At 46.9% G+C, this 144,179-nt stretch overlaps 1 protein-coding gene, 1 long non-coding RNA gene and 1 pseudogene across 2 annotated transcripts; 2 read left to right on the forward strand and 1 right to left on the reverse strand.

Moving 5' to 3' along the window:
* Positions 1-26,826: 26,826 nt before the first annotated feature.
* On the reverse strand, positions 26,827-85,195 carry LOC146200755 (uncharacterized). Its single transcript, XR_014704844.1, has 3 exons — positions 85,083-85,195; positions 30,101-30,175; positions 26,827-26,956 (listed from the first exon to the last, which is right to left on the reverse strand). It is a non-coding gene; the product is annotated as an uncharacterized LOC146200755 (long non-coding RNA).
* Positions 30,285-42,172, forward strand: LOC146200756 (uncharacterized; annotated as a pseudogene).
* An 884-nt stretch (positions 85,196-86,079) lies between the features above and the next one.
* Positions 86,080-120,012, forward strand: LOC146200757 (monocarboxylate transporter 12-B-like). Its single transcript, XM_084592422.1, has 6 exons — positions 86,080-86,155; positions 89,981-90,235; positions 102,662-102,805; positions 114,131-114,394; positions 114,857-115,348; positions 119,842-120,012. The coding sequence occupies exons 1-6, from the start codon at positions 86,080-86,082 to the stop codon at positions 119,991-119,993; spliced, it is 1,383 nt and encodes a 460-aa protein (XP_084448548.1). The 3' UTR covers positions 119,994-120,012.
* The last annotated feature ends 24,167 nt before the right edge of the window (positions 120,013-144,179 follow it).

Genomic DNA, 144,179 nt, shown 5'->3' on the forward strand with positions numbered 1-144,179 from the left:
TTGAAGGGCAAAGATTTCTGGGGGGTCGCTCGCGGTAAGGAACTGCTGAAGGACCGCTCTCTTGCGCGCGAACCCCCCCCCCCCCCCCCCCCCCCGCAGTTCCATTGCCAGATGGTAGTGTTACCCGAGCGAGCCGCCTTGATTATTTTGGGAGAAGTTAGGAGTGGAGGTCGTTGGGTGATTTGGCGTTTGAACCGGGAGCGGGGTCATGCCTTCATGTTTGCAGAGGGAGTCGATTGCCTTACCGAGAGATTTTACCTGTAGAGCAAACTGAGAGCTGAGGGTGCGAAAGGAGTTCTCAATATGTTCCTCCAGCGATTGAATACGGCCTTGAAAGAAGAGCAAACTCCCAGGTGGCTACTCTAGTTAGGCGAAACCTTACTGTTATCTTGCACGAGCTAGACTCCACTTTCCCAGACCATATCCTTCTAGAAATTCTCCCCCGGCCCTCTCGTGCGACCAGACAATGCCTTTTCGTGCTCGGCGTCTACAGCCCACCCCGATCACGCAAGGCCGTCTTCGCGCCACTTTTCCTCCGAGTACAGCAGCTAGCGCGAGGGCAACCTCTAATTATTCTCGGTGATTTCAACGCTCCGCATCAAGCATGGGGTTACCACTACGACACGCTTAAAGGCCGATTGCTTTGGGACGATGGGCACACACTCTATCTGAACCTCTTAACAGATACCACCCAACCCACTCGGAGAGGAAAGGGCGTCCCGCGGGACACAACCCCGGGTCTCGCCTTTCCGGGACCGGAGATTGCAGCTACCTGGTGCAATACTCGGGAAACATTCGGAAGCGACACTACGTTCTGGAGAGCGTCATTCAGGAGCCTACTCGACAACATACGCGACCAGCTAAAGTGGTCAACTGGGACTGCTTTCGCGCCAAGCGAAAAGAGCAAGGCTCTTCCCAACCTATCACAGACATCGCCGCTTGGTCAGCCGACATCCTCAAACAAGTTGCAGATGTCACTGCTGAAGTTGCTGTGGAATACTCCGTACCAAACTGCGACAGATATTTTGCCCAACTATGGGACCGCAAGCGCAAGCTGGAGGCCCTGATGCAAACTCGCAAGTGGGATCGCAATCTTCGATGACGGCTCGCCCGAGTCCATACAAACATCGAAAACTATGCCGTAGAGCTTACACGCCAAAACTGGCACAATATACGTGACCAGATGGATAAGGCTCCTAACGCCAGAAGCACCTGGAAACTACTCCGTCACCTCTTCGACCCTGAAGGGAGCAAGTTCCAAGCCCGCCAGCAGCTCCAGCATATCTTCCACCAATTTCCGGGCACCTCAGACGCCCTCAAACAGGAGCTAGTAGAGACCTACATCCGCCCAAGACCTTTGAAATCTTTCCCTCCTTATCAGGGGAAGGAAAACGTCCGTTTAGATGCTCCCATCACTTTACCGGAGGTACGAGCTGAGCTCAACCGTCTCAAGACAAACTCAGCTGCAGGCCCGGACCGGATATCCAACCGTATGCTTCGGAACCTCGACGACGCCTTGATTCATGCTCTCACAGACTTTCTGCAAAAATGCTGGGAGCGAGGAGCCATCCCGCAAGAGTGGAATTTCGCCAACCTCGTGCTCATCCCCAAGCCGGGCAAACCACCTGCTCTCTGGAACCTCCGCCCCATTTCTCTCACGTCCTGCGTGGGAAAACTATTGGAGCATGTAATTCAGACCCGTCTTCTTCGTTACCTAGAAGAACATCACCTACTTCCAGACACGATGTTTGGTTTTCGACCACACCTTGCGGCCCCAGACATCATGCTCTTGCTCAAGCATCAGGTGCTGACACATAGCACTTTGGACACCAAAGTCATAGTTGGTCTAGATGTCGCGAAGGCCTTTGACAATGTCCGGCACGAAGCTATTCTGCAGAACCTCCAGACCCTAGGGGTGGGACAACGAACATGTGAATATATACGCGACTTTCTCACGAACCGCACAGTGCAACTTGACACCGGCTTAGGAGATCCTTCCACCATATCTCCTGGAAGCCGGGGTATACCCCAAGGCTCAGTGCTTTTCTCACTCCAGTTCAATATTGCGCTGCTTGGCCTGCCCAATATTTTGGCAGATATACCTCACTTGCACCACAGCCTATACGCCGACGACCTCACTCTGTGGATTACACACGGCAGTGACGGCTAGATCGAGGAGACTCTGCAGACAGCCATCGATCGCGTTGGTACCTACTTGGCCACAGTCGGCCTATCCTGCTCGGCCACCAAGTCTGAATACATCATTGTCCCAACCCAGGGAAGACGCCCCAGATCGCCTCCGGCATCCTTCAATCTGCAAGTACAGGGCACTCCCATACCCCGAACCGACCGAATCCGTATCCTGGGCCTTCATCTACAAGATAATGAAGGAAACGCCATTACTCTTCAGCGAATAGATCAATCTGTAATCTAGATCAGCTGCCTGCTCAAGAGAGTCGCCAACAAGCATAAAGGAATGCGCGAATCCTTCGTTTGTACGCGCATTGCCTATGTTGCCCCTTACCTTCGCCTCACGCGAACAGATCGGGAACGACTGGATGCATCACTGCGCAAGGCATACAAGACAGCATTGGGTCTATCCATGTCCACTTCCACCACCGAACTGATGACCCTCGGGATCTTCAACACAGTCGACGAGCTGTTGAAGCGACTCTACCTTCCCAATATGAGCGCCTCTCGCTGACACATGCGGGCCGTGCAGTACTGAGCCAGGTAGGAATCACTCCTCCGAGGGCGACTTCTACGTATATGGATCTCACGCCTGAGCAGAGACTCAGTCTTCGTATACCTCCGCTTCCCAAACGTATGCATCCAGAGCATCATACAGAGCGCAGAGCCGACCGAGCCCGGCAACTCCACAAACGTTTTACCGGTCGCCCCGAAGTTACGTACACAGATGCCTCCCACCACCCCCGTCGCCCCGCTATGATTGCGGTTGCATTGGCACCGCACCGAAATTGGCACAACGACTGCAGCGTCCTCAACGCCGCAACTGTTACCACCGCAGAAGAGGTTGCCATCGCGTTAGCTCTGACCGACCCCTCCACCAAAGTAGTCGTTAGCGATTCCCAACAGGCAATTCGTAACTTCGATGCAGGTCGTATATCCCGACAGGCACACACTATCCTCCGATCTCTCCCCTTACCGTCTACACCTCGCCTTCTCATATGGACCCCAGCTCATGAGGCGCTCAGCGGGAACGCACAGGTCTTGCTCTAGCTCGAGAACTCAACTGCCGGGCGGAGCACCCTCCTTAGCCTGCCGCTTCCTCTGACACTCCCCAAGGCACTCATTCACGCCTTGTTACATACACGGACATCCTCCAGCATTATCGGCTCGAACGGTGTCTATAACCCCTTGCACACTGGGAACTATGCCGGCGCGAGGCCGTCCATTGGCGCAAAATACAAGCATGAACCTTTCCCAACCCATGGCTATATAGCAAAATTTTCCCAAATCTAATTGCACCTAGCTGCAAACACTGCTCACAACCGGCCACATTCATTCACATGGTGTGGACATGTATACGACACAACGCAGACAATACAGCTACAATGGATGCGTGGAGTCCCTCCTGCGTACCACCGAGCTCGCCCAACAGCGCCAGCTCATCTTGCGCGCATTGGAGGCCGCAGAGTCCCAAGGGATCCCTGCTGACCTTCTCTAAGCAGTTCAACCAGTCTTTCGGCTGATTCCCCTTCTTTGCGAGTAAATAAAGAGTTTATCATCATGCGAGTAGCAATCACAATTCGTTGTGTTGCAAATGTGACAGGGAGGTTGGCTCGGCATTTCTGTTTAGTGTCAGATCTGCTCTCGCTTATTGGGGGAGGGCGTTTCATAAACGCAAGCTTCGTCAACGGTGCGTCGGCAGAAGGTTCCGATGATGTTGATGGTGCTGATTTTTTGGTTTTCTTCTTTCTGGGACTGCGCTTGCGTTTGGGGCGCACTGTGGTCGTATCCGTGTCTCTTTCTTCATCTTCTTCAGTTTCAACCGATCGGTCTTTTGTTGCGGCAGCGACGCCGGCTGCACACTCTTGTTCCTCTACCATGGCGGCTACTGAGGGCACCTGGCAGTGTCCAGTTTAAGTTTTCTTTTCGGGGTTCTGGTCGGGCGCTGTAGAGGGTGCGGCAATCTCCGTAATCGCTCTACCGGCAGCGGACGTTGGGGACACCTTGTGGTCTTCATAGACAACTTCTGCTTGTTTTTCCTCTAATTCTTCAGATGGCGCGGCCGCAGCCGTCGCCTCCTTGCTATCTTCCTCGGTGATGGCGTTTGTAGACGCATCACTCTGCGTCTCGGTATCTTTCGGGTTCTCAGGAGTTGCCAGCACGAGTGCTGGTGCGGGCTGCTCTTAATAATCGGCTGGCTCTTCATTCACGTCTTCATTCCCTAACACAGACGCAAATGTCCTCTTCTTGCATGCCTTCACAGCGTGGCCCTCACCACACTTAGGGTTCACGGCATCACACACTTCATGCCCATACGCACCGCAACGCTCGCACTGTGGTGTGTTGCAACTCGCGCCCATGTGGCCTTCGTATCCGCACTTGCGACATACCCTCTTGACTCCTTCATACTCGCACTGGATGGTTGTATCAATCACATCTAGGACGTTCGGAATCTCAGACTTAATCTATCGGAATCTCTATCTTGATCCGTCGGATCCCCGTGGTGATGAACGGGAAACCGGGGACGGTCTCGCGAGCAACGCTGACAATTTTTCCATAGGGCTGCAGTGCACTTGCCAACTCGACGTCATGGTGCTTCGATGAGTAGCCAAAGACGCGCACCAGCTTCGCGCGCGTGCCCCGATACTCAGAAGTCACCGCAGTTCCCTGAACATCTACGACGGGATCCTTCAGGAATCTCTCAACAGCAGCCCTAGTCTTCAGGAAAATCTCGAACTTTCCGACTGTGAAATCTTGAACGCCACCAAGTCCCGTTTTCGAAAAAAACGTTTCACTAGGATCTTCGTCAGTTCTAGCGTTGTGGTGCCTTGCGGCACACGGCCGAAAAACGTAAAAGGCTTCAGCTGCTTGGCTCCTGGCATTGCGAGAACGCGGTGAAGAGCGCCGGACGCGCAAGTGTGCTCTCAGCGACGCGAGGTAAGAATGGCGGCGTGGACGCACAATAATAAAATCACAGGGCCAGCTGGCCAACTCACCCCTTTAGGTAACGTATCCGTCCTTGCGTCGCCTTCCTTATCGCGTAACACGAGCGTTGTTGTCCTGGCACATCGGAGTCACAGAACTTCACAAAAGGTCACGAGGCCAGAGCCCATGCGGCGCACGTCCTGCACAGCTCGGTGTTTCTATCGCAATGCCGCAAAATGTCACTAGCTAAAATTTGAGTGTCTCCTCCACTTGAAGGGAGCACGCGCACGAGCGTCCCTCTAGCGCGCCACCCACCGACCACACCACACAACACACGCGCACACAGCCGTACCCTGCGGGGAAGAATGGGCGATTCCAGCGCGTATACGTCCATCCCCCGGTGTCAGTGGGATGGCCCAGATGTCGTGCTGGGAAGACTGCAGTAGCGGAGGTGGCACCCGGAATATTCAACAATGTTCTGCGTGACGTTGGCGGTAACAGAGGACGTTCCACGACCGCCGCTAAGGTTGAGGTTGGCGCTGGTGAACGCTCTCAAGGTTCGTATACGCACAATATTAATGCCCAAAAAAGTAGCAGGGGGGACAGCGGCCGATGTAGCTCAGTTGGAAAAACACCGGACGCGATATTCGGAGGTCGTGGGTTCGGTTCCTACCATGGGCACGTTGTGTTTTCTTCTGCGTTTAATTATCTTTCCCCTGAACAGATTACATTACAAATTTATGGGGTTATCGAAGTAAAATTAAAAAAAAAAACAAAACAAAAAAAAAACAAAACAAATTACAATCCCCAATGCTTTCCTTGGCCTCGCCGACTGTTGGCTTCTTTCCTTCATGTATTATAACGAGCACTCTCACTTCCCCTTCATTTATCTGCTAGTAGCTTACGGGGGTCTCGGTTCTGGCAGTCTTAAGGCCATAGGGTAGCGTAAGAGGGTTCTAGCACAGCTTTCGCCCTCGCTCTTGATCACATTCCACGTGACGCTGGCGGTAACACAGGGCGTTCCACGTCCGCCGCTATGGTTGAGGGTGGCGCTGGTGAACACTCTCAAGGTTCGTATACACACAACATTAATACCCAAGAAAGTAGCAGGGGGGACAGCGGCCGATGTAGCTCAGTTGATTCTGCTTCCGGCCACGCTAGTGAACGGACGCAGGATGCAGGGCTCCTCAGGAGCGGCTTCAGCGGCCCAGCAGGGCCGCGGTAACTGGAATATTGCCTCGGATAACGAGTATCAAGTTGTTTTGCCTAGTTTGCAAACAGGGCATTTAGTTTTAAATACAGTTTTGTTTTTAACTGTGATGTTAGGGCCCGCCCGTACAGGGGGGAAGAATTCCGCGACGCGCTCGCCGAGTTATCGCTCCTCTTCGACGTGATTGCCCTCGGAGCCTACCAGATGAGCCATGTGTGGGCGGTGATTTCCAAAGACGAAGAAGCAGTGAAAAAGATAGTCGACAAGGGTGAGCTCCAAGTTAAAAAGTGCCGATGTATCGAGATTGATCCAAACGACCAGGACGTTCGCATGAAAGTACAGTGGCTGCTGCACAGCATTCCCGACGACGACGTACGGCTTGCCTTGGCGCCATTCGGGAAGGTCACAGACGTCGGTCGAGAGCGTTGGAGTGTGCAGGGCTGCAGGGCCTGGCTGATAAAGGTTCAACTACAAGACTGGTCATCTTGAAGATGAAGCCGGGCGTAAAGCTCGACGACCTGCCACACCAGGTGAGCGTCGCCGGCGAGTTGGCCCTCGTAGTCGTGCCAGGCAGGGCTCCACTGTGCCTTCGGTGCCATGGCACGGGCCACATTCGTCGTGAGTGTCGCATTCCCAAGTGCAGTGCGTGCCGACGATTTGATCACGAGAGCAGCCAGTGCGAGCGGACATATGCCAACGTAGCAGGAACGACAACCAGCGAAGACGCCTCAAACCTGCTCATGGACGAGGTGGACTTGGAGGAGGCAGCATCGGCGGCAAGTCTAACAGCGGAGGCCGCCGGAAAGGCAGCGGTACCACTGCCGCAGCCGGAGCCGCCCGGAGCTGAAGCGGTCGCGGCAGAGCATCAACGACCTCCTTCACAGGACTATTCGACCGCTCCGAGTGCCGAGTTGAAAACCTCAGTTGGTTCTGAGCCGCCTCCCGACACTTAAGAACTGGAGATTATGGAAACCCCTATAAGTTCAGCCTGCCCGCCAGTGGGGAAACGACCACACGAGAAGACCCTCAGCGTGGAGAAGCAGGAGGACGGTGGCGGCGGAGACAAGCCACCGACCAAAGCTACAGGTATGCGCAGGCATACCTTGAAGCCGCGACCGAACATACCCGTCGAGGCTCGGCAGGCGGGCAAACCGCCTCCGTAAACGTGTTCTGAATAGCTTAGGTGGTTGGGGGGGTTTCCGTAAACGCCATGGCTATCATCCTAAACGGTTCGTTGTTTTTATTTTTACAAGGAAAGAGGCGCCAAGGTTACTTAGTCGTTTTTGTACGGTCTGGTTTATTGTTTGTTTGCTGCCCGTCGACGTGCTCATCACTACAGTATCATGAGCACACACCCTCGGGCTGTTGTAACGGGTACCATTTTATCGTGTAGCCATGGCGGTTGGTATCAAAGGAGCGCTACGGGTAGCGACATTAAACATACGGGGCCTCGGAGCAAGAAGACGGCAATGTCAGCTGAGTCGCCTTCTGTTAGATAATGACTTGCATACAGTGGGAGTTCAAGAGACAAAGGTTGAAAGCCAGGAGCTCACAGACCGAATGGTGTCCTATTTTCAAGCTCATTTTGATGTGTGTATTTCTCACGCGATTGGTGGATCAGGTGGTTGCGCCATATTTATAGGAAAAAGCTTCGGCATCACCGCGGAGTCAGTGTTTTCATGTGACAGCGGGTGCCTCTCTGTGGCTGATGCTGTCTTTGGCGAATTGTAGCGCCGCGTTACCTGTGTATATGCGCCGAATATTGATTCTTCTTCTTCAATTCTTCTTTGAACGCTTTGAGGCATATATAAACTGTCAGAAAGTGGTTATACTGCTAGGCGACTTTAACTGTGTGTGCAATGTTAACGACCGCGCAAAATGTTCGCGTGTCCGTGACAAGAGTGCAGAATTGTTGAACACGTTGGTGCATGAATATGACCTTGAAGACGTTGGTAGCGTTTTCGCTAGCTGTACTTGTCCGCAGTTTACCCACTTCCAACGAGACAGCCACGCAAGGCTAGACAGATTGTATGTCTCTGCGGAATTGGTACCCTGGTGTAGTGAGTACGAAGTAAAACCCGTCGCATATAGTTATCACTGCTTGGTAACTGCCGCCTTTGGTAAGACTCAGAGCAAACGAACCTTTAGCTGGGACTTGTGGAAAATGAATGCGCAGCTTTTGGATGATGAAGATTTCGTCGACAAAGTAACGAAAGAACTGAAAAATGTGACTACAGGCGAGCCAGTAAGCTACGCCATTCGTTGGGAAGAGGTTAAGCAGAAAGTAAAAACAAGGGCTATTGAAAGGAGTAGTGTCATCCGACGCGAGCAGAAAGAAGCAGAAACAAACCTTTGCCATCAACTGAAGTTTTTTGTTAGCATGGAGAATGCCGAACCTGGTCTGTATGTTAACGAAATGAAGGAAGTGAAAACTGAGCTTGAAAGGATAGATACGGAGAAATACAAGGCGGCAGTAGTGAGATCAAGGTCAGAGGAGCTTTGGGCGGATAAAATGCCAACTAAACGCGCTCTTTCAGACGAAAAGAGATACGCATATCAAAAGGAAATTCGCCAGCTAGCTGTACGTGACTATATTACGTCGGACAGAAATGATATTAGGCAAGGGATTGCCGAGCACTTTAAAGAAATTCTAAGTCATCCACGGGACCTTAAAGATGGGTTCCTAAAAGAATTCCTCCCACTGATGCCAAAGCTTGACGAAGTGAAGAAACAACTAGAACAATCAATTACACCAAGTGAGATAGAATGTGCAATAAATGACCTAGCTGCCGGGAAATCACCTGGGCCTGATGGCTTAGGGGCATTTTCTAAACAACATTCTGCTTTGCGCTAGCCCAATTTATTTCTCATGTCATTAACGAAGCGTATTACCGGAAAAGACTGCCTTTGTCCTTCACAACTTCACATATTGTGCTAATCCCAAAGAGCGATGATACTCAGCAACGTTTGTTGCCAGGGTCATATCGCCCAATAATTCTTGCTAATGTCGGTTATAAAATATTCACCAAAGTTCTTTCAAGGCGACTGCAAGGCGTTATTAATTTGGTTTGGCTATACCAGACTTGTGGCATTAAAGGCCGCAGTATCACGACAAATGTTCACGTGACTCGAAGCGTGCTCGAGTGTTGTGACGCACTTGGCGGTCACGTGGCGATGATGCAGCTTGACCTTGCAAAAGCCTTCGATCGTGTCTCGCACAAGGTATACTTGAACACACGAACGTGGGCAGTGTTATTACGGAAGGTGTCAAGATCATCATCATCATCATCATCATCATCAGCAGCAGCAGCAGCAGCAGCAGAAGCAGCAGCAGCAGCCTGATTATACCCACTGCAGGGCGAAGGCCTCTCCCATATTTCTCCACTTAACCCGGTTCTGTGCTAGCAGCATCCACTTGACCCCTGTGAACTTCTTAATCTCATCCGCCCACCTAACTTTCTGCCGCCCCCTGCTACGCTTTCCTTCCCTTGGAATCCAGTTTGTTACCCTCAGCGACCATCGGTTATCCTCTTTTCGCACTACATGTCCTGCCCATGTCCATTTCTTCTTCTTAATTTCTACTAGAATGTCGGTAACTTGAGTTATTTCTCTGACCCACTCTGCACGCTTTCTATCTCTTAATGTTACCCCTACCATGTTTCGTTCCATAGCCCTCTGGGGTGTCCTCAACTTAAGTAGAACTCTCTTGGTTAGCCTCCATGTTTCAGCCCCATAGGTGAGTACAGGCAAGATGCAACTGTTGTATACTTTCCTCTTGAGCGATACCGGTAAGCTGCTAGTCATAATCTGCGAGTACTTGCCATTTGCGCTCCATCCCAATCTTATTCTTCTTGTTATTTCCTTTTCATGGTCCGGATCTGCGGTTACCACCTGTCATAAGTAGACATATTCGCCTACTATTTCCAGTATTTCGCTACTAATGTAAACTACTGTTCCTTCCCAGGCTGTTGAACATTACCTTAGTCTTCTGCATATTGATTTTCAAGCCTACCTTTCTACTTTTTCTGTCTAGGTCATCAATCATTATTTGCAGTTCATCCCCCGAATCGCTTAGCAAGGCAATGTCATCAGCAAATCGCAGATTACTGAGGTATTCTCCATCTACCCTTATCCCTAACTGCTCCCATTCCAAGTCTCTGAATACTTCTTCTAAACAAGCTGTGAATAGTACTGGGGAGATTGTGTCTCCTTGCCTAACACCTTTCTTTATGGGAATTTTGTTACTTGCTTTATGCAGAACTATGGTTGCTGTGCAGCCACTATATGGTGTCAAGATGGCTTGCAACAAATGCACAACGCGTATTATTGTTAACGGCGAGCTCACTGATAGCTTGTGCGTGCTGTCGTCGGTGAGACAGGGATGCCCGCTATCACCACTGCTGACGAAAAATAAACGACACCGACCAAAAGAAGAAAGATGGAATGACGTTTCGGCTCCCACACGGGAGCCTTGTTCACAATGAGACGAAACGGGGAACCGTTGCCTTAAATACGGCGCATCACAGAACCCAGACATCTTGCGTATACAGGGGGCAGATTACCATGATTACGGTTTAACGTATTTGCTGTAGTCTGAATGATCAGCGACTACGGCGCATCACAGAACCCAGACATCTTCCGTATACAGGGGGCAGATTACCATGATTACGGTTTAACGTATTTGCTGTAGTCTGAATGATCAGCGACTCAAGATAGAGCCGTGATGCTCTGTTCCTTTCTTTTGCTATCACACGTGCCTGTGCCCAGTCAATATTGTGTTTGGCAGATACCGAATGTTCGGGCAGCGCGTTCGAAGCCACCCGCTGTTTCCCCACGTCGTTTTGATGATCGCGCATTCTTCTTTCAAAATCCCCTGACTCGCCAATGTACACAGCTGCGCAGTCGGTACATGGGATTGCGTATACGACGCCTGGGAACTTTTCATTTCTGAGTGGGTCCTTCACTTGCACCAATTCTCCCCTGAGCGTGTGGGCTCAGGGGAGAATTGGTTGGTGTCGTTTATTTTTCGTCATGTCCCATCCCGACCAGACGGGCTTCCGTCAAACTCTTGACTTCCTATCACCACTGCTGTTTGCCGCTTATCTTGAGCCACTCTGTCTGGCCATTGAACATAATGCGTGCATTACAGAATATAAGCTGCAGGACACAGAAGTTGAAATTCTGGCGTATGCGGATGACATCACGGTGTTTTGCGCAGGCAAAGCAGGTATTACCGAGACAACTAATGTGGTCGATGAGTTTTGTGATACGAGTGGAGCGCAGATAAACTCTGATAAGAGACACGGCTTCTGGCACGGTAATTGGGTTGACACACCAGAAACTGTCTGCCGGCTGACCTGGTCAACCTTACCAACACAGTATCTAGGGGTGCCTCTCGGAAATTACCTCGAGCCTGAACCATACTGGGCAGATCAGGCATTGAGAGCAAAGGAAAAGGCTGACGGGGGGCAAGGCAAGCAACTTTCGATCCTTTCAAGAGCCACTGTCTGCAACCTTTTTCTGGTATCCGAAATGTGGCACGTCATGAATGTCTTGTGTGCTGCAAAGGTGAGCATTCAAAAGACACACCGGGTTTTTGCTATTTTTATCTGGGCCTCGACTTGGGAGTGATCCAGTCGAACTAATTTGTTTTTGCCTGTCAAGAAAGATGGCCTTGGCTTAGCTCACTTGTTTTTGCGACAAATCGTGTCACACTTTGCTTTTTACGCGATCAAAATGATACCTTCCTCCGCACAGTTATGCAAGTAAGGCTGGGTAGATTTCTCCCTGGATACGTCGTTTCAACTGTTCAGAATATGTGCGGAGGTGTGACTGAGTACCTGCGCGAAGCAGTTTTGTCGTACAGGCTTTTGAATGTACGTTTTTCCCAGCAGTACCTGCCCACTGTTACAAGAAAAAAACAACTATGGGGACCTTGCAGACGCCATGTTGCCTGTACCTTTGTACCGTTCCACACATCGTGGAGGCCCCGGCCAGGACGTTCTAAAAAGAGTGAAGAAAATGCTTATACTACCATCAGCCAAATCGTTCTTTTTCAAGCTCCATACCAACACCCTCCCAGTTAAGAAGTGGCTTCAAGATAAAGGGTTCTTCATTCCCTGGAACACCGACTGCCTTTTATGCAAGAAACCGGAAACAATAGAACATGTATTCATAGACTGCTGGAACCCGATCTTTTTTTCGGATGTCCTTCAAAGAACAATAAAAAAACAGTTACCCCTGGATGCATACGGCATCCGGTTCTTGCCTGTGGATAGCTCAGAGGAAATACCGTATGACCTAATTATGCTCCAAGGCCTCCACGCTGTGTGGAAAACTCGACTGCAGTTTGAACACGCGGATTTGGTTGTTCGCCCGGTTCGCGAACATTTCATTGAGGGCGTTGTGCGCTTGAGAAATGTGTACAGCGCACTTCCTGATCCACCACAATGGTTACCTGCACTTGATGATCTGATGTCACTCAAAAAATTTTAAAGTCGCGTTAGCCAAAGCGTGGCGAGCAAGTTTTATTTCTTGTAACCTCTTGATTTGAACGTCGAAATCTGCAATAAAGAAAAAAATTGCCGATGTAGCTCAGTTGAAAGAGTACCGGACGCGATACTAGGAGGTCGTGGGTTCAGTTCCCACCATCGGCACGTTTTTTTTTCTACTTTGCGTTTAGTTATCTTTCCCCTGAAAAGATTACATTACTAATTTATGGTGTTATGGAAGTAAAATTAAAAAACAAAAACAAATTACAATCCCTAATGCTTTCATTGGCCTCGCCGACTGTTGGCTTCTTTCCTTCATGTATTATAACGAGCACCCTCATTTCCCCTACACACACACACACACACACACACACACATATAAGAAAACACGAGATAAACAATTACTTAATAAATTGGAAATAGCAATCATAAAACATACTGGCAATCTTAATCAAACAAATATATTTCAAGGCCTTTCTTTGGTACGCAGGTGATACGAATTTTTGATGTTCAAAACTATTTAACCTTGATGGAAGCATATCTGTTGAAGACTGCTGAGAATAGTTACGGGGTGCAGGAACTGGCCAGTGGTCGGGATGACTGGTGTTTTACGGAAATGTATTTGAGTGTGTTTAGATAGATTAGCATAAATGGTATTTTTTTATTAGCAGTACTACATGCATCAGCTAAGTGGTATATATACAGATTGTCCATTCCAACTAATTTAAAACGACCAAAAAACTCTGCAGAGGTATAGTAAAAAGAATTGCGACTATTCTCAGCGCCCTTTTCTGCAAAATGAGTAATTTGTTGATATTCATTCTCATTGTTGTTTCCAAACAAACTATCCTTAATGTAACTTGGACAAAATTAGAGAATTGTAAATCAGCCGCTTTACTCATTCTAGTATCGTAAATCTGTTATTAAGTAAAACAATTACCTTGTAACCTTGCAAAAGTTTTATGCATTTTATGTATATGTAAGTAAGCATAATCAAGACCAAAGTACTGTCACGTGGTGATGACAAGGTCGATGACACAAGCGAGTCGGTGATTGCACTGAAGAAACTCTTTATTGGGCTGACTTGCGCCCGCAAAAGAGCTAAGCAACTCGGCGGCGGCGATAGCAACTAACCTGCTCGTCGATCGTCGAATAAAGGTTTCCCGTCACACTCTTCAAAGCTCAATTTAAAGGCTGCTCAGAACAACCTAGATAATGTCGCAAACTGCCACCAGCACAACCCGGAACACTGCAGAAACACAGGCGAGTGATCAGAATCTTCGGGAAAGATCCTGGTGCATCGTTCGCGTCAATGAAAATAATTACGCGTCGTATCGCGATAACGAGCATGAATAAACACGGGATATAGAATCGATAAGCGCGCCAGAATCACAATGACAAGTCCGCACGCCAGCGGCTTCGAACAGGAACAAATAAAGATTTAATCAGTCCGCGGCATTACTCCCCCCTTAAAAAACATCGCCTCGAAGTTTCAAAATAAAGAGACATGGATTAACATAAACATTGCAAAGCAAACACGAATAGCCTTTAGCGCGCATAATATGGCTTGAAGCGTACAACATGCACAATTTCTAAATGCACTCGGCGCCGCTGCGATGCTGCTGTGCCGTCGGGAACGACCTCGTAGCTCAATGTTCCTAGTCGGCGAAGCACCTTGTACGGGCCGAAATATGGACGTAAAAGCTTTTCGCTCGGTCCGCATCGGCGAATCGGTGTCCAAACCCAGACTTGTTCTCTTGGCTTGTACTCAGCATCGCGTCGTCGTAGGTTGTACAATCGGGCGTCGGTTCTTTGCTGATCTTTAATGCGCATTTGGGCTTCCTCTGCACGTTGAAGGTAGGCGGCGACGTCCAGGTTCTCCTTATCGGTTATGCGTGGCAGCATTGCGTCGTCGTGGGCTCCCCGACGTACGGCAAGATGGCGTCCCATGTCTTGTGTTCGACATCGACGTGCATTGTAATCACATCCGCAATAGGTTTGTTGAGGTAAGGCCATTGGTCTGGGGATGGTACGCAGTAGTTCGTGGATGGCTTGTATGACTGTATTCCAGGATGGCTTGCGCCAGCTCTGCCGTAAATGCCGTTCCCCTGTCCGTGATGAGCACTGCGGGGGCGCCGTGTCGCAAAAGAATTTGTTCAACGAAAAACGTAGCGACTTCTGCCGCAGTACCATTAGGCAGTGTTTTTGCTTTGGCGTAGCTGTTAAGGCAGTCGGTGACCTTGATGATCCACTTGTTACCCGCAGGTGAAGATGAAAAGGGGCCGTGCAGATCCATCCCAATTTGTTGAAAGGGTAGCGTTGGGGGTCGTGTCGGGTTCAGTAGCCCAGCTGGTCTGATCGGCGGTGTCTTGCGTCGCTGGCACTCGCGGCATGTTTTCACATAATTGGCAACGTCGGCAGGCAGTCGTGGCCAGCAGTACTTCTGGACTTGATGCAACGTGCGCGCAAACCTGAGATGCCCTGCTGTTGGCTCGTCGTGTAACGCATGAAAAATTTTCTGCCTGAGGCTTTTAGGCACGACAATTGGAGCAAAGTTCTCCTTTACGAGGATGTCATTGCTTAAGGCGAATGATAACTTACGCCTACACAGAGCAGGAGGGGAAGCGGTCTTGCCTTCCAGGTAATCGGATAGGTCTTTCAGCTGAGGATATGATTGCTGTTGCTGTGTAAAACTGCTGGCGCTTACTGGCCCCAGAAAAGCGTCGTCGTCATCGTCCTCCGGGGGAGCGTCGATGGGAGCGTGGAATAAGCAGTCTGCGTCAGAATTCTTGCGGCCCGACTTATAGACTACAGTGACGTCAAATTCTTGAAGTCGTTGGCTCCATCGGGCAATGCGGCCGGAGGAGTCTTTCAAATCAGCCAGCCAGCAGAGCGCGTGGTGGTCGCTTACCACCTTGAATGGTCGGCGGTATAGACCAACACCGTGTTTACAAACAATGGGGGCGCTCGCGGCGCCGCAGCTGACTGGGGGTGAAAAATAGGGCTAGCGTCCATAGCAATACATGGAATGGAAATATTCCAAATCAGGTTTGTCATTTCACAGGGCACCTGTGATGTCGTTATTCGGTACGAAGCAACTATGAACATCCCACAACAGATCATCAAAATATGAAATCTCATTACCGAGGTGAAGTATTTTAAAAATACCGCGAATTATGTGGGGGTGAGAGTAAGGAGGGCGACCCGTAGAAATACATGTAAACACAACTTACCGGAACATTTTTCTCAATTCGCAGAGCATCAGAAGTGGTGGCCGGTCGTTAAACGTTGACCAGCGCTTTGAAGAAGTGTGTGATAAAGTATGGTGCGTCAATACGGAGGCAGTCTACTTTTAAAACTCCCCGAATAACCTGTGTTATCAATCCAGACAGCCCCAAAAGGCAAGCTGGGTATAGCGAATCGCGCATTTTTGCTTACAGTCTGATATGCTGGTAAATAAGCTTGATAATACTGTCGCTCCAGTGATATGTCTCAGACAGAATTACTTTTAAAAAGCAGTTGTCAAACGCCATACGACAATATGAACCGAACGAGATTCGCGCATTACAGCAGACGACGGCGTAGATGGCGATACCCATCGCGGCCGCCTCCAGCTCCGGAGTGTCTGCTAGCGACAGCGGGTGGTGCATGATCGTCTGCAACTGTGCGCGGTCAGTTTATCGTACTGTGAGTGGTCCCGCAAGTCGTCAGACTTGAATTATTTGCAAGAGAATGTAGTGGTGTCATGCAACATGACGTCGGAGCGTCGTACAAGACTTTCACGACGAAGGGTTCAACGCTGTTGAACCAAGCAAAATGTTGCGGTAGTTGTGTTTACATGTATTTCTATGGGTCGCCCTCTCAACTCGCACCCCGCTACGTTTCGCGGTGTTTTAAAAATACTTCGCCTCGGTAGTGAGATTTCACACTTCAACGATCTATTCCAGGGCGTTCATGGTTGCTCTGTACCGAATAACGACATCACAGATGACCGGTGCAATTAGAAAACTGGTTTGGAGTATTTCGCTTCCGTGTATTCCTATGGGCACTAATCCTATTCCCCCTCCCCCGCCCCCCTCCAGTCGGACCACGCTGGCGATAGAAGTGCCACCGCATCGTGCTTACGTCACAGATCGGTGTTGAAATTTATTAGTGGCCCAGATGATCGCGAGGCACTCATTCTCGGGCGTTGGGTAACTGACTTCTGCTTTTGTGGGCGACCTGCTAGCTTAGGCGATTATGTTCGCCTGTCCAGCACTCTTCTGGACGAGAACGGCTCCTGGGCCCACACTGCTCGCGTCAGTATTAATTTCGGACTCGCGATTTTTAATCAAAGTGGCCAAGTACCGGAGGGCACTGCAGGCGGCGCTTAAGTTCGTCGAAGCTTTGTAAGCTGCGTCAAAGGTTCGACGATGTGCGAAAGGTCTCTAACAAATCGTCGATAATAAAAGCACAGCCCAAGGAACCTGCGCACTGCTTTCTTTTCGGCGGGCTGTGGAAAGGGCGTGATCGCAGCTGTTTTCTGAGGGTCAGGGCGAACACCATCGTTGCTAACGATATGACCCAGGAACTGCAGTTCCTCGTTGGCAAAGTGGCATTTCTCTGCCTTCAATGTTAGCCCTGATGACCTAGTAGCTTATAGCACTGTCCGAAGCCTTTTCATGTGCTCTTTAAAGCTAGCGGAGAAGACAACGACATCATCCAAGTATACCAGGCAAATCTGCCACTTTAAGCCCACCAGCACAGTGTCCATTACTCGTTGAATTGTCGCTGGTGCGGAGCACAGGCCAAATGGCATCACCTTGAACTCGAAAAGGCCGTCCTGTGTGATGAATGCGGTTTTCTCGCGATCCCGTTTGTCGACCTCAATTTGCCAATATCCGCTCTTCAGGTCCATCAATGAGAAGTGCCTTGCATTGCAGAGCCGGTGGAGAGAGTTGTCGATGCGAGGAGGGGGTAAACAGCTTTCTTCGTTTTGCTGCTTAAGCGGCGGTAATCGACGCAGAAGCGAATTTTCCCGTCTTTCGTTTTCACCAGGACGAGTGATGCGCCCAGGGGCTCTTCGATGGCTGGATCACGTCATCACGAAGCATTTCTTCAACTTGATCACGTATGGCCTGGCGTTCTCGGGGCGATACACGGTAGGGGCTTTGACGTAGCGGTCGAGCGTGTTCTTCTATTATTATGCGGTGCTTTACTAACGGAGTTTGCCGTGCCTTCGACGCTAAAGAAAAAAACTCGCTGTAGCGTTCAAGCAGAGTTCGAATCCGGTCTTTTTTGTCTTGGGGTAAAGCTGCGTTGATGTTGAACGGGGGCTGCTTTGCTCGGTTGGGTTGCGCACCCAACCGAGCAAAGCACCCAACCGACTTCAGTTTGGCTGGGGAGGGAGAAGACATCTCGAGTGTCCGCTAGCTCGTCTATGAAAGCAATCGTCATGCCCTTGTTCCGGTACCGGTATTCTTCGGTGAATTTCGTGACGAACACCTGAGCTTGCCCATGACGGAAACGGGCGGTGCCTCTTGCGACTCCAAATCCTCTATGCAGGTACAGTTGAATGCTTCCTGCGACAACCCCTTCCGCTAGTTCGACTTCTTTTGTACCCACAGGGACGATGACGCTTGATCGGGGTGGTACGGTCAATTCTTAGTCGAGGACGTTGAGAGCGACGTGATGCGTCGAAGTTCTAGTAGCAGGTATGACTTTCTCCGTCGAGAGCTCGATAAGCTTAGACCGGAGGTCGATAATCGCCCTATATTCGTTCAGAAAATGTACGCCCAGAATCACGTCGTGGGAACACTGCTGTAGTACGACGAAGCTGGTTGGGTAGGTACGTCAATTTACCGTAACCCTTGCTGTGCATCGCCCGAGGGTGTAATAAGGTTAACATCAGCGGTGCGAATTAGCAGGCCGTCCCAAGTGGTCATCATGTTCTTGAGCTGGGCGGCGAAAGCTCCACTGATGACAGAGTAGCCGGCTCCGGTGTCTACTAGGGCGGTAATCATGCGTCCGTCGACATCAACCTCAAGGTAGCTTGTTTGCGTTCTCGTATTGCACGTTGGCTTCGGTGCTCGATCTCTGCTTCGTCTCGTGCTGGGATCGCGGCCGGGGCACACCGTCGTCGCTTCGCTGGGCGGCAGTGGTAGCTTGAAGTTTGGTCGTGGACGTCTTGGAGGTTGACGTCGGGCGTAGCAGCGGTGTCACTTCGAACTCTGGGTGCGTCGAGGGCGTCTTCACAAGTAATGCCGGTGTCACAGCGACGTCATCGTTACTCGTCGTCGGCGGCGGAGGATATTCGTTAGTTCGCCGTATAGCAACCTCACCTCAAAAGGTTGCTACGGGGGCTTGGCCACCTTCCTCGCGCACTGTCAATGTAGCTGCGGCCTGGCGACGAAAAGCGGGCATGGTACGGCGATGGGAACCTGAATCGACGGGTTGGCGGCGCAAACTCGCCGCTACGCAGGAAGTTCTCGATTTCATGAGGTTGTTCACCGGGGTGGGGTCGTGGGACGTCGACTGCAAATCCGCGGAGGCCGATTCGTCAGTACGGGTGCTGTCGTAGAATGTGGCTGGCCTCACCGCAGTGGAAGCATAATGGCCTGTTGTTTGCAGTCCTCCAGGTGTCGCACCTCCTGGGGCTTGGGGGTCTTTGGTAGGCTTGGCGGACGGGGGCCAAGGGGCGGCTTTCAGGAACAGGACGGTAGCGGCGAGAGCTTGAAAAGTCACGTATGGGCACAGGACGACGTAATGCTGCAGCGTAATGTATCGCTGTCGTTTCTTGCGCTGGAGCCGTCGGAGCTGTCGCTTGAGGAACACCTAGGGCCTGCTGGACATCTTCACGGATGACGTCCGCGAGCGTCGCCACCTGGGGTGGTTGGAAGGATGGCAGCAGCCGGCGAAGTTCCTCACGAATGATGTCACGGATGAGGTCCCGAAAGCTTTCCGCACTGGTAAATGCACTGCTGTAGGGGCTTGCGCTGATCGGTTGGTGCGGTGGATCATAGTTGCGCGTGCAGATGTCCATCGCCTTCTCGATTGTCGACACTTCACTTTCAAATTCGTCCACAGCTTTCGGCGGATTCCGGACAACTCCAGAAAAAAGCGACTATTTAACGTCTCGCATTGAAAATTTCACTCTATCCCCTTCGGTCATGTTAGAGTCCACGCGGCGAAACAGGCGCTTCATCTCCTCAACGTAAACCAGGACAGGCTCATTTGGGAGTTGAAGCCTTGATTGAAGGAGGGCCTGAGCTCTTTCTTTTCGGACATAACTTGCAAAGGCCATCCAAAACTCTGCTTTGAATGTCTTCCAATCCTTTAAAAAAGTTTTATGATTTTCGAGCCAAACTCGAGCATGTTCTTGAAAAACAAAGTGGACTTGCTGGAGTTTCGCAGCGTCGTTCCAGCCGCTGAATTCCACCACACGGTCGAAAAGGTCCATCCAGTCTTCCGCATCTTCACTGGGCAGTCCTTAGAAGATAGGGGGCTCCCGGGGCTTCATGAAGACGACTGGTGCTGTTGACTGTGCCATTTCCAAAGTTGATGCCTTCCGGAGTCGAACGGGGTCAGGCAGCAGACCGTGTTCAGGCTGTAGGCCTTGGAGTCGGTGGCTAGCTCGTTGACCTGTAGGCTTGTCCCCCAGGGTGACAGAAACTAGGCTGAGGTCCTCGCTTGAAGGTTCAAGTGCAGCACCTCCAGCAGATGCCACGTGGTGGTGGCAAGGTCTATGACAGAAACGAAGAGTCGGTGATTGCACTGAAGAAACTCTTTATTGAGCTGACTTGCGCCCGCAAAAGAACTAAGGAACTCGGCGGCGGGGATAGCAGCAAATGTGCTCGTCAATCGTCGAACAAAGAATGCCCGTCGCACTCGTCAACGCTCAATTTAAAAGCTGCTTAGAACAATCTAGATAACATCGCAAACTGCCACCAGCACAACCCGGAACACTGCAGAAACACACACAAGTGATCAGAATCTTCGAGACAGATTCCGGCGCGCCGTTCGCGACAAAGAAAATAATAACGCGTCGTATCGCGACAACGAGCATGAACAAACACGGGATGCAGAATGTATAAGTGCGCCAGAATCACAACGATAAGGTCGCACGCCAGCGGCTGTCGAACAGGAACAAATAAAGATTTAAACAGTTCACAGCAATACAAAGAAATCAAAAGTTCGAAATTCGTGGCAAGTTGAGACTGTAAAACAAAATAAAAGGTAACAGAAGAAAGGGCAACGTCAGTTTGGATGCTAATGAAATAATGTCACCTGTATTGTGGACAAATAACTAGTCTGGGCAGGCTATGAAAAAAAAGCCTGGTATTCTTATATTGAGAGCAGGAACTGTGCAAGCGTACGCGACAGTCTGGTGCTAGACTGTACTTCTTATGCATGCATGCATTCAGAAAATAAGCTATACAAACTCTCGAAAATGCAGGCTTGTAGGCAAAACATTAACATGCGCAGTTTTCAACATATGACTCCCTCAAACAGGGGGATCAACATAAAAGTATCTTATCTACTGGATATTCTTGGAGCCAATAAAAGCATCATCATGCACAGATGTTATGAGAAAATGTTTCTCAGAACTATTTAGAAAAACGAATATGGCTGTCAGCGATCTGGGAGGACGTGTTCAGCGATTTCTATCTTTTGGCATAAAGCACAGTACACAAAATGTTGAAGAAATGTGCCTTTCTATAACCGCGTTTTAAACTACACGCACCAATGTGGTGTTTCAGTTTAAATAAACATTCTTTATAGATGTCAAAAAGCATTTCTTCGCGCTGTTCAAAACAGAATTTGCTTACTGCACTTTTTGTACAGCGGCTCTGGTAAACTTAAATCGAAAATGTGGCGATGATTTTTCTTGAAGCTCCAAGGCGAATAATAATTTTTCTAAGTATTGTGCTCGGGTTAAACCGAAGAGGGCGCCAGGGGAAAGAGGTCATTTTTCTCAGGTGGGTAACCAGTGACTGGAGGGATCGAACCCAGCACATCCGGCAAAAGGCTCAGAAAAGGCTTGCTCAATCATTCTATCCCGGTCATTGACGCTGAGATCAAAGGATACATAACGCCGGTTTCAATTTCTTGATTGACTGAACAACTTTATTTCCAGCAGAAAAGGGACTCCTTCCTCCCTGCCCACGGCACGCATGCCTGGGAAGACGAGGAGCCACCGGTAAACCCGTGGATTAGAGGATGGCAGGCAGCCCTTAGCTTGTTGCAGCCTCCTATGCCAATACTATAGCAGTTTGGGCGAGTTGGTTAATCATGATGGAAAATTACAGAGTAAAGAAGGACGAGGACAAAATGACATATAGAACACACGAGCGCTGACCTTTGACATGCATATTGTTGCGTGTTTAGTACGCACAGGGAGGTTTATTTACAGATCGATTGATCGAAGCAGCACCGCAACTACAAATGACGTTCTGACCCTAGTTCTTCTACCTCTACCGATCGTCCGACCGTTGACCTTCTTCCGTCGATGTGCTATTGTGATGACATTTCCCGCCTCGCAGACGAAGCCCGTAGGGCGAGTTAAATAGATTATCTGGAATGAAACCGCTCGACGCGGGCGTTATGCACCACCTGAGACTGGAGTGATTGTTGACCACTTGCAGTTAGGTGTGCAGTTCAAGTCACTGATGCACTCTAACACAACAAACACTCCAGTGTAGTGTGACAGCAGTTTCGGACTAAGTCCACGATTACGTAGAGGTGTCCACTACCACACAATGTCACTAGGAACATGACACTTGTTGGTGTCGCGCGTCGTAGCGGTTCTTAGAACGCTCTTGCATAGATAAAATTCGAACGCGGGTCAGCCTGCGAGCGTCTTCATATCAGCAGAGCGTAGTAACAAGAGAAGATTCTTCATGTATGAAAAATGGCAGTATGGTGTCGAGGCCACAGCGAGGCGAGCGAGCATAGAGAAGGTAGAAGGAGCTGTAGCTTGCTGTCTCATGTCGCGCTGTGTTGAATGCATGAGTAATGAACGCAAGAACGCCATCCCAGTCCTTATGATCTGCAGCGACTTACATAGCCAACCTGATTGTAAGCATCCAATTAGTGCGTTCTACCACACCGTTCGTTTGGGGATGATATGGCGTGGAGTGGCGACAACTGCAGGCGCTGAGGCGAAGAAGTTCTTCGACAATGTCCGCTGTGAACTGGCGTCCACGGTCACTAATGATGATTAGAGGAGGGCCGTGCCGAAGAATGACTAGTCGAAGTAAGAAATGAGATACTTCAGAAGCAGTAGCGAATGGTGTCGCGGCTGTCTCACAATAGCGGCGGCCTCTCACTTTCGTCAGTGTGTGCTTCAATTGGAGCTGATGGGCAGAAGTGGAGTAGGATGGGGCCTGAGGTCAAAAGAAATTTGAGATGACGGAAAGCTGCATCACATTAGCTGGTCAAATTGAATGGTGAATCTTTATGCAGCAGTGAGTGGGTAAGCGATATCTGCAAACTTTGGTATAAAGCGTCGAAAGTACGAGCATAGACCTAAACAGCTCTGCAGCTCTTTTACTAATATGGGCACCTTAAAACGTTTGACAGCTTCAATTTTCTTTGGATCTGGTCGAATATATTCTTTGTCAACTAAGTGACCAAGAACAATTGTTCACGATCGCTAAAAGGACATTTCTTCGAATTCAGTATAAATCCAGCTCGTTCCATGCAATCAAGCACGATATCCAGACGACTGTTGTGCTCACGAAATGTTTTGCCAAAAATTGCAACGTCGTCCAAATAACTTAAACAAATTTCTCATTTTAGTCCACGCTGGATTGTACGCCTAAACCGCTCGAATGTGGTAGGTGCATTACATAATCCAGAAGGCATAAAATTGAGTTCATAGGGACCATCTGGTGCTACGAATGCCGTTTTCTCTTTATCTGCAGTGTGCACGGGAATTTGCAAGTAGCCTGACCTCAAGTCAATAGAAGAAAAATATGAAGCTGAGTGAAGACTGTCGATTGCATCATCTATACGTGGAAATGGGTAGACATCTTTCTTCGTTACTGTATTTAAGCGACGGTAGCCAACACAAAACCTCCATGTGCCATCTTTCTAACAAGGATGACTGAAGCTGCCCAAGGACTAGAAGATTCTCGAATGATTCCGCGCTTTAGCATCTATTGAAATTGATCATCGATTACCTTACGTTCAGCTGCTGAGACTCGATAGGGCTTCTGGCGTATCGGAAGTGCGGACCCGGGGTTGATCGTGTGATGAATACGACTGGTAGGTAGCAGTGTTGATTCATTCTTGGCAAAGTCGAACACTATCAAGTGCTTCAGAAGCAGTTCCTTTAGAATGCGACGATCGGATGTAGAAAGAGACATTTCCATCATTGCCTGAACTTCGCGAGACGGAACTTGAGACGCCTTTTTCGATACGGGCGAGTTTTAGGCCTGAAGGCAACACAGCTGGCTCTTCAGAGTTGACTGTCCACAGCTCAGTGCGGCCTCTAGTCACGGGAATGACGCAATGAGGCACGAGGATATTCTTCTGAGAGCAGGTGAGTGTTGGTTCTACTAAAGCTTTAAACGATGCACGTTGATTGAGGATAGTGAAAACTCGCACGAATGATGCTGGTAAAGCTGGTACAATCGTGTCTTCTTCCACCGCAAATGGTCCAAAATTAGGTGCCGAATCATCCACAAGAGCCGAAAGTAGTGAAGAATTCAAATAATCTCTCCCGTACGACAGTCTAAAGTTGCGCCCACTCTTGCAGAAAACCAATCCCCAGAATCACATCATGCGTTGACCGAGGCAGCACTGCGAATTCAGTTCTAAACTTTAGGCCACCAATAGCCATATCTGAAGCACACACACCAACTGGAACCAAAGGTTCACCACCGACATCACGGAATAACACTGCACGGTCACCACTAAACATCACTTTCCTACCTAAACAGTTCTTAAAAACTCAAACTCATAACAGATACTGTAGCTGCAGTGTCCACAAGAGCCATTGTTCTCACACGATCAATAAACACTTCCAATTTGTTCTTTGACATAAACACGGGTAGAGGTATGGACGTCATCGACTCGGCGGCGGCCTCAGCTCCATCGGCCGCGCCTCCTAGTTTCCCGGAGGCGGAGGGGAAGAACGACTTTGCGGGGAAGGTGACTGCCGCTGGCGCTGAGGTGGCGGCGTCACACTACGATCAGATGCAGGTGATCAACGCCGCAAATAAGTCGAATGGTATGTGTCCCAAGCGGGCATAGTCGCAAATCGCTGCTGTTCAGTGTGCAGTCGTTCGTGAATGTTCGCCGGAGGTCGGTAGTCTTGAGCAGGGAAGCAGCGGCGGCAATATCTAGCGAGGTGCCCTGCAATGCCACACCTGTAACACAGGTTCAGCATATGTGTCCTAACAAACTCGCGACGTTGGTTGTAGCCAGGCTCTAGCTGCTGATGAACCATGTCTTTATTGTAGGCGGACCTCCTTCCCGTCGGCTGTTGGACATAACTTTGGACAGAGTTGTTACGATCGTCCATATCCGAAGCGCCTCTAGGTTGTACCCACGGATTGGAAAGGGCGGCGACATCTGCCTGCGGTGCACTACTGTGCCGCAGATATTCTTTACGGCAGATGGTGTCCCTGAACCTGGACAGTTCCTCACGCACAAATTCCCGTACCATATCAGCCATTGAAAGTGGAGAACATGCTTTAACACTGGCTACAGAGGTTACATTGGCGAGTCTTCCGAATTTAGGGGTGATTCGACGCAGTTTTTGAGCTTTAAATGTTCTGCAGTGTTTTATAACGTCGGCGGTGGTGTTCAAGCTCTTTGCTAATCAGGAAATTTTAAACATCTTCCGCTATTCCTTTTAAGAGGTGGCAGACTTTATCTTCTTCTTGCATGCTGGAATTCACTAGCTTGCCTGGATTTGGGAGAAGCTCCGATGTCTCCTCGATGTCTGCAGTGCAAGTTTCTCTGGGTACTTGTGCCCGGTGAAGCAATAGAGAGTTTTAGCTTACCGTGATCAGCGATCCGCTACCGTGAACCGCCACAGCGCGTTCCACAGCGCATGCCCAGACCCCCCTTGACACCGATAGATGGCGCCACATACTGGAGGTCGGCGCACAGACCTGCCGCGTTGGAACCAATCGGCTTGAGCGCCCCGCCCACGGGCGGTAGAGAGTCACGGTAGCGGATCGCGGATCACGGTAAGCTAAATATCTCTAATGTCGGTTCCGCACGCTTCGTCTTGGCAGGTTCGCTCCCAAAATATTTCTTTATCTCGCTTGCAGATGTAGCCCATGTAGTTAGTGAATCCTCATGATTGTCGAACCAGTCGAAGGCACTTGCAGCAAGGAAGAATACCACCTAAGCCAGTTTAGTAGCCGCGTTCCAGCGATTGTATTTGCTCACCCTTTCGTAGTGTTTGAGCCACTCGTCAATGTCTTCTCAGGCTTTCCAAACAATGTCCGGGGCTCTCGGTAGTGCGGCCAGTTGATCGCCGTCGATGGTCCCAGTTGCTCGGTATTGCCGTCTTCAGTCATGGCCAGTCCCACTGGTGGCAATCCAGCGAGTCTACGGCTTCTTCGATGGATGGAGCGCTTCGTGGTCGATACTTCAAGCACATCGCACCACAACTGTGACGTGCTTAGTGCGCACAGGCAAATTTAGCGGCGCCGGCTCGTCGGTCATGTTCTGCTACCGTGGACGTAATTTTCGGTGAACACAGAGCTGTTGCACAAATCTTGAGAAAAAAAAGTACGACGAAGCTTTAAAACTGGCAAGCGCAGCAGCGAGGACGCTATTTTGCTGGTAACTAAATCTTGTTTGTATATAAACATTTCGGGAAGCGTTGCGATGACCGAAGGCAGATAGACACGCAAAGTATTATGCATTACAAGCGCTGTTTTTTTCTTCCTTTTTGGGCCCATCGCTTGGTAAATTACTTTCTTTATCGTTTTATTTATTTCGCCTGTGGCTGTCACTTATTGTGATCCGATGGTCGATTGCGAGTACGCTGTTACCATGTTGGCCCCTGAAGGATGCTAACCGGTCGACGCCGCGGGCCGCGCCGGCTCGCCAGCAATCACGGAGTCTCCTCTTGCGTCATAGTGTGCGTCAGTCTGCCCTACTACGTAGCAGGAGGATACAGGTTGAATTTGACCGGCTGGAACAAAAAAAAAACTTCAACTTCTTATCGGAATATTTCAGCTGTAATTAAAACTCAGCTACTTTGGTCATCTGATGAGAAGAGAGGAGTCGCTGGAGAAAGATTTGATGTTGGGAAAGGTTGACGGTCGCCGGAGAAGGGGTAGGCAGCGAACGCGATGGTTAGATGGCATCCTCGAGGCACTGCAGATGAAGTTATGTGATGTTAGGAAGATAGTGAGAGACCGGAAAGCGTGGCGTGAAATGGTCCATAGGGTCACGAAGAGTCGGACACGACTGAACGACTGAACTGAACTGAACTGAACTGAATTCGTTTTTGTTTTCTGCCGGATATGAGGGAACAATGTCACGAAATGCCGTTTATGAAATTTTGATAGCATATGTGGGTGTCTTTAGTGTCCCTTTAAGGAAAGTGATAGCTTTTAGCGCAGCTGCAGGAAGGCGCAAGAAAGCAGTATCTGTTATGAGCAGTTGAAGTCACTGGCTTATAAGCCGTTAAGGGACAACTTCGTCGAATACTCAGAAAATTTGATATTTTGTCTTCTGGCTATGGTTTCATTTATTTTTTCAACAGGAAAAGGTCATTCTTAAGTGGTGAAATTGCAGTTTCGAATATTCTTGTTTAAGCGCTTCAAACTAGACTGGCCGCTACGTTTTTAATGTTAATGGTGGTGTAGCTTAGTCGTTGAAATTCGCGAAAAATATCTATGGTGTCGAACACAATTTGTTTCATAATAGGCTGGTGATTGCGACCATTTTGCACCATGTTTTGGCTTTAGTAGCTCCATTTATGGTCATAGCGCGCTCAGAATAGAACGCTCTGTCCTACACACATGGCTCCTAGCGTCTATTTGAAGCACAACCTTTATGTGGAAATAGTCCAAGGTGCGACGAAACTTCGCCTGGTCAGGCATGTAGTAGAACAGTAAAACAGTCACTGACCAAGTCAGTAGAAAGATTTCATTTCAGAACTCGTACAATGCCTGACGAGACGAACTGTCGTGAAACCTCGACTGCTTCCACTACAGATCGCACTTGGACAAGACGTCCCGAAAATACGCCATTATGTGGACTCACTGTGAGCAATGAATCATAGGTAACTCGAGTTATTTGTCATACTAACTCTGCCATGCTTCCCATTTCTTAACATTACACCATCTATTTCTGTTCCACAGCTCTCTGAATGATCTTCAACTTAAGTAGAGCCCTTTTCGTTAGCCTCCACGCTTCAGCCACATAGATGAGGACTGGTGAGATGCAAGAGAGGCCTTACACCGGCTGTTGAACATTACCTTAGTCCTTTGCATATTAGTTTTTGAACCCATGTTTCTGCTTTTCCTGTCTATGTCATTAATTATTCGCTGCAGTTTGCTCCCTTAGTTACTTAGTTATTGCCGTCAGTGACTCGCCGAATAATAAGATATTCACCCTCAACCTTCATACCCGACTGGTCCTATTCCACGTCTTCGAATACTTCATCTAAGCAAGCTGTGAATAGTGGCAGGGAGATCTTGAATCCTTGCCTAACACTTTTCTTTAGGAGTATTTTTTTCTTTATACGTGGAAAACTATACTTTCTTTGCAGCCATTGGATATTGGTTCTCAGCGCGCTACGACACACTAACAATTGAGCAAACGTAAAAAAAGACGGAAGAATAGTGCGCGAAGAGTTGCTACGTTTGGGCAATTGTTAGTGCGTCGCAGCGCGCTGAGAACCAACATGCAGATTCAGTTCAGTTCAGTTCAGTCGTTCAGTCGTGTCCGACTCTTCGTGACCCTATTGACCATGTCATGCCACGCTTTGCGGTCTCTCACTATCTTCCTAACATCACATAATTTCATCTGCAGTGCCTCGAGGATGCCATCTAACCATCGCGTTCGCTGCCTACCCCTTCTCCGGCGACCCTCAACCTTTCCCAACATCAAATCTTTCTCCAGCGACTCCTCTCTTCTCATCAGATGACCAAAGTAGCTGAGCAGATTCAACTGGCCCCTATCAAAACACTGCTTTTCTTTTTGTATATATTACGGTACTTTTGACATAGACGTCGTTTGCATCAATTAGGTTCTTTAGAATTTTTATTTTTGTTTTGTTTTGCCTACGCTATACCCTCCTTTCTCTGGCTCTCTCCCTTGTGGTTGCTTTATCACCACTTTATATTTTTTTGTTTCATTCTTCTGCTCCTCATTATAGTTTTTTTCTCTTTCTGATTTATTGTTTCATTACAATGTCCTAGAAGAGTGCCAAGCTCTATTTTCCACTCCACTCTATTCTATATATATTTCATTTTTATTGATTGTCGACTATCCTGCTTACTATTTTACTCCAGTCTCTCTTTTTTCCCTATGATCTTGTGTTCTGTACGTCTGTCTCTGTTACTACACGTTCTTTGTCATTTTTGTATATACATTATTTTGCTGGTGTTCTTTGCTTTTCTGGTTCTGTTTCTCCTTTCTGCCTTGTTTGTAGTTCTGGGTGCTACCTTCTGGAGGTTTTTTCTTTTTTAGGCCAGTGTGGACCACCTTGCTAGATGGACCTCATTTTCTATTTATTTTAATAATGAAATTGTTATTACACAGTTAAAAGTTTTTTATATCTCTAGCTTTTGCTCCTTTTTGTTGATATTTAATTGGCTTCAAATCCCGTAAACCTCTTGCTGATCTGTGCTCCCTCTCCTTTTTTATGCTTTTTTTATAGTGGTTCGAGAGAACAAACAAAATGGTGAAATGGCATTTCGGTGTGTATTGCAAAGTGCGATGAAAAGTTCGGCGAGGCCGATTTCTGCTAAAAATATTTTTGGACACTTCTGAAACCATTTGAGCCTTTCCCATGAGTGAATAGTATAAAATACCCTAAAGGATTTTTTTTATGAAAGTTAGTTACACATGTAGAGTAACTGCAGGTATGGATTCATACTACATATCGAGGTCTTTCGCAATGCCATCGGTGAAAATGATTATTGCTTTTTCCCACAGAAACGGCTTGAAATTAATGCCATTGAATTTCTTTAGCCACTCAGGGGTAATCATATCATTATTTGCATATCGAATAAACTACACTTTCATGCCCCTCAAATGGTTGAAATTAGGTTTTGTTTTTCAACGTAATACAGACTACTATGCGTAGAAAGTGTGCGCCTACCTGTTATGGATGGTATGGCAAAGACCAATGGAGCAGTGACCATTCCGGACGCACCCCACGTGACAGGTATTTGGCCTGCACCAATGGAGTCAGTGATGAGAACCGGCGAAAAAGACACTATACTGCCAATAGAAGGAAGGACACCGTGATCCATGCTGGCAAGAAGTATGCAATGCCATGCGTCATGGCGATCAAGGTAGCCGACAACGGTGCAAATGTGAGCGCCACGAGCACACTTCACTTGAGGTAGCCTGGGTCAGCTATGAACGGTATGGCAATGTGTCCCAGGAGGAGATCTGTAGCCGCTGATTAGTGCCTAACAGCTCAGCGTGTACAAGCGAAACCCCTTTGTCTCTGGCGCAATCGACACCTATTGAACGGCTAAGTACAACCGACTAACATATCACTGTGTTTTGAAACACAAGGACATAGAACGAAAGGTCAGCAAGAAGCATCTGTACCTGACCATTGCGTCGCTTTGCCCGATCTACTCTCTTAAGACCCCACATAGATTGTGCGTTTTTATCACAAGTTGCTTTCTGATCTGTCAATCTGAGTGCAATGGAAGTGGTGGCGGCCTGTTAGAGGGTCCGATTTACTGAGTAGCACATAGGGTATTGACAGGTCTTTTGACCGTCTAGGATGCCATTGTAATCCGAATGGAGACACGCCTGCATGCTTTCTGCGCTCATTATTGCGGAATTTTTCTTGGACGTGGGGTGGTCTGTACCTTGAGTCCCTTGCGGAATCGGTAACGCATTGTCCTACGAATGTTCTCCATTCTTGTGCGGTATCGAAGGCTGTGGAGCTTCATCGACGGACTCACTCTTAGCATTTCTATCTCTACTCGTTTGGTCCCTCTGATCATCATCTGAGTTCAATGTGGAGTCGCCGGTGCTAATCATTGAAGAAGACTGACTTGCAGTATCTTTACCACCGTCCACAAAGGAACCCGTCGTGTGAGCTGTGAAAGCCGCAGAATCAACATTAGCGCAGACACATTCATTAGGGGGGCGCCAAAAATCAGCAAAGCTCCTCGGAGTCCATAAAGCGCTTTACATTTCGACACCACAGTTTCTCAGAATTAAATGCAAGTATAATCAAAGCAGACATAGTTTTTCAAAGGGAAATAAATGCGAGATGAATGCGGAAATTGAGAGCGTGCGCGAGAGACAGAGAGAGAGCGTCTACGGCGTTAGTTAATGCCAGTGTCGGCGAAACGAGCCCGGGCTGCATTGCTGGACGGGCCTGCAATGTAGAACCTCGGGGGTCCAACGAGCGAGAGGCACAGTGTTGAGAAGCGTCTAATGCATAGCGGCGCTGAAACGTCGCCTCTTACCCACGTCGTCTGCAACTCTTGAGGTTGGCGCACTGGCTTAGGAAGCACGCGTTTTATAAAGGCCAATTCAGCCTTGACCCAATCCCAGTTGCGCGACCTGCTCCCGGTGCCGGGCGGGGGGCGGGGGGGGGGGGGGTAGTTGTGGCAAAAACTTTTTAATGTTCAGAAAGAGAGTTCAGCTTTATGCACAAAGCCGGCTTGCAAGAATCCTTCACCCCCTACGCTCCACCAGTCTCCAGAGGGTTCCCCACCAATTCCAAAGTTCCACAAGGGGCCCTCCACAAATCGATGGTTGAGAACTGCTGCCATAGGTCATAAATCAGATATCAGTTTTGAGGCGCTACCGAAATGAAATTTCCGTTAATTAGAAGACATAACCTATTTTGGGCACATACTTTGACAATTTTAGTTACGTTGTCCGCATGGTTCATTTTTTTGTGAAGCGCTTATGTAGGATAGGTAGTTATTCGGCGCAGGAGGTTCGCAAAGATAATAGCAATGGCGAAGACCCCGCGTCAGATCGAGCTAGGAGCTTAGCATCATTCCCATGATTAGTAGCGGCTACCGCGGATTTTGGTGGTGGCAGCAGTAACGAAAAGTGCGAACACGACCTCATGACCTCTGACTTTGTTAAGATAATGAGTCAGGCAAACATTAGCATGGAACTTCAACTAGTGGCCCAAGGTAATCTTTTTCAGCCTGCTCTTGATTACACTAGCGTACTGAGTGCTTGCACTGCTTTATCACCAAGGGGCTTAAACCACAAGAAAAGCTCGAGGCAAGTGAGGTGGCTCCTCGAGAACTTAAACATTGTGAGGAGCCATGAGCAACGCCAAGTTCGGTTTGCTACATAGCTATCAAACCGCAGTTCCTTGAGTAGATTTTCAATTTTAATGGCAAGCTAGATCGCATTGTGTCAGTGCGCGCAAAGCGTGCCAGCCATGAACCAAAAAAAAGACTTAAAAAAAGAAAACGTAAGCAGTACTTAGAGTCGAAGACCGAGATTCAAAGCGAACTTTTCCAGCAAATCAGCAATACGTCACAAATAAACCACCACACGACGTTGCAGTTGCGTGGTATTTTTACGCCAGTATGTTTTGCTTGTAGCTAGGAGAATGCGTACGTCAGACATGCAATAACCGCAGCGTTGAACTGAATATTGGCCCCTTGCTTCTGAAAAGTAGTGAAAGGACTAAACTTGCTGATAAGGATTTCAAAATTTGAACAATGGGAGAAGACACAGTGCAGCACATGCTGGATAATCAGATGTACTTCCAGTTCAGTTCAGTTCAGTTCAGTCGTTCAGTCGTGTCCGACTCTTCGTGACCCTATGGACCATGTCACGCCACGCTTTCCAGTCTCTCACTATCTTGCTAACATCACATAACTTCATCTGCAGTGCCTCGAGGATGCCATCTAACCATCGCTTTCGCTGCCTACCTCTTCTTCGGCGACCCTCAACCTTTTCCAACATCAAATCTTTCTCCAGCGACTCCTCTCTTCTCATCAGATGACCAAAGTAGATGAGATTTAACTTTAGAATTTGACCCTCCAATGAGCAGTCAGGGATTATGGTCGACAATATCGACTGATTTGATCGTCTGGCGGTCCAATAAACTCTCAAGAGTCTTCGCCAGCACCACAATTCAAACGCGTCAATTCTTCGGCGGTCAGCCTTTTTCACAGTACAACTCTCGCATCCATACATCACAACTGGAAAGACCATAGCACGAGTTATACGGATCTTGGTTGGCAGACTAATGTCTCTGCTCTTTACTAGGCGGTCAAGGCTAACCATTGCTCTCTTTCCCAGCGTCTCCTAATTTCATGGCTGCAGTCTCCTTCCGAGGTAATCTTGGAGCCAAAGAAGAGAAAATCTGTCACAGCTTCCACTTCTTGTCCATTGATGCTCCAGGACTTGATAGGGCAAGACGCCATGATCTTTGTCTTTTTAATGTTCAGTTTAAGCCCAAACTTCTCACTCTCTTCTTGTACGCGCATCAGAAGTCTCTTGAGTTCCACTTCACTTTCTGCAATTAAAGTGGTATCATCCGTATATCTAAGATTGTTGATATGTTTCCCAGCAAACTTCACTCCAGCTGAAGACTCGTCCAGACCGACCTTCCTCATGATGCACTCTGCATATAGGTTAAATAGGCAGGGCGACAGTATGCAGCCTTGCCGCACTTCTTTCTCAATCGGAAACCAATCAGTAAGACCATGCCTAGTTCTGACTGTGGCTTCTTGTCCTTCATACAGGTTCCTGAGGAGACAGATGATGTGAATTGGAACTCCCATCTCTTGGAGAGCTTGCCACAATCTGCTGTGATCTACGCAGTCAAACGCTTTCGCATAATCACTAAAGCAGAAGTAGATGGGTTTCTGGAGCTCTCTTGCTTTTTCCAGGATCCAGCGAAGGTTGGCAATTTGGTCTCTAGTTCCTGTGCCCTTGCGAAACACAGCTTGCATGTCCGGAAGCTCCCGATCCACATACCGCTGCAGCCTTCCTTCGAGGATTTTCAACTTCACCTTGCTAGCATGCGAAATAAGCGCGATCGTGCGGTAGTTGGAACAATCTTTGGCACTGCCTTTCTTTGGAATGGGGATGTAAACTGACCTCCTCCAATCCTGTGGCCACTGCAGGGTTGTCCAAATCTTCTGACATAATGTATGCAGAATGTTAACAGCGTCATGGTTTAGGTTTTGAAGCAACTCAGCTGGAATGCCATCAATTCCGCTAGCTTTGTTCTTAGCAAGGCTGGCTAAGGCCCATTCAACTTCACTCTTCAGGATGCCCGGCTCGAGATCAGTAATCACAACCGTCTTATGTTGGGTTTGCACATTCGGGTCCTTGTACAGTTCTTCTGTGTATTCCTGCCACCTCTTCTTTATCTCTGAGGCTTCAGTGAGGTCCTTGCCTCGTTAGTCCTTTATCACGCCCAGCTTAGCACAGAAGCTTCCTTTGATATCTTTGATTGTCTTATACAGAGCTCTTGTGTTGCTTAATTGGCTGTTGTCCTCAACTGCTTGACACTGTATGTTCAGGAAGACATTCTTATCTCTCCTTGCTAGTTTCTGAAAATCCGCATTGAGAACCTTGTATCTTTCTCTTTCCCCCATAACTTTTGCCATCCTCCTTTCCTCAGCTATTTGCAAAGCCTCTTCAGATAACCAGTTTGCTTTCTTGCACTTCTTTTGCTTTGGAACTACCTTAGTAGCAACTTCTTGTATTATATCATGAACATCAGTCCACATCTCTTCGGGCTCTCTGTCTTCCAGTTCTAATTCTTGAAATCGATTCCCCACTTCCACAGCATATTCTAATGAAATTTGATCCAGATCATACCTGAAAGGCCTTCTACTTTTCTGCGTTTTCCTCAATCGAAGCTTAATTTTGGCAACAAGAAGCTGATGATCGGTGCCACAATCGGCCCCAGGCCTCGTTTTTCCTGCTTGTATAGCGCTTCTCCATTTCTGGCGGCAAAGAATATAATCGATCTGATTTCTGTGCGTACCGTCCGGTAAAGTCCATGTGTACAGGCGCCTCTTGTGGTGTTGAAAATGAGTATTCGCTATGGTCAGGTTGTTTTCTTGACAAAACTCTACTAGCCTCTGCCTAGCTTCATTTGGCTCGCCAAGACCGAACTTGCCTATAATTGCGGATATTTTTTCACTCCCGACCTTAGCATTCCAGTCTCCTATGAGAAAAACGACGTCTGATGATGGGGTGCGGTCTAAAAGGCATTGTAGGTCCGCATAAAATCTCTCAAAGTCAGCTTCTACAGCAGTAGTGGTCGGTGCATAGACTTGGATAACTGTTATGTTGAAAGGGTGACCTTGGATCCGAAGTGAAATCATTCGGTCGTTTATGGGGTTGTAGCCTAGCACTGTTTCGCCCATTCTTCTGTTTACCATGAGAGCGACCCCATTCTTTCTCTTGGATTCGTGCCCACAATTAAAGACATAATGGTCGCCGGAGTTAAATTCTCCCATTCCGGTCCACTTGAGCTCGCTGATACCCAAGATATCAATGTTCAATCTGTCCATTTCTCGCTTGATGACATCCAGTTTACCTTGCATCATAGACCTTACATTCCATGTTGCTATGTGATATACCTCCTTGCAACATCGGACTTTCCGGTCGCTTCCCGACACATCCACAACTGAGCGTCGTTTTGGCTTTATCCCAGCCGCTTTATTCGTCCTGGAGCTACTAGGAATCGCCCTTTGTTCATCCCCAGTAACATGTGGGACGCCTTCCAACCTGAGGGGCTCATCTTCCGGCGTCATATATTTAATGGTATTGTGACTGGCCATAGGGTTTTCTTGGCAGGAAATACTGGGGTGGGTTGCCATTACCTTCTCCAGTGAATCACATTTTGTCAAGACTCTCTGCCGTGACCTGTCTATCTTGGGTGGTCCTACACAGCAGAGCTCACGGCTTCATCGAGTTTCGCAAGCCCCTCCGCCACGACAAGGCAGTGATCCATGAAGGGGAGATGTACTTCCATACCAGGTTTTATGGCAACGAAAGAGGTAACGCAGAATAAAAAAGAGAAACGTAAGTCACATCTTAAAGTAAGAGGTACTGTGCCAAATATTTTACGTTCAGAAAATTTTCAATTGTTAATTTTCATTCTCTTATTCATACTATATTACTTTTAATCCATTTTTAACGATTGGACTGAAACATGTTCTAAATGGTATTTATAATGAATAAAATAAGTATTTTATAATTACTTTGGGAAGAGTTAAATACGTAAATTTGTGTACGCATTGCATCTCAGTTCAGATATTTCACCAAAAGAAATGACATCCCTAGTATTTTTGTGAATCGCCCAAAGAGTTAATCACACAGCGCGTGAATATTTCTTGTGGACAAACCGTAAACCTCGCCTGAAGTTGCAACAGCAAACGCATTTATTATCGCGGAAGCGTTACTTCGCTATATTCACAGATTTTAACGCGGTAGCGTTAAGGAGCTCGTGTCGCAGAAAAGCCTGTGGCGTCGGCGTCCAGTGAGCGATAAATCCCGGCATGCACTTCATAAATAAAAAGCAAGTTCCAAGATGGGTTGGGTGGGAATCGAACCAGGGTCTCCGGAGTGTGAGACGGAGACGCTACCACTCAGCCACGAGTTTTTTTTTTTATTTATTGCCGGTCCTCGGCTTTCACAAAACACAGACAAAAAAAAAGACAAAATATGTACACAGTTATACAAGAAGCGAAATCCCCAAGAGAGGACCAGGCTTTGTCACATTAAAATTCTCTGAGTGTTGTCAAAGGCTCTAGCCTTGAGAGCCACTCAGGGACACCACTCAGCCACGAGTTCGATGCTTGAAAGTGGTACAAAAGCGCTTCTAGTGAATGCGGTGTTGCCTTAGAAACATGCCGTAGATCGTTATACTGCAGTGTATGTCGGTAATTATGAGCATGTTACTTACAGAAGTCGCAGTTACACGAGTAGCGAAGTACGTATCCGCTACATTTCTTCTGCGCTCTGCGCACATGCAGAGCCATCTTGCGGCAAGCACAGAATAACCCCTCCTCGCAATGTGCGGCGCTGCCCCGACACGTGGCGCGCCACTCGCCCCTGACGTTTCGCCGTGCACCCTCACAGGTAGTAGAATCAAGCGTCTTTCCTTTCGTTAGATCACTATCTTCGCTCACCCGCTTCTCCCCTTCGGGCCGCGCGGGTACCGGTGCGAGGATGCCCCAATACCCTTGCGTTTAGTAAGTTTTCTCGACGAGGTGCAATAACGCTATCGCGTTCCACTCTTGAAGGCGAAGCTTAAGCGTCCTCCAAATTTTTTGTCCGCACACCGTGTCCGCAGGCCACGTACCCAAAATCATCTCCGCAGCACTTGCGAGTAATTGAGAAGTGGTAGAGGTTAACGAGTGGTGTTAATCGATAGAGGCTGACGTAATGTGGCAAAAATAATAATTAGGCCAATAAGTTAATATGTAATTAATTACAGGCAAAAAATGAAAACGTTGTCCGCTGGTAGAGGTTAGCGAGTGGTGTCATTTGATAGAGGGTGACTTAGTGTTGTGTCGGAAATAATAATGAGGTCAATAAGGGAATTAGGCAATTATTTAGAGGCAGAAAATGAAAAAGTGAAGGCGAAAATGGTCTGATTAGCGAATGGCTTGGCGCCACATTTGAATGAATCAAATACTAAAATAATTATTAAATCATTGAATTAGGATGATGTCAAAGATGTGACGTCACGCAACCTGAAGTCGAGCCTAAAAAGGCCATAGGAAGGGATTGGCGCGCAATTTTGAAACTACCAAAGACTAAAATGAATAAATAAAAAGTGAATTAATGTAACGTAGAGGATGTGGAGTCACGAAACCGTAAATAGAGCTGAAAAAGGGCACAGGAAGGGATTGGCATGAAAACTGAATCTACCAAAAATTAAAATGGTTAAACAAGAAATGAATTAAGCAACTAGAAGCAACTAAAAGCAAGCAGAAGGAACCAACACTAGCATCTGCTTCGTATTACTCCAATGCAGATTCTGCGGTGCTCTTTAAATTTTTTCCGGAAAGAAGTGATGGTGTGACTGGCTGAGTCATATTGCGCTTGCATTGATGATATGAAATGTTTATACTGTATTTCATGTTCCCTGATCATAACTTAATACTTGCTTCAGGAAGTAATCAGCTTGTACACAGTGCCCATCTGACTTAGAGGTAAAATCGCATTTTCTCAACAAATTGGGCATTATTCCATTTGCACATTCAGAAAGTGTCGAATCTCCTCACTCTACCGCAAAGCATTCTTCTCTTTATTTGCTTTCTGCAATGGACTGGGCGAGCCTCTATAACATTTATCGCTGCGCAAGATGTGCCTGAATTTTTCCGCAGATAAACCCTTTCAGGCATGCATGACTACGTGCACATTGTTGCAGGTTGCTTTGAACGATTTTATCTTGATGCTTTATGGCCGGCTTTAAATTGAGTGGTGCGGACAGCAGGACCACATATTGTTTCTTGCTTAATAAATTACTTTTTTAGGGATATCTTTGCCTGTTTCCGGAATCCTGGACCATTGTCACCATTACTTGACGTCAGGTAGAGATGGTGAATGGCAAATCCTTTTCGGACGCAGCCGCGCCCTTTTAGGGAAAGCTGACACTGATAAAGCCCTCCCCTGAGTCGTTCGAATAGGAACCAGTCAGTGAAGCAGCTACCGTCACCAGGAGCTGCCGCCTGAGCATGCATTGCTACTGGACACCGTCCGGACCGTACGTCAACAGTGTCTACGACGACGAGCCTCCATTATTTTGCGTTACTCTGCTACTAACCATACACAAATTGTCACCAGATGAGTATTCCGAAGAATGGTTGACACAATGCCACGAGTCATATCGGTCGTCTGGGATACATTCAAGCCAGAACTGCTTAGTACATTCACAAGTGTCCTGTAGGCGGAGAAAGCTGAAGTAATGCTGCGCTCTCGCATTGAACAGCTCAAGGCACACGGTTTATACCGAAGAAAGGAAACGTCTTTAAGCGACGGTGACCTTGAAATTGCGGATTATAGGCCCCAAGGTGGAACTGCTTTCTTGATTCCACATAATTTTCTGAAAACAGTTGGCGATCTCATTAAATGAGCCTCCAGTGTAGAAAAGCGCTCGACGCCCAAACGCACCAATACTATCAACCAGCCGAACCCTAAGCTATATCCACAAATTGGTGATTGTCGGTGATTGTCGAGTACGTTCATGTGAGCTAAGAAGATCTTTGCGGTCCATTACATCGGCGCGTTTTATTGCGTCGTCAATAATTTGCGTTGGATACCTTTGTCTTGTTAGGGCATCACGCAGTTTCCTGCAGTTGTCAACGAAGTCGGAATCTTTTGAACAAATTTTTTTAAAACGAAGTGCTTGGCTGTATGGTATACTTGTCTTACAGTGCCTTGCATGGCTGCTCTGGAAATGGAGGTATTGATGCCTGTCAGTCGGTTTCCTATAAAGTTTAGTCACAAGTTTAGTGCCAGACAAGGACACTGTTACGTCCAAAAAATTTATCGACGATGCCGAATATGATTCTGTAAAAGAAATGGATGGGTGCACACTGTTGAATCCTGCTATAAAGGACGTAAGTTCTGATTCACCGTGGTGCCAGATGAAAAAAATATTATCTATGTAGCGCTTGTAATAAAAGGGTTTTAGCTACATCTACCAATGAATTTGTCCTCAAGTAGTCCCATGAAAATGTTGGCGTAATTTGGGCCTATCTTGGTTCCCATCGAGGTACCGCTCACCTGTACAAAATGATCCACATTGAATTCGAAATTATTAAACTGTAGAATGAGCTTGAGCAGGACTGCCAGAGTGGAGGAGTCGACCGGTTTTGTAAATGATAAATCGTCGTATGCGTCGAGCACCGCACGGATACCATCTACATGGGGAATATTAGTATACAAAGAAGCTACATCCATCGTCACCAGTAGGGAGTCATGAGGAACGTCAAAGTCGATAATATCTGTTAAGAAGTGGTTGGTGTCTTTTAGGTATGACGAAAATGTGGGCGGAATGATGTTGATTATGCTGTCGACATAGCGGGACAAAGGCTCAGTAACCGTTCCAATGCCTGACACTATTGGACGGCCGGGGTTTCCAGGCTTGTGAATCTTGGGTAAGAGATAAAATCTCCCTGCGATTGGGCTGAGGGGTACTAATGAGTGGCTTGCCTTTTCGAATAGTCTTCCGTCTTTGACAAGTTCAGCTATGCTGTCTATTACAATTTCTTTATATCTACAGGTAGGATCAGCGTCCAAACGTTTATAAAACGTGGTATCATTAAGTTGCCTTTCTGCTTCAGCTGTATAATCACTTTTATTCATGACTACCACTGCTCCACCTTTATCTGCGGGCTTGATAACAATATCATGCCGGTTCTGCAGTGAATCAATTGCCTTCTTTTCATCTGCAGACAAGTTGTGCTTGAAAACAGTGCGCTTTTCGTACACCTTTAGAATGTCTTGTTGCACAGCGGATATATATAGGTCGAGGTATTTATCTCGCTGAGTAGGCGGGGTCCATTGATAATGTGACGGCATATGCGTAGAAGAGGGCCGTTCATGAAAAAACTCCCGTAGTCTCATAGTGCGTGTGAAGTTCTCCAACTCTTTTACTAGCTGGAACTCGTTATACCCGCCTGTCGCTGGACAAAAGTTCAAGCCGCGCGAAAGCACTGCAATTTCTTTTTCAGATAAGGCAAAATTTGATATGTTGACGATGTTGGTTTGGGACGGAGCTTTAGCACTGGCGTTCACTTCTGGGGAGAACGCGGAAGGAACGTTATCACGCAGGAGCTTGTTAGATTTTGCAACTTCCACTTGTGGAGTCCTTTTTGCTTGATATTCATCTAATAAAGTGTACTGCAAAGGTGTTAAATCGAGAGTAGCACGCAGTTGTCGTTCCCTGTTCGTTAAGTCTTTAACGGATGACTGTTAATTATCAATGACAATTCGCGTGAGTTCTAAGGATGCTTTCTTTAGAGTATCCTTCCACATATTTGCGTTTCGGCTCGACATTTCAGATGTAGCAGGCCTTGAAGCGAGTCTAAGGCCTCTCGGAGGAATCGACGCTGCGACATAAGAACTTGAAGTGGACGCATGAAGTTGGTATCGGACGCGCTTGTCAATCAACTTTCTAAACCTAAGAAAACAAGTCGAGGATGTCACCATACCGTTTGAAGCAGTGCCTAGTCAGTTCTGCGTGGCCTTCGCTCCGTTCGCAGACTTGCTCCTTAGAGGGCAGGTGTGGACGTAACAGTGTCCTTGTCTGGCACTAAACTTGTGACTAAACTTTATAGGAAACCGACTGACAGCCATCAATACCTCCATTTCCAGAGCAGCCATGCAAGGCATTGTAAGACAAGTATACCATACAGCCAAGCACTTCGTTTTAAAAAAAAATTGTTCAAAAGATTCCGACTTCGTTGACAACTGCGGGAAACTGCGTGATGCCCTAACAAGACAAAGGTATCCAACGCAAATTATTGACGACGCAATAAAACGCGCCGATGTAATGGACCGCAAAGATCTTCTTAGCTCACATGAACGTACTCGACAATCACCGAACCCCACTTTAGTGCTAACCCATTGCGCGTCAGCACCAAATGTTAACGCCATTCTCCGAAAACATCACAATATTGTTATGCAGAACAGTCGCCTGACCCAAATCTTCCCACAACCACCTCGTGTCGCATACCGAAGGTCGCGAAATTTGCACGACTTGCTAACTTCATCTAAAATGACTAACCCTCCTTCAACTGGCTGCCGCCCTTGCCAAAAGCCACGTTGTAAGGTGTGCGATCACATGACCACCACTACAGTAGTGAAAAGCACAGCATCAGACTTTTACTGTAAAATAAAAGGTGATTTCACTTGCGACAGTAGCAATGTCATCTATCTGCTCCAGTGTTCTGTGTGCGGACTCCAATACATTGGACAGACGGAACTGCCGTTCCGGTTACGATTCAACAACCACAGATCACACGCTAAAAGCTTGCCTAACCTTCCGCTTTCCAAACATGTCGCGATTCCGGGCCATTCTTTTGACAACATTACAGCCACAATACTGGAATCTGGATTTATATCTCAGCATGAAAGAGAGGTCCGAGAATCATTTTTAATCTACAAATTCAATGCAGTTACTTCTGGTCTCAATGAAAACCTAGGGAAAATATCTTTTTTTCCCAAGACGCGTGATTAGTATTGAAGTGAAGGTGCATGACATGCTATGTTTACGTTTTTACATGTATTTACTTTTATTACAAAAGAGTGCTCCAGTAAACTTGAATTGAACTTTCTACATGTCAGCATATAAAATATTTTTCTCTGTATGTTTCACTAGCGACTGCTCCTCGTGTGTTGGATTTTGCATTTATTTTGTGCGCAAAAGATGATTACATATCTTGCGTATGATTCCTGGTAATATCTTAAAAGATGCAATACGCGTTAATCATTACCTTGTGCGCATGTGAGCGGACATTGTGTGTCGAATTGTTATGTATCTGCATGCCACGCCGAAAATGTACTGGATGAGCGCCACACGCGCCATTATGAAATGATATAACCTCTTTGACAATGTATTATTTGTGGTTTTACGCGCATTTTATTCTATTGTCATTACAGTGTTACTACTTGTCACATGTCCTTCGACATGTATTTAAGCGGAAAGCATAGGCTGCTGTGTGCATTCCTTGACGAAGGCCGGGCCCCGGCCGAAACGTCGGAAATAAACCTTTGTTTTCGTTTGTGCGCCCCTACCTCATCTTATATATATATATATATATATATATATATATATATATAGATATATATATATATATATATATATACACATATATATATATATATATATATATATATATATATATATATATATATATATATATATATATATATATATACATACTGTATTAGTTTACCTTGTAAAGAACGAAACCTAACTATTTTAGGTTTGGTTTGGTTTGTGGGGTTTAACGTCCCTTAGTGGCTCAGGCTATGAGAAACACCGTAGTGGATGACTCCGAAAATTTCGACCACCTGGGGTTCTTTAACGTGCACTGACATCGCACAGCACACGGGCGCCTTGCTTTTCGCTTCCATCGAAAAGCGGCCGTCGAGGCCGGGATTTGATCTTGCGTCCTTGGGAGCAGCAGTCGAGTGCCGTAACCACAGCGCCACCCCGGCGGGGTCTTTCGTAGGAGCAACATAAGGTGAGCTACTAACTATTTTAGTCGCTCACTTCCAGTGGTCCCTACCAAATTAACATCGAGGTTGTTATCCAGCATTTTGTGCATTTTGTGTATTCTTTGCTTTGTGCTACCTTGTACAGGGGGATCGAACTGCCTTCAAGTGAAACGTTTTTCACTTTTTTTTCATTGTTTGTACATAAAACCACTTGACGTAAACTCTGTTTTAAGAGTATAGGAAGCGACAGGTTTAATGGCTCTCACTTACCGGCTTCATTTGTGGATTCACGGTCGCGAGCATGCCTTTGCTGCTGCACTGCCATTTGCCATTCACCAGTGCTGTCAGAAAAGTATAGGGTTCGAAAAGCATTATGCATTATCGGATGAGCGTCAACAGATATTGTAGACCATTACTGCCATCCCAGCTTTGCAGAACTATACTTTTTAAGGGATAATCCAGCCTCGTCTTCATTTCATTTTACCAGAATATATCCTGGAAGTGTCTCACTGCTAAAAGCTAGCTTGAATATGCCGTGGAACGATATCACTTGCATGACGGTGGTACAAGTATTTATTAGACAAAACCGAAGTGGAATTAAAAAAAAATGAAACAAAGAATTTTGATAGCAATTATTGAGGTAAAGAGTACCAACTGTGCAAAAACAAACTAACGGGCTAACATTGCATATCAAAAATCGCAATGACGAACAGTTTGACAATGATAGCGTACTGCAATATGTGCTAGAATTCGTAGCTCTTCAGCTCTTCTCTTTTCTGTATCTTTCAGCTGGTTTTAAGACGGCTCACTACCAACTCGCCCCGTCGTCAAGCTTGTTGAAATTCGCTTTGCTACCTGCTTGATCAGTAGTCTTTTATCTGTGCGTAAAATAACCGTTACAAACGAGCCTGCCTGGCATGCTTCTCTAACTTGGGCCATTGAAGGCTGGATTCTGACCTACCGATCCAATGTGAGTGCCGAAGCACGAGTTGGCAGCGCCTGCCAACCGAGGCATTTAATGCGGTCACGTGACGTACCAAAACCTGATGGTTAACCACTAGAAATCCATCTCACCTGTGAACTACCAACCCCCAAGGACGTGCCCGTGTTTTATTGCGAAATCATTTCTACGACAGCCAAAGCGAGACTTCGGCGGTTTGCCACAGTTACGCCGTGAAGAGGCGTAGCTACCGTGTCCTCTTAAAGAAATCAGCCTGCCATGCCATTTGAATTCATTAATTTCACGTTACCCTTATGACACGGTTAGGAGCGGCCAACTCAGATAGCTCTTTTCATACGGCAGGGTTGACATCAGAATCTGCCTGGCAGAACCGTTTGCATCCTCGGTACCACCTACGACACGCAGGCACGTCAATACGGCTTGGTTGAAGCGTGACTATATGTGGGCTGGTAGTTTACGCTCTCGTGTCATACCCTTAAAATAGGATCTTAAGTGTCACCAATAATTTAGCACCTTACAGTGAAAGGGCATGGTAGGGGAATAATGTAGCAGGCAAAAGACGTTTCCGCCGTTTTTTTTGCATTTCAACTAGGGTTAAAAAGAGCTAATCCACAACTACTTTTTTGAAAGTCGAAAGCCTTTGTAGGCTCATGGTGACGTTCGTGTCCTTTCAATGGATATGCAGCCCGGATTGTTGGCCGCAGGAAATTAATAAGGGAAAAAATCTGTCTCAAAAGGGTATCGAACCACTATACGTTCGATCCCTACCAAGCGCGCTAACGATGTGTTATTCTTTGATGTGCTGCAACGCATATAGATGACCTGCCACTAGCCCCGCATGATATAAGGTTTTTGTCTGTGGTGGAGGCAGGGATCCCGCACCATACCACATTCCTTCTTTACGTGCAGGCAGCTTGGCGTCGTGCAATGGCTTTCCGTCATTGTCACCCCGGAACCCGATCCGTTTATGAATATTTGTCAAAGGCGTGTCGAAAATCCAGGGGATGATGATCGACAGACGCTGCAGAGAAGACGAAAAACAAATGAAGGAATTACAATATTCACAACCAGCGATGACAGGTGGGGTTTTGTGAAATGCAATAGAATTGCTTTGGAGTGTATTGAACTGAATCCGATCATAATTCCGATAAACCGGTCGTAATTCAGTTTGTCTAGCATGAGATCATAGTAGCGAGGACAATGGCGATAGAAGTAGTGATAATGATTACGATGACAGTAGGAATAATAATCGCGCTGCAGATAGCTATAGTAATCATGATGATGGAAATGACGATGACGCAGCATATACTGTTAGTGATGATGCTAGGGTTTGTGATGATGATATGATAGTTGAAATGACAATGAAGATGCAGTTAGCGAAAACAATCCTTTAAAATGGCTTTGCCCATTTCAGCTCGTAAGCAGACATGAGCGCAGTCGTGTCATCCTTTCGGCCACTGTGTCATCGATAGTGTTTCTGTAGATTACGACTTCAAACATTCTCATACTGATGGTTTTTGTATTACTGGCCTTTGCTACCTAGCGAAGGTTTTCAACGCCACAGCGTTGAACGTCCGGATCTCCGAAAATTCCATTTCTCCATCTGCGTTTTGAGGCTGGCATAGAGCTTTGTGAACGAACAATCATATTTCTTGGGAGGTGTTGATTGGGGGACATGACAGAGAGCAGTGATTGACCAGCAGGTTCTTCGACTTCCCAAGACCAAATTGCACCGCGTACTCGGACTTGTAGTTTCAGATGTTAAGATGTGATGAAACTAAAACCCTCAGGGACGCTTTGATCCCGAGTCAGGCTGTTAGACCGCGCAGGTTCCTTCGTACGGCTCGGTTTTGATCGGGTCAGGGTACATACGCCGGGTGGCTTTTCGCAGGATGCAGTAGATTACGGCTCTTTGGAAATAAGCATGCATGAGATACCATAAGTACAGATTAAGGGGTTATTGATTAACAGAGCGGCTTCTCACATGATGCAGTAGATTACGGCTCTTTGGAAATAAGAATGCATGAGATACCATAGGCACTGATTAAGGGGTTAGTGATTAAAAAAAGTAATAAAACGCATACACGAGAAAATGCCAGGGAATCAATGGGCGGGAGTTATTAAAGGTGTAAAGCGTTAACGGTAATCTTTTAAAGAGCACCATATCTGATTCTCAGATTTTTTTCTCTTGTCCCGACGTCCTCATCAAAAGCGTCTTGTTTTATGAAACATAAGATGGGGTGTTCGCTGAACTTGAGAATATTCAGCGAAGCAATTCTTTCTCGTTTTGGCAAAAATATTTTATTGCGAAACCTCTACTCTCCGGCCTGCAGGTTCCGAGTTGGCTGAATGTCTGCAAATGACCTTAAACCCTGCATGAGACCCCACCTAGTCTTCTTCTCTTAGGCCTATGAGTGGGGACAGAAATATTTCAGAGCTGAAGCCCTCCTTTCGGGGCAGCATACTGGGACACAGTCGCTTTCTTGGTGGTTTAGCTAGTCTGCGTGTAGTGCGATTTTATTTAAAGAAAAAAAACATCGAATCGGATTCAAACCCGGGTACTGGAATTCACTAGCCGAGCGTCTTAAACACCGAGCCATCGCTTTTTTCTTTATTGCCGGTTATTGATAAGTTACACAGAGCACACACACTAGAAAAGCGTTCGCAAGCCGCCTGCCGACAGCGTGGCGTAGGCGTTGCCACATTAAAATATTCTAAGCGTTGCCAGCGGTTCCAGCTGTGGAGCTCATTCTGGTATACATAACTGCATCTTCCGTTCCTCCAAAAACGTCTGTACTCATCTCTGAAAATACATACGTGCAGGAGGAGCATCGGGGTCGCAGCAATAACCTGCCATTCTCGACCGCCATATACAATGAGGTCCATCAGCGTAAAGAGGTCAATAGATAAATCATTTTATGGCGAAAGCAGTACTGCAACAACCAAAGCGAGACCTCGCGTGGCCGAAGCTACGCCATGAAGAGGCAGCTCCACCGTGAAGATGCGCAGCTACGGTCTCCTCATAAAAAAATCACCCTGCCATAACATTTGAATTGACGTTACCCCTATGCCACGGGCAGCACCTGCCAACTCCTGTCGCTCCTTTCATATGGGAGGTTGATGTTGGAATCAGCTTGCCAGAACCGTTTGCATTCTCGTTACCCCTACGACAAGCAGGCACGTCCATACGGCTTCGTTGAAGTGTGACATGTTATGTGGGCTGGTAGCTTACTTTCTCGCATCATACATTTAAGGGATGAGCTTAAGTGCCCTCAATAATGTAGCACCTTACACTGATAGGACGTTATAGGGGAATAATGTAGCAGGCGAAAGAAGCTTCCACCGTTGCTTTCGCAATTCAACTAAGGTTAACCATAGCTAAACCATAACTAATTGTTCTGATAGTCCTTTGCAGGTCCTCCGAAAAAATAACTGCCTCCCAACAATGAATAAATACGTGTTGTATGGTTCCATGCAGCTTACATATGAGACAGTGCGAACCACACTGAATTAGAAACCTTTTTCCCTCTAGGGCTGGAAAGACAATACCACTCAAATCGTTATCAAGCTTTTTTTCTTGTTCACTTCACACAAGCATTCACTCGAGAAGTTACCACTTTCATCAACATCTTTCCAAAAAACGCACTGTCTTCAGGAGATACCTTCCGTTCCAACAATGAACTTCAGCAGAGTGCAGGACAACCTTAACTGTCACATGGTGCGCAAAAAAGGATCACTGACATCACGAAAAAAGAAAAACCTGCTAACTATGTGACGTAGAGAGAGGTGCCCTAAACCAAGACCACCATCATTGGCAGATTTGAACAAATTCGTGCGGCTACACCGCTCTAAATTTGATGAAATTACAAACACAGCCAAAGAACGATGACACGTTTGCACATTTACTCTCGAACAAAGTTGCAATGACATCACATACAATTGCCTGCTTATCATGAGCAAGTAGCAAGTTAAAAACCGTTCCTCTGGTGATAAAAAGACAAGTATGCAGCTTTCCACCTCTCTGGCCTTTCGCGGGCTTCTTGTGCTTGTCATTTTCAATATTAGTCATTACCGCGATGAAGATCTAAAGGCCCCCATAAATACTTCCCCGAAGTCGTTACCCAGGAAAGGTTTGTGAAGTATTCATGAGTAGAAGGCGACCTTCTATACCATAGACTAAGACATTTTGTTTTTTAACCGACTCTATTCTGATTATGTTTAAGTTTAGTGCTTGTATAGACAAGAAAAATAAGAGGGTTGAGGGACATACCTGGTGACAGAAAGTTGCACACTAATGTTCTTGCATGCCAAGCCGCTCCCTCTCGTGTAACTGAACTTACATTCGCGTGTTCCAGAATTAATACAAAGTCATGTGTTGCACTGTCGAAAGCTTTTTGCAGATCAATCTGTAGGATATCTACTTGTTCATTTGTTAGGTTGCAACACTCAAGCACCATTCTTGCGTAGTACGTTTGAAGCTAAAGTGCGTCCTTTGATCCCACAAGTTTGGTGTGACCCAACTATTTTATTTATTAGTCATTGAAGCCTTCGCGCTGACATTCTTTTCATAAATATTTTGTAGTCTATATTTGGGGGGGGGGGGCAAGTGAAATAGACTTGTATTCTGTAAATTTTCTGCATGCTTAGCTTTAGGAATAAGTATTGCTTGCGATAATGCGCAAGATGGCGCCAACTGCTTAATTTATAGGCTTCATTAAAAATTGCTCTTAAGAGTGGGATGATTGCTTCAGTGAATGCTTTACAAAAAGCATCGATTAAGCCGCCAGGCCGAAGTGATTTACCAAAATCTATTTTATCAATGGTAATTTCTACTTTATTTTCAGCTATTGGCAACTCTCAATGTAGCCCTTCCTTCTGTACATCTAGTAAATGAACAGGAAAGCTCTCAAACGTAAATAGGTCGACGTTGTATAGCATTCGTAAGCATAAAAGAACGCGCTAGAACTCCCCCTCCCTTTCCCACAGAGCATCGACACAAAAGCTCATTGAACTAGGATATACAACACCTATAACGAACACAGCGAAGCGGCCACGTTCTATCAGAAATTCTGGCTAGCAAAATTCAAGGTAGGAGAGAGAGAGAGAAAACTGTATTTCAAAAAGAAAAGAGAAAGGAAAAAAGAAAAAAAGAAAAAAAGGGGGGGGGGGGCAGTGAGTGGAGTCTTCATTTCAAGACCCCAGTGGCCTGGGCTGCCGCTCTTGCCTGAGTTACCAGCCTACGCTGGGTCTCTAGATCATAGCATTGCAGAGTGGCCTCCCACTGCGCCTCCGAATGGTGCATGTTTATGTGTGGAGGTTTGGGGCCTGTGCACCCCCATGTGACGTGGTAGGCGGTGGGCTGGTCGTTGCACCAAGGGCATAGTAGTGTTCTGGGAACATTATGTTGTGTTGATGTAGGTTGGGGTAAGCGTTGGTTTGGAGCTGTCTCCATTCCCGCATTTCTTGTGCATTTAGACCCTTGTTTGGAGGGGGATAAATCCGACGTTGTTCCCGTAGGTACTTAAGTCGCGCGCCGTAAGTCGCTGGGACAGGAATGCTGGTTGTGAGATTGGGATTGGTGGCCGCTCGGTTTGTGTGACCTCGAGCTAGCCTATCCGCGACCTCATTACCTTCCAATCCAGAGTGCCCCGGAACCCAAATGATCTGATGTTTGAGCTGCGAGGTTGTAGCCAATGGGCTAGTTGTGAAGCGAGCTAATTTTTTAGGTATTCTGCCTGCAAGAAGGAGCCGACACGCCGCTTGTGAGTCGCTGATTACGTGCAGCTCTCGATTGGTCGCGTCTCCGTAGGTAATGGCCAGCACGATCGCCGCCACTTCCGCTTCTGTGATAGTACAGTGTGGGATGGACATGCTGGAGAGTTCTGTGTATGAAGAACCCACCACCACGGCTGCTGCTGCGTAGGATGTATGCTCACATAGAGCGGCATCCACATAGACAGTTTTCGGACTGCGTTCTACTTCACGTTTAAGATAATTCACTCGGGCGTGTCTTCGGCCTTCGTTGTGGACTGGAGACATGTTCTTTGGGAGCGGGGACACATATACTCTTGCCCGGTATGGAACAGGAATGTTAGTCGTTCACTGTTTAGCTTGTACGTTCGAAGGATAGCCAATGCGCTCGAGAATGAGCCAGCCAGTCTCAGTTGACAGAAGGCGTTCCCTTTGGGACAGGAGGACAGCCTCTTGAATTTCTTCAAATGTGTTGTGCAGTCCAAGAGCTTCCAATTTGACGTTAGATGTGTATGGTGGGAGGCCTAACGCGTTCCTGTAAGCTGCACGTATCATTGCGTTTACTTTGTTGAGATCTCTTCGGAGCAGGGTGAGGTAAGGTAATCCATAGGAGAGGCGACTGATGACCAGCGCCTGCACCAGACGGATCGTGTCTTCTTTCCGCATGCCTTTTCTGTTTCTGGCCACCCGACGGATTATTTTAGAGATCTGCTGTGTTGTATTCTTGAGGAGGTGGAGCACGTGGTCTACTTTTCTATCGCTTTGGAGCCAGAGACCCAGGATTCGTATGAGTGGCACTTCCCGGATTGGGACCCCATGCAGGAGGATGCTAAGATTGCCTGGTGATGTATAGTGGTACCCACGTATACGGATGACTTCAGATTTATCTGGGGAGCATTGGAGCCCGCATCGAAAGGCCTCTGTTTCCACGCAGGTTGCGGCTGCTTGAAGTGTTTCTTCTTTCTGGCCTAGAGAGCCGGTGGTTGTCCAGATCGTAATGTCATCATCATACAGGGTGTATCCAATGTTCGGAACCTGTTGCAGAGCCCTTGCGATTCTAATCATGGCGATGTTGAAGAGGAGTGGGGAGATGACCGATCCCTGTGGAGTGCCCTTGTTTGGCATGTCTTGAAGATCCGATCTCATGCCACCCATTCCTTTCGTTGCCTTTCGGTTGGACAAAAAATTCTTGACGTATCGGAAGGTACGTTCGCCGCAGTTTAGGTTATTGAGCTCGGATAGGATTGCCTCGCGAGACACGTTATCAAACGCGCCTTTTAGATCGTCTTGAGTGGGCAAAACACGGTAAGTGCATATGTAACGGGGCAAAAGTTTTTCACACAAGCCTACTCGACGGCACGGGAGCCACAGCAAGACGAGAGACCCAGGAGTGTAGCGACTGTCGTACCGGAACTTTTGAGAATCTTGGGATGCAGAGAGCCTGGCACGAGCTATCCGGCGGGCATCATGAGCGCGGGCAACTGTATCACTGGCATAAGTACTGGTGGTGTCTGCCGCGGGTAGGGAGGTGTCGAAGGGCAGTAACGGGTGTCGGCCAAATAATAAATAAAATGGGGAGTATCCAGCGGTAGAATGGACCGAGGAATTGTAGGCGAACGTCACAAAAGGGAGATGAACGTCCCAATCGCGGTGGTTGGCAGACACATACATAACCAGCATGTCTGTGAGGGTACAGTTTAGATGTTCCGTGAGGCCGTTGGTCTGGGGGTGATAGGCGGTGGTGAATTTGTGGCGGACAGAGCACGAACGGAGAATTTCGTCAACCACTCACGACAGGAAGCAACGGCCACGGTCAGTTAGCAGCTCGCGAGGGGCACCATGATGGAGGATACTGTTTCTAGAAGGAAGTCAGCGACGTCTGTGGCGCAGCTGGTCGGAATGGCTCGGGTAATAGCCTACCGAGTAGCGTAATCGGTGGCGACTGCGATCCATTTGTTCCCGCCGGCGAAAACTGGGAAGGGGCCAAGAAGGTCAACGCCTACACGGGAAAACGGGTCAGTCGGTATGGGGATAGGCTGCAAATGACCTGAAGGCAAATTGTGGGCTTGTTCCGACGTTGACACAGTTCACATGCGGCAATGTACTGCTGGACAGAGCGATAGAGCCCCGGCCAGTAGAAACGTCGGCGTAGGCTGTCATATGTGCGAGATACACCCTGGTGGCCAGCCTTGGAAGCATCATGAAACTGTTCAAGGATGGTGGAACGCAGGTGTTGGGGAACGACGAGCAAAAGGTCTGTGCCGCATATTGCGTCGATACAGGGTGTTCTCGTGGAGCACAAATAAGGCAAGAGATGTATCAGGGGGGTCGGAGGTAAGACGGATGATAATGCAATACAGCGAAGGGCCTAAGTGCTGTTGGTCGGAAATGTTGGAAAAGACCGAGACCGACAAGACACATGCGTCATCGTCAGAATCGGTAGGACTAGGGGAGTCGACGGGATAGCGGGACAAGCAGTCTGCATCTTGGTGAAGCCGGCCGGACTTGTAGACGACAGAAAAGGTATATTCTTGTAATCGTAGCGCCCACCGCCCCAAACGACCAGTAGGATCTTTGAGAGAGGAAAGCTAACACAAGGCATGATGGTCTGTTACAACAGCAAAAAGGGCGACCAAACAAATAAGGGCGGAATTTCGTAATAGCCCAGACAAGCGCCAGGCACTCTCGCTCGGTGGTAGAATAATTTTGTTCAGGCGTTGATAGGCGGCTGGCATACGCAATCACCCTTGTACGGCTGTGTTGTCGTTGAGCAAGTATAGCTCCTATGCCATGGCCTCTTGCGTCGGTGCGGAGTTCAGTATTGGCGGATGGGTTGAAATGGGCCAAGACGGGTGGAGTTGTGAGAGCAGCAATAAGTTCCGGGAAAGCTGCAGCTTGTTCAGGCCCCCAAGAAAATGAAACGTCTTTCTTGAGGAGGCGGGTGAGAGGACGAGCAAGGGCTGCGAAGTTCGGGACGAATCTTCGGAAATATGAACATAGACCAATAAAACTTCGAACATCGCTGGATGATCGTGGAGTGGGAAAATCTCTGACGGCACTAATCGTCTCAGGGTCAGGCTGAACGCCGGAAGCATTAACCAAGTGACCGAGGACTTTGATTTCTCGGTGACCGAAGCTGCACTTCTTGGAGTTTAGTTGAAGTTCGGCGCGGTGAAAAAGCGACAGGATTGTAGAAAGGCGAAGGAGATGGCTGTCAAATGTAGAGGAGAAAACAATTACGTCGTCAAGATTACACAAATAGGTGGTCCACTTGAAGCCTCTGAGCAAAGAGTCCATCATGCGTTCGAAGGTTGCTGGGGCATTGCAAAGGCCAAAAGGCATGCCTTTAAATTGATAGAGGCCATCAGGGGTGATGAATGTTGTTTTTTCACGGTCTCTCTTGTCGACGGAGATCTGCCAGTAGCCGGAACGAAGGTCGACGGACGAAAAGTAGCTTGCTCCGTGCAAACTATCAAGCGCGTCGTCGATACGCGGAAGAGGATAGACATCTTTTTTGGTTATCTTGTTCAAATAACGGTGGTGAATGCAGAATCTCCAACTGTTATCCTTCTTCTTGACCAACACGACAGTGGATGCCAAGGGGCTACTGGAAGGCTCGATTACGTCGCTCGCTAACATCTTCTCGACCTCCGTGTAAATGACGCGTCGCTTGGCAAGCGAAACACGATAGGGCCGCCTGTGAATAGGACTGGCGTCTCGGGCATCAATACGGTGGATGAGAACTGTAGTTTGACCCTAAGGGCAGGTTCCGAAGTCAAAAAGGTCACTGTAGGTGAGCAAAAGCTTGTGTAACTCAGCGGTGAAATCAGGTTGGAGATCAGCTGCAATCATGCTGGTAAGAGGATCAGGGCGCGATGTGGAGGACGAGGTAGTGGTTGCAGGGACGGCAGTTGAATCATCCGTAGTCAGAGCTGATATGGCACAGTCGGTCATCGGGGACAGCGCAGCGAGTGAAATTCCCTTGGGCAGAACTTGAGTCGACAAGCTGAAGTTGACAGGGAGAGTGGTGCGGTTCTGAGAGATGTGCACAATAAGATGAGGAAGGGTGACATGCCGCTGCTGCATGACATCAGTAACAGGACAGGCGAGATAGTCGCCGTCCGGGACGGGGGGGAATGGGGATATAGGGATGTAAACCGCAGTTTCAGGAGGAAGGCGGCTGAACTGTGTTGATAGAAGGCGAGGTGAGCAGGAGGGGTCTTCAGAGCAGAGCGGAAGGTTCAAGCGAAGTAGGCCGGTAGAGCAGTCAATAAGGGCAGAGTGGGCTGTTAAGAAATCAATGCCAAGGATAACGTCGTGGGGGCATTCATGTAGGACGGTGAACAACACTTGGGCATGACGGTCAGCAATTGTAACTCGCGCCGTACACATGCCAACCACGGCAGCAGGGCTGCCATTGGCGACGCGAACTGTGGACGACACGGCTGGCGTAAGGACTTTCTTGAGGTGACGGCGAAATGAGCAGCTGAGAACGGACAGTTAGGCGCCTGTATCAATTAGAGCAGAAACGGGAACTCCATCCACAAGGACGTCGATACGATTATTTCGTAGGGCAGGGGTCAGCAGAGAGTTTTCGGTCCGGGTCATAAATGCCGCGTCACCTCCGGGAGCTGCATTGGCTAGTTTTCTGGTAAGTGGCCAGGATAGGACGGTGACAAACTGTGGCGAGGAAGAGAAGAATGCGAACGTCGTGTTTGCGGGGATGGTGAACGGTTGGCAGCACGGACAGTAGAACCGGGGTCAGCACGGTTCTGGTCTGGGCGAGGTGGGGAATAGCGAGGGGCATTGTCTCCGTGGCGGTTGACGTAGGTGTACTGGCGAGATGGTGTGTACCAGAGGCTACGGCAGTGACGGGAAATGTGGCCAACGCGAGAACAAGTAAAACAGAGGGGGCGATTGTCGTGGGTACGCCATTCATTTGGGTTGCGGTACCGATATCGGGGCGAGAAACGGACGTTGGTTGAGGCAGCGGCAATTACTGGAGGGGCAGGTCCTGAATCCACGGTGTCGGTGGCGCTGGTAGAAGGGAGGCCCATATTCGCAACCTCTTGGCGAACAACAGCCTTTATAAGTGATATAGTAGCCAGGGTGTTGTCGGATGTATGCGACAGTGAGGCCGCGGGAGTCATTGCCTCAAGCTCTTGGCGGACAATATGTGTCAAAGTGCTGTCGTTAGCAGGCGGTCGAGGAGTGGGGATATCGATACAAGAGGAGCTAGCAGCCTTGTGCGGCAGCCGGTCGAAACGGTGAGATATGCGCCTCTGTTTCGCCTGCTCGAAACGGCGGCACACCTGCAGCACAGAGTCCACGGTGGAGCAATCCCTGCACAAGAGGAGGTTGAAGGCATCGTTGGCAATGCCTTTTACTATATGGCCGGCGTTATCCTCCTCAGGCATGCCTTGGTCGACTTTGCGGCATAGAGACAGGATGTCTTGGATGTAAGTGAGATAAGACTGTGTAGACGTTTGGGCGCGAGAGGCGAGCGCTTCCTTGGCGGTGATGTGTCGGCCAATAGGCTTTCCAAACAGATCGTGGAGTTTCTGTTTGCAGATATCCCAAGATGTTAGCTCGTCTTCGTGGGTTTCAAACCACACCTGCGCGGTACCAGCCAAGTAAAAGATTACATTCGCGAGCATGAGTATAGCACCCCACCTTTTGTGCTTGCTCACGTGCTCGTATAGGGCTAGCCAGTCGTCTACGTCGACGTCGTCGGTCCCGCAGAAGGTTCTGGGGTCACGTGGGTGGGCCATGACAACAGCAGGTGCGGCGGCTGTAGAGGTAGAGGCGTCTGTATTCATTGCAGTGGTTCCGATGTGGCGGCCGCTGCGGAGATCCAGCTTGTGACAGGGGATCGAATAGATTCACCCCCACCAAGAGATATTACGTGGAAGATCTACAGTCTGAAAGCTGTCCGCACAACTAACGTTGATCAGAGCACCGTTTTCACACCCTCAGCGTCGTCGTCTCCTCGGAGTCTGTCGCACTTCTTCATCCTCAGCACGACTAGATAATACCGCTAAGTAACAATATAAAGTAAGATTTGGCGTACGCAATACACTCAAAAATGCGTGTGGTGCAGAGAGATTGCTACCATCTAGCACTCCACATGGGGATGTCGGGAGGGCCCAATAGAGCCCAAAATAATAAACCCGTCGGTCGAGCAGTGGGAGGGGCTTCTGTCCAGCTCCGACCAGCAAGATCAGCTAGCGCTTATGGAGCGGGCCAAAGAAGCAGTAAGAACCAATGGGATCCTGTACCTAGGAACATCATCTGCAGCTCAGGAGCTCAACTGCTGAATACCTTCCCATTTTGGGGAATAAAGTTTTATAGTACGACTGAACAAAAATACCGAGCGTTTTTGTGTTGCTCTTTTGCGTGCGTCACTGTGATAAGACGTTCCGCAGGTACCACCCACGTCTTTAACAATGCGGATAGGCCAAGAGAAATACACCAAAAGTGGAGCGGCGTTCGCTTTTATCAAGCCGTCTGCGCTAAAGACCGCAATATATGCCCGTCAGTCAAAGTGAAAATAATAGTAGTAATAAATGGTTCACAGGAAAGGAAAGGGTCTGTATCTGCTACACTTTTCTGTGGACACATGAACCGCACCGTAGAGGAAGGGAGGAAGTTGGGATTGAAACCGGACTGAAGGGAAGTTTTTTGCAACTACAAAAACTGAGGATACATTCTCATATACACACTATATATTATACGCACTGTCCAACACTATATTAAACAATGATATACAAGCTGCAGTTCCATCGTGCACAACGACCATTACCTAATGCCAACCTGGAAAGCACACATCATGCACGTGTTAAGACTTCAACATCCCTCCGAAAAAAAGGAAAAAAAAAGGGAGGGGGCGGAAGTTCACAAGAAACGCCAGACGACACTCGATAACACTCAATACAGCGTTGCCGGTATGGCGAGACCATCCGGATGAACAACAAAGAAGCGTGTATGCCAGCACTGCAGGAACCGCGCCTCTCGATCTGTTCCTAGACGATCGGACAGGCACTTCCAGAGGAGGAGACGTAGAGTTCGCAGCACTAGATATATTGCGCGGGCCGGTTGCCTGCGTGCTTCCGCCAGACCGCGGCGACGCCACAAAATCTCCGTATAATTTTGCAGATGCTCGTCCATGTTTCGCCAATCGGGCGGCTCCGCAGTTACTCGGAAGTAGAGAGCTCTGGTTAACTCGTGGGCCGCTTCGTTGCCAGGAACGGACGTGAGTACAGATGTCCAAATTAGGCGAATGTTCCTGTTTAGTCGTCTACTGGCCAGAATCCTAACCTGGCGAGACCCTACCCTTTCTAAAATTCCAAATAGCCGTTTTAAGTTAAATTGGTTCACAGGAAGGGAAAGGCGCAGTAACTGTCACACTTGCTCTGTAGACACCCGAACCGCGCCGTAAGGGAAGGGAGGAGGGTGGGAATGAAAGTGGAAAGAGAGAAAGAGGAGCCGCAGTGGAGGGCTACGGAGTAATTTCGACCACCTAATTAGCCGTTTTGCTATCGCTGATTATGAAATTGGCTTGCGTTCCGACGCAAGCCAGCGCTATTGCAACTTCTTCAGCCGTTTCAGTGTTGCGGCTTCTAATGGAGGCGGGTGATACTGGGACACCTCGGACGTCGACCATCGAGGCGACTGTCGCCCCCGTTTTGCCACTTGCCGCATCCACGTACGCAGCCGTCTCTCCTCTTCTGGTGTATTTCTCTTGGCCTATCCGTATTGCTAAAGACGTGGGCGGTTCCTGCGGAACGTATCACAGTGGCGCACGCAAAACAACAACACAAAAACGCCCGGTATTTTTGTTCAGTAGTACTATAAAACTTTATTCCCCAAAATGGGAAGGGGTTCAGCGGTTGAGGTTTGAGCTGCAGGTGATGTTCCTAGGTACAGGATCCCATTGGTTCTTGCTGCTTCTTCGGCCCGCTCAACCAGCGCTAGCTGATCTTGCTGGTCGGAGCTGGACAGAAGCCCCTCCTACTACTCGACTGACGGGTTTGTTATTTCTGGCTGTATTGGGCACGCCCGACAGCCCCATGTGGAGTGCTAGATGGTGGCTATCTCTCCGCACCACAAGCATTCGGGAGTGCTTTGCGTAGGCCAAATCTTACTTTATATGTAGCGACTTGGGTATGAGTTTGTTTGTAGCCGTCGCCAGGTAGTTACTTAATGTCTTGAGAGTGTCTTGTGGGGAAGCGGGTATTTACGGCGCCCTAACTTCCAAAACATGGTGAGCACCGCGTTGCTGTTCGGAGTAGTGTTGGTTTCCCCCTTAGCGTCGCTCGCTCGGTTTGTGTAAACTCGAACTACCGCGTCGACATAAAGGCTTCCCTCCACTCCTGCGTGCCCTGGTCCCCATACCACATTCTGCTTGTTTTTGACTGTTGTCACCTCTCTTAAGCAGGTGCCAACCTCCCTGCTTATCCTTCCCCTTAGGAAGCTTCTGTATTCTGTCTGTGAGTCTGTTACTATTGTACAGCTCTTATTGATGGCTAAAGCTATTGCCGCCTCCTTCGCTCTGTCTATATCCCCGGTCCTAATGGACATGCTGAATATTTATTTTCCCTGGTTGTTAACGACGGCTACAACCTCCGTTTCTCGATTTTTGTACGTGGAAGCATCCACGTAGAGGACGTTTGATTTCTTTGCCAGGCTTCGGCCTAGAGCTCTTGCCCTAGCCTCTCCTTTCCCTGTGTTGTGCAGGACGCTCATATGTTTTTTGGTATAGGGCGGACCACGAACGTTTTCCTAATTTTTTTGTGGTATGTCAGTCGAATTTTCGATCTCTCTTATTGTGTCCCGGTGGCCAAGTCTTGTTAGTAGGTGCCTTCCTACCTTGGATTGTGCTAGCCTGACTTTCTGAAAGTTTGTGGCCGCTTTGCTGTGTTCGTTATAGGTGTTTTATATTCCTAGTTCAATGAGCTTTTGTGTCAATGCTCTGTGGGAGGGTTAGCGGGGGGGGGGGGGGGGGAGTTCTAGCATGATCTTTTATGCTTTCCTAATTTGGGCGTCAATTTGATTGAATTCTCTTGGTTTAGATTGTGGTACGGCAAACTGAACGTCAATCATGGTATCACCAAGGCACTGATTATCCTCATTGCATAGGCCTCCTTTAGGCCGTTTCGCTTATTCGTTATCGTGCGGATCATTCCGCATAATTGGTTCGTTGTTTTGGTTAGGTTTGATCGTGTGGTCTCTTTTACCGTAGTTTTGGAACCACATTCCCAAGACCCGGAGTTTGTCCGTTTCCTTTATTGGTTGTCCGTTCAATATCAGGGTTACCATTTCAGGTGTAAATCTTCTTGAGTGTATTCGGATAAATTACGACTTCTGTTGTGAGCATTTCATGCCGCTATTTCTTGCGAAATCCGCGATGCATTCTGCCGCCTCCTGCAAGTTCTGTTCCTTCTCTCCGGTGGATGCTCTAGTGGCCCATACCGTGATATCGTCCGCGCACATGGTATGAACTACGTTCCGGAGCTTGTCTAGTTTTTCCGCCATTGAGGTCATGGCGATGATGAATAGTAAAGGGAATATGATTGACCCTTGCGGCATTCCTTTGTTTGGTGTATTTTTCCATTGAGACGGGATATTGCCAATACCTATATACCAGTTCTTTCCGCGAGGGAGGCTTTTGCATATTTCAATGTTTTCGACCCGCAATTATTTCTTGAAAGCCCCTCGAGGATAGCTTTATGACTGATGTTGCCGAAAGAACCGGTCAAATCAATGACCAAGACTATGCTCTCGTTGCAGCTCGAGATTTCAAACCTGTATTTGACCAACTGTAATTGTCAATTTCCTTTACAAGGTCTGGATAGGTGCCCCTGGATAAGCTTTTCCTACTCGGACGGGGTAACTGCAGTCAGTGGCAAGATCCTGTTCCATTCTATCTCTTATTTTTACTATGTTGTTTCCTTTCTGGGAGTCATGGTTATAACCCCACGCCCTATGCCGTACGTTGAAGGCTCCCATTATGATCACGTGGTTTTGCTTCGTCAACCTTTGGTGCTTTTAACCAGTGGTTCAAAGTGCGCTTTGTGGTGTGACGTGTGGACCATACACGTCAGAATAAATGTACTCAGGTCATTCTTTTTCTTGGAAATAATTTCGCGCAGTACGTGTTCTATCTTGTCATCTTCTGTTTCATGCCGCATTAGTGTTATGTTGCCAAGTATGGCGACTCTCTTGAAATTTTCGTTAATAATAGAATAGTAGCCCATTAGTTTTGTGTGACCATTGGTGTCCTGCAGGGCGATTATAACTGGTTTGTCTGTCACGTTGTTGATGTGTACTTTGAAGTCGGCTTTACTCCTGAAGCCCCGGCCATTCTATTGCCATATACCCTTAATTGTTGCAATTTAGATGTTCTGGCTGTGGCCATCATAACTTGCTAGTATTCACTGTCACTAATGTCTTTGTCTTGAGAATACACGCAACTCCTAGGGTTGTCGTCTCTCGCTGAGGGGCATTTGCAACGTCTCCTATTCTCCTCGTCTAGACGGGCTACTACCTGTCCTTGGTTATAGAGTTGCTCAATTATTTGATGTATCTCGTGTTGTATCTGGACCGTCGCGTGGCTTAGTAGTGTCTCTACTTGTGCTTCAGGTGGGCTGTTTGTCGTAGGTGTCCGTTTGGGTGTTTGTTGTGTAGCAGATGGTGTCGTGTTCTGCGTTTGGCTTGTCTCGTTGTTTGCTTCTTTGTTTTCTAAGGCTCGCGTTTTCAAGCCTAAGTTTCCTATGTTCTTCTGTGGCTATGCGTTTAGCCTCTATATTACAAAGTCTTTGATTTAGGTCCGTCAGTTGCGCGTTAGGAGAAGCGATTTCTCCCGCTCACCTGCTTATTCTGTAGTTGCTGCTGACCCTGAGTTGGTTACTTTTTTCGCGGATTCGGCCTAAGTTTGTCCGATGCCTGCTGCGATGGTGGTTGATTCCGCGTGGTCGAGTTCGATCTTGACCTGGACATTTCGACGGAGTTGCTGTCCGATTCGGCTCCCTCAGAGCTGAACCATCACGGCCGCCTGGCCGCTACACGTCCAATTCAGGGTGATTTGTTGTCAATCCTGTTTCTCCCCGGTTCTGGAGTCTTCTGGGCCTTCTTGCAATCTCTGCCGCAAGTGGCGTGATTTTCTTCACACCACTCGCATCTTGTCTCGCATGCATGTCATTCCTCTGGGTTCACCATATCACATTTCGCGCACACTCTGAGTCCGGATGTCGGGCTCACGTCGGTTTTATGTCCCAATTGGTGACACAGTCGGCATAGTTGCTGGGTTGCTCTGTAGGGGTATACGCGGCATTCTTTCCCGTAGTAGATGATTAGGGTTGGGAGCTGGGGCCCCTCGTAGGCAAACATGGCCGTCTCAGAGCTGGCTAGAATTCTTAAGTATACGGCTCGAGTAGATCTCAGTAGATCCTCGGTCGAAGTTCCTCTGTCGATTCCGTGTACAACTCCTCGAATCACATTCGCCGGTAATGCCCCGTAGGTGTTGACGTTGTAGTTTTTTCAAGCTAGGGTTAGCTGTCTTATATTTTGCATGCAGTCCGCCACGTATTCATTGGACGTGCTCACTATGAGAATATTAGAGCCGCATCGTATCCCAATGCGAAGGTCGCAAATCTCCTGTTGCCTGCACTCATTGAGCATTGCTCTTATACAATCGGTAGGTTTAAAATTGCCTACCTCGTGTCCTTTGAATGGTCTAATGATGACCTTGTAGTCGTCACGTGGCAGGGGTAGTAGACTCCTGCCTCGAAATTTTGGTCGTGTGGGGTTATTTTTCATATTGGGCATTGCCTGTCTCTGCTCAGATAAACGCTCTCTGGCCTCAGGACCGTCGACCCCGTTAGTGGTGAGCTTCCTGAGCATTCTTCGTTCTTTCCGGAGGTTTTGGGCTATGCGCCACTGGTTTTGTTCTTTTGGGTAGTCAGAGGAAACTCTATTAGTCACTGCATTTCTTGCTTTGGTGTCCAGTTCTATGTCTTGGTGGTGTTCCGGTGAAGGTTCAGGTCATCCACTGATGTTCTGCGTTGATCCGTTCAACGCACATTCTTAATTACGGCTGCAAATGGTAAACATTATAAACGTATTTTATACGCTCTGCCCTTACACTTCACCAAATTCTGCTGCAATGGCAGCGTTGCAACAGCCCAGAGAGCTGTTTTTTCTCTTGTATACCATCTCAGTTGTTTCATAGGAACGCACGAGTGTCGGCCGTGCAGCCAGTAAGCTTCGTATGGCGCAGCACAGCGGCGAAATCAGCGACAACAGGCGCAGGCACGCAAAGAGCCCTCCGGTTTAGCTTTCCTCGTCCAAGCTGTTACAGAAATTGGACCCAAGTGCCCCACTTTCTGTCCGCTATCACTTCTTTTTTTTCCGGGAACGATTAGTAAACGAAACGGGCTGAAGACTTGTTTCCCGTGAAAGAGGAAGGTGTGAATTTTTAAGCGGAATAATCTGATTAGACGATGTTGCTATCCCGCTTCACGTTGTGCAACACCTTTCATCTTACTAGTGTGAGCGAAGAAATCCCTATAGAACGTTATTTTACAGCTCAGCACCTTGGCGCCCATTCCTGCGTTCCGCGTCGCCGTCGTCATCCGTGTTGCCCCTCATAACCAGCTCTGCACCCGAGGCAGCGCGCTCTCATCTACCCGCCCCGCTCCCTCTTCCTCCATGGCAGAGACCGCTCTGATTGCTGCGCGCGCTCGTGCCGCCAACGTTCGCCGCTGTGTGTGCCCCCTCCCCTCTTCGTGTTGGCGGCAACGGTGTCTCCCACTTTCCTCCCTTTCATTACCGCGCGGTTGAGGTGTCCACAGAAAACAAGCGAGGCAGTTACCGCGCCTTTCTTTTCCTATAAATCAATCAATATACGGTTGCCGAAGCGCCGGCTTGCTATGAACGGATCGCGGTTTGTGCATCCCAAGCCGAAACGCAGGGCCACGTTGACCTGACTCGCTAGCGGCGGCTGCGCCATCTCTTAGCTGCGCAAGTATCCTATGGGCCCATGCGCTGCCTCCCGCAACCTCCTGGTAACTTAACTGTTTTCTTTCTTCAACGACAAAGGTTCCTTCATGACAATCAAGAACTTTTTGTGAAGTGTTTCTTGAAGGAATATGTGTGAATAAAAGTGCATACATGGCTTCCTCGAAGTCTTGGCCTAAATATATCGGGATGGTGAAACAACTGATGAGCTGCGCTCAAATTTCGCATTAGGAAGCAACGCAATCGTCGACATTTTTTTCTTTTGTTTTTTCTCCCAAGAAAGACGCTGACAGAGCCTACGCGCTATTCTGTACAAGAAGCGGGAGTTGGGTTCGATTCCCGGAACAGAGTGGCAGAGGACTGCTGCATTGGGCTGCTCATAGAGCGCATGCGCCTCTTCTCAAGCCGTTCGCCGCTGCACTCCTTTATACTGTGCCTATCAACTCGATGGTCGACGCTAGGGCTTTCAGGTAAAACATTTGGAGGGTATACTCAAGCAAAACGTGTACAGCAAACCCAACACTATATAATTTGCCCTGAGAGGATGTGAAGCGCCGGTCACAATTGCATTTTTTGGCACAGTAACGAATTTTCGGGACTCGTAAACTCGGGTTTTAAGGACACGACGCAACTGTGTAGTAGCTGCCGTCTGCGGCGCCGCCGAAGATCCCTTTTCGCGTAAATGAATCTTGCTACTCGTCTCGCCAGTAGTTCCTTAATTTGTGCCTTCCTTACCCAACGGCTGCTCATTTGCACGCAGTGGTAAGAGCCACACTGTGTCAAAGACCACGTGATATAGATGTAAAGCCTCGCTCTAAACAAGCCGCATGAACCTGCCATCGTAGCCCGTGTGTTAGGAACTATAGGAGTTGCAAGTCTTGACGTGTTATTTTATGTCGTGACGTCACACAAAACGTCGACCAATCAGTGGCCGGGCATATTGTCTCCCATCTATCACCGGCAAAAGATATTCTTGTGTTTTTTCGCACAAAACCTCGAGTTTTTTAAAGAGCAGACAATGTAAGCGTACAATGAATGAAGTAAAGAGCGTGCTTACGGGCCTCATAATTCTACTTTGGCGCACCTCCTCACTAACCGGTGTGTCTGAGATACAATCCGCTGGAATTTTCATGTTTTGTTTTTTGCATTTTCAGTTTCGCATCATGAATCCAACCCTGAGTGAAGGATGACATTTGTTGAAGCATACGCGCTGCTTCAGCCGCTGTGCATTGGAAACAACAACACATTCCCTTGGCTAGGAAGCATGGCCTTCACAACGCTCTGTTCCACGTTCAAATGACATAGCAAAGTCGTCAGATTCCTCTTACGTTTCTCTGCTGTGCGTTATGTCTGGCCCATATCGCAGTGATTTCATGGGCTGCTACAGAGAAAAAATGACCTCTGCCGCATGTTGTTGGGAATTCTCGTTCCGCAGCTCTAGCAGCTGCGTAGTGATGTTCCCAACTGACATCGTTCGCGCTTAGATCCCGAACGGTTTCTCGTAGCCGTTGCTGACGGCATTCGCTTGCCATATCGTACGCGCAAACGTATGCCCTGTAATCGGTGGAAACGGAGCATTAGCCTTGCTAGAATGGAATCGCCTGCACCGCTACCACACGAAGCGGGCAACAGCGGCTGCAATCCCACAGGTATGCTGTTGTAAACTATTGTTCATAGCAGGAGTGTTATCCAGTCAAAAAACATTCTCTGTCCACCAGAAGTGAATGTAAAATCCATTACCGCTGCAGCTGTTGCGGTGTCTAAGGTTATGGACCGGAAGACAGATTTTGGGGTTCACTCCCGAAGAAGCAACAAAAATATTTTCACACATCTCCAAGGTTACAGGGCATCTGTTGATTGCGAGGCGCAGTTGTATATTCTAGGATACTGTTATACACATGCTGCTGCAAATGAAGCAAGCTGCGCATGCATGGCAAAAGCTCGAGTTCTTTTTCCGTGGTAACTGGTATTCGTTAAACTTCCTTAAAAAAATCGCCTCAGTTTCAGGAAATACTTATGAGCCAGTTATGCAATATTGTGAGATACGTTTATGACACATTGACAGATAATGTCTGAGCTTTCAATGGGTAGCGAAAGTTTGCTTTTGGAACTTGGTCTAGAGCTCATAGGTAATTATAGGAGTGCCATGCAAAACCAATGGAGCGCGTTTGTGACAGTAGCATAAAATAAAAGCCAGCGGTAGATAACTTTTGCGGTTCATATTGTTACCATGAAGTTATTCGATACGAGAAAAGGACTAAGATGAAAACATGGCGGTGGTTCAACCATAGGTAATCCTAGTTATAACGACTGGAAGGGCCTCCCGTGCTGTCTCAATGATCTGCTGAAAACGGCCACATTAAAAGCCGCCTTCGAATGCTACGGAGACATTCGCTTCACACGACATCGACCTATTTAAGTTTAAGAGGTTTCCGGCTCATTTACCAAATGTGCAAAAAGAAGAAAGGCTACGTTGAGAGGCCATTAGCGGAAAATGAAGTAGAAATTACCATTGATTACATAGATTTTGGTAAGTCACCTAGGCCTGGCGGCTTAATCTATGCTTTTTATAAAGCATTCACAGAAGCAATGATCCCACTCTATAGAGCAATTTTCAATGAAGCCCAAAAATCAAGCAGTTGGCGCCACCTTACGCATTATCGCACGCAATACTTATTCCTAAAACTAAGCATGCAGAAAAGTTACAAGTTACAGCATACAAAGCCATTTCACTTACAAATATAGACTATAAGGTATCTAGGAAAGGTATGGCAACGCGAAGGCTTCAATGACTAATAAATAAAATAGTTGGGTCACACCAAACTTGTGGGATCAAAGGACGCACTTTAGCTTCAAACGTACTACGCAAGAATGGTGCTTGAGTGTTGCAACCTAACAAATGAACAAGTAGATATCCTACAGATTGATCTGCAAAAAGCTTTCGACAGTGCAACACATGACTTTGTATTAATTCTGGAACACGCGAATGTAAGTTCAGTTACACGAGAGGGAGCGGCTTGGCATGCAAGAACATTAGTGTGCAACTTTCTGTCACCAGGTATGTCCCTCAACCCTCTTATTTTTCTTGTCTATACAAGCACTAAACTTAAACATAATCAGAATAGAGTCGGTTAAAAAACAAAATGTCTTAGTCTATGGTATAGAAGGTCGCCTTCTACTCATGAATACTTCACAAACCTTTCCTGGGTAACGACTTCGGGGAAGTATTTATGGGGGCCTTTAGATCTTCATCGCGGTAATGACCCATATTGTAAATGACAAGCACAAGAAGCCCGCGAAAGGCCAGAGAGGTGGAAAGCTGCATATTTCTCTTTTTATCACCAGAGCAACGGTTTTTAACTTGCTACTGCTCGTAATAAGCAGGCAATGGTATGTGATATCATTGCCACTTTATTCGAGAGTAAATGTGCAAAGGTTTCATCGTTCTTTGGCTGTGTTTGTAAGTTCATTAAATTGAGAGCGGTGTAGCCGCACGGTTCAAATCTGTCAGTGATGGTGGTCTTAGTTTAGGGCACCTGTCTCTACGTCACATAGTTAGCAGGTTTTTCTTTTTTCGTGATGTCAGTGATCCTTTTTTGCGCACCATGTGAGAGTGAAGGTTGTCCTGCACTCTGCTTAAGTTCATTTTTGGAACGGAAGGTATCTCCTAAAGACAGTGCGTTTTTTGGAAAGATGTTGAAAGTGGTAACATTTTTATTTGTACGGTTCTCGAGTGAATGCTTGTGTGAAGTGAACAAGACAAAAGCTTGATAACGATTTGTGTGGTATTGTCTTTCCAGCCCTTTGTACACGTCCATGTATAATGGAGGTCCTTGAAATGATGTATTAAAGAGGGTTGAATCAATGAATGTAAACCTACCGCAGAGACCTTCCTTCAGCTACGGACACGAACTTTCTTTAGAAGGAAAGAGGTTTCTAGCTCCCTGTGGTTCGCACTGTCACATATGTAAGCGGCATGAAACCATAAAACTCATATTTGTTCATTGTTGGGAGGCAGTTAGTTTTTGGAATGACCAAAAAAAAAGACTATCAAAACAATTAGTTGTGGTTTAGCTATGGTTAACCCTAGTTGAATTGCGAAAGCAACGGCGGTGGCTTCTTTCGCCTGCTACGTTATTCCCTGTCACGTCCTATCAGTGTAAGGCGCTACATTATTGAGGACACTTAAGCTCATCCCCTAAATTTATGATGCGAGAGAGTGAGCTACTAGCCCAAATAAAATGTCACGCTTCAACCAAGCCGTATGAACGTGCCTGCGTATCGTAGGGGTAACGAGAATGCAAACGGTTTTGGAAGGCTGATTTCGATATCACCCTCCCATATGAAAAGAGCGACCAGAGTTGCAGGTGCTGCCCGTGGCATAGTGGTAACGTCAATTCAAAGGTTATGGCAGGGTGATTTTTTATAAGGAGACAGTAGCTGCGCATCTTCACGTAGGAGCTGCCTCTTCACGGCGTAGCTTCGGCCACGCGAGGTCTCGCTTTGGATGTTGTTGCAGTATTGCTTTCGCCATAAAATGATTTATCTATTGACCTCTTTACGCTGATGGACCTCATTGTATTTGGCGGTCGAGAATGGCAGGTTATTACTGCGACCCCGATGCTCCTCCATTGCGCATGTATTTTCAGGGATGAGTACTGGTGTTTTTAGAGGAACTGAAGATGCAGTCATGTATACCAGAATGAGCTCCACAGCTGGAACCGTTGACAACGGTTAGATAATTTTAATGTAGCAAAGCCTCCGCCACGTTGCCATAAAGAAAAAAGCAATGGCTCGGTGTTTAAGACGCTCGGCTAGTGAATTCCAGTACCGGGGCTTGAATCCGATTCGATGTTTTTTTCTTTGAATACAACGGCACTACACGCAGACTAGCTACACGACCAAGAAAGCGGTGGTGTCCCAGTCTGCTGCCCCGAAAGGAGGGCTTCCGCTCCGAAATATTTCTGTCCCCACTCATAGATTCAAGAGAAGAAGACTAGGTGTGGTCTCTTGAAGGGCTCAAGGTCATTCGTTGACATTCAGCCAACTCGGGACCTGCAGGCCGGAGAGTAGAGGTTTCGCTATAGTCTTATTTTCGCCCAAAACGAGAAAGAATTGCTTCGCGGAATATTCTCAAGTTAAGCGAACACACATTTCATGTTTCATAAAACAAGACGCTTTTGATGAGGACGTGGAGACAAGAGAAAAAATTTGAGAATGACATATTGTGCGGTTTAAAAGATTACCGTTAACGCTTTAAAAATTTTAATAAATCCCGCCCATCGATCCTCATGAACTTTCTCGTATATGCGTTTGATTACTTTGTTAATCACTAACCCCTTAATCTGTGCCTATGGTATCTTCTGCATGGTTATTTGCAAAGAGGCGTAATCTAGTGCATCATGTGAGAAGCCATCCTGCGTAGGTACCCTGGCCCGATCAAACCGAGCCGTACGAGGGCATCAGCTCGGCCTAACAGCCTGATACGCGATCGAAGCGTCCCGGAGGGTTTTATTTTCATCTCATCTTAACATCTGAAACTACGAGTCCGAGTATGCAATGCCATTTGGTCTTGTAAAGTGGAAGAACCTGCTGATCAATCAGTGCTCTCTGTCATGTCTACCAATCAACACCTGCCAAGAAATGTGATTGTTCGTTTACAAATCTCTAACCCAACCTCAAGACGCAGATGGAGAAATGGTTAGATAGATAGATAGATTTATTGAAAGGAAAAGGCAGAGAGGTTGGCCGGAATAATTCAAATCTGGCCTGCTACTTTGCACTGGGGAAGGGGAAGCAGAGAAGAAAGAAGGTCATGATGGGTGACGATGTGGGAGAAGGCATATAAATTACATATACAGACACAGTAGCTTGTTTTACGAGCGCGAATCAAGTCCGCTGGCGCACAAAAAACCGAAAAGAGCACGCACTGCCTGGACACCCTTCCCCTTGTCCTGCCAAGCGCCCAGCAGCAGTTCCTCCGACAGAGGCCTCTTGTCTAAACGCTTCAAGGAAGCGGCTAGCACACGTCTTTCGCACGCATATGCTGGGCACACCAATAATATATGGTTCACAGTCTCTGGGATGCATAGTGGGTGGAACAGCGCGACAAGACGAAACACAAGAAGAGACCCACAACAGACGCGCTGTTCCACCCACTATGCAATTGCACCAAATCGCCCAACTATCCATCCTACTCTGGAATACCACAGGTTGAACATTCCGGCGAGTGCATCTGTCCAATTAAATGTAAGTACTTGTGCGTGAAAGCCACGTTTAAACGAAGTCTATGTTGTAAGCATGCCTGATGACGCGGAATATCGCGCGGAACATAAAATTTTAATGTTTGATCGAGCCTTCCCAGACGAATGTGTTGGGCGTTTGGCTGGGCCCAGTAAGCTGCTGTAGCATTATTCATACATCTCGTAAGAAGGCACGTCGTTTCACCTTTTGAAAAAGGCACAGCTGTTTGGAGGCCATTGATGAGTGCGCTTTACGCTTCAAAATCGGCCTGTTGATTCCCATGGAGCCCGCAGTGGGCAGGGATCCATTGAAACATTATCCTGTGGCCTTGCAGCTGGGCAGATGTGAGGAGCTGCATAATGTTTGGTGCCAGGGACTGGTAGGCAGTGTGGCCTAAGAAGGTTTCCGAAATTTTTAATGCAGTGTTTTAGTCCGTGAATATACACCATTTTCGAGGTGGTTCGCCACATATGTAGCGAATAAATTCCCGAGTGGCTACAAGTTCAGCAGCGGTTGATGTAGAGGTATGTCCCAAATGGAAATGCAGAGTCGTTTTTTGAGTTGGTATGACCACAGCTGCAGCGGATGCCTGTGCTGACACAGATCCATCGGTGTATACGTGAATATAATTAGGATATTTTGACCAGATGTGCGCCAGAGTAAGTTATTTGAGTACATTAATTGGCACCACTGATTTCTTTAGTGTCCCGGGAACACGAAGGTGCTCCAAAGGTTTATCTATCGTCCATGGTGGTTGGGCGGGACGATATGGGAGGGCATTGGAGAAATGGAATTTTCGGAGAGCCGGGCATCCAAAGCTGTGGCGTTTAAAAATTTCGGTAGGTTGCAAAGGCCAATAATAAACAAACCATCAATATGAGATAGTTAAAAGTCCCAATATACAGAAATCCTATCGGTGAGTGAACGGATGGCACAAGTGCGCTTAAGTCTGCTTATGAGCGAAAATGGCGAAAGCCATTTTAAAGAACGGTTTTTACTAACTGTACCTTTATTGTCATTTCAACTGTAATATCATAGCAGTAACCTTAGCATCATCACTAACAGGTAAATGCTGCGTCATCGCCATTTCCACCATAATGATTATTATAGCTAACTGCAGCGCGGTCATCATTGCTACTGTCATCGTTAACATTATAGCTATTTCTATCGCCATTGTCCTCAGTTCTATCATCTCATGCAAGAGAAACTGAATTATGATCTGTTTATCGGAATTATGATCGGATTCAGTTCAATATACTCCAACGCAATTCACTTGCATTTCACAATACCCCCTCTCTCTTTGCTGGTAGTGAATATTGTAATTTTTTCATTTGTTTCTTGTTTTTCAAACCGGACTGCAGCTTCTCCGCAGTCGATAATCATCTTCTGGATTTTGGGCACGCCTTTTACAAAGTGTTCATAAACGGATCGGGTTCCGGGGTCACAATATCGGAAAGCCATGGCACTACGCCAAGCTGCATGCAAGTAAAGAAGGAATGTAATATCGTGCGGGATCCCTGCCTCGACCACAGGCAAAAACCTTATATCTGCGGGGCTAGTGGTAGATCATATTGTCACGACTGAAGTCAGAGGGAGCCGTACACGTAGACGTGGACCCGAGAATAAGGTCGGCTTGTAGTTCCGAACACACAGTCACAGAGTCCAGCACCAGCGCGCCGCTCGTGCCAACTACCGCTTCGTCGTCGTCGGCACCAAACACGGCTGTCGCGCGGCGCTAGGCACGTGGCATTATTCCCCCCCGTGAAAGAAAACATCGTCCCGATGACAAGGTGAGAGGAGAAAAAAATATTAGGCGTGAGGTGAACTGTACAATAACGCAAGGTTTCACTTGCAGGGAACGCTCAGTCACGCGAAAAGTACGGCTTTAAGCGCACCACATGCACAATTTCAGGCTGCTGACGTCGAACACTGACGGTCACAGTTCCATCTGGAATGACTTCGTAATTAACGTTGTTTAAGCGGCGCAGGACTTTATAGGGCCCGAAATAGCGGTGGAGTAGTTTCTCGCTCAAGCCTTTGTGACGCACGGGGGTCCACACCCACACTTGGTCCCCTGGTTCGTAGTGGGCCTCCCTGTGCCGAAGGTTATAGTGTCGAGCGTCGGTGGCATGCTGCTCCTTGATGTGCAAGCGGGCCAGCTGACGGGCTTGCTCGGCCTGTTCTGCGAAATGGGCGGCGTCGGGTTCGACCGCTTCTTCCCCGAACGGGAGCATCGCGTCCAACATCGTGCGGGCCTCTCTGCCATATACGAGACGGAACGGCGTAAACTTCGTGGTTTCCTGCAGCGCCGTATCGTAGGCGAAGGTGACATACGGCAGGATCTCGTCCCACATTTTATGCTCAACGTCGATGTACATTGAGATCATGTCCGCCAAAGTTTTGTTTAGTCGTTCCGTTAATCCATTTGTCTGAGGGTGATACGCTGTTGTTGTGCGATGCTCAGTATGGCTGAGAGTTAAGGTGTCCCGCAGTAGCCGAGCTGTAAACGCCTTTCCTCGGTCAGTAATGATAGTCGATGGTGCACCGTGTCTGAGCACAATGTCGTTCATAAAGAATCGAGCAACTTCGCCGGCAGTGCCTCGGGCAAGGGCCTTCGTTTCAGCGTAGCGTGTTAAGTAGTCTGTGGCGACTACGATCCACTTGTGTCCGTTCGAGGATAAAGGAAATGGGCCTAAAAGGTCCATGCCCACTTGCTCGAAGGGTGTGAGGAGTGGTTCAATAGATTGTAACATACCGGATGGCTTGAGCGTGGGTTTTTTTCGCCGCTGGCATTGTCGACAAGTCTGTACGTAACGTCTAACGCTCGGAGAAAGATGTGGCCAGTAGTAGTTCTGCCGGACTCGGTTTAGGGTACGTGTAAAGCCAAGATGCCCTGAAGTTGGTTCATCGTGGCAGGCCAGGAGGATTTCGTGCCTTAGATCAGCCGGTATGACTAGCAGGTATGTTTTCGCACTCGACGTAGAATTCTTCTTATAAAGCACCCCATTGCGGAGGCAATACGACGACAACCCCCGAGCAAGGTACCGGGGTATTGTAGGATGCCCACTTTCAAGATGGTCAATAATCAGTCGCAGCTCGCCGTCGGCACGCTGTTTGGAGGCGAGATCGGACGTAGTGACTGCTCCGAGGAAGCTACCGTCGTCGGTGGCATCTGACGAAGGAGGCCCGACGGGCGCGCGGGACAGGCTATCAGCATCGGTGTGCTTCCGGCCAGACTTATAAATAACATCGAAATCGAACTCCTGTAGGCGCAATGCCCAACGTGCTAAGCGGCCACAAGGATCTTTAAGTTTTTCAGCCAACACAACGAGTGATGGTCAGTGATGACGCGAAACGGTCGGCCATAAAGGTACGGGCGGAACTTGGCAGCGGCCCATACTACCGCCAAACATTCTTTTTCAGTGGTGGAATAGTTACACTCAGCACGGGAAAGTGCACGGCTGGCGTAGGCAATTACTTTCTCGACCCCGTCTTGGTGCTGAACTAGAACGGCACCAAGGCCGACGTTGCTCACATCCGTGTGTAATTCTGTGTCGGGATCATCGTCGAAATGTGCCAGGATCGGGGGTGATTGGAGCCGGCGTCGTAACTCGTCGAAAGCCATCTGCTGCTCGGCGCCCCAGGAAAATGATGCGTCATCTCGAGTCAGGAGAGTCAGAGGGCTGGCCATCTGTGCAAAGTTTTTGATAAAGCGACGATAATAGGAGCACAGCCCCAAAAACCGTCGGACTGCTTTTTTGTGGGCGGGGACGGGGAAGGCAGCAACGGCAGCAAGTTTCTCAGGGTCAGCTCGGATGCCATCAGCACTCACGATGTGCCCAAGAAACTTCAATTCGGTGAACCCGAAGTGGCACTTTTGAGGCTTGAGAGAAAGGTTGGCAGACCGGACAGCTTCGAGAACAGTTCTCAGGCGGCGCAGGTGTTCCGTGAACGTCGGTGAAAAAATTATTACATCGTCGAGATAAACAAGGCATGTCTGCCACTTAAGACCTGTGAGCACAGTGTCCATCATCCGCTGGAAGGTGGCAGGAGCACAGCAGAGCCCGAATGGGAGGACGCGGAATTCATAGAGCCCATCTGGTGTTACGAAGGCAGTTTTTTCACGGTCCCTCTCATCAACTTCAATTTGCCAATAACCACTCCTCAGGTCAATGGAGGAGAAGTACTTGGCTCGGCGAAGTCGGTCGAGAGAGTCATCAATCCGTGGAAGCGGATAGACGTCCTCCTTTGTCATACTGTTAAGTTTCCGATAGTCAACGCAGAAGCGAAGTGTTAAGTCTTTCTTTTTAACGAGGACTACAGGCGAGGACCATGGACTGCTTGAAGGTTGAATGACGCCATCGGCGAGCATCTCCTTGACTTGCTGTTGGATAGCGTCTCTCTCCCGAGGAGACACACGATAGGGCTGCTGATGGATGGGTCGAGTGCCTTCATGCGTGATAATCCGGTGTTTAATGACCGACGTTTGCTGCACTTTAGATGAAGACGTGAAGCACACACGAAACTCCAGCAATAGATCTTGGAGTTGCCTCTTTTCAACGTAGGAAAGGCTAGAATTGATGTCGACAGCGTGTACGGCATCATCCGGTTGAGTGCTAGGCGTAGCTTCCTCTGAAGCAAAACATTCGGCGACTTCTTGCAGATGGTCGACGGAAGCAATGACAGTGCCACGGAACAGATGTCGATGTTCATTGGAGAAATTGGTGACGAGTACCTCCGTCTCTCTTCCACGAAGTAAACAAATACCACTTGCCACAGAAACACCCAAGGCGAGTGAGAGGAAGACATTAGGCTCAACAACCCGGAGGCCGTGATGTGGCTCGTCACAGGCAACTCTGGCGAGGATGCTGGCGCGTGGTGGCACTGTGAGGCTATCATCGGCGACTCGCAGTGTGGAGTGGGACCCGCGGTACTCATGCTTTTCAGTGGCCAGTTTGGCGGAAAACGTCACCAAGCGGTTCGGTAGATCTATAGTGGCACCGTGCTCACGAAGGAAGTCGATGCCAAGAATAACATCACGAGAGCATTCGCGTAGAACGAGAAAAGTCGCAACAAATGTGCAGCCTCGCACCGTAACCCGGGCTGTACACATACCCAATGGTGCAACCACATGTCCGCCTGCCGTACGTATGTCTGGTCCGTTCCATGGCGTCATCACCTTTTTCAGTGTCCTTGTAAGCCGCCCGCTAAGGATAGAATAATCGGCTCCCGTATCAACTAAAGCGCTGATCTCCTTCGTGTTGACGATAATAGGGATGTCCAGGGAGACCCGGCCAAGACCAGGGCCTGTCGACGTCGGTTCGGAGTGAAGTGAGCGGTGTGGTGGCGGAAGCTGGACGGCGGTTGGGTGGTCGGCGTCGGGACAATTCAATGTCGACGGCAGGTCGGAGTGAAGCAAGCGGTGCGGCTACGGAAGCTGGGCAGCAGTTGTGTGGTCTGCGTCGGGGCGATTTAAGCGCCATGGCGGTGATAACTGGTCGGCGATGCGGACGACGTCGGGGCGATCTGGTCTGTGCGGCGAAAACTGGACAGGAATTCGGCGTTCGACGTCGGGGCGAATCGAGCGGTGCGGCGGTGGAAGCTTTACGGCGAATCGGTGTGCGGCGGCCTCGCCCCCAAAGGTCGCCGGAGCTAGTTTTCCCGATGAGGGCTCGAGGAACCATGGCGTCCAGCGGTATACCGTGACCCAGAGGGTGAAGAGCGACGAGGCGAAGGCGAGCGCGACTCACGACGAGGAGAATGTGGCAGACTGGCGGGGGACGTACGCTGGCGGGTGACGTACTCGGCGATGTCCTGAGGCCGCTGACCAGGCCGTGGACGAGGGCTGTAGGGGGAAAATCCCCTAAGGCCGATCTGACGATAAGGGCACTGCCGGTAGAGGTGACCTGCCTCGCCACAGTGGTAGCAGAGAGAGCGGTTATCTGGAGCGCGCCAGAGGTCAGTCTTCCGGGGCGCCTGGCGCCGATCTGCCCAAAGGGGCAGCGGTGCCGCAGCGTGCACAGCGACCTGAGGTTCCGTGTAAGGCGAAGGGATAGGTAGCAGGGCTGGTGCCGCAGCGTGCACAGCGACCTGAGGTTGCGTGTAAGGCGAAGGGGTAGGTAGCAGGACTGGGCGGCGTGTGACATCAGCATAAGTCATCCGCTCGGTGGTGCCCGGGGGTGGTGGTGGAACGACTGTACTTGTTGGTGGCGTGAGTGCGTTCTGGACCTCCTCACGGATGATGCTGGCCAGGGAAGCTGCGCCAGGGGTAAATGATCCATGAAGTTGCTGGAGCTCCTCGCGAACCACGGTGCGAATGAGGTCGCGAAGGGAGCTCATATCTGCTCCGGGATTGTAGTCCGTTCGGTCAGACGGCGGTAGTGTGGAGATGGAATTCAGCGGCCGACCGTACTGGTTGCATCGCTGCTGTAGCAGTTTCTCCATGGTCACAGCTTCAGCCAGAAACGCCGCGACGGTGGTGGGCGGGTTCCGCACGAGGCCAGAAAAAAGCTGTTCTTTGACGCCGTGCATCAGGTGCCGAACCTTCTTCTCCTCACTCATGGACGGGTCGGCGCGATGGCAAAGGCGCATGACGTCTTCAACGTACATTGCGACCCCCTCGTTCTGACGCTGAACTCGAGAGGTCAGGGCACGCTCGGCATTCTCTCGGCGGTCACTGTTGGTGTACGTACCGAGGAGCTGACTTCGGAAGGTCTGCCACGTAGAGAATGTGGCTTCGCGGTTCTCGAACCATGTCCGAGCAGCGTCTTCAAGGCTGAAGTAGACGTTCGGCATTTTCGCAGCGTCGTCCCAGCCGTTAAATGTCGCGACCCTTTCATAGTGAGCTAGCCAGTCCTCGGCGTCTTCAAACTGCTCACCGTGAAATAGTTTAGGGGTACGTGGGGTCTGAAGGATGAGACAGGACGAAGGGGTGGAAGGGACAGTCATGGTACGGGCGGGCGGTGTCGTTGCCACAGCCAGAGTCTCTTCGTCAAGAGGGAAGGCCTCGGGGGACAAGCCTCGGAGCCGTCGGCTGGTACGATGAACAGGAGTGGTCACGAGAGGCGGCCGCATAGGGTCGTCCGCAGGAGAAGGGATCATCGATGGCACCTCCACCAGTGTCACGACTGAAGTCAGAGGGAGCCGTACACGTAGACGTGGACCCCAGAATAAGGTCGGCTTGTAGTTCCGAACACACAGTCACAGAGTCCAGCACCAGCGCGCCGCTCGTGCCAACCACCGCTTCGTCGTCGTCGGCACCAAACACGGCTGTCGCGCGGAGCTAGGCACGTGGCAATATTTAAGTATGCGTTGCAGCACGTCAAAGATTAGCTCATTATTAGCGCGCTCTTTAGGGATCGAACGGATAGTGGTTCGATCCCCTTTCGAGACAGATTTTTCCCTTAATAATTTCATGCGGCCGACAACCTGGGCTAGCATATCCATCGAAAGGACACGAACGTCACCGTGAGTCTACACAGGCTTTCGACTTTAAAAAATTTAGTTGTGGCGTAGCTTTGGTTAACCCTAGCTGAAATGCGAAAAGAACGGCGGAAGCCTCTTTTGACTGCTACATTATTCCCCTGTCATGCTCTTTCAGTGTAAGGTGCTACATTATTGGGGACCCTTAAGTTCATACTTTAAGGGTATGACGCGAGAGCGTAAGCTACCAACCCACATATAGTCACGCTTCAACCAAGCCGTATTGACGTGCCTGCCTGTCGTAGGGGTAACTAGGATGCAAACGGTTCTGGCAGGCTGATTCTGAGATCAACCCTCCCGTAAGATAGGAGCAACCTGAGTTTGCAGCTCCTGCCCGTGGCTAAGGGTAACGTGAATTGAATGTCATGGCACGCTGATTTTTCCAAGAGGAGACGGTAGCTACGCCTTTTCACGGCGTAGCTGCGGCTGTCCGAAATCTTGCTTCTGCTGCCGTAGTATTGATGTAACAATAAAACACGGGCATGTCCTTGGGAGGTGATAGTTGGCAGGTGAGATGGATTTGTAGTAGTTGACCATCAGGTTTTGGTACGTCATGTGACCGCTTAAAATGCCTCAGTTGGCAAGCTCTGCCAACTCGTGCTTCGACACACACGTTGGATCGGTAGGTCAGAATCCAGCCTTCAATGGCCCAAGTTAGACTAGCATGCCAGGTAGGCAAGCCGGTAGAAAAGCGAATTCTAACAAGCTTGACGACTGGGCGAGTTGGTAGTGAGCCGTAATAAAACCAGCTGAAAGATACAGAAAAGAGAAGAGCAGAAGAGCTACGAATTCTAAGCACATATTGCAATACACTATCAATTCTCAAACTGTTTGTCCTTGCGATTTTTTATATGCACTGTTATGCCCTTTAGTTTGTTTTTGAAGCGTTGGTACTGTTAACTCAATAAATTGTATCAAAATTCTATATTTCATTTTTTTTTCAGCTTTGGTGTTGTTTAAGGCTTGTACCACCATCATCCAAGTGATAGGGTTCCGCGGCATTTTGAAGCTAGCTTTTATCAGTGGGACACTTCCAGGATATATTCTGGTAAAATGAAATGAAATGAAGACGAGGCTGGATTATGCCTTAAAAAGTATAGTTCTGCAAAGCTGGGATGGCAGTAATGGTCAACTATATCGGTTGACGCTCATCCGATAATGCATAATGCTTTTCGAACCCTATACATTTCTGACAGCAGTGGTGAATGGCAAATAACAGCGCAGCAGCAAAGCGATTGCAGGCGACCGCGAATACGCAAATGAAGCCGGTAAGTGAGAGCCATTAAAATTGTCGCGTCGTATACTCTTAAAACGGAGTTTAAGTCAAGTGGTTTTATTGAAATCAAAACAATGACAAAAAAGTGGAAATGATTTCACTCGAAGGCAGTTCGAGCCCCCCTGTAAAAGGGTGCACAGAGCTATTACAGCACAAAATGCTGGATAACAACATCGATGTTAATTTGGTAGGGACAACATAAGGTGAGCTACTAAAATGGTTAGTAGCTCACATTATGTTGTTCCTACCAAATACCCCGCCGGGGTGGCGCAGTGGTTTCGGCGCTCGACTGCTGTTCCCAAGGACGCGGGATCGAATCCCGGCCTCGGCGGCCGCTTTACGATGGAGGCGAAAAGCAAGACGCCCGTGTGCTGTGCGATGTCAGTGCACGTTAAAGAACCCCAGGTGGTCTAAATTTCTAGAGTCTTCCACTACGGCGTCTCCGATACTCTGAGCCGCTTTGGGACGTTAATCCCACAAACCAAACCAAGTCTAAAATAGGTTTCGTTGTTTACAAAGTAAAATATTACAGTTTCTACATGTAAACATACAAGAAAACTACAATCAAGATTTCGCGCACTGCCATGCTACAATCAGGAAAACAAAAAAATTAACTAACTGTGGTGGAAAGAATAAGATATATAGACACATACGCATTGTGTAAACAAACCAATACACGAGTACAGACGCAGAAGGCGTAAAGATTAAACCTTCAAAGCATTACGAATATCACGCAGGCTACTTTCTTCCACACATATTCTTCTACCTAATAATTTATTCACTGTCTGTGGAACAATGAAGCGCAGCATTGAACGCCCGTATTCTGTGCGGCATAAAGGAATCTACAAATGAAAACGATTGTGAAATGGATATGTAGGGACTTTTATTCGCAGGCTGAATTGGTCTAGGAACTTCTCTTGTCCATTACGAATGGAGTTATTGGACTTGATTGTCACATTATGCTCGTATTGATTATGAACGGGTGAAATATTGAAACGAATAAATAGTTCCTCGGTGTGTGCGCGGCAGTCTGTGTTTGCTATCTGTTGGAGAGCTTTCGTTTGAAGTATATAGAGCTTTTCTCAATTCGATTCCATTGTATCGCCCCACTCTGGGAAGCAATACTTCAAACGAGGTAAAAAGAGTGCATTGTATAATAAACGTTTTATTGATGGAGGGAGGAAAGGCCGAAGTCTTGCAAGTATACCAACACATTTTGAAATGCGACATAAGACCACGTTAACGTTGGCGTCGCAGCTCATATGTCTCTTGAAATACACGCCAAGTGTTTTAGCAGTGTCCAGAGTTGCGATTACTGAATTATCAATCATCATCATCATCAGACTGACTATACCCATTGCAGTGCGAAGGCCTCTCTCATATTTCTCCACTTAACCCAGTTCTGTGCTAGCTGCATCCACTTGACCTCCGCGAACGTCTTAACCTCATGCGCTCACCTAACGTTCTGCCGCCCCCTGCTACGCTTTGCTTCCCTTGGAATCCAGTTTGTTACCCTAAGCGATCATCGGTTATCCTGTCTTCGCACTGCTTGTCTTGCCCACAACCATTTATTCTTTTTGATTTTCACTGGAATGTCAGTAACTTGAGTTATTTCTCTTACCCACTCTGCACGCTTTCTATCTCTTAATGTTACCCCTACCATTTTTCGTTCCATAGCCCTCTTCGTTCCTCAACTCAAGTAGAACCCTCTTGGTTAGCCACTGCGTTTCAGCCTCATAGGTGAGTGCAGGTAAGATGCAACTGTCGTATACTTCCCTCTTGAGCGATACCGGTAAGCTGCTAGTCATAATCTGCGAGTGCTTGCCAAACGCGCTCCATCCCAATTGTATTCTTCTTGTTATTTCCTTTTCGTGGTCCGGATCTGCGGTTACTACCTGTCCTAAGTAGACATATTCGCCTACTACATCCGCTGCTTCGCTACCCAACGTAAACTGCTGTTCCTTCCCGAGGCTGTTGAACATTACCTTAGTCTTCTGCATTACAATTTTCAAGCCTACCTTTCTACTTTTCCTGCCTTGGTCATTAATCATTACTTGCAGTTTATCCCCCGAGGTGCTTAACAAGGCAATGTCATCAGCAAATCGTAGATTACTGAGGTATTCTCCATCTACCTTTATCCCTAACTTACTATACTATACCTATACTTAACTGAAAACCTGACATCATCACCCGATTTCGCGGATAAAAAATTACTTTTTTTTTTTAGTGTTTAGAATTAAAGAGTTCGCTTCACTTCATTGTTTCACTTCATCTAGTGTGCTGTTTATTACTGGAGCTAAAGATTCAACACTGCTGCCACTGAAACAGATACTAGTGTCTTCCGCATAAATTATATATTGTGGCTGGTCACTGACACTTACAATGTCATTACTGCACAGAACGAAGAATAATGGCTCTAAAATACTTCCTTGCGGGACTCCTGCAGAGATAGAGCGAAAATAGGAAACGCCATTTTTTATTTCTACTCCCTGAAAGCGGTGCTCTAGATAACATTCTAAGAGAAGCACTGGTGCACCCAGTCTGTAGCATATGTAAACAAGTGAAAGCAAGAAATAAGCTGCAGCTCGCCTGATAATTGAGCACATTTATGCTATGGCTGGTCGCGTAGTTTACAAACGAGGTAACAGCTTCTCCTCACTTTCGATCGTATAAGCTGATCCGTTTTTAACGGGACCACTTCCGAAAACCTCGCATATACTCATATGACGGCAGAGGTGCCTGAATGTGCCCCGATTACCCTTCACCTTTATCGAACTTTTTTTTTCATTACTCAAGCTTGCCATAATGCGTATTATAAAAACCCATGTAAATTGTTTTCCGTAAGGACTCAATCGAACTTGCGTGCTTACGATCTTCCAAGGCTGTTTTAAAACCGTGCGAGAAAAAAACAAAGGATATCGTGACATGCATCCAAGTAATCAATAAACTTGTGGCTGTGGCGGAACCATTTAGAGAATTGCATTCATGCGATGGATGTTTATGTAAGTCGTCACACTCGTAAATACCGTATTTAGCGAGTTAATGAACTCGCAAATGTACGGCGTGTATATACACACTGACAAAAAAAAAAAGAAAAGAAAAGACGCGAACCGAAGCAGACAGCGCCAGAGCACGCATGCATGCTTCGGGCAGGCATGCAGCTTCGGGTAGTCGCTGCCTAACTTTGCGCATGTGGGCCTCATATTATTCGTACTTTAACTATCGCGAAATCGTTGGCTGACTTCTTGCCCGTGGCATTTTAAAGCTTGCAGCTCGACTGCGGTACGAGCGCAAGCTGAGAAAACTCGTGTTTTATAGTTTGCGCTAAGCTGCGGCGGAACACTTGATGCATTAAAGTCCCTCAAGGGGCTTTATTGATGCATAGGTGGCGAGCGCCGCGGTGCGGCGAAAGACGCTGCCACGCCCCTTTTCCAACTTACGCTCTCTCTGGTAGATTGGAACGGCCGGAGAAAAACGTGCGCGCGGAGGTGATCTCGGAGGCCATGGTTTAGGACTACGCAGATAGCTATAGAACTACAAATGGTAGGTGTAACTTAAAGGGATAGGAAGTGAGTAGAGTGGGTCCGATAAATAAAGGGTGCCGTGCGAGCACACTGAGCGGGGTTATTTTCAAAAGTCTAGTTTTTATTGATTGACAAAAGAACACTTCTATATTTATTCAATAAACGCTTTTTCAACAGACACTGCCATTTTACCATTTTATTCGTTTGCTCGAAGTAAGTGAAAATCAAGGAGAAAACAATATCATGGGCAGGGCATGCAGTGCGAATAGTGGGTCGCTTAAGGTAACAAATTGGATTCAATGGGAGGAAAAACCCAGCATGAGGTGGCAGAAAGTTAGGTAGGCGTAGGAGTTTAAGAAGTTCGCAGGGGTCAAGTGGGTGCAGCTAGCACAGGACCGCGTTAATTAGAGGAATATGGGAGAGGCCTTCACCCTGCAGAGGGTATACTAGTTTGGCTGATGATGATGACCACCGGGAATGAACAACCTACGAAGACGATGATATGTCCTCTCTAACCAGAAGTTCTGGACGAATCCTGACAATTTGTTTTATAAAAGCAAATTACAAAACAATCAATATAGCACCAGATACTCTGAGAAGGCTTCTAGTAGCTTGCTATTCATTATCGAAAATGCCTAACTGAATTACCATATCGATTTTACACACTCTACGCGAGTGGACGACAAAGTTTTAATGGAATGTTTTGTTACGCTCTGAAAGATGAAATCATTCGTATCAATAGGTTCCTAGCACTACCGTGGAATATTGCACTCCTTTCTCGAAGATATTTTCAAAACTCACATCAAGGATTTTTATAGCAGATTTAGCCCTGTCACGGTGGTGCACTTGCTATGGAGCTGGACTGCTGTGCCGAAAGATGCGGGATGGAATCCTGACAGAGCTTTATGAAGTTGAAAAGTAAGGCGCCTGTGTGCTTTGCGCAGTCAGGGCAATTTAAAAAGCCACAGGTGGGTGAAAATTCCGATGAGCTAAACTACGGCATCTCTTAAAGCCCGAATGTCTTTTCACGTTAAACCCCATAGACCAAACCATAGTAGGTTTACGAAATCGGTGCCAGGGCGGGAGAAACTGCAAATTTCTGTACTCATTGCAATATTGTATCAGTACCATCAGCATGCTCTTACAGGGACGTAATAATATTCCATAGCTGCCTTACAATTAAAAGTACTATGGTAATTACAGTTCAGACAAAACTTAAATGAAAACAGCACTAAACAGAAACAAAACAGAGTGCCGAAAATAGAATGTTGTCACCAAGATTACCCAAACGCAATCTGTTGTTAAGCAGTCGTGGACTCGGCCTGTCTAAACGCGATAAGTGAGAACATATTTATTTGGAAAATTAGAATATTTGCTAACTGATTACATGAAATTTATGATTTGGTTCCTGAAAAGGCTTGCTATGTTGAAATCAGTAGATTTGCTTCTACAACTCCGCATATGCAACCCTGTGGGTGAGAAGAGAAGGATACAAAACAGCTTTGTGTTGTGTACATTGTTCAAGAACTTGTCTACCACTCTGTAGGTATACTATAATTATGTTTAAAACTCGTCTAACAACTTGTCTTGTCGGGCTGCGTGACAGGCGAAATGTAGTTTGTGAACCCCGCTAAAAAGTCTGGACGAATCCTGACAATTTGTTTTATAAAAGCAAATTACAAAACAATCAATATAGCACCAGATACTCTGAGAAGGCTTCTAGTAGCTTGCTATTCATTATCGAAAATGCCTAACTGAATTACCATATCGATTTTACACACTCTACGCGAGTGGACGACAAAGTTTTAATGGAATGTTTCGTTACGCTAGAACACAAGTTATTGGCCAATGTAAAGTCATAATTTCATCGCATAAACGTTAAAAACAGTCATGTTTAGTGACGCTTGACAGAACTTCATACGAGAGTGCCGATTACAGTGAAACGACTTTTCAGTGCAACGACAACTGAATAACCTTTCAGTCGGCAGACGATGCTGATCATTGTCAGTGCAGCTGCAAGGGTGTTCTAAGAATATGCTTTAGTGATGTTTCACATGGCAGGGAAATCTCTATATGAAGTCAATAACACAAGTGGATTTACATAATTACTATATCCTTTCATGTTTCAACAGACAGGTATGCTTACCGTAATATAACGAGTCGTCGCCCATCCCCGAGTCATCCCCTACCCACAGCTTCATGAAAAATGTTTATTATGTTCGAATTACAGATTCATCGCCCACCCTTCGGAAACTACCGCTGGCATCGCAATTGATAAAAAATATTCTCCCGAACGTCGCAACCACAAAAGTAACAACTGAGAAGAGAAACTTGTTCACTCATCTTCCGGATTTCCGCAGCTTGTTAATACATATTTTACCGGACGTTAGATCAGATTAGTGTCTAAGGGGGCACATAACATAGATAATAAAGGAACCTGGGAGACCCTGCTCCGAAGTCCGGACCCTAAGCTCCAGCGGCGTCCCGACCCCTGGGCTTAGCGCTGGGGGGAGGGGGGGGAAACCTTTTTTATTAGACAGTAATATTGTGAACCCTTAGCATCCCAAGCTTCTCGGTTTCGACCTGTCCGCTGTTCCCCCTGGAGCTCCGTTCCGGCCTTCGCTTGCCCTCACACCACTTCGGTATGAACGAGGGCAACGGAACCCGCCCGCTCCCAGCATCTACCCTTGCTGTTGTGGCTACCCCGCACCTCCACCACTTGTGAGCCCCCGCTTGAACAAACGCCTTTATTCCAGCCACAGTCTGGAACGCTGCGCGCAATCTTGCGAACACCGGTGAATAATGACGACGCTGCGCATGTTCAGGTGAAAGAGGTGAAAGTTCTGGCACCGCGCTCACAATATTTCATTCACCCACTCCGCAGCCTCAAACTCGAAGTATATAGTCATGCGGAAGAAAAGCCATCGATATAAATAATATAAGGATTCTTTTATTCGCAAGTTAAATCAAGTCAGTTTGCACCCAATATGGAACAGGAGGTCGCTATCTTTTAGTGCTCCAATATCCAGTGCCGATGTAGGCATCGTCGCAATTTTATTTGTGGGTGATATGTACATAATGGCGCCGCAATCAACTGCAGTTGAGAGCAACATGGGCGCTGTCTTTCGAGGCGGTCTATATTAACCGAAGTTTTGCTATTCGCATCAACACCGTTTCTATCGCTGCCAGTGATATGGATGCTTTTCTGTATGCGATAAGGAAAGCGTTTCTGGAGCTGCCCACGTATGACGCAGACAGGGGACTTTGTGGACAGTAAAACATTGTATTATGAGTTTTACAAGCAAGATAACAGCATGTGATAAGTGTTGAGGGCATTGCTTGTCAAGCAATGTAAGATGTGAACAAAAATACGTAGTTTTTTAGCATTTTCCGATTTTCTCATTTGTCCCCGAGACAAAGCCCACACCAAAGTTTCAAGGTGGCGGGAGGATGGGCGATGACTTGGGATATTATAATATTCGAGGTTCTGTATATTCGTGGCATCCCCTAGTAACCTGCAAGACATTACGGCACACTTCGAATGCAAGTGTCTAGCGGCCACTGCAATTTGTGGCCTTGTGAAGAGAGCTGTTAAAATCACCAAGAGAAATTAATACTTTGAATTTTACCAGTTAGGACACTCAATTGAAATTAAGAATGCCAGTGGCCTTACCTGGTCCGAATTCTTAACGCTGAACGCCAACGACATATCCTGGGCGTCTACGCTCAGCGTCGGCGCTTTTAGCGCATGCAGGAACCGATTGGAGCATGCGCATGGTACGAGACGCCAGCAAACTCGAGCGGAGCGCCGAGATCTGTCCGTACTAGATTTCGGCGTCAGCGTTCACGCAGGCGCCGGAAGCTGCTCACCCAAGTAGGTCTCTATTTGGTGCTCGCCTAGGCGACGTGCACTAATGAGAGGGCGGGGTGGCCACGAACTTCGGATTGGGAATCCGCCTTTTTCACAAAATGTGGCGCTGTCTGGTAGTGGCTGAAAACATCCTTGAGAGAGACAGCCACAAGCGAACTAGCGATGTGTGTTCTTGAAAGCTACCGCCATCTGTTGCGTACGCCTGTGACGAATATTAAATCTACATGGCCTCTGAGATCCGCAGCGGCTGCGCTGATCACAGAGGCCAAGAAGTACGCATGCGCAGCTGAAGTTGGGGGTTTGTTTTCAAGTAGCGGAGCGGCGCGCATGCGCAGAGCGGTCTTGTGAAAAAGGCGGATTTTCGCTCGCGCGGAGTCTTGGCGTGCTTCTTTTGTATTGTTTTTTGTCATCGCTTTCCATCGCCGCATGTGGCTGTGATGGCAAAACCCTTCGCAGCTGATCGGTTGATCTCAGCCGTGGAGGAACAAAACTCAAAAGACTCGTCTCAGCTACGATCGCGGAAAACGGGACAAATTGATGTGGCGTCGATCAAGTTGCAGATTGTAATGAGAAGCGGAGAAAAAAGGGGAAGATATACGTTTATTTGCGCAGAAGTAGAATGTGTCAACTATAATTACGTTCCACGTCTAAATTACGTCTCAACGCTTTAAAAAGTAAAAATCATTGATTGAATGTTAAAACTGTTTTGGGCTATGTCTGCTTGTTAGGTCTAGCAACAACGCACCAGCGCGTGTAAAAGCGGCAGCAGTGAGCGCCAACGGCGCCAGCGCCGAGTACCATGGAGATGCGCACCGCTTGTGACGCCCAGCGTGGCACGGCGCTGACAGCGCCGACGCTGAGCGCTGACGCCCAGGGTATGTCGTTGGAGTTGGGCATTAAGGCAGCTTAGCCTGGGTAAAAAGAAGCCACAGCGGTGCTGCTTGACGCAGCTGCCTTCACCGCCTCTTTCATAGGGCCCATATGAGGGGTCGCGGGCCCCTATGTTGGGGGCCGAGATAAAATTGGCCGTTAAGTTTCAAACAAAACACGTCTGGGATTCACAACTTGGACAGAACAGTGAAAAACAATGGTCAATCCTATAAGTGAGCGCAAATGAAAGGACACACACAACAATTTCTATATTGCTGTAATAAACAAAATATAGTTAAAGACAAAACTGAATGAAAACATTGCATGCGCTAAAACACACTGTGATAAAATTATATTTTTCGTCTGCTGATGCTAAGATATATTATCCGAAGCATTGGCCAGCATGGATCGGTTGGGCAGGGTAGAAGGAGTATAATTTAACGTTTGGTGGGCGCGAAGACGTCACACGGGCACTGTCGTCAGGTCGTCGTACGGCTCTTCCTGGCTGCGAGAGGTTTATACCTGATCCGTATCCCGAGTACATCCTGTGTTGGTACAGAGCAGAGATGTCGCCGCAGATGTTCAGCAGCACTGGCATTGCACAACTGTTAGCGACGTTTCTCACGAGTAAATCACGTCGACACAGTTTGTTTTAGCCATAGCTGCATTCATTTGGCAGTTCTTTCACGCGGAGCGCATAACCCGCTAAGCCGGTTAACTATCCTAGGATGGAATCGCATGCATAGTCATCAACAGCGGGAAGTACTGGCGGTAACAATCGGACAGGTATGCGCCTCAGTATCTGTGTTGGTGAGAGTTGTTTATCTATTTTTTTGTTGCTTGGATGCTGCTAATCACAAAAAAAGGTGTTGTCGGAGGGTGGAAAAATGCAATAGCAACGACAAGGTAAGGAAAAACAGTAAGAATACATAAATCAGATAACTCATACACACAGGCAGGTTGGAATTCTCACCTTGCATATAACAAAATACAAGTCAACCAATCAGAGGTATAATGCCCGAATTGCACAAAATAGGAAAACCAAGGGTATACAAATACATAGAAAGGAATTTTAAGATGTGAACGTGAAATTCGCGACTGAAAAAAATGAAATTGAACATTTCGAAAATCTAAAAGAAAACGTTCCCGTGTATTGTGTTAATAATATTTACGGCTAGATAATTTGAGAGGGAAGGAAGGAAGAATACTTAAGTACATTGTTTTCGCTAGGAAAAGGAAGGTCATCAGAAACACTTATTCTGGCAGCCGAATAAGAAAGCTATAAATTGAATCCTCTCGAATATCCAAAGATCCTTTATATTGCTAACATGCTAGTTAGGCGACCAGTTGTATTATGCTCAGAAATGCGCTTGTCCAGCTTTTGAAATAAATTTGGTAACAGGTGGTATTCAATATTTGTTAAATATGCTCCTTACTGCCTTACTCTGCACTCATTATCCTATTTTATTACGGTCTTCATCAGCAAAATGTATCTCACATGCCATTAGAATAATAAAGGATTCTCTAAATTAGAGATTATTACACTACTAGCTTCATTTGATTTAATTTCCGAAGCTTTCGTATGAGATAACAACCGATTGCCACCACGCCGTTCGTAATAATAGAAATATGGCGATGTCAGCGAAGTTGTTTAAATATAGAAACAAGGGTACTTATACTCTGACACCCTAAGGGAAAAATGTCCAGTTTTAATGAAGTGGGCCGTGAGGCGGTGTATCTTGTTCTCGAAAGCTATTAATGCATATTTCTGGTAGTTTATGGTCATCTGCCACGTGTTCAAACATTACATCAGGATATACAATTCCAGCCTGAGTTTTGCCTGACACGATATGCTGCTCACCACTCAATACAGTGTTCGAGCACCTGCATAATATGAAGTTTTAACATTAGGCTTGTCTACATTACAATACATGCGATGTAAGCGCACCAAGGGGTTTGAAGAAGAACCTTATGAAATGTCTGATAGAGCTTATGACATATTCGAGGTTGTTAAATTAAATTCAATGTACTGCTAACGGGACGTTAGATGTCATTCCAACAATTTCCATTGTTGACCGTTGTTTAAAGTTGCCCGAAGTTGGTTCATCAGTCTATTATGTTAATCCTAGAAGCGCCCCTGCTGTTGGCAAAAATTATGAAAGCCTTTTTCGGTACGACGACAATAGTGCAAGGTCATCTTTTCAGCAATGTTTGTAAGAGCAAAAACATTTCCCTTATTTTAGGACTTAATGCTTGGACGACGATAAATATTGCTCATATAGCAGACAAAAAAAAAACACATAAAGAGGAACAATATTACAGTGGAATGTTGAGCGGGTGTGATTAATTGGTTGTCAGTGCAGCATCTTCCTTGTCTATGTGTGTGTCGTACGTACACGTAAAGACGCAGAGAGTTCTTGCACATTTGCAGAGCAGTCTAAATCATTTTGTTCTAAAGAAAATAGCTAGACGTTCACCTCTACACGAATCAAAATCAATCTTCCAGAGACGGCTGTTATAATTGATTTTATTGCGGTCGTATGACAACGCAATAAAACAACAAACAATAGCGTGAATAAAAGTGGCTCAGTGAAGTTCGTTCGGCTTTCATTCTCGCATTACTGATGAAGGTAGTCAGGTCCTAATCTGCAGATAAATCTGTGCCTTGCTTGCTTTCTCTTATCTGTTCATACTACAGCTTTTTAGATAACCGCCATCATCATTTGGAGTTGAAAAAAATGATGATGGGTTCACAAAGTGAATGGAAACTGAACAAGGGTTGAAGGGGAGCCTGGGTCCGCTATCCAAAGTTACGATGTGTACTCGTCTTCCTTTGTCTTCCCCTTCTAAACCCCAGACTGAAGCCTTCTTTAAAATTTGCTTCTCCTGTATTTCCTACCAAGTCGTCAATCGCCTTGTACTTTTTATCTTTTAATTTTTGCCGTATCATTCTTGGTCAGCTTTTGTTGGTATTTCGTCACTTCTCAAGCGCTGAAATTAAGAGTACTATACTACCGTTGCATTTCTTATGTAGTACTTTTGAAATCACTAATCCTCTCTTATGAACATATGAACACGTACCAACAATAGCCTGCTTGTAATGGTAATGTATCTTGCACCTCGGATTATACGTATGCCTGCTGCTGCCGTTATCATTTTTTTTTCTGGTAAGGGCACCACAGGTTCCCCGTTCAGACAGTCCATCTTCATGATGACAATCTTCCATTTCATGCTTGCTCGCCCTGTTAGCCATCTCTCTCTTCCCTATTTTTATTCTTCGAAACCAAGCAGCCATTAAATCCCACAAGGAATGACAGCGCTGCCCTGAAAAAGGCAAATAACTTGACGAAACGTTGGCTAGTGGACCGAGGCTCCGCCTCAACCTTTTTCCGCTGTTTGATAACAGAGGCTATATATTTAATGAACGGCAATGCACTAGAGCAGAAAAGAAGCTTTTTTACAAGAATAGGATTCTCTTATTCAGAGCTCCTTACATGCGCATTGGGCTACAGTGGTCAAGGCTGCCGATATATATATATATATATATATATATATATATATATATATATATATATATATATATATATATATATATATATGTAAAGCATTTTGTAATTTAGAACTTTCATCTTTGAGACCAAAAACGTTAGAAAAGGGGTTGTGAATGAACTAGACTTATCAGTAAATCGAGCAACTAGTGCTAGAACATATGGCTGCAAACTAATTCTTGAGATACGGCTGTGAACAAAAGTGTAATGCATCGATAATTACGATCGCCCGCTAATATGTCGTGCTGTAGTGACGGAGATGGCAGCACGCAATCCTCGCAGATGGTGCTCCGTCGCGTCCACCTGAAGCAGTGATACTGGCTAAGAAGGACAACCACAGTCCGACGCAGGATACTCGGAATGAAGAGATCAAGCACTGGGACGTCGCTATCATTGGCAGTGTGGCGCTGGTGTTCGGCCCAGCCGTTTTCTCCACATCAGGCTTGTTTTACGTGTACTTCATGGATGCGTTTGGTATCAGCCGAGAAGCAGCCTCCTGGATAACCACCACCACTGGAGTGACATTTGGTGTATCAGGTGCGATCCTAGAAATATAGTTTAGGTGCCCTCATGATGCCTCTCTTTCAGTAGTAAAGGTTTTCGTGCTTCGCGTCGAAACTATACTTCAAGCAGAAAATGCTAGAACCGGAGGCTTCACCGTCCTCCTGGACACATCTTTAACAGCACCGTCAGGAGCGCTTTATAGTAACCTTTTGCTAAGAAATGTACTATCAACTGTATAATTTGCCCGGTCTTTATATGTGATAATAGCCAAGTCACATCTGCTGAACACATCTTTGTCGCTCTCTTTTTGGAGCCAAACTATTTCAAGGCGAGGTTTGAAAACAAAAATCAGCATCATGATCTTTCAGCGATTCATTTTAGTCGCGATTGAAGAGATTTGTTCAACCTTAAATGTACTATAGTCAGAGAGTCGCTACTTTTGAGGCCTGAGTATCATACATGTCAAGGCTCCAACTGAAGTTCGGAGTAGGAGCACCGGTGATGAGAAAGATGGTCGAAAGCAGCAAGTGCCTATTTCTTGCAACTAGCTGAAAGGAAGCACTGCAGGCAAATTTACGGTCATTTGGACACTGCGAAATATCTGCGAATAGAAATGTTACTCAGCTTGGTATCAAACAGATACGGACTGGCACACGCAGCTCTGTGGCACAAGTAAATGTAGCTTGAGAGATCCTCGCGTAATCTATATAGACTTTGTGCTATCTACGTCTTCTTATCGATAGAAAATATGCTTAGCTGTCTCCTTATGACCCGCCTCTAACAACGCTAAGTTTGAAACCCAGAACTGAAAATTTTGCACATATTGTGGTTGCATTAAAGCGAACATATAAGTATTTCTTCGCGCAGTTCAGAGTGATTCCCGAAAAAAAGGGAAATTTATGATTAAGTATATAAGTGTGAGAAGAAAATTGTTTCCAGGTCTTGTGGTACTTGCTTACACAAAGGGAGGAGCACGCCATGTTTATTGCTTGTTTGGTACAGAGAGAAAAAGAGGCATTTCATTATAGCAGAATGTTTCATATCCTTATTATCAATTTCACACCGAATTCGACCTACCTGTCATTGCACTAGCTGCAGGAACTGGGTGAAGCTGTGATTACAAAAGTTTCTCTATGGGTTGGTGGCCTCGGTTTTCAGAAAAACAGGCGGCCGCGGGCTGGAAAAATTGTGCACAGCTATAAAATAACTTGGCTAAATTGAAAATTATCGATAACTAAAAACAACTGGTGCACCTATTAGGATTCGAACGACAGTCATTCCGCAACACTGCCGGCCAGTCAAACTGCTCCAACACAGCGACATTGTTTTCTTTATTGCAAGAAAAAATTGAGAGGAAAAATATCATCACCTCATACATAAAATCGCCGGGCTGCATAATACAAGTCCGATATAAGCCAGAAATTCACCACTAATACAAATGTTGATATTCCGGGCAGCTGTTTTTCTTTATTGCAAGAAGAAATTGAGAGGAAAAATATTATCAGGTCATACATAAAATCACCGGGCTGCATAATACAAGTCCGATATAAGCCAGAAATTCACCACTATTACAAATGTTGATATTCCGGGCAGCAGGCTGCTCTTCCAGGGCAAAATATACACCCCAAACCAAAGCTAGTTGTCTAGGAATAATTTTTTCGACAATCTTAAAAATTTGGCATGATGGTCCATTATACGGCTTTTCCAAAACTAAACAGTGCATTTAACGTGAACAAATTACACGGCACATCACAGTTTTTCCGAACTGGCAAACAGCCAATACATGGTGTGATTTCAATGGTCTTCTTTTGAGTCTGCTTGAATATGTTCCAAAAAACGTGGCATCACGGCACTAAATAAAGCAACGGTAAATGGTCTCTGGAGCGTTACACAGGCGGCAATTTAATTTACCGGCCACGACAAAAACATCTGCTTGGAGTGAAGCCGTGCCTGAACAGGGATCTTTAATGAGTGCAGTTTAATAAAGAACGTTTCTGCAGTGGACTGAATGTCAAGAAGCCCTTGATATGATTGTAAATACAAAGGTATGGGAGACAAAGACTCAGTAAGGAGATGGATCACCTGCCTTCTGGCTAGACTATACTGGTAATCAGAGGGGCAGCGCTCATTGAGCACGTTGATGGTGTCCGCAACTAGCCCGTATGGTACCCCTACATAATCCCTTCATGCGCTTCTCCACTCAGTCGGTGCTAATTAGTAAGGTAGGTGAGCACTAAGAAGCCTAATAAGCGCACATATTAAAAAGGACGGCTGGTAATATGAAAACAAACAAAAACGGGAATCTAGCGCATGCACGAATCACAGAAAAATGTCTATACAGCCAAACTATATTAGAAGAAATAGGTTGTCACTAAGCATGGGTTGCCACCTAAAGTAAGAAAGTTTTGTGGACTTGCCTGAACTATCCGGCGCTGTGTTTGGCGCTTCACAGCAAACATTTGTGAATTGCAATATGCTCCATTGTTGCGAATTTGGTATTGTAGGGGGCCACAATCCCAACTTACGCCACAAAAAAGACTCAGTCTTGTACCCCACTAACCCAACCAAAATCCACTGGATTTATATAAATTGAGAGCCTCGTTTGATACCTCGCAAAATTGTTAAGTTAAATGGAAACCCTCGCAAGAGATCATGGAAGATGCATTAAAGAACACGACACACAGGAAAAACGCAGAGCAGGACGAACGCACAATATTAACTGCTTTATCAAGCATATAACTTTAGAAAAAGACGCAACACATGCACAGGATAAATACACGGGCAGATACATCGCACCACAAACGATAGAATCCAAAAATGCTAATATGCCCAGTGACGCATCATTCACACAGTTTTTATATTTCTTAATAAAAACGTATCCACAATATCGTGTGCAATGCCACTGCTGACAGTGCCAAGAATCTCTATCTCCTGAAAACGTGGAATATATTTGCAATTACTGCAATGCTGAGACAATATTGTATTGCTGTATCTGCCTCATAATGAATGTTCATGCTCCCCTGCGGGGTCATCTACGAAGCGTCCTATGTATCCTATGTGGGCCTTACCATAATTTAGTTTGCTTTGGAATGCTTTGTGGGATTTACCGTCCCGAATTACCTCATAATATGATAGACACCTTAGTGGAGGACTCCAGAAATTTCGACTACCTGGGGTTTTTACTGTGCACTGATATCGCACAGCACAAGAGGACCTAGGTCTTCGCCTCCATTGAAGCGCAGCTGCCAGCGATTGGGCCGAATATTAAATGGCATCGTATAAGCTCCACCTGTGGCGCATTTTACGAGGGCATGTCAAGCGTTTAGCACAACGGATTTAGCTTTGTTTGAGCTTTGCTTTGCGAGATCGGAGCTGGCCTAGCCTCTTCGGTTCTGAGAACACCATCGGGCAAAGAGTGAAAGAGCCTACATAGGCCAGACAGGATGCTGTAAAATGATCGCGGAGGGGAGCTTGAAATGTTATTAGGAGACAGAGATAACAGTACAAAGTTGTGTGAGCAATGCATAAATTGCAGATAGCTCCGATCGCTTAAGGACATAAGAAATGTTAGTAGGGGCAGCAGTGCCGCCAAACGTGAAATTTTGAAGACTTTTTAAATAAGAAAGATAACTGTACCAGTCATGGGTAAAAGCGCTTGCACAAAAACGAATTAGCATCTTCTTATTCCATCTGCTAGGGTACGATGTGTGCGCACGTTTATGTATCCTTTCCCGCTTGCTCCGTCTTTTCTATAGTTATGGTTACAGCTCCTGAATATTTCAGCCGGTAGTTCTTTGTGTCCTGCTCTATGTGGCCTTTTGTATGTTGTAGTTTTAGGGCATTTTTCCATGGCTTCTGCAGAAGATCAGCAGCTATACTGAAAACAACTCATGTTAAAGCAAAGGCCCGAATAAATTTTTGTCCCCAAAAAATAAGATTGGCGACGTCATCAGCTTAGGGCAAAGTCTTGTTTCACATTGAGCCAGGGAGAAACCTAGAATGGTAGTGTTAGCTATACTGTTGAGAAAAAGGTGCTCAAGATATAGGGAAACAGTGGCGAGATGATGATTTGAGTGGAGTATGTTCGGTTAGCTCTTAGTTAACAATTAATCTTATATAGAGCCTCTTATTTCACACCAGTATGCCCTTGAGCGAAATATAATATTAACATGCTGCCAGATTGGAAACGAGAAATTGCGAAGGACTTTACCAAAGGTCAATCTGAACTAGAGCTAGTCTCATCAGATCATGTCTCTGAAATTGAATGTGCAATATAGATTTGGATTTGTATACTGGGGCTTCTAATGCTACATACCAGGTGCGATCCCATTAGGTTTTAGGTTTGTGACTACGAACCTCAAGAAAATGTTTGTATCTACATTACGGAGGAAAGTTGGACGATACCTTTCAACAGCCTTCAAGCGATTAGTGTCATCTTGTAATGAAGTTTAGTATACCCAGAACAAAAACTGGGATGGAAGTGACCAGTATCATAAGATGTCTGGAAAAAGGTTAGCAAACCAGATGCTAGGCAAGAAGAAATTATTTTATAAACTCGCTAGGAATGCCTTGCGGGCTATGAGATTTGTAACGCTGCAGTTTAGTAATGGAAATATGCATTGCGTCCAAGGTATAGGTCCGTCCGCTAGAACACGCAGCTGATCGGATAATTTAGGAAAAGCTTCAAGAAAGCAACTGTAATGTGATTTCCAATTCGAGCCTCCACAACTACAAATAGGCTTGCGATAATAGTCAAAGAAAGAATCTAGATTTTCAGGTGCATAACTGTACAGGCAACCACCGTATTAAATATTTCAATATTTCCTTCGCAAGAGCAGTCTCTCTTTCAACAATCAGGGCCCAACGAGATGGCTTTTCGTCTATAAACCTAGAAGATGTAGGCCTCAATAATGTCCTAGTATATATACCACCCCCTTCATGGATCACTGCCTTGTCGTGGCGGAGGGGCTTGCGAAACTCGATGAAGTCGTGAGCTCTGCTGTGTAGGGCCACCCAAGATAGACACGTCATGGCAGAGAGTTCTGACAAAATGTGATTCACTGGAGAAGGTAATGGCAACCCACTCCAGTATTTCCTGCCAAGAAAACCCTATGGCCAGTCACAATACCATTAATGATATGGCGCCGGAAGATGAGCCCCCCAGGTTGGAAGGCGTCCCATATGTTACTGGGGATGAACAAAGGGCGATTCCTAGTAGCTCCCGGACGAATGAAGCGGCTGGGCTAAAGCCAAAAGGACGCTCAGTTGTGGATGTGTCGGGAAGTGACCGGAAAGTCCGATGTTGCAAAGAGATGTATCACATAGCAACATGGAATGTAAGATCTATGACGCAAGGTAAACTGGATATCGTCAAGCGAGAAATGGACAGATTGAACATTGATATCTTGGGTATCAGCGAGCTCAAGTGGACCGGAATGGGAGAATTTAACTCCGGCGACCATTATGTCTTTTATTGTGGGCACGAATCCAAGAGAAGAAATGGGGTCGCTCTCATAGTAAACAGAAGAATGGGCAAAGCAGTGCTAGGGTACAACCCCAAAAACGACCGAATGATTTCACTTCGGATCCAAGGTCACCCTTTCAACATAACAGTTATCCAAGTCTATGCACCGACCGCTACTGCTGAAGAAGCTGACGTTGAGAGATTTTATGCGGACCTACAATGCCTTTTAGACCGCACCCCATCATTAGACGTCGTTTTTCTCATAGGAGACTGGAATGCTAAGGTAGGGAGTGAAGAAAATATCCGGAATTACAGGCAAGTTCGGTCTTGGTGAGCCAAATGAAGCTGGGCAGAGGCTAGTAGAGTTTTGTCAAGAAAACAACCTGACCATAGCGAATACTCATTATCAACAGCACAAGAGGCGCCTGTGCACATGGACTTCGCCGGACGGTCTGTACAGGAATCAGATCGATTATATTATTTGCCGACAGAGATGGAGAAGCGCTATACAAGCAGTAAAAACAAGGCCTGGGGCCGATTGTGGCACCGATCATCAGCTTCTTGTTGCCAAGATTAAGCTTCGATTGAGGAAAACGCAGAAAACTAGAAGGCCTTTCAGGTATAATCTGGATCAAGTTCCATTAGAATATGCTGTGGAAGTGAGGAATCGATTTCAAGAATTAGATCTAGAAGACAAAGAGCCCGAAGAGATGTGGACTGATGTTCGTGATATAATACAAGAAGTTGCTACTAAGTTAGTTCCAAAGCAAAAGAAATGCAAGAAAGCAAACTGGTTATCTGGAGAGGCTTTGCAAATAGCTGAGGAAAGGAGGATGGCAAAAGTTATGGGGGAAAGAGAAAGATACAAGGTTCTCAATGCGGATTTTCAGAAAATAGCAAGGAGAGATAAGAATGCCTTCCTGAACATACAGTGCCAAGCAGTTGAGGACAACAGCCAATGAAGGAACACAAGAGCTCTATATAAGACAATCAAAGATATCAAAGGAAGCTTCTGTGCTAAGATGGGCGTGATAAAGGACAAACGAGGCAAGGACCTCACTGAAGCCGCAGAGATAAAGAAGAGGTGGCAGGAATACACAGAAGAACTGTACAAGAAGGACCCGGATGTGCAAACCCAACATAGGACGGTTGTGATTACTGATCTCGAGCCGGGCATCCTGAAGAGTGAAGTTGAATGGGCCTTAGCCAGCCTTGCTAAGAACAAAGCTAGCGGAATTGATAGCATTCCAGCTGAGGTGCTTCAAAACCTCAACCATGACGCTGTTAACATTCTGCATACATTATGTCAGAACATTTGGACAACCCTGCAGTGGCCACAGGATTGGAGGAGGTCAGTTTACATCCCCATTCCAAAGAAAGGCAGTGCCAAAGATTGTTCCAACTACCGCACGATCGCGCTTATTTCGCATGCTAGCAAGGTTATGTTGAAAATCCTCCAAGGTAGGCTACAGGAGTATGTGGATCGGGAGCTTCCGGACGTGCAAGCTGGGCTTCGCAAGGGCAGAGGAACTAGAGAGCAAGTTGCCAACCTTCGCTGGATCATGGAAAAAGCAAGAGAGTTCCAGAAACCCATCTACTTCTGCTTTATTAATTATGCGAAAGCGTTTGACTGCGTAGATCACAGCAGATTGTGGCAAGCTCTCCAAGAGATGGGAGTTCCAATTCACCTCATCTGTCTCCTCAGGAACCTGTATGAAGGGCAAGAGGCCACAGTCAGAACTGGGCATGGTCTTACTGATTGGTTTCCAATTGAGAAAGGAGTGAGGCAAGGCTGCATACTGTCGCCCTGCCTATTTAACCTATATGCAGAGTGCATCATGAGGAAGGCTGGTCTGGACGAGTCTTCAGCTGGAGTGAAGATTGCTGGAAAACGTATCAACAACCTTAGATATGCGGATGATACCACTTTAATGGCAGAAAGTGAAGCGGAACTCAAGAGACTTCTGATGCGCGTACAAGAAGAGAGTGAGAAGTTTGGGCTTAAACTGAACATTAAAAAGACAAAGATCATGGCATCTTGCCCTATCAAGTCCTGGAGCATCAAGGGACAAGAAGTTGAAGCTGTGACAGATTTTTTCTTCTTGGGCTCCAAGATTACCTCGGAAGGAGACTGCAGCCATGAAATTAGGAGACGCCTGCTTCTTGGAAAGAGAGCAATGGTTAGCCTTGACCACCTAGTAAAGAGCATAGACATTAGTCTGCCAACCAAGATCCGTATAACTCGTGCTATGGTCTTTCCAGTTGTGATGTATGGATGCGAGAGTTGGACTGTGAAAAAGGCTGACCGCCGAAGAATTGACGCGTTTGAATTGTGGTGCTGGCGAAGACTCTCGAGAGTTCCTTGGACTGCCCGAAGATCAAATCAGTCAATATTGTCGACCATAAACCCTGACTGCTCATTGGAGGGTCAAATTCTAAAGTTAAAGCTCAGCTACTTTGGTCATCTGATGAGAAGAGAGGAGTCGCTGGAGAAAGATTTGATGTTGGGAAAGGTTGAGGGTCGCCGGAGAAGGGGTAGGCAGCGAACGCGATGGTTAGATGGCATCCTCGAGGCACTGCAGATGAAGTTATGTGATGTTAGGAAGATAGTGAGAGACCGGAAAGCGTGGCGTGACATGGTCAATAGGGTCACGAAGAGTCGGACACGACTGAACGACTGAACTGAACTGATATATATACACTCGCAAATTGCTGGTCTGCTTAAATGGTAATAATTTCTTCTGCATACACTCCGGGGCGAATTCTCTCCAATTCATGTAACTCCATCAAAATATGCCATAGTTCACGAAAAGCCTCTTGATGAATGCAATTCTTGCAGAGGCCTCAGTAGCACAAATTCTTTTTTACTCTTTCAAATTAGTTCCACTTTTGAAAAACGTAGAGATTAATGCGCGACAATGCGTCCTTCAAGCAAACAAACCCAATATCCTAAAAGATTCCATCTAGAGGAAGCAGTTATACACTTTCCACAGCTGCCAACGGGGGCGCAGCATAAATTGACTGCACTTTCCTATCTTTACAGACACTATTAAGTGAAGAATCTAGGGTACGCCCAGTAAATAAGAACTGTGACTAAGCCGTGTAATGAAACATAAATCCTCTCAAGCCGAGCAACGGAAAAATAAAAATGAGGAAAAGGCATACTGCCACCTTATCTTGTCGAACACCCACAAGGCCGTATGCATACGCGAAAGCAGTAAGTAAACTAGCACTAGGGTCATTACGCTTACTTAACATTGCTCGGTCTTCGTCAAAGCAAACCGAAATAAAATCACACAACAGCATGATTTTATGATCTGTTGCAAATCGCCAACAAGTGACATAAAAAAATAGCTTTCTATCCTGCTGTTAGCAAGGACATAAACGCAAATTTTGGATTGTTAAAACATTTATTTGGGGCCTGCAGTAGAACGCGCGCTCGCGCGCGCACGCTCCGGACGGGGCCTACGTCGTCCTTTGGGCACCGACCGCGCAGCCTGGGTCCCCGCTCGCCGTTGCCGGCTCGCTGGTTCCCTGGCGGGCCAGCGCCTTGATGACCTGTTGGACGGCCCAGAGTTGCTCCTTTTGATTGTCGCTCCCTGCGGCTGCTTCCAGTCGCGGCGGGATCCTCCCAGACTTACCTTCTTCCTGGTACTTGTGGCAATTCCACAAAATGTGTGCGAATCCGGCCGTTTCCGTTCGGCAGACTCTGCATTTGTCTGTCGGGTGCTCTCGGGATGCATTCTATGCATCAGCGACGGGCTGGGGAGTGAGCCCGTCTGTAGCTGTCTGAATAAAACGGCTTGCTCTCGACTGAGCCCCGACCAAGGGGGTGGAAGAATTCTGCGAGCTAGGCGGAATGCCTTGGTTATTTCATTGTAGTCGGTCATTCGGTCCTTGGTGCTGAACCACAGCGGCTAGTCGACCGAGGTGCGGTCCGTTAGTGCGCGCGCCTCGGCGTGTGCCGTCTCGTTTTGGTAGGCGTTGCGGTCTGACGCCTCGCCCGCGTGCGCCGGGAACCACTTGATTCTCGCTTGTTTGCTGCCATCGTCGTTCTTGGCTGCCTGCAGTATGCGCACAGCTTCTTTCGCTATCCTGCCTTTGGCGTAATTTCTCACCGCCTGCCTCGAGTCGCATAGCACTGTGTGGCAGTCGCGGTCGGCAATGGCCAGGGCGATGGCCACCTCCTCCGCTTGCTCTGCCTTGGTGCATCTCGTGCTAGCGGTCGTGCGAACGGTGCCGGTCGCGTCGACGACGACCGTCGTGAAGCCGTGTGTCTTGGCGTACTCAGCCGCGTCAACGTAGCGTGCGTGTGTGTCGGCCGCGTGCTGGTCTATCAGCGCCTTGGTTGTCGCTGCTCTCTTCCCTTTGTTATACACCGGGTGCATGTTCTTCGGTACCGAGTCCACTCTGATGTTGCGCCTGATCTCATCGGGGACGGGGAGCTGCGTCTGCTCCCTGCTTTGATGTCCAATTCCCAGGTTGTCCAGGATTTTCCGGCCGGCCTTGGTCGTAGACAGTCTTTCGAGTTGTGCGGCGCGTAGGGCCTCCGCTATCTCCACCAGCGTGTTGTGCCATAGCCTATGGTTGTGGACCCCCAGCTGCAGGAGGCGTTTGGTGCTCGTTGTTTCGAACAGTCCCAGTGCCGTCTTGTAGGCTCTGTGGATGAGTATATCTATCTTGTTTCTCTCGCTCTTCTTCCACTTGCGGTAGGCCGCCACGTACGCTGCGTGACATATGACGAACGAGTGGATCAGTCCGATCAGGCTCTCTTCCCTCATTCCACTTTCCTTGTTCGTGACTCGTTTGAGTAGTCTCGTGGCGTTCGCCGCTTTCGCAATGAGCCAACAATTCTTCATTGCACACACGAAATTTGAGGGTCACCGCATATAATTCGCCCTTCATTGTGTGCACAATATGACATGACAGCAATATCCAGTGTGTTGGCCAGGAATAGCATGCGCCCTCCAGATAAGCCTCTCGAGTGGCCAACAATAAGACTGAATTCTGAGATCCCAGTGAGATTTGAGGGAGTTCGCCATATCGCACTTTGTGTCATTTTCAAATGTGTAAACATTGTTGTCGTAGTTAGCCGTTAAACGCGTTGAATCTTACACCTGGCAAACACGACGGGCCTTCAATGTTCCACCTCTTTATAAAGCATCAATGTTTTTGCGGCCACATCTTACAGTGCCCTCATTTACTAGTGCTGGATGTTTTGTCATTCTCTTAGAAACCGCGTAATTGTTGCTCCTACATAGATATCTTGTGCAATAATTATTGTTATATTGCATTCTTTACCTCCACATGCTGCCAGCGAAGCAGTGATGCCAATGAATGCCCTCCGAGCTAAGAGTTTTGAGTATGTAAATACTCGAGGTAGAGTCGTCTGATATGCTGGTGTCGGTGAAGCATATCTCAGTGGTCAGCGATATGCTTCAGTTATTCTCAAGCATACGTTTCTTGCCTTTAGCGAAACGCTGCGTTCTTTCTTGCACTTACGCGTTGAAGGCTGTTCTTTTGTAGCAGATATGATGGTAACTATATACAAGGTCGGACGAGCAGCATCGATTGTTGTTTGTAATAAATGCATATGCTAGTGCAGAAGCAGATGCGATGAGCGTGTATACACTTGCTACGGTACACTGCGCTGGCTTTATGGCTTCGAGGTAATTTTGAAAAGCGCGTACCTCACATAACAGAAAAGCTGTAATGTATATCGCGTATATGTTTGCATGCTTATTTACCATTCTCGCATGCTTCGGCGTTCTAAGTAATTCTGGTTTGACTTCATTGATCTGTCCGCGATTTGATTAGTTTGATTAGAGAAAAGGAAATACTTTGTCCGGTATCAGTTCCTGCACGGGGTGGGTTCGTCCGGTTTGAGATCCGAACCGAAAATGATCTGTTCGATATCAGCGATATACTGGACTGGTCCCCTCGGTTCAAGATCCGTGACGGCCACTGCCAATTTTTTTATTTACTTATGCAAGCATTGCGTACTGTCGCGTTTAATGAGCCGTTCTGCTTGCTGTGACCAGTACATGAGTTACACGAGAACATTGTTTACATATTGGCAAATATTTGAACGTCTCTTATGCAGCTCCGTTATGTTAGATACCTGTGAGCTGCTCTTAAATTAAGGTCCTCTTTGCAGTTATTATCATCAAAGCGTGCTGCAAAAGCACAAGCTCTGCTTACAGTGAAAACGATTCTATGCTTGCCGTCGTGTAATGGATTCCTATGAAACTGTACGTGTCCCCCTTAAGTACCCGCAGAGCTCGTGTTTAGCGAAATGTGCGACGGAAACATTTTGAACTTTAGATTGGGATACTTATATAAATATTTCAAACTACTGCTAACTCCTTTCGAGGCTCTTGCCGGACTTGGGTAGACCATGGTGATTTTAATCGCGTAATGAATTATAAAGGCACGAAAGTAAGTAGCACAACGAAAACAACAATGCAAAATTAATCACCATGTCTGGCGATATCAACTTCTACTGTATTGTATAGAATGCAATATAGGTACATACGATATTAGCGTTATTCACAAGTAGCACCGACGTACCAGAATTTGAAGTACAAGTAAACCATTAGAGAATTTTAAAATGAAAACTATGCAGAGATTCATACCTAAAAACATCCTCAGGTAACTATGTTCCGTTCCCTAATTAGAAAAATAAATCACAAACGGTGTCAGTATGAAATGTGTGCACTACCAAATGCTATGAATGTTTGATTGAAGGTGAAGCAACTAAATAAACCATATAGTCAATTATTAGGTCAGCAATTATCAGAAATAAGTGGAACTTAATGCGCGAAATTGGGGCGCGCTTACTATATGTAGCAGCCATGTTCGCATTGTTTAAAAGTTGCACGTCGCGCTAAACTGTTGCATGATGCTTTCATGAATTACACACTCTTCAGTTAAACAAGGATAATTCACTTTTTTAAGCTGCTGATTATGCATTCAAGTTATGTTTATACTTCCAGGTCTCGTTGTGACACTTCTTCAGCGCTTCCTCGGTATCTTTGAGATTGGACTGATCGGAAGCGTTGTTCTATGGGCGTCCGTCATCGCATCATCCTTCGTTCCGAGCGTGGAACTCATGACGTTGTTCTTAGGCGCCTTGCATGGTAAGAGCCAATATTCGAAGTATTTGGTTCCTTTTTGTTTATGAAAATGCTCCATCACGAGATGAAAAACGCAGTAGGCAGCTCTAAGGTGGCATTGTTATGACAGACAGGCTGTACGAAAAGTGATAACTTAGTTGTCTGTATAAACATGGGACAACAGTAAACACAAGAAATGGTGCAGCGAAACCTCTTCTTTTTTCATACCAGTGCATGAAGCTTTATCGAAAATATAAACGCATGAACACTGGCTATACACACACGTGAGAAGCCCAGTGGCGATTGCACATTACTTCGTCTGTCGTGTGCCACACCCTATGTCCGCTGATGCGCCAATGTGGAGACACATCACATTAGAACATTTATTTTTTAATTTAGGTATTTCAGGTACTGTCAATCCCCATTGGGACTTTTACAGGATGGGCGTATAATTGAACACAGACTACAACAATGACGATACAAAGGTTACAAATACATGAATATAGAAGAAAAACAGTTAGCAGATAATAAACAATGTCACACACAGCATATCTGCTAGTTAATAATGCAGTTATACTAGGTAAAGTATGTAGTAATACAATAGGTTTCATGTACAGTATTGTAATTGGCTTGTTAAAGGGGGCATGAAACGGCCAGAAAGGTCCCTGACAAACGTTTTCAATGTGTAGAATAAATGCTTCCGAGCATTGGTCCAAAGTAAAACTCCTCGGAAAAAATCCAGCGATTTATTATTAATTTTTAAAAACAGCGTTTTTTGAAATTCGCGGGCTGCGCCATTTCCGCGTGGCGGCGAGATTTGGGACTATTCTGCCGTGATTACCTACGTATCAAGTCACGAGAGTGACAAGCCACGATAGGCTGCCATTGGCAGCAGCCGCGACGGCCACTACGTCGCGGACACACTTCCGGTAGCTGCGAAAGTCGTCTGCTCGAGTGCTGCAATGCATGCGTGAACCCGAGCTTGGCGCTTCGGTTCGCGATGTTATCCGAATAGGTGGCGGCGTCCGACTGAAAGTGCGCGTCGGTGCAGGAGTGCGAAAAGAGCACGAGCTGGTCCGATTTAACACCGTACCGATTAAATAGGCAGCATCAATCTTCATGTACCGAATGACGGCGCAGCAGCGTACTGTAGTCCCGTGCCCCGTTTGGTCTTTGCCGCATCGACCATTTGTGCGGCGCGTTGATATTTAAATGAAACGTGCGTCAAAAAAACGTCTACCCTCAGCTACATCAGCTTCATCGCGAAAGTACACAAATTCGCATCCCTTAAGTGCAGCACCTGATGTCGCCAGGCGCGGGCGCTGCGGCCGACGGCACTCCAGTCGTGCTCTGCTCCCTGCTCGTCGCTAGGCCTTGTTTCTTTTGCATCGCAGCCACGGCGGATGGCGTTTTAGTATCGTCCGCTTCGCTGCGCCTCTAGTGTAGTCGCTCGCGTGCTCCTGTGTACGATTCTTGCGTGTAGCTTCGGAAAGCGGTGACAACCTGCGCTTTCGAACTGCATGTGGCGAGCTGCTTTGCTCATGTTTCGCGCCGTTGTTTCTGGCTCGGCCGATGCGTACACATGCGATAAAACACGCTTGCACGTTACACATTGACACTTCTTAAACGATATGCGTCCGACTGAAAGTGCGCGTCGGTGCAGCAGTGCGAAAAGAGCACGAGTGTGTCCGATTCAACACCGTACAGATTAAAAAGGCAGCATCAACCTTCGAGTAAATGAAACCTTGTCGTGGCGGAGGGGCTTGCGAAACTCGATGAAGTCGTGAGCTCTGCTGTGTAGGGCCACCCAAGATAGACAGGTCACGGCAGACAGTTCTGACAAAATGTGATTCACTGGAGAAGGTAATGGCAACCCACTCAAGTATTTCTTGCCAAGAAAACCCTATGGCCAGTCACAATACCATTATCGATATGGCGCCGGAAGATGAGCCCCCCAGGTTGGAAGGCGTCCCGCATGTTACTGGGGATGAACAAAAGGCGATTCCTAGTAGCTCCAGGACGAATGAAGCGGCTGGGCTAAAGCCAAAAGGACGCTCAGTTGTGGATGTGTCGGGAAGCGACCGGAAAGTCCGATGTTGCAAGGAGATATATCACATAGCAAAATGAAATGTAAGATTTATGACGCAAGGTAAACTGGATATCGTCAAGCGAGAAATGAACAGATTGAACAATGATATCTTGGGTATCAGCGAGCTCAAGTGGACCGGAATGGGAGAATTTAACTCCGGCGACCATTATGTCTTTTATTGTGGGCACGAATCCAAGAGAAGGAATGGGGTCGCTCTCATAGTAAACAGAAGAATGGGCAAAGCAGTGCTAGGGTACAACCCCAAAAACGACCGAATGATTTCACTTCGGATCCAAGGTCACCCTTTCAACATAACAGTTATCCAAGTCTATGCACCGACCACTGCTGCTGAAGAAGCTGACGTTGAGAGATTTTATGCTGAACTACATAGCCTTTTAGACCGCACGCCATCATCAGACGTCGTTTTTCTCATAGGAGACTGGAATGCTAAGGTCGGGAGTGAAGAAATATCCGGAATTACAGGCAAGTTCGGTCTTGGTGAGCCAAATGAAGCTGGGCAGAGGCTAGTAGAGTTTTGTCAAGAAAACAACCTGACCATAGCGAATACTCATTTTCAACAGCACAAGAGGCGCCTATACACATGGATTTCACCGGACGGTCTGTCCAGGAATCAGATCGATTATATTATTTGCCGGCAGAGATGGAGAAGCGCTATACAAGCAGTAAAAACAAGGCCTGGGGCCGATTGTGGCACCGATCATCAGCTTCTTGTTGCCAAAATTCAGCTTCGATTGAGGAAAACGCAGAAAACTAGAAGGCCTTTCAGGTATGATCTGGATCAGATTCCATTAGAATATGCTGTGGAAGTGAGGAATCGATTTCAAGAATTAGATCTAGAAGACAAAGAGCCCGAAGAGATGTGGACTGATGTTCGTGATATAATACAAGAAGTTGCTACTAAGGTAGTTCCAAAGCAAAAGAAATGCAAAAAAGCAAACTGGTTATCCGAAGAGGCTTTGCAAATAGCTGAGGAAAGGAGGATGGCAAAAGGTATGGGGGAAAGAGAAAGATACAAGGTTCTCAATGCGGATTTTCAGAAAATAGCAAGGAGAGATAAGAATGCCTTCCTGAACATACAGTGTCAAGCAGTTGAGGACAACAGCCAATTAAGGAACACAAGAGCTCTGTATAAGACAATCAAAGATATCAAAGGAAGCTTCTGTGCTAAGCTGGGCGTGATAAAGGACAAACGAGGCAAGGACCTCACTGAAGCCTCAGAGATAAAGAAGAGGTGGCAGGAATACACAGAACTGTACAAGAAGGACCCGGATGTGCAAACCCAACATAGGACGGTTGTGATTACTGATCTCGAGCCGGGCATCCTGAAGAGTGAAGTTGAATGGGCCTTAGCCAGCCTTGCTAAGAACAAAGCTAGCGGAATTGATGGTATTCCAGCTGAGTTGCTTCAAAACCTCAACCACGACGCTGTTAACACACTGCATACATTATGTCAAAAGATTTGGACAACCCTGCAGTGGCCACAGGATTGGAGGAGGTTAGTTTACATCCCCATTCCAAAGAAAGGCAGTGTCAAAGATTGTTCCAACTACCGCACGATCGCGCTTATTTCGCATGCTAGCAAGGTGATGTTAAAAATCCTGCAAGGTAGGCTGCAGCAGTATGTGGATCGGGAGCTTCCGGACGTGCAAGCTGGGTTTCGCAAGGGCAGAGAAACTATAGACCAAATTGCCAACCTTCGCTGGACCATGGAAAAAGCAAGAGAGTTCCAGAAAGCCATTTACTTCTGCTTTATTGATTATGCGAAAGCGTTTGACTGCGTAGATCACAGCAGATTGTGGCAAGCTCTCCAAGAGATGGGAGTTTCAATTCACCTCATCTGTCTCCTCAGGAACCTTTATGAAGGGCAAGAGGGCACAGTCAGAACTGGGCATGGTTTTACTGATTGGTTTCCGATTGAGAAAGGGGTGAGGCAAGGCTGCATACTGTCGCCCTGCCTATTTAACCTATATGCAGAGTGCATCATGAGGAAGGCCGGTCTGGACGAGTCTTCAGCTGGCGTGGATTGCTGGAAAACGTATCAACAACCTTAGATATGCGGATGATACCACTTTAATGGCAGAAAGTGAAGTGGAACTCAAGAGACTTCTGATGCGCGTACAAGAAGAGAGTGAGAAGTTTGGGCTTAAACTGAACATTAAAAAGACGAAGATCATGGCGTCTTGCCCTATCAAGTCCTGGAGCATCAATGGACAAGAAGTGGAAGCTGTGACAGATTTTCTGTTCTTGGGCGCCAAGATTACCTCGGAAGGAGACTGCAGCCATGAAATTAGGAGACGCCTGCTTCTGGGAAAGAGAGCAATGGTTAGCCTTGACCGCCTAGTAAAGAGCAGATACATTAGTCTGCCAACCAAGATCCGTATAACCCGTGCTATGGTCTTTCCAGTTGTGATGTATGGATGCGAGAGTTGGACTGTGAAAAAGGCTGACCGCCGAAGAATTGACGCGTTTGAATTGTGGTGCTGGCGAAGACTCTTAAGAGTTCCTTGGACTGGCAGAAGATCAAATCAGTCGATATTGTCGACCATAAACCCTGACTGCTCATTGGATGGTCAATTCTAAAGTTAAAGCTCAGCTACTTTGGTAATCTGATGAGAAGAAAGGAGTCGCTGGAGAAAGATTTGATGTTGGGAAAGGTTGAGGGTCGCCGGAGAAGGGGTAGGCAGCGAACGCGATGGTTAGATGGCATTCTCGAGGCATTGCAGATGAAGCTATGTGATGTTAAGAAGATAGTGAGAGACCGGAAATCGTGGCGTGACATGGTCCTTAGGGTCACGAAGAGTCGGACACGACTGAACGCCTGAACTGAACTGAACTGAACTGCGTCAAAAAAGGTCCCTCAGCTTCATCGCGAACGTACACAAATTCGCACCACTTATGTGCAGCACCGGATGTCGTCAGGTTACCGCAGAGATGTCGTCCGCGGGCGCTGCAGCCGACGGCACTCGGACCGTGCGCTGCTCCCTGGTCGTCGATAGGCCTCGTTTATTTGCGTCGAAGCCACGGCGGACGGCGTTTTGGAATCGCCCGCTTCGCTGCGTCTCTAGCGTAGCCGCTCGCATGCTCGTGTGCGCGATTCTTGCGTGTCGCTGCGAAAATCAGTGACAACCTGCACTGCCGAACTGAATGTGCCGAGCTGCTTTGCTGATGCTTTGCGCCGTCGATTCTGGCTCGGACGATGCGTACACATGAGATAAAACACGCCTGCACGTTACGAATTGGCACTTCCTAAACGATGCGCGAGAGGACGTCAAAAAAACAACAACACTACACCATCCTTTTTGTTACTCCAATTTTAGGATTCGCGGACGAATAATTCGTGCTCACCTGTCATCCCATATTCAAACTCTGTACGATCATCTGTCCGTGCTCTCGTCAGTGATACGTACACGTATACATTCCATTCGTTATGCACAGGAGATGCCTCTCGCCGACCATAACGAAAGCAGTTCCGGACTAAAAGCGACGACGACATATGTTTGCACGCGGGCAACTCGCACGCTCGGTCGTCTGCCAGATCCATGCAGAGTCGATGCTATCACGTCAACTCCGCGAGGGGTCACCGGCCGCCGTTGGTCAAACCGCAGAAAACGGTACCAAAGAGACTGACCCAGGCAGCGCGAGAGAAGAAAGCGGTCTTGTAGAAAGCCGTGCTCGGCAGGAGTGCACGCTAATTTGCGCTGAATGGGACAGGGATATGAAGGAAAGTGCTCCCTCCGCGGTGGCCGCCGGTATGTGTAGACAGCAGCTTCCCACCTGCAGGTATGCGCTCGCGAACGACCTCAGTCGTTCGGGCTGCTGTCGCACACAATTCCAAGAGGTCAAGAAACTGAAGAAACCGGCGGCCGAGGAAGACAGCAGACAAGGTTGAAACTGTTGAAAGCTATGCAAACGCCGACTGGACGGGAAAGGCAGAGACCGTGAATGCATGCATGGGCGATGCTCGGGGAAAACTGGCGCGACGACCGGAAGTCTGAGCACCGAGGGTCACCCGATGACGCTTCGTGGGCGGTGCTAACGGGGCGGAGTTCCCGAGCTGATTTCTTCGTTTTTTTTTTTCTGGTGTCTCCGAGTGTTGAGTTGAGGGGAGCGATGAGGAGCGCCATTTTTAATCGCCGATATCTCTGGTGTTAATGAAGCTAGCTAAAAAATTCTTGCGGTGAATTGACTTGTGAGGGAGTACCTATTTCTCGACCGATTCGCTTTACCCCAATTTAGGCATTGCATGACCCCTTTATGTTTGGTTCGAAATGGTTTACGTATTGTGTAGTAGTTCTTCTAGAAGGGTTACAAATTTCGGCAATGATGTGCTGTTAGTGAGTCCTCTATCCAGTTGACAATGGAGCCATTGCCCAAAGTTGTTCTAAGTTTGCTAATTTGTTTTTTTATGAGTTATTTTATCGAAAGCTTTTGTAATGTCTAATGCAATTAGGGTAATTTGTTTTTGATTATCAATGCGTTGGGACAAATCATGTGTTAATTCGAGTAATTCAGCGATGGTGGAAAGCCCTCTCCGGAACCCTTACGCGCTCTTGGTCAAAGTAACTAGTGATATGTTCTAATATAATGTGTTCTAATAATTTTCTATCTTGCATGCTAACGAGATTGGTCTGAAATTTGAAACATCATCTGTGCTACCTGTTTTGTCTACAGGAATTGCTTTCGGAATTTTCCATTCTCCAGGAAGAGAACAAGTAGATAAGGATTTAAGAAACATTAGATGCAAATATTTGGCGTTTACTTCGGCATATCTGAGAAGAACTGAACATAGGTGTGGTTTGGTTTGTGAGGTTTAACGTCCCAAAACGACTTAGGCTATGAGAACCATAGTAGTGGAAGGCGCCGGCAATTCAGATCACCTGGGGATTCTTTAACATGCACTGACATATCGCACACTGCACAGGTGATTTACTTTTCGCCTACTTCAAAAAACGGCACGACTTCCGAGATTTGATCCCTCGTACTTGAACACAGCAGTCTAGCGCCTTAACCACTGCTCCATCGCGGCGGTGCGAAATAAAAAAAAAATTGTACACTAGGAGTTTAATTCTGTATACCAGATAGGAGGCACCTTGAGCTAAAAACTGAGCGAACTGCAGCTTTTCAGATCCCTACCTCCAAATTCACAGCCGGCAACACTTCTCAATTACACGAACAGTCGAACGGACAGACATAAGCCGGATTCGGAAACGAACTGTTGTAAATCAACATGAACAAAGAAATCAACGCACGCCACTATACTGATGTAATGTGAAATTGGGGCAAGCGGGCAGAAATAAGGCTCACGAAGTAAATAATTCGATAAAGCATGAAATGCTTCATACAAAAGCCCTTTTGTTCTAATCAACTTAGTAACGATAGTAATGCGAAGTTGAAGATGTAAAGACATAGTAATAGGCTGGGAACGGTACATTCCATGCTCCACGAAAGCCCGTGCTACAGATGCTTGTAGTTAGAACTAAACTAGCGATTTGAAGTAAACAGTAACTTGAAATTTTACCGACGGTTTAGTGGAATAACACAGACGAAACATATGAAGGCTGGTTGTACGAGTGGTGTGAAAAGGTGTAAAAAGAGGATTAGCTTGTCTAAAACAGGAACGTCTCTAATTCCAAAAGCCTGTTTCTAGAATAGACGCATGGCTTAATGTTTTGTATGTGAAAAATCCTACATAACATGCCAAAATTTAAAGAATAACTGCACTACACCTCTGTATCATAATCGAATATGCCTGGTCATGATTGTGTGGTGTTTGCGGAGTATTCCTACCTTCAGCCTTTGGAGTGGTGATTCCTTCCAACTTTATAAAATTTTTAAATTCTTCAAATACCTCGCCAGATATTTCGAATTTAGCACCATACAAGATTGGTGTTTTCGGCCTATGAAAGCATACTTTAGGTTTCATCGCACGGTTTCATAAGACATTTCACCCATACAAAACTGATGTCATTAGCATAATCGACTACTCAACGTTGAGAAAAAAATGCAGAATATCATTTCCTAGATTAGGAGAAGCGAGGAGCGTTATAGACCGCCCTGAAGAACATATGTGCCCACTGATTTTATGCGGGGTGATGATAGTATCCAGAAATATCTTGCCGCTCGCATGCTCTGAATGTAATAAAAGTAGTTCCTCTGATAAGTAGCATGCCTCACGGTTGCTGCTAGTTTTTTTTTACCTAGTAACCTTTTATCAGGGCATCCTGTGGACATTCACAGAAGGCGACCAGTCTGACAAAGCACGAGCATCCAACCACTCTTTATCGTCTTCTTTCGTCTTCTGACCTGTCATTAAGCACAGCTGAACCGATTGCTTTTGACACGCTTTTTTCCCCATCTAAAAATTTATGGATATGCAGTCATGTGACTTATCTACAGTTGCATAGGTTTTGTGCTTTTTGTCAGTCACCGATTGCATTTGTTATTGACCATGCATTTTATTCATTGAGAACTTTCTGCTTTATTGATTGCACTTTAATCACGTATTGTTTCCTTTATTGAGTTATCTGCATTTATAGCTTACGCTCTAATCTTGTATAGGGATTTGCGAGTCTAGTCATGCTGTATATTATTAGCCTTTTGTCCCACCTCTTCATGTATGTATAATACATGAAAACAAATCAATTCAGTTCAAAAACTACCTGGACTTTTGGAGCCAGTGGTCTCTCTGACGCTATTCATACCACATTTACTGTGAGCATTCGAAGACGCTGTTTAATACGACAAAGTGAAGCTGCGGTTTGAAAAAAAAAAAGATGTGAGGATTTACTTTGTCTGCATTCTCAATGTAACAACCATAAGTCGTGCTTTTTGGAAATAGAGATTTCATTTACCACAGTAGGTTCTTATTCGAAAAAAGTCATTATACTCTCCATTTAAAATCATACACCGAAGTATAGTAGGCAACGTAAAGTACGCCAAATCGTCACGCGATATATTCAATGACGACTAAACTCTAAACCGTTTGTCGCAATGAGTGAGAAAGAGGCCGATAATCGGCGCATAGAAATTTATGGGGAGCTAGAAACTTATTTCAGACCAGTAGACTTACGCAACGTGCAGTGAGGGAATATAAGAGGAACTTTTAAACCAAAGGCTTTAAGCGGACCTTTCTGGAAAAAAATTAAATTGGCTCCGGCGTTATTGCTGTCAGCGTTGTGAGCAAAACGCTTTAACCGTGGCTCGTGCAGCTGCTAGTTGGCGGGTGACATGGCCGGGGATTGATTGGTCAATGAGTTCTGTGACATCATACTACCCCGTGACGTTGAGTTGTTAGAAGCTGCCAACTCTGGTAGCACATTTGAGAAGAAACGTGAACCCGGGATCCCAACGTTCAAATTCAGACTAGACATTCTAAGGCCACGCAGGTATACTGGCATGGCAGGGTTGAAGCCGGGTCGCCTTGTACCTTATATGGTGCTGAAGACATCATGCTTATGGGTATATGTGACATGATATAGACAGATATTTAGCAATTAGTAACAGAGCGCAGATCTGCAAAAGGAAGTCATAAGCGCTACAGCGTCTTACTTTTGTAAGCGAGGATTTAGTGTCCCCCATAGTTTCGCGCTTATAGCCTATATGTTCGTCGTGACTATCGGCAGCACAGCATACGAGCGAAGGTGCGATACCCAAGTCAGCGAGAGTGAGGGCGAGGTTCTTCGTCGCTCGGGAGGTGTTCGCAGCGATCGAACGGAAGAGATAACAGCGGTGCAGCAGCCTTGCACCATTTTGTAGAAACAAGCGCAGGGAGCGTGGGAAGATCTGTAGTGTTAAAAAAAATCATCATCAACCTGACTATACCCACTGCAGGGCGAAGGCCTCTCCCATATTTCTCCACTTAACCCGGTTCTGTGCTAGCTGCATCCACTTGACCCCTGCGAACTTCTTAATCTCATCCGCCCACCTTTAAAAAAATAATGAACATAAAATGTCACTCTGTAATAATGAAAAACTACGCTAACTTCTTTTATGTTGTGTAAAGCTCTAAATTCAAACGGCATGCCAGCATAAACGTGATGTCATTTGACCGCTCGATATAGGCCGTTTGAAACATCCCTAAAGAAAGGGCAAAGTTTGTCTTCATTTGGTTTGTGGGGTTTAACCTCCCAGAGCGACTCAGGCTATGAGGGATGCTATAGTGGAGCACTCCGGAAATTTCAAACACTTGGGGTTCTTTAACATGCAATGACATTGCACAGCGCGCTAGCACCTTGCTTTTCGCCTCAATCGAAAAGGGGCCGCCGCGACCGGGAATAGATCCCGCATTCTTGGGGACAGTAGCCGAGCGCCTTTACCACTACACCACCACGGCGGGAAAAAAAGATAAGGTAGAGAACACAAATTACCCTTTCTAAATTTAGGGGCAAGTAGAGAGTCTGGGAGATTTAAGGGCTAGAGGTGCAACAAGGGAGCAAATAGTGAAACACATTTTGGCAATAGGTTTCGGGGGTAGTGAAAGGGGCACTGCGGGCGACATGGTGATTGATGGAGTCGATCCCAGCACAGGCTCTTACACTTTGAACACGTAAGCGGCAGCCTCTGTTCCATCTTTCTGAGACACAAATGCTAACGAATAGTCTGCTCCTTGAATCGCCTTGATCATCTGTGAAATTGTGTCACGTTTTTTCCTGACCTCTATGCACTGCCTGGTGCACTGCCACTGCAAGGCTGTATTGTGGTGTTTCGACTCAGTAGCTGTCACACAGTACCAGTGGCACATAGTTGCCCATGCCTCGAGTTACGCCATCAGTCAGCTGTGAAACATCACTAAAGGACACAGGGAGTACATGCTATCGTCAAGTTCGCTGCATTACGCAAGATGCATGGAGAAGGGCGTAGGTATATGAACGGTAGTGCGTTTGAATTTGGTGGCAGTGTCTCGACGTATGTGCGCGGACGCGGTCCTGCTGACTAGGCAGAGCCTCAGAGATGCATTTTGAAATATTTGTCAGTTTTACTAGAACCCTCCTTAAGAGCTGACGATGATGGTTGCACAAGGCTGCGGACACAAGCCCAGCCGTCAGCTTGTTTCACAGCGGAAGGGTTTTCACGCCTCCCTTCGTCATTCGGAGCATTTGTTGAAGTATTCTCAATGCATGATAGCAAGGGAACCGTCGCACACATAGAAAATTAGTGCAGAGTTTACTCAGACATGATAATATTAAACGGAGCTCACGCTAAATTGTCGTCCTCATTGCTTTCTCGCTCCTGTGCCGCAGGTCTCGGCATTGGGCTCGTGGACAGCACAATAGCTGTTACTATAGGAACGGTCTTCCTGAAGCACCGTGGAGTGGCGATGGGAGTCAAGGATTCAGGACGCACGCTCTCCGCTCTCATTTTTCCTTCTGTGGTATCCAAACTGAACGCTCACTACGGATTCAGAGGAGCGCTGCTGATTTGTGGTGCGCTCCTCATGAATGTGACTGCTTTCATGCTGATGCTGCGACGACCACAGCTCAGGTGTGGTGCTTTGGCTGACCGAGGTAACAACTCTAAGAACTTGTCGCATTCGCTCATAACGAAAAAAGCCTGCAAACAAAGTGCAACAGGAGATGAAGAGGAGGAAGACTATACACTTCGGTGCTCTGGAAAATATCAGTCTTTCAAAGAACATTCGAAACATAAGCTTGATTTTAGGAATGACGAAAAGTGTGAGACTAATACCGTGCACGCTCATCGAAAAAGCGGCAGTGGACCTGAAGAAGAGAATGGGCGATCTCCGGCCAACACTCCTTCCCGGGTTATGAGCACAATGCACGCAGACGTGGACATTTGTTTGGACGGCAGTGACAACCTAAACACGCAACGCATATTGCACAACTCTGTATTCCAGTTAGAAAAAACGTCTTATGCAGGGAGCAGATTTTTATCGCAGAAGAAAACAGTAGATAGCTCAGCAGCCGCAAACATCGACGCCGAATCTTTACCCGGACGTATTCGTACAGATCCAGCAAGAATATTCTGTGGTTATGCGCAAACGCTTCTCGCGGACCCACGATTTTACGTCCTCGCCTTTCAGAACATGGTGCTGATCTACTGGGCTGTAGTGAACCGCTCGATAGGCGTCGACTACGCTCGAGACAAAGGGGTACCGACTGCATACGCCGAGTTACTGGGCACCTATGCAGCGGCCCCAGATTTCCTCCTAGGACGTATTTGCATACCGTTTCTCGCTGACCGAGGCTGCCTCAAACGCAGTGTTCTCGTGGCACTCACCTTCGCACTGCTGTCGGCTACCCTGGTGGCCATGACGTTCACGGATGGCATACTACAGTTCTTGCCGGTATGGATAACGATGTCTTTCCTTGTATCAGCGACAGAGTCTTTTTCACCTGTTCTTATAGCTGACTGTCTTGGGGCAGACAGGGTGCCCGTCACTTGGGGCTCGTCTGGTCTGGTCTCCGGTCCTTTGCTCCTCGTCACACCGTACATAACAGGTAAGCGAACGACTACTGCGGCCCGTGACGAGCGCAGTGCTTAAACGCTGATGATCCTTTTCAAGTTAGCTCTATTTGTTGGCGTGCTGACAGCGTGCAGGAATATTTACTATATAGTGCTATTGGGCGCTGTTTGTAGGATACCCATTCTTCGTAGAAGGGTTAAATACAATTAAAGGGCTACGCGGGGAATCTGCGCGGTTAGCGCTTACTCTAACATTGAATTCAGTACAACCATTTCTTATAACTGTTCCTTTAAAGTAATCAATATGGAGTTTAACCTTCCAAAGCGACTCAGGCTATCAGATACGCAGTGGTGGAGGTATCCAGAAATTTCTACTACGTGAGGTTCTAAACATGAGCTGACTTCATGCAGCCCAAGAACGCCTTGCTTTTCACTTTCATCGAAAAGCGGCACAGCAGCTAGGTTTATATAAAGTAACATACAATCGATATGAATGTCTGATTAAAAAGCACTAAATATGGGCTAGTAGATATAGATTTATATTTCTGAACCCCGAAAAACAATAAAGCGGGATAGGGTTCAATCAATATGAAATAAAGTATTGTAGCTGCACATTGAGCGCGGGAGGGAATATTTCTTCAGTAAAGCGATCGTGAGATGCAACGAACGAAACTGAGCATGCGTATAACCGGCACGTTATATTTGCACTTAGTAAGATTATATTTTTATAAACGATCTTCAGTATTCCAAGTATGAAAGCGGGGCATTTGAACGATTTCACTAGATGACACTCATACAGTGCTTGCTATTTTTTTCGCGCTCCTATTTCGCATGGTGGCAGCTTAAACTTTTGGGCGGTACACCTATGTCCCTGAACGTGCAGAAATGCGAACGCTTTGTTGGTTTCGTGCTCAGTTTCTTCATGAACTCACTCTGGGCTTCTCTGCTTTTTTTCGTCCGGAAGCTTTTTACTTTTAAAGCTTTTGTATCTAAATGCGAGACCTAAAATGCAAACAAATCACAGTCGCTTGAAGGCTTGGCACTATTCTGCGGCTTTCTGGCAAGACTCACGAGAGTCTACTGTGCTGATTTGTATCAACATCACTAGACGGCGCAATGAGTCTGCCGAACGAGTGTTTCATTGTTTTTCTTTTGAAATTTGTATGCGCAGATAGGTTGCTATACTCTCCTGCTCATGATGGCTGATACCAGGAATAATGTTCAGTGGCACCCTTGTAATCAAAACTTGGGATCCGATCTCTGTTTGTGAGCTGTTACACGGCAATTGTAAGCGGCGCTCATGTTACTCCTAATTCGGATCTACTAGCTAACGTCACAGCTCTTATAACTCCTCTATCAGATGATAACTGTGCTGTTATCAGTGGCTTTGTAAAGTTGGACGAAATAGAACAAGGAACTGACCAATTAACTTTCTCCAATATACCTGGTTCTGATGGCATATAAGGCTTGTTTTACAAAGCTTTTAATTGTTAGCTGAATCCTGTCCTGCTTCAGATTGTCGCTTTACGTTTAGATGATTCGTTCCTCAGTCGTTTACTAGAAATCCCACAGTTTTATTTCCAAAAAGCACGGTTAAATTAACATTGCGCTCATAACTGCAGGCCAGTCATTTTGCCAAATGTGGTCTAAAAAAGTTTTACTAAAATTCGATCAAATCGTCTATAATATGCCATGGCGCTACTCATTGGCCCTCGTCAGGCGTGTGGTTTTTGAGTGGCCGCTTCATACAAAGTAACATACATATTGTAGGTACAATTCTTGAACCTTTTTCTGGCTCTTATGAACAGCTTGTTCTACTCGAGATCCCTTTGTGAAGGCAATTGGTCATGCCCGGTATTTTATTTGGTTTTTCTTTCTCGAGCGTGCCAATGTTGGATCAGCGGAACTTAAAAAGGCTCAGAATTGTTACGACAACCATTCCACTGGCTTCATTGTTAACGGTGCTCCTCTCAGAGTCTGTGCAACTCGATCATCCATGAAGCCGGGCTGTCCCAGGTCATCGCTACACTTTGCCCTCTGCATAGAGCCCTTTGAGTGTACTGCGAAACAACAATATCCGTGGTTATGCTGTCGTTTGTAATGAAGTCAAAGTTCTTGCGTACGTCGATGATTGGGCGTTTTTCTGCACTGATAAATCCAGTACTGACAAAGGTATAACCATCTATTGAGCAGTCTCGTATTATATTTGGCGCTAAAATGAGTGACTCTAAACGTTCAGGTTTGGACCATCAATGCCGATTTATTGTACTGGAATTGAACGTTCTTGTGTTCCCCCTAAACACATTGGAGTTACCATTCATGCATTCAAGTCTAGTGGGCGTCACTGAAGAGGGCAGTTCCGGGCCCTTCGAAGCGATGCTCTGACTTTTATAGCGCACCGCCTACTTATTTTTGGTTGAGCGCAGGCTGCAACATGTTTCTGGTGACACAAATATGTTACGTTTGGCGGGTACTTCATTTCGCAAGGCATTCACCATACGTTTGCGACGCTTACATGCTTTTCCAGTTTTGAGCCGATGCGGCGCGGTAACATATTTAGGCCTGTTTCTGCTGGCGGGCTAGGTTAGACGCATTTGTATGTCAGACAGTTAGTTTCTCGTTTCTTCTTTTTACGCAATAGTTCTCATTCAATTATCAAAGCATCCCTGCAAACGAACTTTGTTAACCTTTCTTCCAATGTAATGGTCTCTTCCAATTTTACCGATCCTTATTATTTGATTTTATTGAAAGAGGTTTACGATTCAATGCTTTTTCTGGCAGTTCGTTGTTTTCATGAGAACGTAATATCTGTTACATGGAAACATTTCCACAAAGAATTGACATCTATGCTGTTTCCGCCCCTACTAGCATTGTATTGGACATGATGCTTTGAGTACGTAAAATGCCGATTTCGCCTTGTACTAAAATATTCTCCGTTAAACTTCAGGCTGAAGTTCCACGTTTTAAAGTGTAGCTGCGCAAAAAAAAAAAAAATATATATATATATATATATATATATATATATATATATATATATATATATATATATATATATATATATATATATATATATATATTTTTTTTTTTTTGTGAAATGTAGGTTGTGAAACACCTGAAACTACTGAACACTGTTTTATTGCCTGCAAAGATGTGATATTTTGGGTGGTTCTACAAAGAACACTGAAGAAAGATTGTTTAGAATTCTGATAGTGTTGGCCACCCAACATGAACATGAATCCTTTGACCGGATGTTCCTCCTTGGATTGCACAGCCTATGCAAAACGAGAACGTTGGACCGGAATGCTGAGTCTCTCGTTTCTCCTAGTACTTATTTCAGCCAGATGGTGCAAAAATCTGAGAGACACTTATGAAGATAGTGACTATTAACCTTACTGGTTCCCAATATTGATGTGTCGGATTTCTTTGCCGCCGTTTTAGTACAGCTGTGTATTAGATAGATAGATAGATGGATTTATTGAAAGGAAAAGCAGAGAGGTCGACCGGAATAATTCAAATCTGGCCTGTTACTCTGCACCGGGGAAGTGAAAGGGGAGAAGAAAGAAGATCATGATGGGTGACGATCTGGGAGAAGGCATATGAAATATATATACAGGCACAGTAGCTTGCCTCACAAGCCCGAATCAAACCCGCTGGCGCACAAAAAACGGCAAAGAGCACGCACTGCCTGGACACCCTTCCCCTTGTCCTGCGAGCTGGGAAAATGTGTTTTAGTTGTGCGTTGTTGTATGTGTCACTTGAACATGTTCGGCTACAGGCGGATTACTTTGTATCTAATGTATACAGCTATCTCCTTAATGTAAAGGCGCGTATTAAATACCGTGTTGAAAAACAGTCGGCTTAGCGTTGTGGTTTGCGCTCTCGGCTGGGGAACGAAAAGATAGCGCTATGATTCCTGGAGTGGACACGAATTCTTTTTGTTTTAATGATGGACAGTTCGTGCGGAAACGCTCTGATGGCCCATTTTGGCGCCACGCTGTTTTGCGGCACTGATGAAGCAAGAAATGCTTTCTCATTAAAAATTATAGACGTTTGCGGCAGCGTGCCCTGTAGGGCACATTGTATTACGATTACGAAGTCAACGGTTCGTCCGCGCATCAGCTTACCACATCCTGAGTAGTTTCTGTGCCTGTACTTTGCTAAATATAGGTGGTAACTGCGGGTACCGTCTGCTGATTTGATGCACATTTGATATGCCACGCGCCAACTATTTCGTGAACGAGCTTTGATCTGGACCAGAACAGGGTTATGTGATGACGTTCATCTGATAATACAGTTTGGCAAGTTTCGTCGTTGAACGTGCTGGCGTTGAACAGACCGAAATGGTCTGCACAGTATGCCTCCGTCTCTTTTTCAGTCTGTGTATTGTGGTAGGCGGAATCAAAAACGTAATGTTACGAAAGTCGTATCGTTGCATGAGACAGTAATTGAGAAACTAAAACTAGATTTAACTTGATATGACATCTCTACAGTGACACCTCGTGGCGCGAATGTTTTCTTTTCTTCGTAGGTTTCTTCAGAGACACCATGGGCTCATATGACAACTTGGTTCGTCTCGTTGCGGCCCTGGCGGCACTGTCGGCATTACTGGTGTTTTCCCTTCCGATATTAGGAAGAAGAAATAGCAATCTTGGACCAAACATTGTTACAGGGACTAAGTAAGCAAATCCAATATCGTAAAAGACAGTAAAATAAATAATACACCGATATTCAATGCATTGATTTCCAAGAAAATAAAATCGGTACTAAAAAAGTCATTTGTGGCCTCCATTTATTTTTAAGCATGTGAAATGTGCCAAGAGCATACATACGGGTACGAACGAAAGCTACGTACCATGTCTTTCTTGTGAGGAGTTGGTACCGGGTTTCACTCACGGCAATGATATTTTTTTCCAACCAACTGCCACTATGTACTTTGTGGATGTGAAATAAATCTATTGTTAATAATATTATTATTACAGTGAAACTGCACTTGAAGAAACTTTAAGTGACCTTGGCAAAACTTTTTCTGAGTGAAAATTTGCCTAACTCTATAAGCGCGTGGAAGCTTGCTTTCATTAGGTCCAAGAAATATTGGTATTCAAACCATGTCTCAACTGATTTATTTGTCAAAGTGCTCATTTGTAAGCGAAGGCTACGATATTTTGCAGCACTTCTGAACTTTGGAATGTAGTGGTCGTGAACTCATTCACTGCGTCCAAGTTCTCATGACTTTGGCTGTCCCAACGATATGCTGCACAAACAGAGGCCTTCATTTTCTACGCGGGGATCATTGCTGTAGCAGGTCATAGTTGTATCAGATCATCAGGAAGGCACCCGACAGCAGGACGGCCAGAACAAGCAAGGTATATGTACTATGGTAGCTAAGGCTCCATAGAAGCCCATATGTACAAAACATGGCGGCTCATGGGCTCCAGTGATCAATGAAAATTGGGGAGCCATGACGTCAAATGACGTCACGCATACGTTCACTTTGGCGCGAATTATAAAGTTTAAAAAAAAAAAAAACGCCACGTTGCATTGACGAGCCTGCATCTTTTGAAGGTTGTTGCCTTTCAGCACGCGCCAACCTTTGCTATCTAAAAAAACTCGAGTTTCTGTTGTTTACGCCCTTTTTTATAAGCAGTTGCTCCAGCACAATGAACGTGGTTGGCAAAGGTAGCGACATTGAAAGGCAGCAATATTTGCAAATAGAGACCACGCATGCAAATATATAATACAAATACTGCTGCAAGTCATGCAAGTACTTTGGCCATTTACTTTGTCCCTCAGCCCAGTAAGGTGCGGTCCAGAAACACTGGTGCAACGGGGCAGTCATGCCCAGTTCGCAACAGAGTGTACAAAGTGAACAATTATGGTTTTCAGATCCATGGTTTATTGCATCAACCAATAAAATACAGCAACAAATCACAACAATAAAAATGCATGTCGCAGACAGCACAAAGAGTAGCGCTGTTTAAGTGGGCTAATCATCTCAATTATCACAGCCGAGGCATGGAAGAGGCTTGAAGTGCCTGCCACTGAACGATCCATGCATGCACAGAAAACAAAGCTATGACAGCTGCAGTTGAAATAAAAATAGGTTTGTTTGGTTTGTGGGGTTTAACGTCCCAAAGCAACTCAGGCTATGAGAGACGCGAGATAAAAATACCATGAATTAGTGGGTGCATCAAAACATACGTGGAGCATAGAGCACTGAATCACTCTTCACATTTAAATGCTTCGGCAGAAAGTATACAGCAGTTTTCAAGGCAGTTTCAAGGTTGCACCAGTCCAGACAGCTTTAGCATCAAGAAACGTGCTTAACACAGGAGCATTAGAGCATACATTCAGTCTGGATGCAACCTCCAGATCTGCTCACCGGTGAAAGTCAGCCGGGAAGCGGTAAGACACCGACGGTTGCGTCAACGCTGTCGCAACGTGCCACAGAGCATCGCTTCCTCACTTTGTGTGGGCTCATCTTGAGATAAAACGCTAAGCGCAATACAATGCTGCAAAAAGACTTCACACTGCCCGCACCACGAAGGGGACGAAAGCAAAAAAAAAAAAAAAACACTGCTGCAGGGGATATTAAATCTCACCAAACGGCGACAGAGCAGCGACAAGGACGTCGACATCTTTGCAAAAGGGACATTTTAAGACTTGCGAACTACATTACGCTTTCCCGGGCGCACCAAGGTCCGCACCACAGCAGACGAGTAGCAGACAGCGATAAGGAACCGTTTCGTGCTTCGTCAGCTTCGTTATCTCCGTTGCCTTGGTTACCTCTGGCAGCGCCTCCTGACCGATGCAACATCAAGGGGGTGGCCGATCATGAGTGTTGCAAAATTAAAAAAAAAATTAAGAATGTATTTATAAGATACCTTACCTCCTTCACAAGCGAAGTTATCAAAATGCCTATTCTTTTTATGTTGATTGATACTTTTTAATTTGTAGTAGTATAATTTCTTAATCTGAGTGGTTGGCCCCCCGATCTGTGGCTATGCTGCGGTACCGCTGAACCGCTTTTGGGCCCAGCCTTCGCCACCATTACACTTCCGCCATGGAACAAGAAGAACGTATTTATAGGCTTCCGTATCACGGCACACGCACTGCGCATGGCATGTGCGCCGTAATTAGGCTATCACACAAGCCTGATGCACCCTTCCACGGTAACGCAAAATCAACGCAAATGCTCATGTTAATTGATTAAAAACAGCATCATAGTAAAGGCGCTGTGGCGGTCGTACGGTGCGAGTCGACCTTCTGAGAGTGGTGGTCGTCCTGGTTTGATCTTGAAGGGTGTCTGCAGCTGAGGGTGTGGCACCATGGGCTGGAAGAGGGCTGCTGTGTTAGAGCAGTGTCAGTGCTGGAAAGCTGTGGTGTCACGCTACCAATGCTGTCGCTATCGCCATCACTTGTTTCAGCATACTTCTCGCCAGTGTGAAGCTGGTGTCTCCAGTTTCGTCGTAGAACACGACGATATTCAGTCATGACGAGGTATGACCTCGGAGTTGCTTGTCCAACAATCTTACCTTTCTCTGACCAAGTCGTATCTCTTAGTCGTACCATGTCGCCTTTAGCAAGTTGTGGCAACGGCCGCCCTTCGCGTGTTTCATGATGCTTCAACACATCAGTGGCCATGATTTTGTCAAAATCAGAAATATTAGATCGAAGGCGCCTGCCTTGAAGTTCACCAAGCTTGGACACCTCTTTCTTGGACAACATGAACACCCTTTTCTGCGAGACCGTTAGACAGCGGGTAGTAGGGACTGAACCTGACGTGTGCTAAGTCGAAGTGCTTGGAGAAGACCACGAAGTCTTTGCTTGAGAACTGGGGTCCATTATCCATGCAGAGTTCCACAGGAACACTATATCGAGCAAAAATAGAACTTAGAGGTGCAACAACGTTTCTTGCACTTTTGTCCGGAAGCCTCTCGACATCTGGGAAGTTTGAAACAGTCATATACGGCAATGTAAGAATGGCCTCCAAAACAAAAGACGTCCGCTCCGACCCTCTACCATGCACACTTTGGCACCAAGCGCATAAGAAAGGACTGTTTGGCTTGTTTGTACGCAAACTGTCTGCACATTGGACAGCTCTGAATCAGATCAGGGATGCCACTGTTCAAGCCCGGCAAAAAACCGAGACGTCTGGTTCTTTCTTTGTATTTGTTCAAACCATGATAACCAGCATGAATTCGTTTTAGCATTTCCCGTCGAATACTCTTCGGTATGACGGCTTTCGCACCCTTGAAGAGTGTTATGACGTTATGACGCTACACACCGAGAGACTGCGTCAATACTGTTATCTGGCTTTTCCAGATCTGACTTCTTCGTGCGACCGATTCCGCTACTCGGCACATTTCTTCAGCTTTTGTAAATATTAGGTTCTTCTCCCGGAGAAAGTTTTCACGCAAGTTTGAATCGTTCGGTTCCAAAGATGATCTGATCTCTGATCATTGTAATCGTTGAGGCCTTCAAAGTTGCACTGCGTTGCTTGTTTCTTGAGGTCACGGATAAATTTTTCAAATGGCTGTCCTTCCCCTTGCTTCCTCGAGCGAAATACGCAACGCTCATGCACTTCATGGCTTACCTCAACACAGTAGGCCTCAAGCTTCATGACTAAGGTGTCAATCTTTTTTGTCTTCACCAGCCTCAAACTGGAACGTGTTGAAGACGTCAAGTGCTCTATGTCCGGCAAAGCTTAAGAGGAGCGCTGCTTTTGCTGCACCGGTTATAGGATTGCTTCAGCAGGTCTATCGTTGACCGTGGCTAACTGGCCATTTCTGACACCATGTATCAGATCGTTAGGAACGCACTCGACAGCATGACGGCCAGAACAAGAACAACGCATGTTTATTGATGGCTGTCGCATTTATACGTTTCCATACCATGGCGCACGCACTACGCATGGCACGTGCGCCGTCATTAGGCTGTCACACAAGCCTGATACAATAGTTAAACAGCATGCATATGTGCGCCTTTCTTGTAGTTAAATTGCCTAGAAGGGCTGAAGCATTGGCTATGACAGTGGCGCCAAATAAGCGTGCAAAGCCAGCCATGAATTCAGCTAGCTGCAAACTTGTTTAGATAGCGTATTCAGTTGACAGCTAATTGACGTCGACTTTTTGTCACGCGGTAATGAGCATGGTACTCAAAGAGCTCAGTTTGAGGCGGGGGAAACAAGATGACGCCACATAAAATATTCGTACAAATAAATGAGAGATAATTGAATTTCGTTAAAATGAAGGGCGTTTGCATATACGTTCAATGGAGCTTCGGCGGGGGACTTAAAGAAAGTACGTACTAACTGAATACTTTGTGTAAATGGCGTTAGGTCAAGAGGTATTGTAGTGTATTATTATCATTATTATTAAGATACACATGTGATAACTGTATAAATGCGCATTAAAGGACCAAATGTGGTCGAAATTTCTGGACCCTTTCATTACGGCTTCTCTCATAGCCTAAGTAGATTTGGGACGTTTAACCCTATAAATCAACCAACATATACGCGTGGAGCTACAAATATAGTCCTCACACAACTTTTTTGTAAAGGAAAGCTGAAACGTTTTTCCTAAAAATGCGTCCTATTTGGCATTTCATCGTTATTGCTCATAACCATTTATTGAACCCTTAAGGATCCATTACAGGGTATTACATAAGGAGGGGAGGCGACGTAGAGAAAACAATACAGGAGGAAAGCCAAGGATGTTGAAACAACTCATAAACACTTATAAAAAACTCATAAACATAAGCTAATCATAAACATACAATGAGAGCAATGAGGACAACGAATACAATCAGTAAAACCAAAAATTGCAATCGAGGAGAGCAAGGAAATTACAAGCGTCTCAGATGATTCAAAATAAGTGCGAGAAAAGAAATTTTAGTGAAATTCAACGTTTAAAGCCAGATAGTCACCACGCATTGAATCTGATAGGGCATTTTTCATGTCAGTAGGACCTGGCAATTCATGCCCTTCCTGTAATGCTGTTTATAAAAATAATTTAATAAAAGCAGATGTTGACCCATGCAGGCATTGTACACTTCAGCAATTGAATAAACGTCGTGATTAAAGTGCTAGTGGGTGAAGAAGAGATATGCGCAGATGCGTGGAATGTTGAAATATCTTGAGAAGAGGAATGGGTGTGATATCTTGCGGCGGAAAACCAATGGGGGCAGATCTAGTGATGATTTTATCTATCTGATACTGATTTTGTAGTCATACTTTCAGGAGATAAAGCGTGCGGCGTGGTTGTGCACTGATTCTAAAGAATTCGTGAGGTAAGTCTTATGTGGGGACCAGATTGCGCATACGTACTCAAGTTTAGATCGTACGAATATTTCATACGCCAGTTTACGGACCGACGGGAAGACAACGATAATGTTCTTCTAATAAAACACAGTGTTTTAAAGCTCTCACCGACCAGTTTGCTGATATGTTTAGACCAATTTCAATTGCTTGAGGTTAATACACCGAGGTAACGATACGTAAGTACTTGTAAAATATTGACTGAGTTTAAAGAGCAGACATTTATTTTGTCTGCTGAACAAGATTATTATACTTAAAGATGGCAGAAATGAACGTAAAGAGCAGTTTTTCAAGAAAACGAGCACCAGCAGGTCCGCCCTCTAAGCAAACGCCACTGTTGTCCGTAATTGGCCGAGCCATTCATGACGTCATTAATGGTATGTCAGACCAGTGTCGGCGGTATTGCTTAGTGTGCGTTTCTTCAGGTGAGCTGACAGCTGGATTTAAAACGTTACTGATTATTTGAACAATGTAAAACACCTTAGGCACTTACCCACGCGTTTGAGAAACCAGCACTCTCATAAGAAAGAGAAACGGCACTGCGAAACACGCCATTGAGTACGTCGACGACGAAAGCAAAATGAGCGCATTTGCGCGAGTCGAAAAGAGCAAGAGCTGGCCCGCTTCAACAACTGCCATTTAGACCCTAAAGCTCATTTCAGCAGGAACAAAAGCCATTCTATATGATGCAATCTACAGTGCACAGCGCGTTTATACAACTTTCGAATATCGCCCAATGGCGCAACTACAAACGCTCGCGTACTGCAGCTGCAACTTAGTTGGCGTGGTGTGCTGTTCAACGCAACGTCTAAAATGGTACGGCATCAAATGCATAGTGAAATCAGTCAGGTTCGCAACACCTGTAGCGCCAGATGAAGCGAGCTTACCGGAAAGGTGCTGACAGCGAGCGTGGCGAACGGGCGCTCTGGCAGAGCGCACTCCTGTACGTCGCTAGGCCTACATTATTTCGAATCAGAGCAAAAGCAGATGAAGCTTGGGGATTGACCAGCGCTGTAGTAAACGGGCTACTCATCTAGACAACGTATACACATCCACAGAGTGCCCCCAGAATGCTTCAATCAGGATGTTTTGACATCCTCAGCTATTCCTCATCAGGACTTCAAGCCATCCAAATCGAGTTCATTTGACCGTCCAAAGCACTTAATCAGAATGTCCTCAGAATGCCTGTTCCGAAATCTTAAGGTAGTCCTCAGACAATACTAAATCAGTATAAATCGAATCCATTTGTCCGCCCAAACCATTTACTAGGAATGTCCTCAGGAACAAGTTTATGAATCGTTTACGTATCATTCCAGGACTATCTCTGGCAGATTTGCTTGCATGCTATACTCGAAGTTTAAACAAGATTCGGATTCGTGCATGGCACAGTTAGGCACTATGACAAAAGATGCATGCTTAGCTGTCATCCTTTCTCTCTGTTCCTCTGCAAATTCGCCCACCTGTACAACACAACACGTCATGCTGCACTAGCGGGTGCATTTACAGATGATTAGCAGCTCATGACAGCGCTGTGCATGCATCTTTGCCATAGTACCTAATTGTGCCATGCGAGACTACAAATTCTAGTGGAAATTTGAGTATAGCACTTAATCAAGTCAACTTTAGATAGCTTTGCTATACGTGAAAAATGTCTTAAAACTTATTCCTGAGGACATGCACAAGTAGCTCATTAACTGATGACTATATAGAAGCAATAAAAGCTAAGCATACATATTGTTACATTACGCGGTGCATACACTGATATGCGCATAAGAATAGAAGACGGAGACTCTCGTGAGTTTTAGAGAAGACGACGTTCGAGCAGGGTTGGCTGGTGCCTGCAGAAAACGTCTGTTGTTTGAAAGCTTTCTCTTCCATGTCCGCCCTCTGCTCCAAACTGAACTACCCCGCTAACACCTTGGTGGAGGTGCTTTAACCCTCATTGACACAGCTCCTCGTATTTCGGTGCCAGAAACCTGAATTTGCGTAGTGGACGCCATCTCCCCGAGCTCATCCCACCGACTACCAGAGTAAGCATGGCTTCCCAGGACGCATCACCCACTGCGGAAACTCCAGCTGCCCCCATGGTTTTAACCAAAATTCGCCATCCGCCTATTTTTAACGGCGAAGACAAGAGGGATGTTGAAGACTGGTTCTACGAATACGAAACGTGCAGCAAAAATAATCGGTGGGATGCTAGCATAATGCTTGCAAATATAATTTTTTATCTAGCGGGAACGGCGAAAACCTGGTTTACCAACCGCGAACAGGAGATGCGTACGTGGGACATCTGCAAACAAAAATTTCAGGTCTTATTCGCCAAACCAACTGGACGAGCTCTGGCAGCCAAACAAGACCTGGCTACTCGTGTTCAATTGTCAACCGAGTCATACCTCGCCTACATGCAGGACGTTCTTCCCCTGTGTCGAAAGGTGAATACCTCCATGACCGAAGATGATAAAGTGGGCTATATACTTAAGGGTATCGCTGATGACGCATTCAATATACTTCTCTGCAAAGACTGCTCTACGGCGGACTGAGTCCTGAAAGTCTGTCACCGTTTCGAACAGGCGAAGCAGTGCCGCATCGTCCATCGGTTGGAGCGCCTTCCCAACACTACATCCTCATATGACGATTTCCCCACGTTACAGCAACCTTCAAGTCAGAGTAACCTCACTACCATCGTCCGCAAGGATATCGAGGCCTTACTCCTGTTACACTTACGTCACCTCCTGCAGAGGCAACAATCGCTATGATACAGGCTGTTGTCCGCCAAGAATTCGCAAATGTGGGCCTCGTTTTAAATCCTGCCACAACATATCCTGCACCACAGCCAAATCCCGGTGGTTGCTGCTGCTACCACAACCCCGCCCTACACACTGCGCTACCCTACCCGCAATCCTGCGGAGTAACGTACATCTGACGATAAACCTATTTGCTTCGTCTGCTGTCGGGCTGGCCATATGTCTCGCTATTGCCGCAGCCGTCCGGCTCCCCCCTCTCGTACCTATTAGAGCCCGGTCCGCCATGACTATTATGCACCACGATGCGTTTTTGTCACCCCAGCACATCTTCGCACCGAGAAAATTGAGCAAGCCCGTCACACTAGCCGTTCGCCATCGCCTGAATCCCAACGTTCCCGATCACCTACTCCTCGCCGCAGCTTGTCCCCAACGTACCAAGGCCCCTACTCGAGAAACTAGGCAACGCCGCTCCCGGACTTGACGCTGCGTTACTAACCCGGACAGCCAACTGTGTTTTGATCATCGCACCACGCCGCAACCTGATCAATGTCCTCGCATTTAGAGCCCCTGTGCCCGCTCTCATTGACACTGGATCCCATATTTCAGTCCTTAGTTTGTCGTTCCGCCAGCGCCTCAAAATTGTTCTTATGCCCGCTAACACCTCTAAAGTTCGTGTTGGTGAAGGAAACACTGCTGCCATCATCGAATGTGCACTGCGCGGGTTTGCATCGCCAGCCACCACGTCCCTGTGCTCTTCGACGTCCTTACTACTTGTCCTCAAGACGTGATTTCAGGCCTAGACTTTTTAACAGCCCATTCCGCTCTCATTGACTGTTCCTCCGGGCTTCTGCGCCTAGCCATGCCCCATTGTGTTCACGACCCCAGTGCTGACCATTCCAAGCCTCGCCTCCGCTCCAGTACAATTACTCGCCTAGCTCCCGAGGTGGTAGTATACGTGCCCACGTCACCTTTTCCCTTCCTTCCTGACGGCGACTACGTTGTCAATCCCATCACCGACGTCACTCTATAGCGCAACATCGTCCTATCTCATAACATTGCACACGTCGGGAATAACCTCACCTACATTCCCGTATACATCTTCAGCATGTCTTCGCAAGTTTTCACGGTGGGCATTTCCCTTTCCGAGCTGTCACCTTTGTCCAACTTTACTATTTCTGCAGTGCTGTCCGACCGTCATGCCGAGGTACTTGCACAACCTGTCCCGTCACGTAGTCCGGAGGACCGCATCTCAGCCATGGTTGCCTATGACCTGCGTTCCGAGTATGCCGGTGTCCTTGCCGGCCTTTTGCAAATACAGCGACATTTTTAATTTTGGTCACGGATCCCTGTGCCAAACGTCCGCCGTCACACAACACATCGATACTGGAGATGTCTGACCTATTCACCGACGACCTTACAGAGTTGCTCTTTCCGAACGCCGGATCATTCAAGAAGTAGAGAGAATGTTGGCAAGCAAGATTATTGAGACGTCGAGCAGCCTCTAAGCGTCTCCAGTAGTACTCGTCGAAAAGAAAGACAACAGCTGGAGGCTTTGAGTAGATTATTTACACCTAAACAAGATAACAAAGAAAGACGTGTACCCTCTTCCAAGGATCGATGACGCTCTAAACTGCTTGCATGGTGCCAACTACTTCTCCTCCATCGATCTCCGTTTTGGATATTGGCAGGTCTCTGTTAACGAGAGAGATCGTGAAAAGACGGCTTTTGTCACCCCGGATGGCCTCTACAAATTCAAGGTGATGCCTTTCGGCTTGTGTAATGCCCCTGCGACCTTCGAGCGCTTGATGGACTCCTTATTACGCGGGCTCAAATGAACCACATGTCTGTGCTGCCTCGATGACGTCATCGTATTTTCATCAACCTTTGAGGGCCACCTCCATCATGTTTCTACTATTGGCCTCTTCCGACGAGCTGGTCCTCAGTTGAACTCCAAGAAGTGTAGCTTTGGTCGCCGGGAACTCAAGGTCCTAGGACATTTAGTCAACACCAATGGCATCCAGCCGGACCCCGGCAAAATTCACGCTGTAAGGGATTTCCCTATACGGAAATCTAGCAGTGACGTGCGTACCTTCCTCGGACTTTGCTCATATTTCTGGCGATTTGTACCAAACAACGCAGAAATCGCCCGTCCACTCAAGCAGCTTCTGAAAAAAGGGGTCGCCTTTTCCTGGGGCCACGAACAATCGGCCGTCTTCGTCGCTCTTATTGCTCATCTCGCCGGTCCGCCAGTTCTGGCTCACTTCAATCCGTCAGCGCCCACAGAAGTACGCACCGACGCAAGTGGTCATGGAATTTGTGCCGTTCTCGCAGAACGTCAGCTCGGTTCCCCTCGCGTCATCGCCTATGCCAGCTTACTCCTCTCTGCGGCCGAACAGAATTATTCCATCGCTGAACGTGAGTGCTTAGCCCTAGTTTTAGCCATTAGGTCCGCTCTTACTTGTATGGGCTGCCATTCCCAGTAGTCACTGACCCCCACGCATTGTGCTGGCTTTCACTCAAACACCCTACTGACTGCCTCCGACGTTGGGCCTTGCGCCTTCAGGAGTCCAATTTTTCAGTAGTTTATAAGTCTGGCCAGTTGCATCGAGACGCCGATTGCCTGTCCCGTCTTCAAGTCCGCCAAGTCAACCTGAATGTGACAATGACGCTTGCGTGCTCTCTATTTCTGACTTTTCCAACATTCGCCGTGAGCAACGCCAGGACCCTCAGCTTCACGAGATTATCAATCGCCTCAGCGCCGATCGCTATGACCCTTCCCTTCGTTTGTTTGTGCTCCACGACGACACCTTATGCCGGCACAATATGTGACCTGATAGCCCCGACCTTCTACCAGTAGTCCGTCAGCACCTGCGCACAGCCGTCCTTCAACAGCTTGCTACAGCGGGTCATCTAGGCGTCTCTCGCACATACGACAGCGTGCGCCGTCGGTTCTTTTGGCCAGGCCTATACCACGCAGTCCGCCGCTACGTAGTTGCTTGTGACCGCTGTCAACGCCGGAAAAAGCCATCAGTTTTACCGACTGGACTTCTGCAGCCGATCGACATCCCAATACCCTAGTGAAAAAACACTATGAGTCACAATAACCTTCTAAAATTGTCATGCTAAACTCGTACTAATCTCATACAAATCTTATATTAATCTCATACTAATCTCATTCATCGTATGAGAAATATATGACAATTATTGAGAGTTATATGAGTTTGGCATGAGAAATTCTTATGAGTTTATTGTGACTCATACTAGGGTAGACCTATTTTCTCGAGTGGATGTGGATCTTCTAGGGCCTTTTCCACTGTCCGCACCGGGTAACAAATGGATTGCGGTGGCCATTGACTACACCACACGCTACGCGGTCACACGAGCAATACTAACCTGTTGTGTAACTGATGTCGCTGCTTTCCTACTCAACGACGTTATACTCGTCGATGGAGCTCCCCGCCAACTGCTCACCGACCGTGGCCATTGCTTTCTTGCTCGTATAGTCGACGGGATCCTATGGTTGTGCAACGTTCGTCATTCTTTCACGACTGCCTACCATCCACAGACTAACGGGCTTACCGAACGCCTTAACCGGACACTGACTCACGTGTTGTCTATGTACGTTTCTGATGACCACCGCGACTAGGACATAATGCTGCCATTTGTGACATTTGCATGTAATTCGTCGCGTCACGACACCACCGGCTACTCCCCCTTCTATCTTCTATACGGCCGTGAACCTCTGCTTCCTTTTGACAGCCTGCTCCCGTCTGTAGGCACTGCCAGCTCATGTGCTCGTGACGCCATAGCCCGAGCTGATGCTGCCCTCGGTGTTGCTCGCAGCCGACTCGCAGCCTCCTAGCACTCCCAGAAACGTCGCTATGATTCCTGTCATCGCAACACCCAGTATTCTTGCGGCTCTCTCATGCTTCTTTATACCCCAGCTCGCCGCGTTGGCCTCTCGGAAAAACGTTTGCCCCGTTATACAGGATTCTACCGTATTTTACAAGTGACTCCAATGACATACGCAATAGCGCCCTTGATCCCGCACGCATCGAGACGGTCCACGTTGCACGCGTCAAACCGTACCACGCGGACCCTGGTTTGGACGCTAGTATGCACCGGGACGGTGCTTTTCAGCCGGTAGGGTAGTGTTACATTAGGCGGTGCATGCACTGATATGCGCATAATTAAAGAAGAAGACTCGTGAGTTTTAGAGAAGACGACGTTCGAGCAGGGTCGGCTGGTGCCTGCAGAAAATGTCTGTTGCTTGAAAGCCTTGTCTTCCGTGTCAGCCCTTTACGCCAAGCTGAACTACCGGTAAGAATATTTTACATAGTGCCTGTTGCGCCAAGCAAGGAGCCCGATATGCTTCGAATGCTGAATATATAAAAGGTTGTACAAGTTTGAGTGTTGTTAACATGCATATGAAAGACTCGCGGGTAGATGAAAACAAATGAGGTATATTTGTACATAAATGCACAGTACCGCATGTAATTACAGAAAAGCTAAATATTATATTTAAGAAAGGCAATAGGTGCAAGTGCAAGCAGTATACATAATAAAACAAATGCTCTCTCATATGGAATGCTATAACAGACTGAAGTGTTGTTGAGGGCCTGGAAGCACACATGTCTCTAGCTAGCTTGTTTCTTCAATTGCGGAAGACCCTAGAAAAGGTGAGTTGAAAGATATTTGAGAATTTCGCCCACCTCGAGCATTTCTAGCTCCTTTCACTCTTCGCAGTACAAAATGAGATTGCTGAAGTTTACAACTGCATGGCAAGTCACAGGCTGACGTTAATGTGTGAAATGATTTTGCCCTATACACGCCACCAAGATGCCAATTAATGTAATCCACTTTGAGAAATGAAAACCAGCATGTATTTTTTCCCAGCATGTTTATTTTTTTCATATCATCTGCAAAAATTTAGTCCTTAGCTTAGGGGAAACATGAAAAGCTATTTACTTAACCAAAATGCACATGAGCAACAGGTATTCTATCAGTCCCCTCCACAACACAAACATTTTTAAACTAACTTCTGCAATGCCAAACATATCAGGGATGAAAAATGACACTCCTCCTCTCTCCCTCTGCTCAATGTATGCTGACACACAAGAAAAAATAAATTTCGAGACGGTGAGGACCGCCTAAGTTTATGAAGGCAAAAACTCGCTCGAGCAGCAATGCCCAATTTCCAAGCTTCCTCCTGTTGTGCACACCACCACGCGACCGGTAGTTGATGCTGCGCTCATTATGCTTCTCTGACACTTGCCTTTCCACTCAATCTTTGAAAACGCCCCTTCAGTAATGTGGTGTAGGTAGTTGATTAGGGCCTACAATTGGAGGAACATATTTGGATTCGAGTTTCTATCACTAGCTAGACTAGAGATGCACTCCAATTAGACAGCAAAATGATATGACACCCTGCAGCATGTTGCACTAAGAAAGTTGCATCAAAATTTTGATACGTCATATCAAACCTGCTGTGTGTTAATGATGCCTTTCCAGCTAATGGCATGGCAGATGCAAAGAGGGAAGGGCCTTGCGACAGTAGTGTCCGTTGTGGACACTGCTGCCCGCTCATTGCTTCTGTGGCTTTAAGATAAGAGCGGACCACAACGTACGTTGACCGAGTAGCGAGATAAATTGCTATCAGCAGGAAAGGGCACGCGAGGGACTGTACACTGATAAGTACACTTTACAATTTTATTATTAAACCATGGACTTCACTAGGTCATTTAATTTGACTTGCGTTTCTCAAAGACCATCACTAGGAATTCTTTGCATTAGAATATTACCACAATTTTCGCTTCAGTGATTCTTTATTATAACTAAGCAAAGCACATGCTTACTATGTTCTTTTTCATAAATTTGTTCTCACAACAGAATGCACTACTTCCGCTACTCTGAAATGAACAAAAATCGGGCTTACCTAAAGAGTAAACATACACGGAGCCAGGTGTCAAGGTTGCTCAACCTGGCCACGGAAACCTTCTGGCTCCGTGTATTGGAGGGCCTCCGCCTTCTGGTGCCTCGCAAGGTATCGGCATGTGGTCAAGGCATTCACATGTTAGGGGACGTCGACGTCCCGGATGATGTCTCCAGTACTCTGGCGCTCGGTCCCAAGTTCGCCGTACCACCGAGGCCAGACGCCGCAGGACTTCTCACCAGTGTCCGGGAAGTGGCAAGGAGAGCGACATTGGACGGGAGTGCAACCTGTGTATCTCAAGGGTTGAAGGTGGTTGCAAGATGCGCTATTGTCCTGTTCCCTCCTCGTCCTTGTGATTGTGAGCGCTTCGCTGTATTGACGATGGTAATTCTTTACAACGGACGGTATCAGCTGTGTTTGGTGCAGCTGTATCTTCAGGTTCATGCGATTGGCCATTCATTACGCGGTATTCGGTAGTACTCGGAATATATCCGATGTTTCCATTGCATTCAAAGTACCGTATTCGCCGCTTCATAACTCTTACAAAAAGAAATACAAACAAGCATGTAAGTACTACAGCACGAGCAAACAAAATAGCGCTGGCCCATGCTTTAATACTTGACGGCTCCGCGACAATTGCGGCGGCAGCAGTAGAACAGCGATCGTAACGTCTTCATGATGATGACAACAAATGGCAACACCGACACAGCCACCACATGTACGCGGATGCTGTGCAAAAAGTGTATTTGTGAAGAAAATATGAATATATACGAGGGGGTACCCAAAAGAAACAGAACTTGATTCCTTTTGAACGTATTTATTCACATTTTAGGTTCAAACTATCAATCTGCTTCAAAATACTTTCCACTTGCACTAATACACTATTCTGAACTTTCATTCCACGTTTCGAAAAATTGATGAAATTCTTCTTTTGTGATGCTTGACAGCGCCTGCGTCGTTTTTTTCTTTGCCTCCACAACATCAGCAAAACGTTTGCCTTTCATGTATTTTTTCAATCTGGCAGGCAAAAAGATGTCACAAGGGGCAAGGTCCGGTGAGTATGGGGGGATGAGGAACAGGCGTCATATCATTTTTGGTCAAATATTGATGATTGCATGACAAGGACGGCCAGAACGTGATTGCTCATAATTGACATTTCACCAGTTTTGAAATGGGAGCGCCACTAAAACATTTGAATTTTTCCCATAGCATAATCCTTGTACGCCGGTTTTAACAATTCAAGAGTTCTAGTTTCATTTTTTCCCAGCAGAAAGCACAATTTCACCGCCACACGCTGTTCACGAACATCAGCAATTGCAAAAAAGACACTCACAGAAAACAGTTGTTACTATAAACTCTGCCGAACGTAGTACGTCTGATCTTCAGCGATGTCACTCGGCTGACCGACTTTGGAATGTTCACTCTATACGCCTAGATGCAAAACACTGTACTACGAAAGCGCTGCCCACCAAAAAATTAGTTCGGATTCTGTTAGGTATCCCCTCGATGTATATATATATATATATATATATATATATATATATATATATATATATATATATATATATATATATATATATATGCCCGGGTGGCCCAGCTAATTTGCAGCATAATAAAATATTTCTAACTTCAACGTTGTCCCGTTAAATGCAACGCGATACCACGCAAAACTGGGTCAGGCGTGGCCAACGCGGCTTGGCCTCATCGCGGTCAGCGAGCACACCCTGTTGAGTTGTCCTTCATGCGCGACTTTGTGAGGCGCATATCTCCGTGCTGAGCTAAACTGCCTGAAATGCCGCGCAGTTTGAGAAGAATGAAACATTTCCCACCTTGCGGTTGCCCTGTTAGGTAAGCAAAAATAGCATTTCGGCAAAACGCGTCTGGCTTGGCCGCACCGGGCGGCAATACGCCTAGGCGCAACGGCGTGCCTTGGTGCCTTCACATGCCACTTTGTCCAGCATGTTGAGCTACACTGTTCGAAATGCAGCGCAGCTGCGCAGGAACACAACACATTACACCTCGCCGCGTTTGGAAACTGCTGGAGCGTCACGAACTGCTCCTGAACAGCCGGCGCGCTTGTTCACGAGCTGCGAAACGTAATTGGCACTGGCCGGCGTGGTCAGCGTAAACTTCTTGAAATGCAGCGGAGTTCCGCAAAAAACGTTGCTCACCTTGCCGTCATTCCAAGCCATAGTTGTTCCTTGTAGTAGCCAACGAGAGATAAAAATATGCGGCCTATGCAGCACAGGAGAGGCACGCACAGATAACCAGCCCCTTAGACAACTTTCTGTCGTCTGCTCCGGCGTGTTACCCGCTGCAGCGAGTGCCGCCGCGCGCGCGTCCATGTTGATGCCGCCATCCATCAATCGGCGGCAATCATTTCCCGGGGCCAGTTTTCGCCGAGTGGCCGCTCTTTACCAATCTCTTTCTCTATGTTGTTACTCCCAAAAGCATACGACACACGGAAAAGTAATGGCATCTGGAAAATTGAAATCCTGTCCCTAGCCGTTTGCTGGCCTGAGCCTGCTGCCGGGAAGCACTAAAGCCATGCTGCTGGGCGTTGCAAGTCATATCGAACGCGGTACTACATTGTGTATGCGTTACGTATCTTAACACTGGTCGTTTCTGGGGAACTCGAGAAGGTCTCGAAAAGCGCCATGCCACGAAGAGGGTGCACATCCCTAAAGTTTATGCAGAGGAACTAGAAAGCAGCAGTGAGGACGAAGACAAGAGGAAAGAAAGAAATAAAGGTAAGCGATTAAGACGGCTTTATGTATATGCCTGGCTGGCTCAGTCTTATTTAGCAACATTAAGTACAATAACAGTAAGTGGTTTTCCTTGGCAGTTTTTCAATTTCCATAAATTTCATGTGGGGTTCTTTCAGTCAAGTGCCTGTAAATTTTAGCCTGGTAGTTCTATGGGCTGGCAGAACACACTGCCCTTAGGCCTTACTGCAGAAAATACTGCGATGGCATGTGTAATGTACCTGCTGTTTATGTTGAAACACGTCTATGTTGTGCGGGCAAGTGCTTGAGCAGCGGCGTTTCTCGTATGTTGCAGAAGCGGAAAGTTCACCGAGCAGCGTCGAAGTCGGCTGCTAAGAAAGAAATATTGAAAGGCAACCTCAAAGTGTCATTGGATTGAAAGTTTCAGAACTGCAAGTAAAAACAAAGTGCTAAGCATAACTGGTATATTTTCAGCTGTAGGGAGAGGTATTCACACAATTTTACTTTGTTCAGGGTACCAGGTGATCAAGCACGCACTCTGTGCTAAAAGTGAGCTCACAAAAGCTGTTAGAGAACACAAATGTGGAAGGAAAAAGTACTGCACTTGCAGCAGCAGAATGAATTGCTTGAAGAATAGGTTTCGCCATTGCAACGATCCCTCGAGCCGAAAATATTTGACGAACTATTTCACGCCAAAAGACGAGCTAGATTGTGATCTCTTGGTGCCATGTTGAACTGACCTTAAAGTGGAAGCCATATGTGTAAACTGGGGCTGGAGCTTCAAGTCAAAATAGCCTCGTGATGAAAGGAAAGCTCCTTTGTCTTACCTAAGAGCATGAAGAATACAGCTAGTGAGGTGTAAGGCCTGGCGGATGCAAACTGGTGGGGAAGGCTGGGCGCAAAAGTGGTCTAGCACGAAAGCAGCACAGCCACCTTTAGCGAGGCCAATAGTTTAGCTAAAGGAATAAAAGTACGCATTAAAAAGCCATGTACCTACACAAAAATAATAAACTTATTTTTCCTTGTTTTATGAAGCAGGCAACATTCTTTAAGTAAACACTTCATTTCCTTCTCATTTTTGTAACACTCTGGTTAAGCCGCAGCGGTGGCGTAGCGGTAGAACATCCGCCTCACACGCAAGAGGACCGAAGTTCGAATCCCGGTGCGGCGCAATTCTCGACCGGATAAAAAAGAAAGCCGCGTGTGGATGGAATTGCATAAACAGGTTTGGGGTGCGACCTGATCCCGGGGAACACCTCCGGCAGCGCACTCCCTCACCAGAACAAGAGTTCGCCACTCTGGTGCAGCAATTGGCCGCAACCTTCCATGATTATTAGTCCCATAAAACCCCTGCCCTCAGTCACCAGCGGCGGCGGATCAACTGACCACGGCGGCGCTCAGACCTGTGACGCAGCAGGGGGTGCTAAGAATTCCTGACTCCGCTGCACAGGCCGCCATTGGAAACTGACCCTGGCAACGTTTAACGCTAGAACCCTAGCTAGTGAAGTTACTTTAGCAGTACTGTTAGAGCAACTAGAGGGCATGAAATGGGATGCCATGGGGCTTAGTGAGGCTAGGAGGCCGAATGAGGCATATACTGTACTCAAGAATGGGCATGCCCTGTGTTAGCGAGGTTTACCGGAGAGGCGACAACTAGGAGTACGTTTCCTTCTCAATAAACAATGAGAAGGTGGAGGAGCGAAAGTAGTCAGGGTCGTAATGAGATTGGCGGTAGAGAAAAAGCCAGACCTTGCACCAGTGACGGAGGACGAGGTTAAGAAAGCAATAAAACTATGAAAAGGGGGAAAGCAGCTGGAGTGCATCAGATGTATGCGCTAAGGGACAAGGCAGACAAAGTCATCACGAAGATAGACAAGATAGCCACAGTAGCTGAGGAGCTCTATACTGATCTCTACAGTAGCGAAAGTAGTCAGGACAGTAATGAGTTTGGCGGTAGAGAAAATCAGTCGCACGTTGCACCAGTAACGAAGGACGAGGTTAAGAAAGCAATAGAAGCTATGAAAAGGGGGAAAGCAGCTGGAGAGCATGAGATAACTATAGGTTTGTTGAAGGACGGGGGATATTGTGAGAGAAAAACTGGCCATCCTGTATAAGCACTGCCATGCTGTCATCGACAGTGCCGGAAGAATAGATGAATGCGAAGATTATCCTCGTTCATAAGGAAGGGGATGCTATGGACCCTAAATATTACAGACCAGTCAGCGTATGTTACGTATAAGGTAATTACAAAGGTAATCGCTTATAGAATTAGGACAACCTTAGATTGCAGTCAAGCAAAGGATCAAGCAGGTTTTCGGAAAATGTTACCCTACTATTGATCATATCCATACCATCCACCAGCTGATAAAAAATGCACAGAATATAACCAGTCCTTAGACATAGCATTGATTGATTACGAAAAAGCATTTGACTCTGTAGAAACTTCGGCGGCGATGCAGGCATTGCGAAATCAGGGGGTAGACGAGCCGTACGTGAAAGTCCTGGAAGATGTATGTAATGGCTGCAGAGCAACCATATAGTTCTGCATAAAAAAACGCAATTTCTATAAAGAAATCGGTTAGGCAAGGAAACACGATCTCCCAGTGCATTTCACAGCTTGCTTAGAGGAAGTATTCAAAGACTTGGAATGGGAGCAGTCAGGGATAAGGGTAGACGGAGAATACCTCAGTAATATGCGATTTGCTGATGACATTGCCTTCCTAAAAAACACAGGAGATGAACTGCTAGGAACGATTGGTTACCTAGAAAGGAAAAGTAGAAAGGTAGGCTTGAAGATCAATATGCAGAGACTAAGGTAATGGTTAACAGCCTCGGGAAGGTACTGCAGTTTATGTTAGGTAGCGAAGCACTGGAAGTAGTAGGCGAATATGGCTACTTAGGACAAATCGTAACCTCAGATCCGGACCATGAAAAGAAAAAAAAAGGAAGAATAAGATTGGGATGGAGCGCATTTGGCAAGTACTATGACTAGCAGCTTGCCGGTATCGCTCAAGAGGAAAGTATACAACAGTTCCATCTTACCTGTACTCACCTATGGGGCTGAAACGTGGAGGCTAGGCGAGAGGGTTCTACTTAAGTTGAGGAGAACGCAGAGGGCTATGGAACGAAAAATGGTAGAGGTAACATTAAGAGATAGGAAGTGTGCAGAGTGGGTCAGAGAAATAACTCAAGCTACTGACATTGTAGTGAAAGTCAAGAAGAAATGGGCATGGGCAGGACATGTAGTGCGAAGAGAGGATAACCGATGGTCACATAGGTTAACAAACTGGATTCGAAGGGAAGGAAAGCGTAGCAGGGGGCGGCAGAAAGTTAGGTGGGCGGATGAGGTTAAGAAGTTCGCAGGGTTCAAGTGGATGCAGCTAGCACAGAGCCGGGTTAATTGGAGAAATATAGGAGAGTCCTTCGCCCTGCACTGGGTATAGTCAGGCTGATGATAATAATGATGACTGCATCCCCTTTTAATGTTGCGTCGGCATTGGTGAGACTGCAGGCCTTGGTGGGCACTAGCCAATGAGGCCACGAAGCAGTTCTCACCGCCTTCGCGTTGTCTGCGACAGTGCTCCCCGGAATGGTACGAAGGTATGTCGCTGTTTAATAATGTGCTGATTGCAAAATTTTCTTCTTGCATGCAAATTGCTTCCAGTTGTTGCTATTAGGCAGGATTCTTCACATGGTTTTAAGTCCGTCGCTTTCTCGTTCTACATGCGGCAAGCGCTAAGTGTTGTAGCGCCGTTGTGGCACGCTTTTCGTTTCTTTCAGAGCTTGTCGCTTATAAAACTGAGCTTGTGGCATGCGAAGGACTGACGCACCGTGCAGTAGCGAGGACTCCATACCATCGGCATCGCACTAGATTGTTTCCCCTCAGGACTTTCAAACGTGGTCTCCCGACTGCATGTGCTATATCTGCCATACTTGTGCACATTGGTAGCTTATGTTGTCAATGCTGCCTTTGTGGTACGTTTCGCTGGTATGGTTTATCACTATATTTGTGGGCTTGATATTGTTACGTAGCGGCAAGCGATGACAACAGAACAGAGGACAGAAAGAAGATGCTCGATGGTCGTGAGATGATATTTAATGAATCTGTGTGCGGGCCTTGCGTGTGCACTCCTACTCACACCACTGCCCTCTTCTTCCTCCTTAGTCCGTAACATGACCCGGGGCTACCGAGCGATCATCCCGATCGTAGACGATCGGGCGGGCGGGTCTAGATGCTTGAAGAAGAGGAAGAAGTAAGAATAGAACGGCTTGCCAGCTTGCCGGTGCGTGGGTGATCCGCCTCTCCTGGAGCTGTCAACTATCCGTCACCAGAGTCCATGGGACCGACGGCTCGAGGTCACGTCGGGCAGCTTGGGCGGGCGTTGCGTGTTTGTGTTCATCGGTTCTTTCGGGCAATCGGGTCTTTCGGGTCCTTCGCCTGGGTTTGATTGGTCTGTCTGTTCTCCTTGTCTTCATGTCCGGGCTGGGGGCTGGGCGGTGGTAGTTGGTCAGGTCTGGGCTTGAAGGGCTGGGGCGAAGCTGCTCGGCGATGTCCGTGGGCTCTCGGTTGATGGTCCCGGCTTACAGATGGAGTCGATGCTCCAAGGCGAGGATGGGGATGACGCACCCAGCACCTCCACCAAATGTTACGTGGCGGCAAGCGATGACAACAGGAGAACAGAGGACAGAAAGAAGATGCTCGATTCGTGAGATGACATTTAATGAATCTGTGTGCAGGCCTAGCGCGCGCACTCCTGCCCACACCACTGCCCTCTTCTTCCTTCTTCGTCCGTAACATTATTTTTGCATATATGCCATCTCAGATGGCAGAAGACGAAGATCACGAATAGAGACACAAGACGAAGTGATAGCAATGGTCGGTGCTAGGAGAAGGTTGACGTTGCTGTGTTTCTGTGTGCTGTGCGCTGTTGCATCTTTAACTAACCTTCTTGGACCAACCTTGCCACGTATCAATATAATAAAGCACGAATATTTTAGAGCTATACTTGTTTTTGGGGTTACAACAGCGCTTTGCAGGTAGTGCTGTACAAGTATGCTGAAGCTGTCCCTGTAGAAGAGGCGTTGGTTTGCTCCCTTCCTGTGCCGTCTTCTAGTTGCTGGGTTTGTTGTCAACTGAACTCTAACAACAGGATTGAAGCCCAATAGAACAAATGAGGCTGGCGAGTGCTGAAAGGCGCCCTTCAAAGGAAGGCCTGAAAAATAGGGCAGAATATAGAAAAATGACACCTTTTACCTCGTGTCAATGTTGTACGTGGTTTTGACGTCATTCAGCACCACTAACTTTAGTTGGCCTTCCAATTTTCAGGGGTGGTAGAGTGCCCGTGATTTGCCATGTTTTGATTGTATCGGCGTCGTGGAGCCTTTGCTTCCAGTGTAGAGGTGTGGAAAGCAGCAAACGGAATACGCTTTTCCGTTCAAATTAATATCACGCCTCCTGCACGGGAGATAAGAAAACAATATTTGTCCAAGTGAAAGGGCACTGGTGTCTGCTACCGCTTCGCACATACCACGACTGCTATTTTCAATTACGTAACGAGGGAAAAACTTTAGAAGACAATGGTGTGCTCCTTTTACTTTTGTCCGTACCGGTGCAGGTACCTTGCCACAAGGGTAACGTTCCTTGAGTTTTTCGCTACGCTATAAAGCAGGTTACAGCGCCTCTATGCCATCTCAATGCGAGATTATAAACCACCACCAGTAGAAGCTTCATAGACCCTGAATAACGGCGTTCAGACATATTTGCGATGATGCCCTTAGAGCTTGTCTTAAATTGCTGTGGTCATGTTATTAGCTTCCAGAAGAATCGCTTTGCTGAACGTCGGAAAGCACGTTGGGAGATTGCCGACGTTTTAGCTGGCCTTAGCCATGCTAGGGAGCCCGGTGTTCGTCGTCTTTCTCGCTCGAGCTCTCACCAGCCTTGCGGCGTCCCAGTGCCGCGTCACTGTTATTAAACCTACTTTTCTAACCTACGTTGGCTGCTCTGGCTGTTTGACGGTGACATTTGGTGGAGCCGTGCGGAGTATCATTCCACGTGCACTGACTTCGAAGGCACCTTTGAAGCCAATTCCGAGTGCATAGATACAACACCTGTCCATAAGGCGAGTCTTCGCCTGCGAAGCCTGCAGCCTGAGTTCAGCGGCGTGAGAACACCTCCCAAAACCATGACATCTACCTCGGGCAGCCATCCTCCTCAGCAGACTGAAGCGGTGCCACCGTTTGTCCTGCGCACACCTCGGTCACCACCTTCGTTCCATGGTGATAGGTTCGAGGACGTTGAAGATTGGTTGGCCAGTTTCGATCGTGTAGCGGGCTTCAACCAGTGGGACGGTGAGCGCAAGCTAAAAAAATGTTTAATTCGGATTGCTGGATTCGGCCAAGACGTGGTACGAGAATCACGAAGCTTCGTTTGCCACCTGGAAAGCTTTCCGCCGAGAGTTGTTGGTGACATTTCCTACCGACGAGAGGAAAGAGAAAGCCGAGCTCGCCCTGCACTCAAGATCGCAGCAGCAAAATGAAAGTGTTGCCATGTTCATTAAAGACATGACGCGACTCTTCAATCGGGCTGATCCAGCTATGCCCGAGGCCAAGAAGGTGCGCCACCTAATGCGGGGCGTAAAGGAGCAGTTGTCTGTCGGTCTTGTCCACAACCCTCCGAAAACTGTGGCGGAATTTATAAAAGAGGCAAAAAGTATGGAGCGCTCCTTTCAAGAGCGCAGTACGGCCGACTTGCTTCTGTAGCAACCACCCATCACTGCCCGCCTATGTCTCTGCCCACTGAGGAACTTTGAGAATTTGTGCGGAACATTGTGCGCGAAGAGCTCCAGAATCTACACTTTGAGGCTTCAAAGGCAAGCGTCGTTGCAGTAGCGGACGTGGTCCGGGATGAAATTCGGCGAGTGATGCAGCCAGCTCCGGTAACGCCGCAACCAGAGCCCTACATAATAACTTACAGCGACGCGCTGCGAAAACCTGCGCCAGTGCCACAAGCCTTTCCTCTTGTTGCTCCTGTAGAGTGCCAAGTCCCAGCTGTGGCCGTCCCACAGCAGGGATTCAGGCCCGCCATCCGTAAAGCACACGTGTGGAGAACGCGAAACAACCGACCATTGTGCTACCACTGCGGGGAGCCCG

This window comes from Amblyomma maculatum, chromosome 2 (assembly GCF_055883805.1).
Source record: "Amblyomma maculatum isolate TAMU_Amacu chromosome 2, ASM5588380v1, whole genome shotgun sequence".
In the NCBI taxonomy this organism is placed as follows: Eukaryota; Metazoa; Arthropoda; class Arachnida; order Ixodida; family Ixodidae; genus Amblyomma; species Amblyomma maculatum.

Excerpts from the sequence above, each read along its gene's own strand:
- LOC146200757 (XM_084592422.1), top strand. The coding sequence starts at position 86,080 with ATGGAGATGCGCACCGCTTGTGACGCCCAGCGTGGCACGGCGCTGACA. Across the intron at positions 114,395-114,856 it reads TGGTGCTTTGGCTGACCGAG|ATCCAGCAAGAATATTCTGT; the intron begins GTAACAACTCTA and ends GTATTCGTACAG. Across the intron at positions 115,349-119,841 it reads CGTCACACCGTACATAACAG|GTTTCTTCAGAGACACCATG; the intron begins GTAAGCGAACGA and ends TTTTCTTCGTAG.